General features: G+C 45.3%; 1 protein-coding gene and 2 long non-coding RNA genes across 3 annotated transcripts; 1 reads left to right on the top strand and 2 right to left on the bottom strand.

The window, feature by feature from the left end:
* Positions 1 to 5,931: 5,931 nt before the first annotated feature.
* LOC103165290 lies at positions 5,932 to 11,954 on the bottom strand. Its single transcript, XR_003758052.2, has 4 exons — positions 11,668 to 11,954; positions 9,846 to 9,895; positions 9,108 to 9,175; positions 5,932 to 6,818 (listed from the first exon to the last, which is right to left on the bottom strand). It is a non-coding gene; the product is annotated as an uncharacterized LOC103165290 (long non-coding RNA).
* Positions 11,955 to 15,698: 3,744 nt separating this feature from the next.
* On the bottom strand, positions 15,699 to 104,330 carry LIN54 (lin-54 DREAM MuvB core complex component). The gene is made up of 13 exons (XM_029060551.2): positions 104,193 to 104,330; positions 77,772 to 78,511; positions 72,903 to 73,023; positions 67,056 to 67,198; positions 55,512 to 55,728; positions 44,506 to 44,579; positions 44,144 to 44,341; positions 43,167 to 43,258; positions 39,808 to 39,879; positions 36,389 to 36,491; positions 32,164 to 32,301; positions 21,567 to 21,769; positions 15,699 to 18,321 (listed from the first exon to the last, which is right to left on the bottom strand). The coding sequence occupies exons 1-13, from the start codon at positions 104,323 to 104,325 to the stop codon at positions 18,120 to 18,122; spliced, it is 2,436 nt and encodes an 811-aa protein (XP_028916384.1). The 5' UTR covers positions 104,326 to 104,330; the 3' UTR covers positions 15,699 to 18,119.
* LOC114810165 lies at positions 68,669 to 70,189 on the top strand. Its single transcript, XR_003757886.2, has 2 exons — positions 68,669 to 68,940; positions 70,057 to 70,189. It is a non-coding gene; the product is annotated as an uncharacterized LOC114810165 (long non-coding RNA).
* Positions 104,331 to 119,668: the final 15,338 nt, after the last annotated feature.

Here is a 119,668-nt window from a genome sequence, read left to right as displayed (position 1 = left end):
TGGAGGGGACGGAAGCCAGATCGGAGGGGGTCTAGGAGAGAATGGGAGTTAAGGAATTCTAAGCATCGATTGTAGACGACTCGTTCTAGGATTTTGGAAAGGAAGGGTAGTAGGGAGATAGGGCGATAACTGGAGGGGGAAGTGGGGTCAATAGCATCAATATAAATAGAATTAGAGATATGTGCACATCATTAATAAAATAAATACAATAATAAAAATGTAGATAGCTTCCCAAGTGCTGTGGGGCAGGGAGGGGCGTAGAGCAGAGGGAGGAAATAAGGGCGATGGGGAGGGGAGGAGGAGCAGAGGAAAAGGGGGACTTAGTCTGGGAAGGCCTCCTGGAGGAGGTGAGAAGGGGACAAGTGTGCTAGTTTGGTGGATGTGAGGAGGGAAGGCATTCCAGGCCAGAGGTAGGACGTGGGGCAGAGTCGACGGCGGGGCAGGCCAGAGGCACAATGTGGTTAGCGGTGGAGGAGCAGAGTGTGTGGGCTCGGCTGGAGAAGGAGAGAAGGGAGGTGAGGTAGAAGGGGAATTCATTTAATCATATTTATTGAGTGTTTACTGTGTGTAGAACACTGTACTAAGTGCTTAGAAAGTACAATTCTGTGACAGAGACATTCCCTGCCCACAGCGGGCTCACAGTCTAGAAGGGGGGAAACAGACATCAATCGCTGGTATTTATTGAACACATACCGTGTGCCTATCATTGCACTAAATGGTTGGGAGGATATGATAGAATATACTGCGTCTCTCCATTCAAGGACTTCCAATGGCTACCTGTAGTTCACCACCAAGATGATCTTCGGGGCCTGCAAAGCAACTGCTACCAGGACCTCTAGTGGTTGTGAAACAATTGGTGTCCCAGGGTCTCCCTTATTTTTCGGAGAGCCTCCCTCCCCACCTCTATCCCCCTCCCCAAGTCCTGGCTGGATGTGCTTAGTGGACAGAGCACAGACCTGGGAGTCAGAAGGCTATGGGTTCTAATCCCAGATCTGCCACTTGTCTGCTGTGTGACCTTGGGCAAGTCACTTCACTTCCCTGGGCCTCAATTACCTCATCTGTAAAATGGGGATTGAGACTGTGAGCACCATGTGGCAAGCAGTGTGGCTCAGTGGAAAGAGCCTGGGCTTCGGAGTTAGAGGTCATGGGTTCGATTCCCGGCTCTGCCACTTGTCAGCTGTGTGACTGTGGGCAAGTCACTTCACTTCTCTGTGCCTGTTACCTCATCTGTAAAATGGGGATTAACTGTGAGCCTCACGTGGGATAACCTGATTACCCTGTATCTACCCCAGTGCTTATAACAGTGCTCTGCACATAGTAAGCGCTTAACAAACACCAACATTATTATGTGGGACGCGGACTGCGTCCAACCCAATTTGCTTGTATCCACTCCAGTGCTTAGTAAAGTTCATCTATTCATCAAATTTATTGAACACTTACTGTGTGCAAAGCATTATACTAAGCATTTGGGAGGGTACATTATAACAATTAACAGGCACATCCCCTGCCCACAATTAGCTTATATTCTAGAGGATCCTGATGCAGGACCTGAGTCTGCACATGATGATCTAACAGCAGGTGGGAAAATGTCCAGAATCTACATATTTCCTAACAGTTTAACTATAATAATCACAGGTTAGCCAGCCCCTCAAACATTCCATCACGTTTGTGAGTACTTACTGTGTGCAGAGCACTGTATTAATTACTTGGGAGAGTACAATATAGTTGGTAGATATGTTCCTTAGCCACAAGGAGCTTACAGTCTAGAGAAATCCCTCCTGGATTTCCTTGCAACCATCCCCTCTCCAATGGCCAAGTTCACACTCATAATAATTATGGTATTTGTTCAGCACTTACTATGTGTTGACCACAGTTCTAAGCACTGGGATAGTTACAAGTTAATCATTCATTCAATCGTACTTATTGAGTGCTTTGTGTGCAGAGTACTGTACTAAGCACTTGGGAAGTACAATTCAGCAATAGAGACATTCCCTGTCCATAACGGACTTACAGTCTAGAAGGTGGGAGACAGACATCAAAACAAGTAAAAAGGCATCAATAGCATCAGTATAAATAGAATTATATATACACATCAAAATAAGTAAACCGGCATTAAATAGAATTATAGATATGTACACATATACACAAGTGCTGTGGGGTGGGGAGTGGGCGTAGAGCAAAGGAAATGAGTCGGGGAGATGGGGATGGGAGGGGGAGCTGAGGAAAAGGGGGGCTTAATCTGGAAGGCTAATCAGGCTGAACACAGTCCCTGTCCCAAACGGCCAAATGTGAACAACTTAATAATCAGGCTATTGGTGGGTTGGGATTTTGGGGAAGACTTTTGTTGTGAGCAACAACATATGGATGTTGAACAACATAAGGCATTCACTTTTCTACTCTATAAAGCAACCTGATTTATTATCACTGCAGGGTCCCTCTCCATTCTTTCCTGGACTTTGGGGATGGAGTAGACCCCTCTTGCCCCAGCCCTGAAATCCTGGGTGGATGGGTTGTTCTGTTGGTCTGTGTCTTCCACAACCAGCCCAAACAACCTGGGGGAGCCTTCAAGAATGGAGCAGAGGTTGGGGTTCTGGGGCTTGCTGCGGTGGCTGTGTAGACCGCTTTGTGGGGGACCGGGGGAAAGGGTGGAAGGAGGTAATGTATGGCTTGTGACCTGAAGCCTCTGGCCACTGCCTCCATCAGTAATCAAGTAGCAGAGGCTCAGAGGTTGCCCCCAGATAGGTCTTCTGAGCCAGGGGCAGTGGCAGATGTTTCTGGGCCAGCAAATCTCATGACTGGGCATTCCCTAGAGTTCAAACACCTGTCACAGGAAAGTCTCTACTCATCCTCAAGGTCAGGGAATTCATTCAATCGTATTTACTGAGCGCTTACTGTTTGCAGACCACTGTACTAAGTGCTTGGGAGAGTACGATACAATAAACAGGCCCATCCCCTGCCCAAAACGAGCTTACGGTCTAGAGAGGGGGGAATGTGACAGGGACACGCTGGGATTGTCCTTGTAGATTGCAACTACCACACTACAACTTTAGATTTTGAATGAAAAGCAGCATGGTCTAGTGCATAAGAGAACAGGCCTGGGAGTCAGAAGGACCTGGGCTCTAATCCTGACTCCTAATACAGTGCCTGACACACAGCAAGTGCTTAAAGAATACTATAAAAAAAACCCCTCAAATGGCATTAGAACCACCTTGGGGTCAGCTAGCCAGTTCTGCTCTCTAAGGGCTGGTTGCTGAGGCTCAGAGGAATACCAAATACCTGCTCTCCAAGTGAAGTAGAGAAGCAGCGTGGCGCAGTGGAAAGAGCACGGGCTTTGGAGTCAGGGCTCATGAGTTCGAATCCCAGCTCTGCCACTTGTCAGCTGTGTGACTGTGGGCAAGTCACTTAACTTCTCTGTGCCTCAGTTCCCTCATCTGTAAAATGGGGATGAAGACTGTGAGCCCCACGTGGGACAACCTGATTCCCCTGTGTTTACCCCAGTGCTTAGAACAGTGCTCTGCACATAGTAAGCGCTTAACAAATACCAACATTATTATTATTAAGTGTGTGAGTCCCAAACATACACAATTCAGAGGCACCACTGGCTAGCAGATAACTGATAAAAGGAAGCACTAAGACTTAATTCTGTGTTTTCAGTAAACTGTAAGTCAAATTGTCAGAAATTTTTCCAGAATTTATGGAGCACCTGTGTGCAGAGCACTGTACTAGGCACTTGGGAGAGTACAATAGAATTAATAGACACGATCTTTTCCTTCAAACCTAGTAGAAGAGTCACTAAAATTACAGGTAGGAGGAAATAATAGAATATAGATAGGTACGTAAATGCTATGAGTTCCGTGTTGACAAAGTGCTGAAATTTGGGGGATATAAGATGGGTTATTCAGAAATCAATTGGTTAGGGCCTAAGCACTGAAGTAGTTACAAAATAGGGTTGGACACAGCCAGTATCCCACATGGGCTTCAGTCTTAATCCTCATTTTAAAGATGAGGTAACTGAGGCAGAGAATAGTAATAAAGGTATTTGTTAAGCACTTACTATCTGCCAAGCACAGTTCTAAACTTTAGGGTAGAAACAAGTTAATCAGGTTGGACACAGTCCCTTGCCCATATGGGGCTCAGTCAATCCCCATTTTACAGTTGAGGTAACTGAGGCACCCAAGTGAATTGACTTGCCCAAGGTCATACTGCAGTCATGGTGGAGCCAGAATTAGAATGCAGGTCCTTCTGACTTCCAGGCTTGTGCTCTATCCATTAAGCCACCCTGCTTCTCCAAAGTGACTTGCCAAAGGTCACACAGCAAAGTGTTGGCATTAGAACCCAGGTCCTTGACTCCCAAGCCCGTACTTTCCACTGGGTTATTTATGCTGCTTCTCTAAAAATCAGTGTTTCCATAAAGGAAATTAGGATAGAGTAGAGCCTGTTGGATTTGGCCAAAAGCAGCCTATTGGCAACCTGAGTGGTCTCAGTGGACTCTACAGGGTGGAAACCAGATTCTAGGACTTCGAAGCAGCAGGTTGGAGATGTTTGAATAGGAGTGAGAGAAAAATAGAGAAATAGCTAGGCTGGACAGTGAGGTCAAGATTGTTAAATAAACAATCAGTCTGCCGCCCACCTCCTCACCGTCCCTCGGTCTCGCCTATCCCACCGTCGACCCCTGGACCACGTCCTCCCGCAGTCCCGGAACGCCCTCCCTCCTCACCTCCGCCAAACTAATTCTCTTCCCCTCTTCAAAACCCTACTTAAAACTCACCTCCTCCAAGAAGCCTTCCCAGACTGAGCTCCCCTTCTCCCTCTACTCCCTCTACCACCCCCCCTTCACCTCTCCGCAGCTTAACCCTCTTTTCTCCCCATTTCCCTCTGCTCCTCCCCCTCTCCCTTGCCATCCCCTCAGCACTGTACTCGTCTGCTCAACTGTATATATTTTCATTACCCTATTTATTTTGTTAATTTTGTTAATGAAATGTACATCGCCTTGATTCAATTTAGTTGCCATTGTTTTTATGAGATATTCTTCCCCTTGACTCTATTTATTGCCATTGTTCTTGTCTGTCCATCTCCCCCGATTAGACTGTAAGCCCGTCAAACGGCAGGGACTGTCTCTGTTGCCGACTTGTTCATCCCAAGCGCTTAGTACAGTGCTCTGCACATAGTAAGCGCTCAATAAATACTATTGAATGAATGAAAATGGGAAACATGGGCATATTTGAAGGCAGAGGGGAGTCATAATTTGGTCTAACAAGGTGAAACTCTGCCTACCTCATCTAGCTCCATGCCAACCCCTTTCTCATTCTCCCTTTAGCCTAGAACACCCTCCCTCTCCATATAAACCAGACTACCACTCTCCCTACTTTAAGCGCCCTATTAAGGACATATCTCTTGTACTTCCTTGTGCACTTAGGACATTCTTATTTAAAATGCTCTATCTGTAATTTTATTTATATTATCTGTAATTTTATTTTATTTATGTCTGCTTAGTTGTATTGATCTCTCCCTCTTCCCCCCGCAGACTGTTAGCAGGGATTGCTGTATTTTACTTTCCCAAGTGCTCTGCACAGTAATCACTCAGTAAATACAATTAATCAACCTTTGAGCAGTCAATATTCACTCTACACCATGTATTACATACCATCATTTCCACTTCATTATGAGTCTATGGATATTTTCTCCAGAAGATCCTGTCTTCTGCCATAATCTGTAACCTAACAGTTCTTCAGTTATCATTATGGTCTCTATCCAACTAGCTGCTGGACTGCCTCTTCCACGTTTCCCTGGAGCTCTTAGCATTGGTGTCTTCTCCAGAGAATATGTGCCCAGAATATGCTAAGTCTAGTCATTTGGCCTTCCAAACACCACTTCAGCTTAACTTGCTCCAACATCCACTTGTTTGTTTGGACAGTCAACAGCATTTGCATCAATAAATCACAAATCATTATTTATTTACATTATAAAGGCATAGAAACCAAGTATCCCATATTGTACAGAAATTATTTCAAGTTGTGCTCCTTATCAAGTTTAGGTCCAGTACTCCTTTTTCAAGTAGGCACTTTAGAAAGCCTAACATATTCCTCTGGTACAAACGTGTCGACTCACGTAGATACTGTCATCCATACTCTTGGAGTCCACTGCAGCCATACCTGGCAGAACAATCAATCCAATTTTATTTTTGAGTACTTGAGGGACTACAATTTAACAGAGTTGGAAGACACATTTCCTGCCCACAAAGGGCATACAACCTAGAAGGGGAAGATCACACACTAAAGTGAGCCTGTTGCTGCTCCTAGTTGCATGTGTTCTCAAATCTTGGCTGGAGCATGTTCAGTTTCATTTCTGTTGTTTAGGACTTTTAGTTTAGCAAGAAAGAAAAGGTATGATTTTCCAATCTTCCACTTTTAACATAGAATGCATTGTTAACTTGATGTTCCAGGATCCAACTACCAACAAATTCAACAATCTAACCAAACTCCGAATTTTGAGATACCTTTTCTTTAAATCTAAGGCATAAGACCACCTGAGAATTTTAATGCTTTATTGCCAAAATAGTCAAGAAAACCTAATCAAATATTAATAGGTGAGTTAAATAACTGGTTAGACACTTCTTAGCAGCAACTGGATTTATCCCTCTTGCTCTCTCTTGTGAAGCCAAAGTTAGATGGTTCCAGAAGGGGGTGGTCTGGTGTTGAAGGCAGCTGGAAGGTTGAAGAATATTATAGAGGTCACTATATTTGGCAAGGTCATCAGTGGTGACCTCAGAGTAGGCAGTTTTTCTCCCTGTTCCAGAACTCAAAATTTACTTTAAGGACCTAAAAAGAGAAATGCTTGTTAGTCTGGAACTAAAATCAAACTTTAATCTATTTAAAAGTGACCATCAATCAATCAAGAGCACTTACAATGAGTAGGAAGATACGATCCCTGGCTATGAGGAGCTTAGTCTAGAAGGGGTGATATTAAAATAAATTATAGATGTGTAAGTTAATTGCTAAAGGGCTGAGAATGGGGTGAAAATTAAGGATTTAAAGGTACAGGTCCAAGATTACAGGCAAACGTAGAAGAGAAAGGGAGTAAGGGGGAATGAGGGCTTAGTCAAGGAAGGCCTCTTGGAGATCACATTACAGTAAGGCTCTAAAGGTGGTTGTCTGTAGTATATGAAGGGAGAGGGAGTTCCAGGCCAGAGAGAGGACGTGGGCAAGGGGCTGGTGCTGAGGTAGACAAGATCAAGGTACACTGGGTAGGTAGGGGTTAAGAGGCACATGTGCAGGCTGGCTTGTAGCAGGAAATCGGTGAGGTAAAGGGAGGAGGGGGCTCCTCAATTATTTAAAGACAGTGGTAAGAGATTTCTGATTCAGGCAGAGTGAGGTAAGGGTTGGGGATCAAGAAGAGATTTGGAGGAAACGAAGTGGAGACAGAGAGGGCAATCAAGAAGTTTGGAAAGGAATGCTAGGAGGGAGATGGGGCAATAATCAGGGGGAGCCATGGAGCCAAAACAGTTTCTTTTGGGATAGAGACATGGGCATGTTTGAAAGCAATGAGGAAAATGTCACTGGAAAGCATAAAGTTGAAGATGGTCAGGGAAGGGAGGAAGGAGTGCCCTAGCACTTTAGGGATGGGGTCGTAGGCACAGGTAGAAGGGACTGATTTTAAGAGACAGCAGACTTACTCTTGAGATTTTACTGGGAAAGATGGTAAAGTAGAAGGGGCAGGAGGAGAGACTACAGCAGCAGGGGAGATTTTAGGGAGATCATGCCTGATGATTTCAAATTTTTCAATGAAGTACATGGCCAGGTCATTAGGAGCAAGAGATGGGCTAGGGGGAGGAGGAGACAAGGTATTTGAGGAGGGAGTTGAATATCTGAAACTACGAGTTCAGGCAATGGGAGCCCGAGGACCTGGGTTCTAATCCCACTTTGCCATTTGACTGCTGTGTTACCCTGGACAAGTTACTTCACTTCTCTGTGTCTGTTTCCTCACCCGAAAATGGATAATACCTGTTCTCCCTCATATTTAGATGGTGAGCCCATCTGGGAAAGGGACCGTGGCCAGCCTGATTATCTTGTATATACACAAGGTAGGCACTCAGATATCACAGTTGAAAGCAATACCAGTGGATAGCACCAGTGAAAAAAATCCAGAAAAGAAATGGAATGAGAGGCATGCAAACAACTGTATATACTGGGCTCTTACTGTGTGCCTAGTGCTCACTAAATGCTTGGGGGAGTACAACATAATAGAGTTGCCTACAGAGGGAGATAAAGACCTTAATTTAAGTAAATAAATTACAAATATGTACACAAGTGTTGTGGTGCTGAGCATGGGGTGAATAAAGGGTGCAAATCCATGTGCAAGGGTGATGATGAAGGGAGTGGGAGAAGAGATGAATGAAGGCTTTGTCAGGGAAGGCCTCTCAGAGATGTGTTTTTAATAAGGCTTTGAAAGAGGGGTTAGGGATCATGTTGGATATGAGGAAGGGTGTTCTAAACCAAAGGCCGGACGTGGTGAATAAGTAGACGAGACCAAGTTACAGTGAATAGGTTGGCCTTAGTATACTTGTCTAAATCACCCCAAATAAATAAGTGATGGAATTTATTAAACACTGTGCTAAAAAGTGGGTTAGGCACAAGAGAAGCAGTGTAGGTCAGTGGAAAGAGCATGAGTGGGAACTAGGGGACCTGACCAATCTATTAATCCTGACTCTGCCATCTGCCTGCTAGGTAACTTTGGATAACTCTGGGTACCTTATTTGTGTCTTTTCAGTTTCCTCATCTGCAATTTGGGAATTAAATACCTGTTCTCCCTCCTACTTTTGAGCCCCGGGTGAGACAGGGCCTGTATCTGACCTGATCATTTTGTATCTTCCTCAGTGTATCATATACTGCTTAACAAATGCCACAATATAAGCCAACTCCCCTGCCTACCACAAAGCCACACTGCCAGGATTTCTACTTCTACTCAATATACAAGCCATCAAAAGCTATGTCAACATACTGCAAGTTCTATTGTTTTCAAAAAGTTAATCCCTAATAGTAAAAATAATAAAATCAGATATTTAAATGAATAAAAATGACACGTGATCAGTCCAATCCCAAATCACTTACAGTAAAATAATAGCAGCTTTCTGTCTTCTATTTTTCGCTTAGGTACACTTGTAGGTCTTCAACACTGACTTTTACAAACAAAAACAAAAATTTTCATTTTTAGAGTTTATAGAAAGTTCTTACTCTTCCAGATGATAGTCCTAACAGGAAAAATATCAGTAATTTTGACCAGTTTTAAAATACCATGTCCTCATCCACATAGAATAATCACAGCAAGTCATGATGTGAACAGCAGTGAAAATATTTTAATCATTGGACACTTGGAAAAGCTTTCATTTTAAAATCAATGTTCTAAAAGTCATAAAGCTAAATATGGGTAAAACACCAACAACATTCTCTCTTTTGAGGGTATACATTAAGTGCTCACTGAGTGACAGGCACAGTAGTAAGTGCTGGGGCAGATACAGGCAAATCAGTTTGGTCACAGTCCATGTTCCATGTAGGAGCCATAGTCTCCATCCTCATTTTACAGATGAGGTTAAGTGACTTACCCAAGGTCACAGAGCAGACACGTGGCAGAGCTGGGCCCCAGACCCCTGCTCTTTCTATTAGGCCACATTGCTTCTCATTATGTTACGATTATGTAAAATTACATAACATTCGCTTATTATATAAATCAGAAGCCCAATTTACAGATTATAAGAGCCAATCGATTAACTTCCCATTTCCCCCCTCAAAATTTAATGCATTACGATCTCTTTAAGATATTTTACTACATGCTTCTCTATGCCACCTCACCTGCACATTTATGGAGGCACCTCCAGAGTGCGTCTTCTTTTTGTTAGTTTCTGCAAGGACAATTATAAAATATTAAGTTTGCCAAACCACAGCGTTCTTGAAAAAACCTGAAGTGATCGGATTTGTCATTAAATCAGGATTACATATCCTCATTCAGACATAAAATAATCAGTCGCTCATAATGTGAACAGCAGTGAAGGTGGTTTAATCATCGGATATGCACAAAACGTTACAAAATAAAGTAATCGACCTCGGCTCAACTAAACCCAAGCACACTAACTTCCGTTTATTGATCTTCAGTTTATTTATGACCTAATTTAGGGGGCCGCGGCTTCAATCACGATTCCCACCAGATCTTTATTCTGGCCCATGAACCCGAATGGGTTTTCGGCTTTTCTCTGTTTCGAGAATCCCGGCCAAGCGGATAGAGCACGTGCCTGGGATTCGGGAGGTCCCGGGTTCTAATCCCGACTCCACCGCATATCTGCTGTGTGACCTTGCTCAAGTCAATTCAGTTCTCTGGGCCTCAGTTACCTCACCCGTAAAATGGCGATCGAGACCGTGCGCCCCACGTGGGACTGGGGCTGTGTCCAACTCGATTTGCTTATATCGACCCCAGCGCTTAGTACAGTGCCTGGCGCATAGAAAGCGTTTAACAAATACCATTGTTAATTAATTAATCCCAGCGCCCCTCTCCCTGGCGGCTCACTTTGTTGGTAACGTTTACCACAAGGACAAGCACGTGGCTCCAACTGCTGGGGTAAATGCAAAAAAAAAAAAAGTATATTATATCGGGGCACCCAAATCACGACATGTTAACACGAGGAAAGCAAGTTCGAGATGAGTCAAAGAGGCAAAAAACTGCATAAAACAGCCCTGGGGCGGGGGTCGCCGTTCCAGATTAGCACACCCTTGTTGGGCAGGGATTGTCTCTGTTGCCGAATTGTACGCTCCAAGCGCTTAGTACAGTGCTCTGCACACAGTAAGGGCTCAATAAATAAGAATGAATGAACTGCACACCGCGGCCCCGGTTTCAAGTATCCGAGGGCCCTGTACGATTTACGAAACTTCCTCGTAAATCTGTATTATTACAGCCCCAAATAGAGGCAAGGAAGCTACCGCAGCTCACAAGATGAAAACAGGCGAGTCAAATGAAGCAGCGTGGCTCAGTGGAAAGAGCACGGGCTTTGCAGTCAGGGGTCCTGAGTTCGACTCCCAGCTCTGCCACTTGTCAGCTGTGTGACTGTGGGCAAGTCACTTCACTGGGCCTCAGTTCCCTCATCTGTAAAATGGGGATGAAGACCGTGAGCCCCACGTGGGACCACCTGACTCCCCTGTGTCTACCCCAGCGCTTAGAACAGTGCTCGGCCCATAGGAAGCGCTTAACAAATACCAACATTATTATTATTAAATGAGAACATTAATAACGATAATGATGGTATTTGTAAAGCGCTTCCTATGTGCCAAGCACTGTTCTAAGCGCTGGGAAAGATACAAGGTGATGAGGTGGTGATTATTCTACAGATGAGGGAACGGAGGCCCAGAGAAGTGAAGTGACTGGCCCCAAGTCACACAGCAGACACGTGGCGGGGCCGGGATTAGAACCCACGACCCGGGCTCTTTCCACCGAGCCACGATATTAAAATTGATCGCCTTGCTTTTACCCCTCAGTACAGCGTCTGACAGAGTTGGCGCCGAGCAAAAGCCGCATTTATTAAGGAGATCTCCATGGATCCCTGCTTAGGCTGGAAACCCAGTTTTTTTTTTCCCCCCCTCCCCGTCTCGTTCTCCCTGCCCGAGGGCTGCGTTCCTAGATACTAACCGCTTCCACCGGCGTCATCCAGTTTTTCATTTTTCAGAACTTTTCATTCTGAATTTTTCCTAATTCAGGCTAACCCGCCGCGGTGGAGGCAGGCCACGGGGGCGCGGGGAGGCAGGCCGGCCGGCCTCCCCTCCGAAGCGCAGGGAAAGGAGCTTCTCTTCCGGAAAGGCCGGGCGGGAGTCGGCCAGGCCTCCCCCTCGTCAGCCTGGGGGCTCCGGTGGCTCCGGTGGCCCCGGGGCCGGCAGAGCAGCGGCTCCCGCCATAGCGCGGAAGGCGGCGAGCGGGAGAGAGGGAGGGAGGCCGGCGCGAGGCTGAGGAAAAGAGGCGCGCGCTCGACGGCCACCGCCCAGTAACAGCCTCTCCTATTGGCTAACGGGGCGCCGCGGCCGATTGGCTAAAATGGGGGTCCTCGAGGCGGGTCGGGCCAATCCGGGGTGAGGGCGCGAGCCGTCCCCGGCACGGGGTCCCGCCCCTCAGGCGTTTGTGCGCGCTGGGCCCGAGGGCTTCCTCGCTTCGACCTCATTCATTCATTCATTCATTCATTCATTCATTCATTCATTCATTCATTCATTCATAATAATAATAATAATAATGTTGGTATTTGTTAAGCGCTTACTATGTGCCGAGCACTGTTCTAAGCGCTGGGGTAGACATAGGGGAATCAGGTTGTCCCACGTGGGGCTCACAGTCTTAATCCCCATTTTACAGATGAGGGAACCGAGGCACAGAGAAGTTAAGTGACTTGCCCAGAGTCACACATTCATTCATTCATTCACTCACTCACTCATTCATTCATTCACTCACTCACTCTCACACACGTATTGATTGAGCACTTACTATGTGCAGAGCACTGTACTAAGTGCTTGGAAGGGACACATCGGTAACAGAGACAGTCCCTGCCCTTCGACGGGCAGCGTGGCTCAGTGGAAAGAGCCTGGGCTTCGGAGTCAGAGGTCATGGGTTCGACTCCCAGCTCTGCCACTTAATAATGTTGGCATTTGTTAAGCGCTTACTAGGTGCAGAGCACTGTTCTAAGCACTGGGGGAGATACAGGGTAATCAGGTTGTCCCACGTGAGGGTCACAGTCTTAATTCCCATTTCACAGGTGAGGGAACTGAGGCCCAGGGAAGTTAAGTGACTTGCCCACAGTCACACAGCTAAGTGGCAGAGCGGGGATTCAAACCCATGACCTTTGACCCCCAAGCCTGGGTTCTTTCCACTGAGCCACGCTGCCACTTGTCAGCTGTGTGACTGTGGGCAAGTCCCTTCACTTCTCTGGGCCTCAGTTACCTCATCTGGAAAATGCGGATTAACTGTGAGCCTCACATGGGACGACCTGATGACCCTGTATCTACCCCAGCGCTTAGAACAGTGCTCTGCACATAGTAAGCGCTTAACAAATACCAACATTAATATTATTCAATAGTATTTATTGAGCACTTACTATGTGCAAAGCACTGTACTAAGCACTTGGAATGTACAAATCAGTAACAGATACAGTCCCTGCCCTTTGACGGGCTTACAGTCTAATCGGGGGAGACGGACAGACAAGAACAGTGGCAATAAATAGAATCGAGGGGATGAACATCTCATTAAAACAATGGCAAATAAATAAAATCAAGATGATGTACATCTCATTAACAAAATAAATAGGGTAAGGAAGATATATACAGTTGAGCGGACAAGTACAGTGCTGATGGGATGGGAGGGGGAGGAGCAGAGGGAAAGGGGAGAGAAGAGGGTTTAGCTGTGGAGAGGTGAAGGGGGGGGTAGAGGGAGCAGAGGGAAAAGGGGAGCTCAGTCTGGGAAGGCCTCGTGGAGGAGGTGAGCTTTAAGTAGGGTTTTGAAGAGGGGAAAGAGAATTAGTTCGGCGGAGGTGAGGAGGGAGGGCGTACCAGGACGGTGGGAGGATGTGGCCCAGGGGTCACTCACTCACTCGCATTTATTGAGCGCTTACTGTGTGTATAGCACTGTACCCAGTGCTTGGAATGTACAAGTCTCTTTGAGAAGCAGCGTGGCTCCGTGGAAAGAGCCCGGGCTGGGGAGTCAGAGATCATGGGTTCAAATCCCAGCTCTGCTGCTTGTCAGCTTGGTGACTTGGGGCAAGTCACGTCACTTCTCTGGGACTCAGTTACCTCATCTGGAAAAGGGGCATTAAGACTGTGAGCCCCACGAGGGACAACCTGATTATCTTGTACTTACCCCAGAGCTTAGAACAGTGCTTGGCACATAGTAAGCGCTTAACAAATGCCATTATTATTACCACCCGCCCGAGATGGCCTGTAGCCCCGCGAATCTGAATGAGAGAACTGGGCCTTAGCTCTCAGGTTCTGCCTTCCTAATAATAGTATGTGTTAAGCACTGTTCTAAATCCCGAGGAAGAGAAGCAGCGTGGCTTAATGGAAAGAGCCCGGGCTTGGGAGCCAGAGATGGTGGGTTCTAATCCCAACTTCACCACTTGTCAGCTGTGTGATTTTGGGCAACTCACTTCACTTCTTTGGGGCTCAGTTACCTCATCTGTATAGTAGGGATCAAGATTGTGAGCCCCAAGTGAGATAAACTGATAACCTTGTATCTTTTCCAGTGTTCAGAACAGTGCTTGGCACATAGTAAGCACTTAAATACCATTATTATTATTATTATTATTATTATTGATCAGGTAGAACACAGTCCCTGCCCCTCACGGGGCTCACAGTGTTAATCCTCATTTTACAGATGAGTTAACTTAAGCCCAGAAGTTAACTGACTTGGCCAAGGTCACAGAGCAGACAAGCAGTGGAGCTAGGATTAGAAACCCAGGACCTTCTGACTCCCAGGCCCGTGCTCCATCCACTAGACCATGCATTTTCCCACTAAGACATGCACTTTCCCAGAGGGATAGTCTGGCCCTTTGCCTGTGCTTGCAACCCTCTCCTCCCTCCCTTTGGTTAAATCACTCCCCTTCCCTCCTTCAAAGTCCCCTAAAAAGTTACTCCTGGTTACTTGTCTTTGTAATGTGTTGCTTCTGCAGTATTTTCCACCAATAAGACTCCTATAAGAACTTGCGGTTTTCTGTCAATAGCTAAATTTCACTGTTTTTGGCAGCTCTCAATACAGCCAGTATGAATTCCACTCAACGGTGGCTGAAGAAGAAGAAAACCCCCAATAATAACATTTTGAAAGTTTTCTTCCTAAGCCCTGGGCTAGTTATTTGAAAATCAGATTGGTGGGCACTGCATGACTAAACTGAGACAGAGACCTGATTAGCTTATATCTTCCCCAGCACTTAGTACAGTGCCTGGTATATTCATTCAATGGTATTTACTGAGCACTTACTGTGTGTAGAGCACTGTACTAAGCACTTGGTACAGAAGTTAAGTACAGAAGCACTTAACAAATGCCATTAAAAAATAAAAGTTAAATGACTTACTCAACGTCACTCAGCCAGCAAATAGCAGAATCAGGACTAGAACCTGAATCTCGGATCTCCTGACTCCCAGTGCTGTGCTCTTTCCACTAAACCATTCTCCCTCTTTTTTTAAAAAATAGTATTTGCTAAGTGCTTTCTAGGTGCCAAGCAGTATTCAAAGTGCTGGGGCAGATACAGTTTAATCAGAATGGACACAGTCCTTTGTACCTTCTCCAAGGAGTACACATCCTACATCTGTAGTCTGCACCGGCTCTCCCTGCATCCAACTCGCAGTGTATGCTGTTGGCCATGAGAGGCCTGGATCTCTGGGGATGGCTCAGTGTAATTAACCATCCACTCCTGGCAAAAAGCAAGCACATGCTCTCGTGGCGAGAATACCCCGCTTCCTCCCAAACTAACGTCCATATAAAGTTGGTGCTCTGGCAGAAGAATCAGGAGTGCCATACGGCAATCTCCTTTGTCCCTTATCCCAGTCTATTTTTATGGATTCACTATCCTCAGTAACTCACACAGATGAAATCCCACCGACAGCATCACTGTCTTCCAAAATGAAGGTCAACTATAAATACGTGATTAGGTAAACCCAGTAGTTTAGCCTACTAAACACACGCAGAAGAGATCATTTTTAAAGAACAGTATAAATGTTTATTCCTTTCTGATTTATCTTACTTTGTCTTTATAATATAGAAAACTGTATTTATTGAACAGGTCTAGTAAATATAAATTTTATTTTTCTACCTTTAGATGTAAACTGAACTAGAAAATGATACCCTCTGCCCACCCCCAATATTTGTCTTGTTCAGCAATTTGATGCCAATGGCTAGGTACAAAAAGAAAGTTTAGTCAACACTAACCAGAGGGAAATGCTTAATATTCCAATAGGCTGTTGAAAACTTTTAGAACAAAGAGCATTGAATTGCACCTTCATGTCTTTACAACAAAAACATCAAAAACGTATTATACATAATCTACAACTGTAATCCAAATTTCACAAACATTTTCTGCATACTGTTTATAAATACACATCACAAAGGTGCAATTAGAATAAAACACAGAATATAAGACACACAGAGGCTTAGTTGGAGCCCCCCAAAAGTATTGCAACCCTTTCAAAAATAACTTGATTAGGGAATTACTTTATCCACTTACACTAATTTACATTTATACAAACCTTAGCTGGACATACTAGGCTGAATCATTAATAATATCTGCATTATCTACACTTAAAGTTACTGCACAGTAATTTGTAAGTCAACCCCCCCAACCCCCCCAAAAAGATATCCTTTACTAAGTATGGATTCCTTTTTAGGGTGGTTTAAATGGATATATTCTACACATTGCTCTTACAAGTGCAAACTGTAGCCCTTCCACTTAAAACTATAGGTATTTTAAAGAAATGTAGCACTTCTAATCTTGTAATTTTCAAGGAGAGATATTTTACCCAAATATCAGATTCCAACATGGTTAGTTTGCTTTAGAAGATCTAAAGTCCTGGGACAACAGGTTCTCTGATTAGTTTTGAGTTAAAGAAAATTACCTAGGTCCTTAGAGCCACTATGTGAAAAATCTCAGACTGCCAAGATTCCTTACACCCAACTCTCATTTACGGAGTTGATTTGGAGAGTCCTGATAACCATATAGTGCATTTGAAGACCATGAGCTAAAATAAAGCTAGATTAAACTGCCCTTTAAAAAAAGGTTATACTATGAAAGATCTATCAGGAGTCATACTGCAAATCAGATTCTTTGATTCATTTGGAGAGACTTTGATCAGGATGACTACTATGATTATCATAAAATTATCATAAAATTTTCATAAGAAAAAGAAAACCGACCCAAGCGAGAGCTCTTTAGGGGGCAGGTTTTACGAGTTTGATCCTACTAGCCTAAGTCACCCTTGGCTTGAGCCTGACAGGAACCTTTTGTTAATTTTTAATGCAGACCCTACTGCTCAGGCAAAGTCAATATGGCCTGGGCCCCACACTGGCAAGGAACTGGCAGTTGGTCATATCAGGTGTAAATAATTTCTTTTAAACTCTGACCTCATTTCCCATGACAAAACCAAAGCCTGGGAGTGGCAGGGGGAAAGGGAAAGAAGAAACGTGATACGATGAAACTCTCCTTCCTCCAGCTACCTCCCTGGTGATATGGCCCTCTGAGCTCGTTTCTGTCCCACTTGGGATTGGTTCCATACTAGCCTAATCCAGCCTAGCTCAGCCCTTCTCATATTCGACTGCTTCACCATCATGTAATCAAGTTTTGCCTAGATCCCAGAGCAAGTTCCTATGATCAATACAGAGAACTTTGATTTTTTTTCTGTTAAAACAAAGTATTTAACTCACACAAATGTCTCTTCAATACCAAGAAATTAAGATAATTAAACTAGGATACCACCCAACCAACACTTTGTCATGGGAAATGGAGAAATCCCACAACACTCCTATGATGGAGATGTACTTGCTGTCCATCCTCTGAAACTTCTTACTCTTTTGCTTTTAAAATATTTTTAAAATATTAACACTTTCCAATTTAAATGCTGCCCTTCTAGATATTAACCTTATGACTCAGACTCTCACAAGCCCACCCTACCAAGCCAGAGTGAAAAGTATAGTCCTTAAAATTTGATCGTAATAAGGAATATTATCTCAACACTTTTTTACTCTAACTTTTCATGCCTGTTCGGACATCTGCTCATAAGCAATAGCAGTTTTGCTTTCTTAGATTTTGAACAAAATAATGCAATGCTATCCACTGAAAATAAGATAAGACAATAATTTACAAATGCTCTTCAGTCATTCTGAACAATAGAACCCAAGCAAGTTAAAAGCTGTACAAACACAAAGAAAATTTTACCCTAATAAGATTTAATACTTAAAACAACCCCTTCTTTTAACGTGACTTTAAAATGTCTTCTTTCAATATTATGCATTCTAAATATTTTTCAAACAAGCACTGGACTAACATAGAAGCATTATTGTATCACTCTCCTAGAAAACTAGGTGTCCCTGTGCCTTAACATTTTTATACTGTCTCTGTGCAGGAATTAACAATTCATGGTACAAGGATCACTTTTGGCCTTTCCTGCCGAGTGAATGATTCTCATCAAACAGCGTCCAAACTCTTCTAGTATCATCCGTTCTGCTGCTGCCTTGGACTTTCCTTTCTTCTCTGCCTGCTCAGCTTGGGCAAGGAGACAGCTGCATGTTGCTTCAGCCACTTCCTTGGTTACGAATGTAAATGGTAATCTGAAAAAGAAAAGCACCTTCAGTATTTGCTAAAAGAAGAATTTATTGAGCGCTTACTGTGTGCAAACACTGTACTATGCCTTAGGCAACTTAACTTCTTTGTGCTTCAATTATCTGTAAAATGGGGAATTAAGGCTGTGAAACAGAGATTGTCCAATTTGATTATTTTACACATACCCCAGTACTTAATACAGTGTCTGGCACATAGTTAAGTGTTTAAATCTCCCTCTCCTCCCCGCTTCCCCCCCCAAAAAAAAACCCACAGGGAGAAGACCTGCTCACAGGGGTTTGTAATCTACATCACACTGCAGTGGCAATTTACAAATGTGAAGAATAAGTACTCAAATAGTAGAATATGTAAATTGAAAGTTGTGTTGACAGGCTGTGAGTACAAAAGTGGCACAAAGTGCTATGATGACCGTGGAGAGGAAATGACATAGGGAGAAGAAAAAGTAATCAGGGGAGGCTTCCTCAATGAGGTGAGACTTTAGAAGGGTCATCAAGATGGGGAGAACTGTGGTTTGGTGGATTTGAAGGGCATAAAGGAATTCTGAACAATAGCAGAGGTGGGAGACTACAGAGTGAGGCACAGTGAGGTGAGCTTGGAAGGAATGTAGAGGGCGAGCTAGGGTATAACAGGCAAGAAGGGAATAAATAGAAAGGTAAGAGGAAGAGAACTGATGAACTCCCTTCTAGGCTGTAAACTCGTTGTGGGCAGGGAATACGCCTATTTATTTTTGTATTGTATTCTCCCAAGCGCTTAGTACAGTACTCTGCATACAGTAAATGCTCAATAAATATGTTAATATGCCTTAATTGATGATCAGAAGTTTATGATGCAGAGATGAATGGGTAATCAATCTAAACTATGTTCTGCACCCATTTCTCCACTCTGGTTTTGGAAGAATGGAGAAATGAGTGCAGAACATAGTTTTAGAAAGATGATTTGAGCGGGGGAAGATGGTTTAAGCAGAGGGAAGTGTTGGAGTTGGTTCTGGAACAAAACCTACCACGGGAAGCTGTACCCCCCACTAAACTGTAAATTTCTCAAGGGCAGCGATTGTGTCTACCAACTCAACTGTACTACTCTTCCAAGCTCTTAGTAAGGTGCTCAATAAACCCTACTCAGTGTTCACAATGTAGCTATATTTGAGAGAAATATATTACAGAAGTATTCCAGGTTATAGCCATCCCAATAATTCATCCTGCATTATTTTATGACATGCTCCAGAACTCATAAACCTTGCCCCCAATGTTACATCCAGTCATTACAAGTCAATTCTCTTGCTGGTCCTCCTTCCCTCGCCCTCCTCCCTTCTCTCTCCCTTGGTCCAAGCCACTTTTCTGACCCTCTCCTACACACCAAAGTCAGCCTCACCTTTTGTGGCTCCACCCCACGAGGGCTCATCATTTTAAACTAATGATGCTTGTGCCACGGGAAAGAAAACAGGGACAGATTGGGACAGGATGGAGGCAACAGATGTTGCTGTATGCATGACTACCAACACCAATCAATCATATTTACTCAGCGTTTAATGTGTGCAGAGCACTGTACTAGGTACTTGGGAAAGTACAATATAACAGAGTTGGTAAATATGATTCCTGCTTACGGTGTTGAAGGGGAGACAGGCATCACTATAAATAAAAATTATGAATATATGTATAAGTGCTGTGCCATCCCTTCCTTTTTCCCTCCCAGTCTTAGGGTGGAGAGGTATCACTACAAGCCAGGAAGGAGTAGGGAAAAAGGGCTACTAGATGGCAGTGGCAACAGCTGAATCTGGGACTGACGTTCAAACAATAACAAAAACCCCTCCCAGAACAGCAAAAGGGGAGAGTGGAGAGGATAGTGGAGTACCAAAAACGAGGGAATCAGGAGCCAAATTTGGGGTGTAGGAATGGGGAGGGGGAGGAGCTGAAAGATAGGGGGATTTTCAGTGCAATTTTTACTTACCTTTAAGGTTCAACTTTTACATTGGCACTGATTCTGGAATAGAATCTAACTTAAGTGCATGGGATAAGGTCTCAGTTTTAAAGACCATGACCTTCCTACAATAATTATGGTATTTGTTAAGGGCTGTACTAAGCACTGTACTAAGGACTGGGGTTCACACAAGCACATCGGGTTGGACAGTTCCTCTCCCACATGGGGCTCACAGTCTCGATCCCCATTTTACAGATGAGGGAACTGATGCCCAGAGAATTGAAGTGACTTGCCCAAGGTCACACAGCAGACAAGTGGCAGAGTTGAGATTAGAACCCGTGACCTTTTAACTCCCAGGCCCGTGCTCTATTCACTACTTCACACCGCTTCTGGGAGCCAGAAGGTCATGGGTTCTAATCCAGGCTCCACCACCTGTCTGCTGGGTGAGCCTGGGCAAGTCACTTTACTTCTCTGTGCCTTAGTTCTCTCATCTGTAAAATGGGGATTAAGACTGAGCATTACGTGGGACAGGAACTGTGTCCGACCCAATTACCTTGTTTCTACCCCAGTGCTTAGAACAGTGCCTGACACATAGTAAGCACTTCACAAATACCATTATTATTATTAAACTCAATACATAATTTGTGCATTTTGTTGTTCATTTTTGAAGTCTGCATGTCCTGCATCGTAAATATACATTGAGTAACGTCTCAGATTATTCAGATGGGTGACTCAGATGACTCAACAAGCTTTGCCTGTCAGGTACATGGAAGCATAGCTACCAACAGAGAGGAAATATCAGTACTGATTCTGATATAGGTGGGCCCACACAGCAAACAAATGGACTCTTCCAGCATCCTGGACAGTGATTAACTTAGTATTTGCTGTCCCCTTTCCCTATCGAGCAGCCACATCCACAACATCCTGGATCATCAAAGGAACAAGTAACGAGTGTGGAGTCTCCCAACAGAACTGACAGATGTGTCTTCAGGCCTGAGATTTCAGAACAAAGAACTTGCACAGAGGAACTGGTCAGTGTTCTAGTGGCTGGCACAGCACTTCATGAAGACTCTCATCCCTGCCAGTCATGTTCCCACTAGGGCCTGAGGTACAGTGAGTAAAGATGCAAGCAGGGATATAGTACACTGGGAATACTCTGGCAGTCTTTGCCCACATTAGCCTGCTAGAGGCAGAGAAAGAAGACCAGAACCCGGGTCTCCTGATTCCCAAAGCGGTGTTCTTTCCACTGGACCAACAGCAGGGCTGGGTAGTAGAAAAAGAAGCAGCTACAAGGAAATTAAGGCTCCAGCCATTTACTCACTTTCCCCCGCCACTTGTCGACGTTGGGGTTGGTCTGGTGAGCAGGTCTGAAATTTGCGAGGATAGCTTTGTTTTTGCTGCTGTCTGCTGTTGCACCCTTACTTCTGCAGCATCTGCCAAGTGCATCAGTGTTTTTCGTTCTGGACTTTCTTCAAAATTCTTGCATCCAATACACTTACAGATGGAGGAACACATTATTTTTGCCTTTTAAAAAAAAATCCAACAAGAAAGAGTGAAACTCTGACCAGCTCAACAGTTGGTACATAATACATAATTCAGGCGATGTTTAATATTTGGGGTGGCAAATCTATGGTTTACGGAGAGTTTAAACAAACACCACCCAAGAATCAAATCTATGGTTTCCTCAATGCCGGGGGACAGAGCTGGCAGGGAGGAGGGAGAGGCAGAAAAGATGAAAGAAGAGATGAAGGAATGGGAAAGGCAAGATGATCAGTAGAGGATAAAAGCCAACTTCTTGTTTGGAGCACTGGTGAAGGCGGGGTAGGGGGAGGGGTTGGAGTAGGGGTGGGCGTGGTGAAGTTGATAAGAAGTTGCTTGGCCCAGTGGAAAGACTGATCTCGGTTTTAACCCCAGCTCTGCCACTTGCCTGCTGTGGGACCTTTCGCAGGCTCTTCCTCTGCCTTCCACCCACTAACTGTGGGAGTCCCTCAAGGTTCAATTCTGGACCCCTGTCCTAAGGAGAACCACAGTATCCACCATCTCAGGGTCAAATGCTATCTCATGACTGCCTGAGCCAGCAAAGCGGAACTTTGAAGTGTGGGTGGGATACTGACCCTGCAACTCACCAAAACCGCTAGGTTGATGGCCCAAGCCAGGAATAAAGGTGCCCCTCACCCCCATGCCAATCAAATCAGATACGAAGGAGAGGGGAGGGCGGAGACTGGATAAACTGAAGCTGGAAGCGCGTAGGAGCATAGGAGTCAACTGCAAGTCACATCTGCCCAGAGGGTCGGGTTGCCCGCTCTGCCTATACCAAGTGAGGAGCCGTGGGATGGGTGAGTGTTCCACTGAACCATCATGGGGCTGGAATCTAGGGTGCTTCTCCACGGGCGTGCAATGCATAAATGGATTCCTCCCAGGTGGTAAGTGTTTGTGGGTGGAAGCTAGCTGCCTCATCCCATGCGAACAAGGCATAAATGAATTCTTCCTGGGTGGGAAGCATTTGTAGGTGAGACCCAGGTGTTTTGCCACACACAAGTAACACATGAGTATATTCCTCCTAATAGGGAAGCTTCTATATATCATTATATCATATTCCTCCCGAAAGAGAAAATCAATTTGCCACGTCCAAAATAAATATATATCTACATCCTTCATGAAAGAGAAGTTCAATTCAACTTGTGGAATAAATTTTTTATTAAAAAAAGCTTTCTGATCCAGTCTCTCTCTCACTGCACCAATTCTGGAATGAACCCATCCGTAGGTGGTGGGTGACAGCCCCCTTCTATTCTCCTTTTATACCCATTCCCTTGGAGAACTCACTCGTTCCACGGCTTCAACTACCATCTCCACTCTGATGATTCCCAAATAGACCTCTCCACACCTGATCTAAAGTCTCACCTTTCTGCCTGCCTCCAGGACAATCCTGTGTGGATGTCCAGCTGATACCTTTTTTTTTTTTTTCTGTATTTGTTCAGGACTTACTACATGCCAGGCACTGTACTATCGACCCCTGGCCCACGTCCTACCTCTGGCCTGGAATGCCTTCCCTCCTCACATCCACCAAACTATCACACTTACCCACTTCAAAGCACTACTGAAAGCTCACCTCCTCCAGGAGGCCTTCCCAGACTGAACCCCTCCTTTTCCTATGCTCCTCCTCCCCTGCCCATCACCCTGTCTCCCCCCATCCCTGCCCCACTGCACTTGGGATATATATGTAAATATTTATTATTCTGTTTATTTATGACATGCAAAGAAGTATAATTCTATTTATTTATATCGATGGTATGGATGCTTGTTTACTTGTTTTGTTTTGCCTGTCTCCCCACTTCTAGACTGTGAGCCCGTTGTTGGGTAGGGATTGTCTCTGTTGCCGAATTGTACTTTCCATGCACTCAGTACAGTGCTCTGCACACAGTAAGCGCTCAATAAGTACGATCGAATGACTGAATGAAAACTAAGCATTGGAACATCTCTAACTTAACATGTCCAAAATAGAACTTCTTACCTTCCCACCCAAGCCCTGTCCTTCTCCTGACTTTCATTCATTCATTAGTATTTATTGAGCATTTACTATGTGCAGAGCACTGTACTAAGCACTTGGAATGTACAATTCGGCAACAGATTGAGACAATCCCTGCCCAATGACGGGCTTACAGTATAATCGGGGGTAACAGACAAAAACAATAACAATAAATAGAATCAAGGGGATGTACATCTCATTAACAAAATAGGGTAATAAAAATATATACAAATGAGCAGATGAGCACAGTGCTGAGGGGAAGTTGAGGAAGAGGGGGAGGAGCAGAGGGAAAGGGAGGGAAAGGGGGCTTAGCTGAGGGGAGGTGAAGGAGGGGGGTAGAGAGGCAGCAGAGGGAGCAGAGGGAGCAGAGGGAGAAGGGGAAGCTCAGTCTGGGAAGGCCTCTTGGAGAAGGTGAGTTCTCAGTAGGGCTTTGAAGAGGGGAACAGAGTTAGTTTGGCGGAGGTGAGGAGGGAGGGCATTCCAGGACAGCAGAAGGATGTGGCCCAGGGGTCGACGGGAGGATAGGCAAGAATAGGGGATGGTGAGGAGGTGGGCGGCAGAGAAACGGAGCTTACGGGGTGGGCAGTAGAAAGAGAGAAGGGAGGAGAGGTAGGAGGGGGCAAGGTGATGGACAGCCTTGAAGCCTACAGAGAGAAGTTTTTGTTTCGTGCGGAGGCTGATAGGCAACCAGTGGAGGTTTTTAAGAAGGGGAGTGACATGCCCAGAGCGTTTCTGCAGGAAGATGAGCCGGGCAGCGTAATGAAGAATAGACTGGAGCGGGGAGAGACAGGAGGAAGGGAGATCAGAGAGAAGGTTGACATGATAATCCAGCCGGGATATTATGAGAGACTGTACCAGTTAGATAGCCGTTTGGGTGGAGAGAAAAGGGTGGATCTTGGCGATATTATAAAGATGAGACTGGCAGGTCTTGGTGACGGATTGGATGTGTGGGGTGAATGAGACAGCTGATTCAAGGATGACATCAAGGTTGCGGGCTTGAGGGATGGGAAGGATGGTCATACCATCCACAGTGATAGGGAAGTCAGGAAGAGGACAGGGCTTGGGAGGGAAGATAAGGAGCTTACTACAGACACTACCACCATCCTCCCTGTCTTACAAGCCCGTAACCTTGGCGTTATCCTCCACTCATCTCTCTCATTCAACCCACATTTCAACCTATCACTAAATCCTGTTGGTTCAACCTTCACAACATCACTAAAATCTGCCCTTTTCTCTCCACACTGCTTCTCCATTAATCAAAGCATTTATCCTATTCCGCCTTGTCTACTGAATCAGCCGCCTTGTGGACCTCCCTGCCTCCTGTCTCTTCCACTCCAGTCCATACAGCACTCTGCTGCCCAGATCATTTTTCTACAAAAATGTTCAGTCCATGTTTCCTCACTCCTCAAGAACCTCCAGTGGTTGCCCTTGCCCCTCTGCATCAGACAGAAACTTATCATCGGCTTTAAAGCACTCAATTACCATGCTCCACTACCTCACCTCGCTATTCTCCTACTACAACCCAGCCTGCACACTTTGCCAACCTACTCAATGTACCTAGATCTTGCCTATCTCGCCACTGACCTCTGGCCTAGAAAGCCCTCCCTCTTCACATCTGACCATCACTTTCCCCATCTTCAAGGCCTTATTGAAGGCACATCTCCAAGAAGGCTTCTCCGACTGGGCCCTCATTTCCTCTTCTCTCACTCCCTTCTGCATCATCCTTGCGCTTGGATTTGCACCCTTTATTTACCCCTCCCTCAATCCCTCACCACCTATGTACATATCCATAGTTTATTTATATTAATGTCTGTCTCCCCCACTAATTGTAAGCTCATTGTGGGCAGGGAATGTGTCCAACAACTCTGTTATACTACACTCTCCCAAGTGCTCTGCACACAGTAAACACTCAATAGGTTCTAACCCCAGCTCCGCTACTTGTCTTCTGTGTGATCTTGGGCTTCACTTCTCGGTCTCAGTTCCCTCATCTGTAAAATGCAGATTAAGTCTGTGAGCCCTCTGTGGTACAGGGACTGTATCCAACCTGATTACCTTGTATCTTACTCTCCCCTACTTCAAAGCCTTACTGAAGGCACATCTTCTCTGAGAGGTCTTCCCAGACTAACCCCCACTTTTCCTCATCTCCCACTCCCTTCTACGTCACCCTAACTTGCTTCCTCTGCTGTTCCTCCCCACCTCCCAGCCCCACAGCACTTGGGTAAATATCTGTCATTTTATTTATTTATATCGATGTTTGTCTCCCGCCACCTAGACTGTGAGTTGGCTGCAGGGCAGGGATTCTCATTTTTTATTACTGTATTGTTCTTTCCCAGGTGCTTAGTACAGTGTTTTGCATACATTGCTTAATAAATACAACTGAATAAATGAATGAAATCAATGAATTCATCTACCCCAGCACTTCAAAAGGTGTCTGGCACATAGTAAGCGCTTATTATTATTGTTGTTAAAAATACTATTGATTGACGTGGGGCAAGACATTTAACTTCTCTGTACTTCAGTTTTCTCATCTGTAAAATGGGGATTAAATCTCTGTTCTTTCTCCTCTCTTAGACCTTGAGTCCCCATATTGCACAGGGATTGTGGTTGATATGATTTATTTTTTTAACTACCCCAGGACTTACTACAACACGTGGCACTTAGTAAGCACTTATATACCAGGATGATTATTAGGGCAGAGTGTTGAGGGCTTGGGCGAAGAGGGTGAGAGAAAGGAGAAGCAGGACTTGGAGAGGGTGAATGGGAGGAGACAGAGGGAGAAGAGGAAAGGAAAAGAACGTGGTGGGAAGGTGAGTATAAGGATCATGTCATACTTTAACTGTACTCTCCCAAACAGTCATTCATTCAATAGTATTTAGTGAGCGCTTACTATGTGCAGAGCACTGTACTAAGCGCTTGGAATGAACAAGTCGGCAACAGATAGAGACAGTCCCTGCCGTTTGACGGGCTTACAGTCTAATCAGGGGAGACGGACAGACAAGAACAATGGCAATAAATAGAGTCAAGGGGAAGAATATCTCATAAAAACAATGGCAACTAAATAGAATCAAGGCGATGTACATTTCATTAACAAAATTAACAAAATAAATAGGATAATGAAAATATATACAGTTGAGCAGACGAGTACAATGCTGAGGGGATGGGAAGGGAGGGGGGGAGGAGCAGAGGGAAATGGGGGGAAAAGAGGGTTAGGCTACGGAGAGGTGAAGGGGGGGCGGTAGAGGGAGTAGAGGGAGAAAAGGAGCTCAGGCTGGGAAGGCCTCTTGGAGGAGGTGAGTTTTAAGTAGGGTTTTGAAGAGGGGAAGAGAATTAGTTTGGCGGAGGTGAGGAGGGAGGGCGTTCCGGGACTGCGGGAGGACGTGGTCCAGGGGTCGACGGTGGGATAGGCGAGACCGAGGGACGGTGAGGAGGTGGGCGGCAGAGGAGCGGAGCGTGCAGGGTGGGCAGTAGAAAGAGAGAAGGGAGGAGAGGTAGGATGGGGCCAGGTGATATACAGCCTTGAAGCCTAGAGTGAGGAGTTTTTGTTTGGAGCGGAGGTCGATAGGCAACCACCGGAGGTGTTTAAGAAGGGGAGTGACATGCCCAGATCGTTTCTGCAGGAAGATGAGCCGGGCAGCGGAGTGAAGAATAGACTGGAGCGGGGCGAGAGAGGAGGAAGCGAGGTCAGAGAGAAGGCTGATACAGTAGTCTAGCCGGGATATAACGAGAGCCCGTAGCAGTAAGGTAGCTGTTTGGGTGGAGAGAAAAGGGCGGATCTTGGCGATATTGTAGAGGTGAAACCGGCAGGTCTTGGTAACAGATAGGATGTGTGGGGTGAACGAGAGAGACGAGTCAAGGATGACACCGAGATTGCGGGCCCGAGAGCGATTGTAGACGACTCGTTCTAGGATTTTGGAAAGGAAGGGCAGTAGAGAGATAGGGCGATAATTGGAGGGGGAAGTAGGGTCAAGAGCGGGTTTTTTTTAGGATGGGGGAGACGTGGGCATGTTTGAAGTCAGAGGGGAAGGAGCCATTGGAGATTGAATGGTTAGAAATAGAAGTTAAGGAAGGGAAGAGGGCAGGGGCGATGTTTTTTATAAGGTGAGAGGGAATGGGGTCCGAGGCGCAGGTGGAGGGGGTGGCACTTGCGAGGAGGGAGGAGATCTCCTCTGAGGATACTGCAGGGAAGGATGGAAAAGTAGGGGAGAGGGTTGGTGGGGGGGAGAGGGGGAGGGGTGCCTTTGGGGAGCTCAGACCTGATTGTGTTGATTTTGGTGAGGAAATAGGTGGCCAGATCATTGGGGGTGAGAGATGGGGGAGGGGGAGGAACAGGGGGCCTAAGGAGAGAGTTAAAGGTCCGGAACAATTGGCGGGGGTGACGGGCATGGGTGTCGATGAGGGAGGAGAAGAAATTTTGCCTGGTGGAGGAGAGGGCAGAGTTAAGGCAGGAAAGGATAAATCTGAACTGTGTGAGGTCAGCTTGGTGCTTGGACTTTCGCCAGGAGCGCTCAGCAGCTCGAGCATAGGAGCGTAGGAGGCGGACAGAGGAGGTGATCCAGGGCTGTGGGTTAGTGGAGCGAGAGCGGCGGAGGGAAAGGGGGGCGAGAGAGTCGAGATGAGTAGAGAGGGTGGAGTTGAGAGCGGAGACCTGATCATCGAGAGTGGGAAGTGAGGACAGGGCGGCAAGGTGAGGAGAGATGCTTTTGGAAAGACAGGTGGGATCAAGAGAGCGGAGGTCTCTGGGGGGGAGTAGCAAAGATTTGCAGGGGGAGGGAGTGTGAGAGATGAGGCAGGTGAGAAGGTTATGGTCAGAGAGAGGGATTTCAGAGTTGGTGAGGGAGGAGATAGTGCAGCGGTAGGAGATGACGAGATTGAGGGTGTGACCGAGTCGGTGAGTGGGCGCGGTATGGTGGAGGAGGAGGTCGGCAGAGTCGAGGAGGGATTCCAGGCGGGCGGCAGAGGAGTCATCGGGTACATCCATATGGATGTTGAAGTCTCCGAGGATCAGAGTGGGCAGAGAGAAGGAGAGAAGGAAGGTGAGAAAGGGGTGTAGGTGGTTGAAGAAGTCGGAGGTGGGACCAGGAGGGCGGTAGATGACAGCCAGAAGGACATGGACTCCGATCCTGGCTCTGCCACTTGTCTGTTGTGTGACCTTGGGCAAGTCATTTAACGTCTCTGTGCCTCAGTTACCTCATCTGTAAATGGGGACTAATGCTGTGAGCCTCATTTAGAACAGGGACTGTGTCCAAACTGATTGGCTTGTATCTACTCCAGAGTTTAGGACAGTGCTTAACAAATACCATCATTACTATTATTATTACAGTAATAAGACCTCTCTGGGGCCAGCCTCTGAGGCTCTGCCACTTGATTAATGGTAGTGTCAGTGGCTAGAGGCATCAGTAGGCATCAAAAACGGTACATGGCCCATCTCCCCACATCTCTCCCAGCCACCCTGGTCTACACAGCCACCGCAGCAAGCCTCAGAGCCTCAACTTCCACTTCATTCCTGAAGGATCCTCCGGGTTGTTTGGGCTGGTCATGTAAGACACAGCTGAACTGAACAATTCATCCATACAGGGTTTCAAGGCTGAGGGTAAGAGGTGTCTACTCTAGCCCCAGAGTCCAGGGAAGAATAGAGAGGAACCTACAGTGTTAATAAATCATGTTAATAGAGAAGAAAAACAAATGCTATATGCATATTGTTGCCCACAATACAAAACAAGTCTTTCCCAAAATCTCAACCCACCAATATCCCAATTATTTTTTTACATCTGCACCCCTAGATTTTATTTTAGGCTCTGCAAACCATCCATAACCCTGAATGACAATGTGACCTTTCAACTGTACTCTCCCAAGTGCTTAGCAGGTGCTTAATGAACACTACTGATCAATTTGTCCTTGCTTAGCCCTTCTGGGATTTTTCTTGCCTCAGGCTTCTGGAATCAAGTCATCACTCTCCTTTGGAACTCAAGAGTTAACCTTCACTTCCTGGATCAGGACTCTATTCTCTGATTTATCTCAGTACTTCTACTCCTCACACCAATGGTCCCTGGCAAAGGTGTGTATATACACATATCTACACACACCCTCTATTCCCCTGTTGATCTCCTTCTACAACCCAACCCACACACTTCATTCCTCAAACATCAACCTTCTCACTGTACCTTGAGCTTGTCTAGCTCGCTGCCCACCCTTGCCCATATCCTCCCTCTGGCCTGGAACTCCCTCCTATTTCATATCTGATAGACCACCTCTCTTCCCACCTTCAAACCTTTAGTAAAATCACATCTCTTCCAAGAGGCCTTTTCCAACTAAACCCTCACTTCCGTATCTAAGCCTTCCTGTCTGCATTCTTTCTTAAGTGCTTTAGTAGAGTGCTTTGCACACAGTAAGCACTCAATAAATACAATTAAATGAATGCATTGCCTGTGCACCTGGATCTGTTCCCTTTAAGCACTTTGATATTCACCCCTCTCCCAAATCCACAGGGCTTATGTACATATTCATCTGTAACTTATTCTAATATCTGTCTCTTGCTTTAGTCTGAAAGTTCCTTATGGGCAGGGATCATCTATATGTATTCTTTTGTACTGTACTTTCAATCAATGGCACTGATTAAGTGCTCACTATGTGCACAGCATTGTATTGTACTCTCCCAAGGGCTTAATACAACAGAGTTGGTAGATAAGTTCCCTGCCCACAAGAAGCTTACAGTCTAGAGGGAGACACAGACCTTAACACAAATAAATTACGATATGTACAGAAGTGCTGTGGGGCTGCAGGAGGGGTGAATATCAAGGGCTTAAAGAGTAAAGACCCAAATGCATAGAAAGTGCAGAAGGGAGGGGGAGTAAGATAAAAGAGGGTTTAATCAGGGATGGTCTCTTGGAGATGTAATTTTAATAAGGCTTTGAAGGTGGGGAGAGAGTGGTGGCTTGTTGTATAGGACAGGAAGGGAGCTCCAGGATAAAGGAAGCTGTGAGCAATGCGCCAGCGGCAGAATAGGCGAGATCGAGGTACAGTGAGTAACAACATTAGAAGAGAGAAAGGACTGGGGTTGTAGGTGACTGGAAAGGTAAGGTAGGAGGTGATAGAGGGGTTGAGTGCTTTAAGGCCAATGATAAGGAGTTTCTGTTTGATGTGGAAGTGGATGGGCAACCACTGCAAGTATTGAGAAGTGGGGAGGCATGGATTGAACATTTTTTTTTTTAAAGACAATCAGGTAGCAGAGTGAAGAACAGACTGGAGTGGGGAAAGACAGAAGGCAGTAAGGTCAGTGAGGAGGTGATACAGGAGTCAAGGAGGGATATAAGCACTTGATTCAGTATGCAGTAGTTTAGATGGAGAGAAAAGGGCAAATTTTAGCGTTGGTGTGAAGATAGAACAGACAAGATCTGGTAACAGACTGAATATCTGAGTTGAATGAGAGAGAGAGATGAATCTGGGATAACACCAATGTTAAGAGCTTGTGAGAGAGGGAGATAGTGTTCCCCTATAGTGATGGGGAAGATAAGGGGAGGACAGAGTTTAGGTGGCAAGATAAGGAGTTTTGCATTAGACATGTTTAGTTCAAACTGTACTGTACAGGATGTACAGAACATCCAAGAAGAGACATCCTGAAGGCAGGAGGAAATATAAGACTCAATAAAAGTAAAGAGGTCAGGGCTGGAGATGTCAATTTGGGAACCAGCCACATGGAGATGGTAGTTGAAGCCATGGGAGAGAATGAATTCTCCAAGGGAGTGTGTATGGATAGAGAATAGAAGGAAACTCAGAATGGAGCCTTGAGGAACTCCCTCTATTAGAAGGTGGGAGGCAGAAGAGTATCCTGTGCGAGGCTGAGGAGTGGCCAGACAGCTATGACGAGAACTAGGAGAGGACAATGTCACGGAAACCAAGGTGGATGTTTCAAGGAGAAACAATGGGTTGCTGTTCTAGGCTCAAAATGAGACCCAAGGAGAGCAGTGAGAGAGCAAGGGTGGTATAAACATGACCTGGTTAGTAAGCAACTTCAGTGGCGGGGAGATGAGAAAAGACAAGAGCAGGGCAAAGCAGGCACAAGCGTTTATTCCTATTTTATGGGAAGGGGAAAAGTGCGGGATGGAAATAACAAAATCTTCCTGGTTTTCCAAACTGAAGCAATAGTTCTAGATCAGGAGAAAGTGGGATACGATTACTGTGCAGGCTTCAGACCTGTGAGATTAAGTTTTCCAAAGTTTCTTGGTATGCCCAGACATTCTTATTCGCTAATACACAGAGGAAGGATACTGCAATGTTCATGAGATAAAACAACTCTGTCATTCCAACACATTAAAAAAGCCAGATATAAACATTTTATTCTCTAGAATCCAAAAAAAATGAATGATCATTTCATTTCTTCTTTGTAATCTCTTACCTCATAGCATTCGCAGTAGTTCTTAAGACATCCTGACCGTTTACAGTTGCAGCCTTTGCTGTGCCGTCGATCGGACTCCCCCTCCTTGCCTTTCCCTATCTTTGGTTTAAAGGCCTCTGGATTTCTATCAAGGCATGCCTACCAACAGAGAACAGAAATGCAAATTATTATTTGGAAAATAATAGCTTCAAAGACTCTAAGGAGGAAGATGTATCTTTTTTCTTGCCACCTACAATTAAGACATGCACGTCCACACACATAACCCCCCCACCCTCATGTTTCAGTGCTGTGTGCTGAGCACTGTACCAAGTGTTTATGAGTAATAATAATAATAATGGTAGTGATATTTCTTCAGTGCTATGCCCCAGGCACTATATTAAGCACTGGGGTAGATACAGCACTAATCAGGTTGGACACAGTTCATGTCCCACGTGGGGCTCACAGTCTTCATCCCCATTTCAGAGATAAGGGAATTGTCAATTGCCTTACCCAAGGTCATATAGCAGACAAGTGGCAGAGCCTGGATTAGAACTCATTCATTCATTCATTCATTCAATAGTATTTATTGAGCGCTTACTATGTGCAGAGCACTGTACTAAGCACTTGGAATGTACAAATCGGCAACAGATAGAGACAGTCCCTGCCATTTGACTGGCTTACAGTCTAATCATTTCATTCATTCATTCATTCAATAGTATTTATGGAGCGCTTACTATGTGCAGAGCACTGTACTAAGCGCTTGGAATGTACAAGTCGGCAACAGATAGAGACAGTCCCTGCCTTCTGACGGGCTTACAGTCTAATCGGGGGAGACGGACAGACAAGAACAATGGCAATAAATAGAGTCAAGGGGAAGAACATCTCATAAAAACAATGGCAAATAAACAGAATCAGGGTGATGTACATCTCATTAAACAAAATAAATAGGGTGATGAAGATATATACAGTTGAGCGGACGGGTACAGTGCTGAGGGGGTGGGACGGGAGGGGGGAGGAGGAGAGGGAAAAGGGGAAAAAGTGGGTTTAGCTGCGGAGAGGTAAGGGGGGGTGGCAGAGGGAGTAGAGGGAGAAGAGGAGCTCAGTCTGGGAAGGCCTCTTGGAGGAGGTGAGCTTTAACTTAGGTCCTTCTGACTCTCAGGCCAATGCTCTATCCACTAAGCCAAGCTGCTTTTGCCCACCACAAACTTACAGTCTAGATGGTTTCATATACATACACATGCAGGTATATGTACAGATATATATCCATATATTCATATATCCAGACTGTAAGCTCCTCCTCTAGACTGTAAGCTCCTTATGGGCAGGAAATGTGCTTACCAACTCTGTTGTACTCTCCCAAACAGTACAGTGCCTAGCACATAGTAAGCATTTAAATGCCATAAAAAAATGGCTAACAGAGGTGATGCTTCAGCAACTTGCTCATGGCTGGGTTTGGAGCGGCAGTTGTATTTTGGGTGGCAAAGCAGGGAACAATTTACCCAGGGTACTTTCTGCCCTGCCCAGACTGGCTAGACCGGTCCCCAGCCACAGAGGAAGAACCTTTCAACTCCCTTTAAGGCTCCAGGGTCTCCTCAGAAAGGTGTGCTATTAGCAGACTCCTCTTCTCTCCTTTCCCCTATCATTCCCAACACTCACCAACCATTTATGTAAGCTGTTCAAGAATCAGTCTAGCTTTGAATCTGTTGGTCACTCTAAATCCACTGAAGTGTCAAGCAACAGGACTTTAAGCAAAATGCCAGATGCACCCATTCCCGCCCCAACCTTTCCATACATTAGGTCATCACCTACCTCTGCCTTTCAGAGCTACTCCAGAGCTGTTGTCACCTTCCACACACATAAGCCTGCACATTTTCTTCTATTCTCAATAAGTGGATCCCTACCTATTTGTCCCTCTCCTCAATCAATGAATGGTATTTATTGAACACTTACCATGTGCACACCACTGTACAACACAGCAGAATTAGCAGGCACATTCCCAGCCCATCCTCATTGTCTTTTTTGTCCTGAACTTGATATTCCTCTGCCTTTCCCTTTCCGGAGAGGGAAAGACATTTCTGACTCAGGGATTGTGTTTATCATCTACATATCTTTTTATTTGGTCATCGCTTTCTTGTGGTACTCAAATCTGTGTGTTTCTTCTTACCTAATGTCTATCTGGCAATTTGTGTCCTCCATTATAACAGCCCAAGCATCTTTTTGTCCAAAGCACCTTCAAGTGCTCTGGGCACAGTTAGGAACTCGGTAAGTGTGTGGAAGGTGATAGGGTTCAGGAGATGCCTCTGGATTTAGGGCCAGTGTCAGAAACGGGCTCCGTAAACACCTTTGTCCCCTTCTGGCTCAGTCTGAGCAGACACTAAGGTTACAATTAACCAGTTCCTCTCACTCGGACTTTCAGGGAAAATGGCTCTCTAGATCGATATACAATACCTTGGATCTCTCAAAACTTGGATATTTGAGTCTCAAAAACACCTAGGTTCATGAGCAAGGAGAAGAAAAAATCACTGCGGCCTGCCAATCGTGTTAATGTGATTTCGCTCATTACAAAATTTAAATTTCTGGGCCCATGGCACAGCTCATACCCTCAGAAAATACCATTTCCTGACTTGTCTCTGCATAAGTCTGGCTTGAGATAATGTTCTTATATTGAATTCAGGTGCTACGCCAAAATCAGAATGATTCTGGCCTATGTGTTTGTGTGATTTGTCAAAGTAATCTGTTCATTTAAGAATGAAGTTCTGTCTAGTGAATATTTAGCAACAGATGTTCATTGTAGTCAACTTTATTATATGGTGACAACTCTGCCTCTCACTTGTCAACCTCTTTTGAATTTCCTTTACCAACTTTTCTCCAATTTCTTCTGCCCTGGACCGTAACTCCTAATGCTGTACCTCTTTCTTTCCTTAGGAACGAGTCTGCAGTTTTGCCGACTTTGGTGTGTATCTGTTTATGTGCTTCCCTGGGAAGCTCCCGCTGTGTGCTGTAGTCATACTGGATCTCATTTCCATCCACTGCCTCTAGTACCTTGTGCTTTTGTCTTTAGGGCCGGCTTCTGACCAATCAATCAATGGTATTTATTGAGCACTCATTGTGGGCAGAGACTGTGAGCCCGTCATAGGGCAGGGATTGTCTCTATCTGATGCCAAATTGTATATTCCAAGTGCTTAGTACAGTGCTCTGCACATAGTAAGCACTCAATAAATACTACTGAATGAATACCAAGGGCTCCAGTGATGGCTTTTAGTCCCCAATTTTTACAGAGGTTGATGGGTTGCATGAAATAACAGCAGCCAGTATGGTGGGCAAGAGATTCAAGAATTTAAAATTAGTTCCCCCACCTGCTGCAAACACTGGGGAGCAGGAGGAGAGGTAAGCAGGTAGATTAACGGTCTGAGACTGCAAGGTGAAATGGGAAAAGGGAGGAGGTAAGAAAGAAAGCAAATCAAACTGTTTTTTACCTAGCAAACCGTCAGTCCGACAGCCATGACCCTACCTGAAGGGAGGTGGTCAGCAGGACACGGAGAAGTTTACGTGATCTTTTTCTCTCCATTTGTCCTCTCAACCTGAATTAAATGGCCCCTCAGAGAGAGTTACAAGTTTTTACCAGTAGTAGAACCAGCACTGAGGGGAAAAAGGAGGGAAGAAGAAAGCTAGACTTCTGTCTTCCTCCCTGCTCGGCTTGTCTTTGGCTGCTGCAACTAGCTGTGGTTGATGGGGCAGACAGGCTACCCTCAAGAAAGGATCTGTCCACCACCACCCCATTGAACAGTTGGTGTAGCTCTGCTGTACTTTTTTCCTCATTTTCTCGACCTTGCATTCTGACTTTTTCTTTTTCTCCCACTAAAGCTGCTCTATGCTCCTCCCTGCTCTTGCTTGTTTCCTATTATAGGTTCTGGTTTTTGGGCTGCCTGGCAACCGCCAAAACCAATCCTCTCCCAAGGGGCTCAATCCCACAGCTACCTTCCCTCCTCCTTCGGCCTCACCATTTCAAAGCAGCTGCCACCAGGAAACGTATCCCTTCTCTGTTCAAGCAAGAAACCTAAGAGTAAACACACTGAAAATGGGGACAGGAATGCAGGTGGCCTGAAGCATTTAAACTGGGTTTATACATAAATCCTCCTACTTGCAGAACCATAAAGTTATAGGACGCCCATAGGATGAAGAGAGGAATAGAGAATGTATTAGAACATAGGGATAGTTTTCCAACTTCGAATGAAAAAATAATCACCTTTATTGCTTTTTGTCTTTCATTTTCATGCTCTAAGTTGTTGTAACAATTTGTACAATTGCAGTTGTTGCAGAATTCACCATTTGCAAAGCAATCACAGTACCTGAAATGAAAGAGGAAGAACTGTCCAGAGTTGTCACCATAAAATACATTTGACTACAGTGAACATCTGTTGCTAAATATTCACTAGACAGAACTTCATTCTTAAATGAACAGATTACTTTGAAAAATCGCACAAACACATAGGCCAAAATCATTCTAATTTTGGCCTAACACCTGAAGTCAATCTAAGAACAGTATCTCAAGCCAGACTTTTGCAGAGACAACAAGCAACTGTCCTTTGCAGCATACCTAAATAGGATTCACATGCCTATCAATCAATCGCATATATTGAGTGCTTACTTTGTGCAGAGCATTGTACTAAGCGCCTGGGAGAGTACAATACAACAATATAACACATGGACCACCTGGACGCAATGTGGTTCCCTCCTTTTCACTTAGAGTGACTTGAGACTAACACTCTATGTAGGCCTTCTTGAGGTAGGCCATCCAGCCTAGTTTCTTTCTGAGTGTCACAGTTAATGTACAAATCTGGAACTGCTCACATTCTGGAAAGCAGGGACTAGTGTTCCTCAGTTCCACTATCATAAGCCATCTAGCACATTTGCTCATCCTGAAACACATTTTCTACTACTTTCGGTTATCACTTATCACTTTATTAGGGAACTAGGAAGTGTATTCAAGGATGAAAAGGAAAAATGAGAAGCTCAATGATTCTTTTAGTTTGGCCTTAACTGAACTAAGGAGGATGTTAGAAGGTTCCAGAGGTGACCTTGGGAAACACAGACTGGAGAATCTCACTACCACTTTGGCAACTCTATAAGTTCAGCTACCAGCTCTTTGGAGATGACTCCTAAATCTGCCTCTCCATCCCCAATCTCTCTCCTTCTCTGCAGTCTCATTTCCTTCTGCCTTCAGGACATCTCTACTCGGAGGTCCCACTGACCCCTCAAACTTAACTTGTTTGAAATGCAACTCCTGATTTTCCCAACCAAATCAGTCCTCCCCGCTAACTTTACCATCCCCATCACCCTCCCTGTTCCCCAAGCCCAAAATCTTGGCACTATTCTCAACTCATCTCAGTCCACATATTCAAGCTGTAGCCCAATTCTTCGATTCTACTTTCACAGCATTTCTAGAATCTACCCCTTCCTTTTCATCCAAATTGCTAACAGTTGATTCAAGCACTTGTCAAACTTGCAAACTTGCATCAAACTCCTTGCTGACCTCCCTGCCAAAGCCCTATTAAAATCATATCTCCTCCAAAAAGCCTTCCCTAACCTTCCATTTCCCCACCCTGCTTTCTCTCTCATCTGTGTTGCTCAAACACTTGGATCTGTACCACTTAAGGATCTTGATACTCACTCCACTCCCACTGCACTTATGTACAAATCCTTATATTCTACTTCCCCTAACTGTAATTGAGTTTATTGTCTGTCTCCACCACTAGACTGTAAGCTCCTTGAGGAAAGATCATGTCTACTAAATTTACTGAATGTAGCAGGATAGCCACGTGGAAAAAGCACTGGCCTAGGAGTCAGACAAAAGACTTGGGTTCCTAACCCAGCTCTGCCATTTGCCTGCTGTATGACTCTGGGCAAGTCACTTAACTTCTCGGTACCTCAGTTTCTTCAAAATGGGGATTCAAAACTTATACTGTGATCCCCGTGAAGGACAGGGCCTGTGTCCGACCTGAATAACTTGTATCTACCCCAGTGATTAGAATCATGCTTAACAAGAACGGTTACGCACAAGTGCTTAACATAGTAAGCACTTAACAAATACCATTAAAAAGTGTAATAATAATTACAATAATAATTATTTTGATAGTTAAGCACTTACAATGTGCCAAACACTGTCCTAAGCAGGGGAGTAAATACAAGATAATTAGGTTAGACACAGACCCTGTCTCACATAGGGCTCACAGTCTAAGTAGGAGGAAGAACAGATAAGGAATCTCCAGTTTACAGATAAGGAAACTGAGGCACAGAAAGTTAAATGATTTGCCCAAGTTCACATAGCAGGCAAGTGAGGAGTTGGGATTAGAACCTAGGTCCTCTGACTCCGAAGCGCTGCTTCTCAGATGTGTTCAGTAATTGCTCAATTAATTCCACTGACTGACTTAATGGCTGAGCTAATCTCTAAGCAGATGCCTCATAAATCTACCTCTCATGACCTGACCTCTCCCCTCTATACACTCCTGATTGTCTCCTCCCTGCAGGACATCTCCATGTGAATGCCCCGCTGGTACCTCGAAACCAACGTTTCCAAAGCTGAATGTCTCATCTTTCCTCCTAAGGGTCTCTCCATCTCCACAGACAACTTCAGCACCTTTGCTGAAACTCACATCCATAAAATTATCATTCTTGACTTCTTGTCATTCTGCCACCAAATCCAAACTACCACTAAATCTACCAAATTTTCCTCAAAAACATTTTAACTGCAGCCTCTCTTGTTCAGCCACTATCCTAGTTCAAGCACTCATCCTATCAAGACTGGACCACTGTGTCCACATCAGTCCACAACACCTTTCTGAATTGGCCTCTGGCCTCCAGGCTCCTGGCCTGGAATGCCCTCCCTCTTCATATCTGACGGACAATCACTCTCCCACCTTCAAAACCTTATTGGAGGCACATCTCCTCCAAGAGGCCTTCCCCGACTAGTCCTTCAATTCCTCTTCTTCTGTTCCTTTCTGTATTGCCCCTGAACTTGAATTTGCACCCTTTATTCTCCCTCAGCCCCACAGCAATTCTGTACATATCCATAATTTATTTATATTAATGTCGGTCCCCCTCCACTCTAGACTGTAAGTTCGCTGTGCGCAGGAAATACGTCAACCAACATACTGTACTCTCCCAAGCACTTAGTACAGTGATCTGCACAGTGGCGACTCAATAAATATTACTGACGACTCCCATAACTAGCTTTTGTGTGCTTTTTCCTCTTTTCCTTTTTAAAGGGAATGGAAGTAAACTAGTAGAAAATTTGAATCAGTGACTGCTTTGCCATGTACCTGCAGATAAGGGCAATGCCATTTTTGCAAACGGGTGACTGGCACTAACATGGCACTGTAATCTAGCTTAAAAGAATGCGAATTCTACCTGAAACCCAGGGGAAAAAGGGATGAAGTGTGTAAGAAAAGGTATAGTGATTTGAATTTCTGGTAAAGAGAGATGGAAGAGTTGTATTTCCAGGTTCACAACCATATTTTCATTGGAATGAACTGGGCTTTGGTGCCACAGCTCAAGTTACTGACAAATATATAAATTGCAATATTTTTAAGTTATTCCATTTTATTCTCAGAAAATGTTGTTGCTTTTAATGAAAAAGCCCTTAGACAAAAAAAAAACCATACTTACAATTTCAAGCACAGTGATTTTGTACAATTGCATGGCTTTCTGGGACGATTTGCAGACTCTGATGGGATTATCCTGGAAGAGAGATGTTTTCTACTTTACATCACTGTTCACATCAAGTTACGGTTTATCTAGAAGACAAAGCCTCCCTCAAAATCACCCTCCTTCCATACCCCTGTCCCAGTGTCTCATAAACTACTAAGTGCAGTTTGGGGAGCAGGGTAAGTTTTCAGGAAAAAAGCTCACCTTCATCTGTCACCTGGAGCTGCAGAGACGGTGGCAGGGGAGGAAGGAGGACTCGGGGGTACAGTGCAGATCTCTGGGGTGCAAGGGGCCACCGTGAAAGAAAACTATGAATAGGACCTCAGGCTTCCTAGGCCTAGACACCCTTCTTTGGTACTTTCCCTCACTTGATGATTTCCAAGGGCAGAAGAGTGTTCCCAAGCAAGGGCCCAGGAAGAAGAATCGGAGCTCCCTCAAGAGTCCATGATGTTTACAGTTATCACTTAGTTTTCATCTAGACTGACCCAGGACCCAATGGGAGAGCAGCAAGCCATGGAAGCCAGTTCTCTTCTAGGGTTTACCTGACCAGACTGATTGAGAAGAGAGGGAATTTGGGGAAGCCAGCTCCCCTTGCTTTAGCTTTCTGAATGGCATGGTACAGAGTGTGGGCTTTTATCTTGTTTCAGTGTTTTTAACTTTTTTTTTTACCTCATTTCTTCAGTAACTACAAGTACCACTTCCTCTCGCACCTCTTCTGACTGGAGTTCCGAGTGGCAACAAGAGGAGTAATCACCCTGAAAGGATGGCATCATTTGTGCTCCACGGGCCCAAGGCCAGGAGAAGAGTTGACAGCACAGTGCTGGTTGAGGCTGTATGATCTGTTAAGGGGAGGTTGGATGGGGGCTAGATGCGCCCTGTTTCAGAAGGGTCTTTTCTCACCAGAATGGGAATACTGGGTGGTAGTTTTATAGTCAAATGCAGTCAATCACCCATTGCCCAAGAAGGAGAAGTAACTGTCGGTAGATGCCACACTGCCCCTGAAATAGCCACTGTGCCCATACAACCCCAACTCTTGACGCTCCTGCTGTCTTTTGGGTCTTGTCAGTCGCATGGTGTAGAGGAAAGCTATATTTTTTTTGTTGCTATTTGTTTTCGTTCTTGTTCCTGGTTCTTTACTTTTTCCCCAGTTTCCATGGGAAAGTGGAAAAGACTCCAACTCAACCTAAGCCACTCTGATAAGAGATGGTCGACAATGAATGAATGACAAACTAGGTGATGGAACAGTTGTGTCAGAGAACTTCTTTTGGAACCAGACTGCACCTACTACCAATATGTGTCCCTGGGGATATGGGGACTGGGCCACAGAGGGTAGATGGCTCAGGGCAAACTGCATCACTCTGCAGGAACAACTCAAGGTCATGGTCTGCGAGCTGAGCAATACTCTCTCCAATGGTAAAAGGCCAGAAAAAATATACTAGGATCTTTGGAGGCAAGCCGTGCAAGGGACTCCCACAAGCCTTTGAATACAACTTCACCTTCAGCGACATTGTCAGAGGGTAAAACAGCTTTGCACAGCACCACTGTTCCAGAAAGAGTGGGCTGTACAAGAGAAATGCACCAGGAGGTGGCAGGGAAGTCTGTTGTCCCTGTCCTTGCTGCCCCAGAGAGGTGACCGAGATGAGTGGGGTCCGTGGGGGAGGGGAGAGATGACTCCAGAGACACTCCCCTCCCCTACTTTTCAGGGGACATGGTAATATGACTATTTCCAAAATAGAACCCATGGCGGTACAACTGGACCTAAAAGAGGAATAGTTTATTTCCAGCTCAATAATAATACTAATAATAATGTTGGTATTTGTTAAACGCTTACTATGTGCAGAGAACTGTTCTAAGCGCTGGGGTAGATACAGGGTAATCAGGTTGTCCCATGTGAGGCTCCCAGTCTTAATCCCCATTTTACAGATGAGGTAACTGAGGAACAGAGAAGTTAAGTGACTTGCCCACAGTCACACAGCTGACAAGTGGCAGAGCTGGAATTCGAACCCATGACCTCGGACTCCCAAGCCTGTGCTCTTTCCACTGAGCCACACTGCCAGCTACACAAATTGGCAAATGCCAAGTTTTTGTTTATGGGAAGCAGCGTGGCTCAGTGGAAAGAGACTGGGCTTCAGAGTCAGAGGTCATGAGTTCGACTCCCGGCTCTGCCACTTGTCAGCCGTGTGACTGTGGGCAAGTCACTTCACTTCTCTGTGCCTCAGTTACTTCATCTGTAAAATGGGGATTAACTGTGAGCCTCACGTGGGACAACCTGATTACCCTGTATCTCCCCCAGTGCTTAGAACAGTGCTCTGCGCATAGTAAGCGCTTAACAAATACCAACATTATTAAATGAGAATTTTTTTTTCCTTCACTGAACATGTTAACATATAATGGTTTCAATTAACAATGTTTTATCATGGTAAATGTTTACATTGCTACTTGATCTTATATAGTGTTATTTAATATTTAAAACATTTTAAAATTACATTAAAGAGATACATTTATATTGTTTTAGTCAATTTTTTGATCTTGGGGATTCATTAAGGCATTTCCCATTCTGCCATGGCTATTATTATTATTTTTATTATTATGGGATTTGTTAAATGCTTACTATGCATCAAATCCTATTCTAAGCCCTGGGGTAGACAAGTTAATCTGGTTGGACAAAGTCCCTGTCCCCCATGTCTCCCATTCCAAGTAGGAGGGAGAACAGGGATTGAATCTCCATTTTACAGTTGAGGAAACTGAGGCACAGAAGTTGACTGTCTTACCCATGATCACAAAGCAAGCAACTGGTAGAGCTGGGATTAGAACCCAGGTCCTCTGACTCCCAGGCCTGTGCTCTTTCCCCTAGATCTTGTTGTTTTTCATATTTGAAAGTGACCTTGGGGTAGATTCTGCCTTCTGTCTGCCTTCGTAGTAGAAGTTATTTTAGCTACAAGGGGATAGGGCTAGAAAGAACCGTTTAAAAATGATTGCCAGCTGATAGGAACAGAACTATCATAAGAAGCTTTATCCCCTTAGCCGGGATGTCCCAGGAGTAACAGTAGCTATTTTACAATAGGGACCAACTCTAATGATACTTCAAGTACTGAATAAAAATAGCATTTTGAAGCACTAAAACAAACTGCACTTTGAATCTAACTTTCTTGGCATAGCACAGGAGGGTATTCACCTTACAGAGCTAAGACGAGAACTCAGGATCCTGACTGCAGAGGTGGACTCTCTCCCCTGAACCAAAAAGCAGGACTAGAGTCTAACAGACACAAATCAACCAAATGACTACCTCATTACTCTAAAAATATTTTCAAAACACTCACCCATTAAATGGAAGCCTTGCTTGGGTCTGGATACTTGATGTTCCAGAAAAGCCAGTGTTGCTTGCAAGAGACACATATGAAGACTGCTGTAGCTATCAAAACAAGAGTATTTTATTTTTTTAACTGAATTTTCAAAAATTGGTTCCAGTGCCATGACACCTGTTCTCTAACAAACTGGCTAAACCTATGAAAATTAAATCATTCAAAGAAAAAAAAGTCAAAACAACCATGCCTGATAATAACGAGACTGCCTCCAGTCACCTCTGGAGATACTTCCAGGCTGATGGGACTCACAGTTTGAAACTGCTGCAGGAGCCAATACAGCACAGCAAATTCCACATTAATCCAGGCTCCAACCATCTGGACTTTAATGGATATGGATTTCTCGGGGTAGAGCACATAGCAAGAGATGAATAAGGGGGAGAGGGGAAACCAAGAGCAGTAGCCAGAAGAAGTGAATGTCTGTCTCCCCCCCTAGATTGTAAGTGCACTGAGGGCAGGGGATGAGTCTGTTATGGGAAATGTGCCTGCTTGAATTACAAAAACATCAAATTACAAATTATCAAAAAATCAGGTGTCTAATACATCTTATTTTGCATTTAATATTTTACTAAAAACACGAAAAACTCTCCTCAAGCGGTTCTCAAAATTCAAATCAATTCCCTTTAATGAAATCTTAATTTAATTCTTGACTGCTTGTTTTTAATTATTTTCTTTGCTACATTTTTTGCCATTGCTCTTGGCTTCTTGGCTATAATTGCTAATAATGGGAATATCACATTAACTTATCTATCCAGTTCAGACAGACACAAAAGAATCAAACATTTACACAAACTGTTCAAAGGGTGAGCCAACAACCTTCCAAATAAGGAAAAGAAACAGGAGCTAAAGAACTGAGCATGGAACTGGACTGCTCTTCTTCACAAGTAGGAGAATGTCTTCTCAATCCAATCCACAATAAAACCCTTTCCACATACCTGAGTGACATACTGAGCTGGAAGTACTGCATATCCCACATTCCCTGTTCCAGGTGCTGGGGCCAGGACAGTGCCTGGTGGAAGATTAGTGAGGTTTGGCTGAATCTGGGGTAGGGGCGTGGCTGGCATAATAAGCCGTTGTTGTGGCTGGCTGGTGGTCACTATTTGGGAGGCTGAGTTGATAGGTTTGGGAACCACCTATAATGGAAGATAGTGCCTCATTTTACAAAAGTCAATTTTAAAAGACATTCAATTTCAAACATTTCAAAAGAATCAGACTGAGTTGGCTTTGACCCTTATCACTCTCTTTCTTCCGAATTCAGGCAAAGGAAGGAAGGAAAAGAAAAATTCAGAACACTGACCTGCTTGACAGCCTGTGCTGCGACAATCGGAACAGACATTCGCACTGGGGTTGCATTGACCACCATCGGCTTTGCTGTTTAGAAAGAAAGAAAAAATCCACAAAGGTGAGATAACCCCTCTTATTCCTCTATAAAATGCTGCCAGGCTGAACACCTATGAATACTCAGGACTGTCACAAACACCTTTCATTACAGCCAAGACATCTAAATTACTAAGCATTGGGAAGAGAAAGTGATGCTTTTATAGAAAAAACAACCCACAAAAGGCAACACACATTTACAGAAATGTTCTTACCAAATTTACAAGATTATAAGAATCATTCTTCCCTCTCAATGACTTGTGATTTTGTTCACCCACTTACTAAAACATAAGTAAGCCAATATTCATTTTAGGAAATCAGGTACCTTATGCCCTCATTTGCCAAGGTGGTTTTTTACAAATGCTTATTACTATACTCTAAAAATCCCATTTGTTTTTAAAAATCAATATTATTTGAGCACTTACTGTGTTCAGAGCACTGTCCTAAGTACTTGGGAAAGTACAATACACTAGACTTGGTAGACACAATCCTTCTCCATAAGGAGCTTACAGTTTACAAGGGGAGACAGATTTTAAAATAAATTAGACAAGGAAAATAGAGCACAAGGTTATTCATGTAAGTGCTGTGGGGCTGGGGTGAGCAAAAATCTTAATGGAGTACACAGCTAAATACATAGGTGGGTGGTGGAAACGAGGGCTTAGTCTGGGAAGGCCTATTGGAGGAGATAAGATGTGAGGATATTTTGAAGGTGGGGAGAGCAGTGAATTGTCAGACATGAAGCACTCCATTACCTTGCCGCCTCCAATCTCATTTCTCTCCTTCTACAATCCAGCCCACATATTTTGCTCCTCTATTGCTAAGCTTCTCATTGTGCCTCGACCTCGCCCGTCTTGCCACCAACCCCCCGCCCACATCCTGCCTCTGGCCTGGAACACCCTCCCCCCTCAAATCCAACAGACAATTACTGTCCTTCCCTTCAAAGCCTTACTGACAGCATATCTTCCACCAAGAGGCCTTTTCAGACTTGTCCCACTTTTTCTCATCTCCCACTCCCCTCTGCATCGCCTTGACTTGCTCCCTTTGCTCCCCCCATCCCCAGCCCCACAGCACGTATGTATATTTCTGTAATTTCAATTATTTGTATTGATGTCTGTCTCCCCCATTCTAGACTGTGAGCTTGTTGTGGGTAGGGAATGTCTCTGTTTACTATTGTATTGTATTTTCCCAAGCTTAATACAGTGTTCTGCACACAGTAAGCATTTAATATGACTGAATGAACATGAAGGGGGCAGGGGTTCCAGGCCAGAAGACACGGGCAGGACAGACGAGACTGAGGTAGAGAGTATGTTGGCATTAGAGGAGCAGAGTGTGGGCTAGGTTATAGTAGAAGATAAATGAGGTACAGTAAGAGGGGGAGAGCTGAACTAAGTGCCTTAAAGTTGACAATAAGGACTTTCTATTTCGCGGAGGTAGATGGGCAACCTAAAAAAAAGGAAAAATAGGAATGAATTCCCATGGCTCAAAAATCCCCACCAATCAAGGGTTCTCCTCCTGAACTTTACAACCCTCCCTCAGTGTCAGAAACAGCAGTGCCTGGACTCCCTGTACTGAGAGATCTACCATGCCCTGTTTCAGATGTATCGATAGGTGTGGATCAGCCCATGGGAAAGTCAAACCTTCTAGACTGTGAGCCTGTTGTTGGGTAGGGATTGTCTCTGTTGCCGAATTGTACTTTCCAAGTGCTTAGTTCAGTGCTCTGCACAATAAATACGATTGAATGAATGAATCTTTTTATATTCTGCTGGCAACTCACCAGTTCTCTGCTTAGGCTGTTTAGGGTTAGTGAGGGGGCCTGGGCAGTGCCAATTTGCCACAAGCTGCGGGCACAGCAAGCAAGTCTCCGCAGCCCACAAGGTGCTGTCAAACAAGCACATGGGCCTGGATGAGGCGCAGAAGCAAACCTGGGAATTACAGTCTTGGTGAGGTTGATTTTAAGCTGACACCAATCTGATAAAACTGCTGCATATCCTACAGGAGTCACGGGATTAGCATGGCAGGGGCAACTCCCATGTATTTAAGAGTCAGGGAACAGGAATGAATATTTTCAGCTGTTAAATTATTTTTCAACCCTGGGTCCAAATTTGGTGGCAGGAGTCTCATCTGTCCTGCCCATGTCTTTCGTCAACATCTTACACCCTTGACTAACTTGCTCTTTGAGTAATATGGTAAGGTTAAAGTTGAACTAATGAAAAGAAAACCCCAAGTTCAATGATATTTAGGAACATCTAACATTATCTCTGGACAGAAAAAAAACAAAATATTAGAGATGAAAACTTAGTATACCTTGTTCCCCTGCCACTTAGCACTTAGCATATGTGTATCTATTCCAATTTAGTCACTCTTTGCTTACCTTTGTTAAAACATTTTTATTTATATCAATAGTATTTACTGACTACTTATTCTGTGCAGAGTACTATGCCAAGCTATTGGACAGTACAACTAGAGAAGTAGTGTGGCCTAGTGGAAAGAGCACGGGCTTAGGAGTCAGAGGTGATGGGTTCTAATTGGTTCTGCTGTCAGCTGTGTGACTTTGGACAAGTCACTGATTTGCCACGGACTTGCAGTCACTTGTCACGGAATCCCATCTCCGCTCCCCGCTCTGCTCTGATAGCCGTGCTATCAGATTGCAATGACCTGCCCCTGGGCTTATGGTCAGCTCCCCAACCCAGACTTCTGCACCCCCACCCAAGGACTCTGACACTGAGGATCCCCGCCCCCCCACAGCCACCAGATCCACCAGTAGCTCCCAGCCCTCCCCTCAACTTTCCCTAACCCTCGTAGCCCGTCCTGGTAGCAAACCCCAACCGCAGGACTCTGTTCTCCCCAGCACCAGTCCCCCCTACCCCAGAGTCGTGGGACATTGTGCTCCCCTGCCGCCCCGGGCCGTGGGACATTACATCCCCAACCGCCCTCCCCGCCCCGCCCAGAAGTGGCCATCTTTTGGGAAGCCCTCACTCTCTCCTCCCCTGTGAGGTGATAGATTTCTCCCGCCCCTCTTCCCTACCCCCATCCCTGGGCAACAATGCCCTTGTTCTCACTGTGTTACCTCAGATGCCACCTGCGCCCGCAACCCACATCGGACATCCTCAGGGCTCCCTCTGCCACCTCAGAGACATTTGGACCCCGAGCCCTAGGACTCTCCTTGCCACTAGCCTTTTGATTTTGATCAGATCGACCCCTAGTGAAGTCAACACCCGACCCTGGTCATCACCCACTTATTAATAATTATTGATAATATCTTACTGTATCATGTTACTATATTACCACTTTCGCATGTTATTGTTAATTGTTCTCAGTGCTGCCACCTACCTCTCTGACCTCACCATGTCCTTCCATCCCCCCTCCTCTCATCTGTCCCTCCCAGTCCTCACTTTCCCCTTCCCTTCTCTCGCCCAGCTCTTTCCCACTCTCTCCTCTGCCTCCTCCCCATCTCCCTTCCCACGCCCTAGAACCCCACTTTACCAGCACCACTCCTCTTCCTCCTCCCCCTCCCCAAACACCCTCCCCTTCCCTCTTCCCCACCCACCCCCCATCCCAGTCCTCCTGTCCCACCGCCACTCCTTATCCCCCGCTCCCTGTCCAGGGCCCCGCTATCTCATTCTCATCCAAACCCTCCCCTCCCCCTGCTCCCTTCCCCCTCCCTCCCTTGCACCCACAGCTACTTTCAAGTGTGGCCTTTGGAATCCCCGCTCCATTACAGGTAAACTACCTTTCATCCTTGACCTTTTCCTTTCCCACTCTCTCCTCCTCGCCCTTACAGAGACCTGGCTCACTTTTGAAAGAGGCTCTTCTCTTCCACGGCTCTCTCCAGCGGAGGCCTCTCCTTCTACTCCCCCAGGCTCACCGGAAAGGGAGGAGGCGTCGGCTTCCTTCTCTCACCCCGTTGCCGCTTCTGCACTATCTTTCCTCCCCCTTCCCTCTCCTTCCCCTCCTTTGAAGCCCATAGCATTCGCCTCTACCATCCCCTCCAGATTCTTGTAGCTGTCATCTACTGCCCTCCTGGTCCCACCACTGCCTTCTTCAACCATCATGACCCCGTTCTCACCTTCCTTCTCTCTTTCTCTCTGCCCACTCTGATCCTCGGAGACTTCAACATCCACATGGATGTACCCGGTGACTCCTCTGCCGCCCGACCGCTATCGCTCCTCGACTCTGCCAACCTCCTGCTCCACCACACCTCGCCCACTCACCGACTCGGTCACACCCTCGATCTCGTCATCTCCTACCGCTGCACTATCTCCTCCCTCACCAACTCTGAAATCCCTCTCTCTGACCATAACCTTCTCACCTGCCTCCTCTCTCACACTCTCTCCCCCTGCAAATCTGTATTACTCCTCCACAGAGACCTCCGCTCTCTTGATCCCTTCCATCTCTCCAAAAGCACCTCTCCCCACCTTGCCTCCCTATCCTCTCTTCCCACTCTGGATGATCAGGTTACCGCTCTCAACTCCACCCTCTCTACTCATCTCAACTCACTCTCCCCCCTTTCCCTCCGCTGCTCTCACTCCACTAACCCACAGCCCTGGGTCTCTGCCTCTGTCCGCCTCTTTTGCTCTTATGCTTGAGCTGCTGAGCGCTGCTGGCAAAGGTCCAAGCACCAAGCCAACCTTATCCATTTCAATTTTATCCTTTTCTGCCTTAACTCTGTCCTCCCCTCCGCCAGGCAAAACAACTTTTCTTTCCTCGTTGACGCCCATGCCTGTCACCCTCACCAATTGTTCCGGACTTTTAATTCTCTCCTCAGGCTCCCTGTTCCTCCCCCTCCCCCATCCCTCACCCCCAACGATCTGGCCACTTACTTCATCATGAAAATTAACACAATCAGGTCTGAGCTCCCTAAAGTCATCCCTCCCCCTTCTGCCTCCCCCCACCACAATCCCGCTCCCCTACTTTCCCATCCTTCCCTGAAGTATCCTCAGAAGAGATCTCCTCTCTCCTCGCAAGTGCCACCCCCTCCACCTGTGCTTCGGACCCCATTCCCGCTCACCTTAGAAAAATCATCTCCCCTTCCCTCCTCCCCTCCTTAACTTCTATCTTTAACCGCTCACTCTCCAATGACTTCTTCCCCTCTGCCTTGAAACATGCCCATATCTCCATCTTAAAAAAAACCCCTCTCTCAACCCCAGTCCCCTTCCAGTTATCGCCCTATCTTCCTCCTACCCTTCCTTTCCAAACTCCTAGAACGAGTCGTCTACATTCGCTGCCTAGAATTCCTTAACTCCAACTCTCCCCTGAACCCCTTCCAATCTGGCTTCCGTCCCCTCCACTCTACCAAGACTGCTCTCTCAAAGGTCACCCATGACCTCCTTCTTGCCAAATCCAATGGTTCCTACTCTATCCTAATCCTCTTTGTCCTCTCAGCTGCCTTTGACACTGTCGACCATCCCCTTCTCCTCCACACCTTATCTCACCTTGGCTTCACAGACTCCATCCTCTCCTGGTTCTCCTCTTATCTTTCTGGCCTTTCATTCTCGGTCTCCTTCGCAGGCTCCTCCTCCCCCTCCCATCCTCTAAATGTAGGGGTTCCTCAAGGGTTCCCCACGAGAAGCAGCGTGGCTCAGTGGAAAGAGCATGGGCTTTGGAGTCAGGACTCATGAGTTTGAATCCCAGCTCTGCCACTTGTCGGCTGTGTGACTGTGGGCAAGTCACTTAACTTCTCTGTGCCTCAGTTCCCTCATCTGTAAAATGGTGATTAAGACTGTGAGCCCCACGTGGGACAACCTGATTCCCCTATGTCTACCCCAGCGCTTAGAACAGTGCTCGGCACATAGTAAGCGCTTAACAAATACCAACATTATTATTATTATTATTAAGGGTCATTTCTTGGCCCTCTTCTGTTCTCCATCTACACTCACTCCCTTGGTGAACTCATTCACTCCCACAGCTTCAACTATCATCTCTACGCAGATGACACCCAAATCTACATCTCCTCCCCTGTTCTCTCCCCCTCCCTTCTGACTCGTATCTCCTCCTGCCTCCAGGACGTCTCTTCCTGGATGTCTGCCCGCCACCTAAAACTCAACGTGTCCAGAACTGAGCTCCTTATCTTTCCTCTCCACCTAAATGGCTATTTTACTGGTACAGGCTCTCATAATATCCCGGCTGGATTATTGTGTCAGCCTTCTCTCTGATCTCCCTTCCTCCTGTCTCTCCCCACTCCAGTCTATTTTTCGTTCTGCTGCCCGGCTCATCTTCCTGCAGAAACGCTTTGGGCATGTCACTCCCCTTCTTAAAAACCCCCACTGGTTGCCTATCAACCTCCGCATGAAACAAAAACTTCACTCTGGGCTTCAAGGCTCTCCATCACCTTGCCCCCTCCTACTTCTCCTCCCTTCTCTCTTTCTACTGCCCACTCCTCTGCCGCCCACCTCCTCACCGTCCCCCGTTCTCGCCTATCCCGCTGCCGACCCCTGGCCCACATCCTCCTGCTGTCCTGGAATGCCCTCCCTCCTCACCTCCGCCAAACTAACTCTCTTACCCTCTTCAAAGCCCTACTGAGAGCTCACCTCCTCCAAGAGGCCTTTCCAGACAGAGCTTCCCCTTTCCCTCTGCTCTCTCTGGCCCCCCCTTCACCTCCCCCAGCTAAGCCCCCTTTCCACCCTTTCCCTCTGCTCCTCCCCCTCTCCCTTCCCCTCAGCACTGTGCTCATTTGTATATATTTTTATTACCCTATTTATTTTGTTAATGAGGTGTACATCCCCTTGATTCTATTTATTGCGATTAAGTTGTCTTGTTTTTGTCTGCCTGTCTCCCCCAATTAGACTGTAAGCCCATTAATGGGCAGGGATTGGCTCTATCTGTTACCGAATTGTACATTCCAAGAGCTTAGTACAGTGCTCTGCCCATAGTAAGTGCTCAATAAATACTATTGAATGAATGAATGAATGACTTCTTGGTGCCTCAGTTACTTCATCTGTAAAATGGGGATTAAGACTATGAGCCTCAGGTGGGACAACCTGATTACCCTTTATCTACCGCAGCACTTAGAATAGTGCTCGGCATATAGTAAGTACTTAAAAAATACCAACGTTATTATTAACTGGGAGTCAAGAGACCTGTATACTAATTCCAGCTCCACAACTTGTCTGCTGGGTGTGTTTGAGAATGTCACAACTTCTCTCAAAGGGGGATTAAATACTTGTTTCCCCTCTCTTTTAGACTATGAGCTCCATGAGGGACAGGGACTGTGTCTGACCTGACTGCATTCTTCTGACTGTATTTTCCCCAGCACTTGGCACAGGGCTTGAAAAATAATGTTTAACAAATATAATTATTACTAATGTCAGTAGACAGGATTCCTGCCATCAGGGAGTTAATAATCTAACAGGGAAGACAAACATTATGATGTATTATAAGGAGGGGGTGGGCTGAGGCAAACCAGGGCACCCATCTCAAGGTCAAAACGCTACCCGTAGCCAGTAAGGTGGAACTAGGAAGCAAGGTGGAACTAGGAGCCCAAACCAACACCACTTGACATTCCCTTGGCAGCGCCCCACAAGTGAAACCGCTAGACAACACCACAGCCAGGAAAGTCGCAGTTGTGTTCCCTCACCTCTGTGCCAACCCAATAACATATGGAGGAGCTGTGGAGGAGGGAGGAAGAAAGGGTGAGGGAGAAGACGTAGACTGGACAAATGGAAACAGAAAGCCTGAATGGCCCAGAAGGACAGGTAATAAATACCTGCCACTTATGATGTTCTGTGCAGTGGATCGACTTGCGGCAGCCAGCTGCGAGTCACCTCTGCCCAGAGAGTGGCATGCCCACTGTCTGTACCAAGTGAGGAGCCATGGGACAGGTGACTGTCCTGACAAGCGCTCATGGGGTTGGAAGACAGGTGTTTCGCCATGTGAATGTAATGCATTAAGTAATGCATTAGAGAAGCAGCTTGGTGTAGTGGGTCGAGCGAGAGTCTTTCGAGTGAGAAGATCATGAGTTCTAATTCTACTTTACCACTTGTGTGCTGTGGGACCCTGGGCAAGTCACTTCACTTCTCTGTGCCTCAGTTACCTCATCTGTAAAATGGAGATTGAGCTTTTGAGCCCCACATGAGACAGGGACTGTGTCCAACTTGACTTGCTTGTATCCACCCCAGCGCTTAGTATAGTATCTGGCACATAGCAGGTATTTAAACACCATCATTTATTATTATTATTATTATTACTAAGTGAATTCCTCCCAAGTGGAAAGCATTCTTGGGTGGGAGTTAGGTGCTTCACCATATGCGAGTAACACAAATATTGTATTTTGTATGAATTCCTCCTGAGAGAGAAGTTCAATTCGCCTTATGTAAATTACTAAAAAACAAATTTTTTTGTTTTTTGGAGGATAAATTTTGCATGGCTCGGCCTGACTCTAGTCTCTCACTATTACTCTCACTATCAATCCTCAAACCTGTCCCTGCGCAAGAAGTAACAGGAAGAAGCAATAAACTATAAAGACAGGTACATAGATGCATCGGGGCTGTTTGCATATCCAAGGGCTTAAGAGATCCAAAAGTGCTGAGGTGAGGGAAGGTGGGGTAGAGATGCTCGCCACCCAGAACCAGCTCCAGCAAGAAGCCATAATAATAACTGTGGTATTGGTTAAGTGCTTACTGTGTGCCCGGCACTGTACTAAGCGCTGGGGTGGATCCGAGCAATGGATCCGAGCAAATCCAGTTGGGCATAGTCCCTATCCCACACGGGGCTCACAGTATTTACAGATGATTTACCGTTTTACAGATGAGGTAACTGAGGCACAGAGAAGTGAAGTGACTTCCCCAAGGTCACACATCAGTCAAGTGGCAGACCTAGGATTAGAACTCAAAGACTTCTGACTCACAGGCCTGTGTTCTATCCACCAGGTCAACTCACTCCTCATCCCATCCTGATTTCCACCACCCTGCAGGAGACATCGCTGTAGACTCTGAATCAAGAGGAGAAATTCTGCTCCTCTAGTCACAGCTCCCTAATGACTTATATTTCGATTTTGGGTCCTATGTATTAGTCCTTGTCCTTTCCGCTGTTTTAATGTTTTAGTGTTTCATTACTCCCAGTGTGTTTGTCTCCTCCACGCCCCCCGCCACTTATAGTCAGTTTGTGAGCCCCCTGAGGGAAAAGGGGCTATGTCCAATTTCCACATGTAGACTCTAACCCAGCATTTAGTACAGTGCTCCACACACAAAAGTGTTTAATACATTCTATTACTACTGCTAATATGGAAAGAAGATTAAAGGGCCTAAAGTTGGGGCATATAGGGGGAGAATGAGGAAAAGGACTACGGAAAGAGAGACAAATACAAGGCACAGAGAAGAGGATAGCTTGAGAAGTCCCTAAGTTGTGAGCTCGGAGAGAGTGGGAGAGGAGCCATTGGGAAAAAAAGAGGTTGAGTTGGTTGCTACGGATTAGGGAAGTGGTAACAAGTGTTTCTGGAAGGTTTGAAGAGATTGAGGCCCGGGCACAGGTAGCAGGGGTAGATTTTGAAAGCAAGTTGAAACGTTGTGAGACAGCTGGGAAGGATCAGAAAGTAGGTGAAAATTTTCAATAGCTGCCTATTCTTTCCCACTCAAGGAAGAAACTCCTGACCTCCAATGGCCTTCACGTCACCTACAGCACTCCATCAGACCTACTTATCCACTCTTCTCCCACTATACCCTAGCTTACCTCTTTGTTCCCCTCATACTAACCTACCAATTGTGCTTCACATCTGCCTCACCCACCTCTGACCCTTTGCTCACACCCTTCTTCCTGCCTGGAACTCTCTTTCCTTTATTCTTTAACACACTAGTTCTTCAAGCTTTAAAGCTAATGGTCAGGAGTTTCTTCCTGGGATGGGAAAGAACAGGCAACTACTGAAAGTTTTCACCTACTTTCTGATCCTTCCCAGCTCTCTCACAAGGTTTCAACTTGCTTTCAAAGCGCTTCTGAAATCACATCTCCTCCAGGAGGCCTTTCTCCTCTTATGGCCGATTTCCACTCCTAAAAACCCTCCAATGGTTGTCCATCCCTCTCATCAAGCAAAAAACCCCTAACCACTGGAGAGCCAGTCAGCTGTCTCTCCTCACTATACACCCTTGTTCCTCTCCCACTACAACCCAATCTGTACACTTTGCTCCTCTAATACCAATCTACTCACTGTGCCTTCTCCTAGTCTCACTCATCATTAACTTACTTACTCTGTTAGCCCCAAGTGGGACAGGAACTGTGTCCAACCTGATTATTTTGTATCAACACCAAGGCATGGCTCAAACGTGCTTAAAAAATACCACAATTATTATTACTCATCTCCCTTGTAATTTCCCCCTACGGCGCCACCTCTTAACTTGAATCCAGGCTTTCTAGGCCCAACTAAATGAAGGCTGGAATGAAGACTGATAATCAGTGGTATTTATTGAGCACCTACTGTGTGCAGAGCACTGTACTAAGCATTTGGGAGAGTACAATACCAGATTTGGAAGACACGCTCCCTGCCTATAATAAGCGTACAGTTGAGAGCTTGCACTCTAGATACTTAATAAACCTACTTTAATGTAACTAACAAAATCTTTCCAAATACTTGATGTTGCTCTTTCTGGACAGGCCAAAACAGTGAAGGCCATCTACATTGCCCTGATGAGACTGGAAGCACGAAATAAAATGGCTTTTCTTAACCAACCCCATGATAAAAAACATCACAAACACAATGAAAAATTTTGTCAAAGCAAGAGAGAGGGGAATAAAATGATAATGAAAACTGTGCCTCATTGGTTCTTGTTTCCATAGTTACTCCTTAAATATGCTTATTCCACTTGGCTTTTTAAAAATACAGCAAGTATGTTCACAGTTACTGATCATCCTCCATTTTGCCTGGCCAAAAACTTTACTAAGAAAGGGACCTAAATTGCTGGACAGTAGTCCATCATCCCCATGAGCAAAGCTTTCACAAACCTGGCTGAAGAGGCTGTGTGTTCGTAGTTGGGTTCTGGGTGGCTGGCTGGCTCGAGGTGTTGGCTGTTGTAGCAGTAACAAGTCGGACATAATGAAATTTGCTTCCTGGCACTTGAATCTGCTGGACATTTGGAGCAGTTGCCAGTGGAATGATCGTCTTAAACTGCGGGGCAGTCACTCCTCCAACAGCAATGGTCGGTACCGCTGATTTCCCTGCCTATTGGAACACCAGAATGTGTTTATCAATTAAAGCAGAAGGTACTTATCTTTCTTTGACTTGAGATTATTTACACCATTGTCTAACCAATTTTCCTCTTCTACTTAAAGCAGTCTAAATAAAAGTACTGGCAAAGAAAGGAAATGAATACTAAGATAAGGACACAGTCAAGCATAGCTTCCATTCTGCCCCAGGGGAGAACAAGGACATTATCATTATTATTATTATTGTATTTGTTAAGCACTTACTATGTGTCAAGCACCTGTTCTAAATGCTGGGGAAGATACAAGATAATCAGGTCAGAATGACACTGCCTCTGCCCTACAAAGGGTTCACAGTCTAAGCAGGAGGGAGACCAGATAGTGAATTCCCATTTTACAGATGAGGTAGCTGAGGCAAAGACAAATTAAGTGACTTGCCCAAGGTCACGCAGGAGGTACAGAGGCATGTGGCAGAGTCAGGATTAGAATTCATATCCTGGCTCCCAGGCCTAGGCTCTTTCCACTAGGCCACACTGACAAGAACCACTTAAGGAGTAAGAACCCCTTAAGGAGTGAGAACCCACCATAGGCAATTTCTACTCATCATTTGGGAATACATGGTTGTGCAAACCAAATAATGGTTATGCCCTCAGAGAATGACACAAACATATAAACATTCAACACTAAATTTAAAAGTGAATTGTCAACATGAAGCAAGAACAAGAAATGAAAACCACTGGAGGTCAGAAAGCATGGCCTAGTAGAAAGAGCATGGGATTGGCAATCAGCAGATACAGTTTCTGTAGAGCTCAGACACATGGCCTAGTAGAAAAAGCATGGGATTGGGAATCAGCAGGTACAATTTCTAGGCCCAGCTCCACCATTTGCCTGTTGGACGTGACCATGAGTGACAAGATGGGCCCACGGCTAGACAGAAATGCCTAATTAACATGTGGAAAGATGGCCATTTGGATTTAGAGCAGGTAGGTTAAATTCAATCTTCCACAAAACTTAAGTGAACAGACAACAGAAAATGAAAATTGGGATAAGGCTAGATATTATTTTCTTAAGGAAACAGTGGGAAGAGACATTGGTTCAAGATTAGAGGGAGGGTGAAATATAAAAAAGGCATGGTGGAGCAGAGTCTGAGCCCAGGTGGGACAGAACTCCCGTACACTCTATTGGGCAGTTCCTGAGGTAGGAACAGATCTGAGGGGAAGCTGGGACGAAACCAAGATGATTGGCATATCTTTCACCCACTTTTGGAATATACGCTCATGAATGAAGTGCAAAATCCTTAATCTGCTGCTGTTTAGGATGAGGCTGATTAGGGATCGGTGTCAAAAGACTTTCTATTACACAAAAGAGTAGCGCTTAGGGGAGCCAAGACAATGCTGCTAACTACCGAGTCCACCTGCAAGCTAAGAGAATCCAGCGGGACAGAGTTTGTCAGGTTGAATGGCAGAAATGTTCAGTGAAAGGCCCTTTATTTTTATTGGTGCTGGGAAATGAAGTAGTAATAATACTAATAATGGTATTTGTTGAGGGCCAAGCACTGGGATGGATACAAGATAATTAGATAGTACTAGAACAAGGTAGGATGGAAGGCACAAAGGTAATGATCGGAGGCGGAGAGGAGAAAGCATTTTAGAATTTAAGTGTACTTACTGAAGAATTTAAGAATTCATTTTAGAATTTAAGTATACAGTGATTCTACCACCATTCACTCGGAGTACTTACTGAACTACTGTTGGCAGAGCACCACATTACGAATTTGGGATAGTTGAAAATGCCCAAAACACATCTCATCTTCCCACCCAAAACCTATCCTCCCTTGGTTTTTCCATCACTGTAGACTGAACCACCATCCTCAAAGTCACAAGCCCATAACCTTGGCATTAACTCCAATACAGAAGCAGTGTGGCTCTGTGGAAAGAGCAGGGGTTTGGGAGTCAGATGCCATGGGTTCGAATCCTGGCTCTGCCACTTGTCAGCTGTGTGACTGTGGGGAAGTCACTTAACTTCAGTTACCTCATCTGTAAAATGGGGATTAAGACTGTGAGCCTCATGTGGGACAACCTGATTACCCTGTATCTACCCCAGTGCTTAGAACAGCGCTCCGCACATAGTAAGCACTTAAATACCAACATTATTAACTCATCTCTTATTCAACCCACATATTCAATCTGCCATCAAATCGTGTCAGTTCAATCTTCACGACATCACTAAAATCCACCTTTCTCTCACCATACAGAGATATGTTAATCCAAGCACTTACCCTATCCCACTTTATTGCATCAGCCTCCTTACAGACCTCTCTGCCTCCAGTAGCTCCCTACTCCTGTCCCTACTTTGTTCTGCTGCCTGGATCGTTTTTCTACAAAATTGTTCAGCTCATGTTCCCCCACTCCTCAAGAATCTCCAATGGTTGCTCACCCATTTCCTCATCAAACAAAAACTCCTTTCCATTGGATTTAAAGTACTCAATCACCTTGCCCCTCCTATCTTATCTCTCTGATTTTTTTCTACAACACAGCTTGCACACTTTGCTCCTCTAATGCCAACCTACTTACTGTACCTCGTTCTCATCTACCACCCCACAGACCCTTCGCCCACTCCCTCCCTCTTTATATCAGACAGTCAATCCCTCTCCCCACCTTGAAAGCCTTATTTAAAGCACATCTCCTCCAAGATATCTTCCTCTTCTCCCACTCCCTTCTACTTGGATTTACACCCTTTATTTATCCCATGCTCAACCCCACAGTACTTGTGTTCATATCCGTAATTGATTTATATTAGACTGGATGCTCACTGAGGGCAGGGAATGTGTCTACAAACTCTGTTACAGTGTACTTTCCCAAGCATTCAGTACAGTGTTCTATATGGTAAACCCTCAATAAATGTGACTGATCAAGTCAAGAGAATGAGTAGGCATGATTACTGCCCTCAAAGAGCTTACAATTTACATTAGTTAGGATGGAGCAATACAACAGATATATACATAAGTGTTATGGTGGGGGAGGGAAGGTGAATCCACAATTCCTTAGATGATATGAAAGTACTGAAATGGCAGTTGTAAGATGGGGTATAAAATGGGAAGAGGAGAGATTAATTAGGGAAGGCCTTCTGGAGATGTAATTCCAAAAGAGTTTTGAAGATGTACTCTTCCTGTCAGCTGGATCTAAGGTGGGGGGTCAGGGGAGGCATTTCAGGCAGAACAGAAGCTGTGACTATGAAGTCAGCTGCAGGAAGAGTTGAAAACGAGCTACAGGGTATAGGTTGGCTTGAAAGAAGCAATACATGCAAACTGGGATGTTGTGGGAGAAGATCAAAGCTAGTTAGGAGGAAGAAAGCAGTTTGATTGTTTTAAAGCGAGAGATCAGGCATTTGATGCAGAGAAGAATGGGTAACCAATGGAGGTTTTTGAGGAAAGGGGAGATGTGTGCAGAGCAATGTTTTGGAAAAATGATCCAGGTGGCGGAGACAAAAATGGATTGTAGTGATCAGCTGAGATGATGCAGGAGTCAATTCGGGATATGACAAGTGCCTGGAGCAATGTGGTGACATTTGGATGAAGATGAAGGTGTGAATTTTGGAACTGTCATGGAGGAAGAACCAACAAGATTTGGTGACAGACTCAATTACGGGAGCTGAAAGAGAAGAAGGAATTGAAGATAATGACAAAGTTTTGAGCTTGAAAGACAGGAAAGGCTGTAGCATGTTTGACCCTGATATGAAAGTTAGGTGGACGAATGGACTTCAGAAGAAGATGAGAAGTTCAGATTGGAACATGCTGAGCGTGAGGTGCCAGTGGGGCATCCACGAAAAGACATCCTGGAGGCAATATATGATTGAGGAGAAGTGAGGTCAGGGTTAGGGAGGTAAGATTTAGGAGCCATCAGAACAGATATAGTAGTTGAAGTCGTGGGAGTGGATGAACTCCCCAAAGGAATGGGTGTAGATGGGAAATACAAGAGGAATTAATTAATCATTCATATTTATTGAATGCTTACTATGTGCAGAGCACTGGACTAAGCGCTATAGTATTTATTGAGTGCTTACTATGTGCAGAGCACTGTACTAAGCGTTTCGAATGTATAATTACAATTCAGCAACTTATAGAGACAATCCCTGCCCAACAACGGGCTCACAGTCTAAACGGGGGAGATAGACAACAAAACAAGTAGTCAGGTGTCAATACCATCAAAAAAACCCACAACATAGACACATCATTAATAAAATAGAGTAACGAATAATATATACAAATATGCACAAGTGCTGTAGGGAGGGGAAGGGGAAGAGCAGAGGGAGGGAGTAGGGGCAATAAGGAGGGAGGAGGGGCAGAGGGAAAGGGAGGGCTCAGTCTAGGAAGGCCTCCTGGATTAGGTGAGCTCTCAGTAGGGCTTTGAAGAGGGGAAGAGAGTTAGTTTGGTGGATGTGAGGAGGGAGGGCATTCCAGGACAGTGGTAGGACGTGTGCCAGGGATCGACGGCAGGACAGACATGAACGAGGGACTGTGAGGAGGTTAGCGGCAGAGGAGCGGAGTGAACGGGGTGGGCTGGAGAAGGAGAGAAGAGAGGTGAGATAGGAGGAGGCAAGGTGATTGAAAGCTTTGAAGCCAAGAGTGAGCTTTTGTTTCATGCGAAGGATGATAGGCAAACACTGGAGGTTTTTGAGGAGGGGAGTGACATGCCCAGAGCGTTTCTGTAGAAAGATGATCCAGGCAGCGGAACGAAGAATAGACTGGAGCGGGGAGAGACAGGAGGATGGGAGATCAGAGAGGAAGGTAATGCAATAATCCAGGAGGGCTATTATGAGAGCTTGTACCAGCATGATAGCAGTTTGGATGGAGAGGAAAGGGAAGATCTTGGCGATACTGAGAAGGCGAGACTGGTAGGTGTTGGTGACGGATTGCATATGTGGGGTGAATGAGAGAACAGAGTCAAGGATGATACCAAGGTTGCGGGCCTCTGAGTCTGGAAGGATGGTAGTGTAGTACACAGTGACAGGGAAGTCAGGGAGAGGAAAGGGTTTGGGAGGGAAGATAAGGAGCTCAGTCGTGGACATGATGAGTTTTAGGACGTGGGCAGACATCCAGATGGAGATGACCTGAAGGCAGGAGGAGAAACAAGCCTGGAGGGAGGGGGAGAGATGGGGAGTAGATGTAGATTTGGGTGTCATCTCCGTAGAGATGACAGTTGAAGCCATGGGAGCGAATGAGATCACCAAGGGAGTGAGTATAGATGGAGAACAGAAGGGGGCCAAGGAAAGGGGGCCAAGAATTGACCCTTGAGGAACCCGTGAAGGAGACCAAGAATGAAGGGCCAGAGAGATAAGAGGAGAACCAGGAGAGGATGGAATCAGTGAAGCCAAGATTGGATAAAGTGTTGAGGAGAAGGGGATGGTCGACAGTGTCAAAGGCAGTTGAGAAGTCAAGGATTAGGATAGAGTAGGAGCCATTGGATTTGGCAAGAAGGAGGTCATTGGTGACCTTTGAGAGGGCAGTTTTGGTGGCGTGGAGGGGACGGAAGCCAGAGTGGAGGGGGTCCAGGAGACAGTTGGAGTTGAGGAATTCAAGGCAGCGAGGAATCAGAACTGAGTCTTGAAGGACCTGCCAAGTTAGGGAATGGGAGGCAAAGGAAGAGACAACAAGAGAGACTGAGAAGGAGAGACCAGAGAGGTAGGAGAACCAGGAGAGGACAGTCAGTGAAACCAAGGTTTGATAGTGTTTCTAGGAGAAGGTGTGTCCATAGTACCAAAGGCAACTGAGAGGTCAGGGAGGATTTTGCAAGGATATCACTGGTGACCTTGGTGTTAGAGTGAAGCAGCTTTCTCTAGTGAATAGAGCATGGGTCTACAACAAGCAGCATGGCCTAGAAGAGCGAGCACAGGTCTGGGAGTCAGAGGACCTGAGTTCTAATCCCAGCTCTGCCACCTGTCTGCTGTGCGACCTCGAGCAAGCAGCTTAACTTCTCTGAGTGTCACATGGGACAGGGACTATGTCCAACCTGTCTACTCCAGTGTTGAGAACAGTGCTTGACATACAGCAAGAACTTAACCAAACTCTATTATTATTATTACTAAGGACCTGGGTTTTAATCCTAGCTCTGCCACTTGTCTATTGTGACATTGGGCAAGTCATTTCATTTCTCTGGGATTCAGTTACTTTATCTGTAAAATGGGAATTAAGATACTGGGACTTTGCAACCTGACTAGCTTGTATCTACCCCAGCACTTAATACACATAGTAAGCACTTAAAAAATCATAAAAAAGCAAAGAGAACAAAAGCCCAATTATAGAGGGTTAAGGAGGGGAGTTATAGGAGAGAAAGCAGTAGAGGCAGCAAGTGTGTACAATTTGAGTTTGGACAGGAATGAAAGGAGGAAGATGGGGCAATAAACTACTGACCAATTTCTAGGCACTCCATCAGCTCTCCCTTAGACCTATTTGCTCTCTTCTCCTATTACACCCCAATAAGTCTCTTCACTCCTCCTGGGGACCTAACTGTCCTTAATTCACCTCTCTCTGGTCTCTGACCCACTGCTCATACATTTCCCCAGATCTAGAACACCCTCACCCATTACACCTTTAACAAACCACATCCCTTCACTCCTATCTCCTTCAGGCGGCATTCTCTGATTAGTCCCCCACTTTCCAAAACATGCCAATCTGTGTCACCTCAGCACTCTTTGAGCATTTATCTACCTATTGTTATTAATTTGTTGTACTGTACTCTCCCCAGTGCTCTGAACACAGGAAATACTCGATAAATAATACTGATTGACTGGTTAACTTACATTCATTTGAATTTATTTTCCTTCACACTCTTAATACTATTACAAACACTTATTCCTTACTTAGGGGGGGCAAATGTGGCCCAGTGGAAAGAGCACAGGCCTGGGAGTCAGAAGACCCAGTTCTAGACCCAGCTCTGCCACTTGCCTGCTGTTTGACCTGGGGCAAGTCATTTAGCTTCTCTGTGCCTCAGTCTCCTCATCTGTACAATGGGGATGAAATAGCAGTTTAACCTCCATCTTAAATAGTGATCTTATATGGGATAGGGTCGGTGTCCAATTTGATCATCATTTATTATTAGCACTTACCTCTGTGTTTGGCCCATAGTAAACACCAATAAGTACTATCAGTAGTAGTAATAGCTGCTAATCCTCCTATCTCAATGCAGGGCTTTCTGAAAGCTACTCTCTCATTCTGAGAGAATGCTACAAAGTTTACTCTGGCTTACAAGGTTTACATCTTCCTTTCTCTCTTCTCAACCTCTGAAGTATTTTGACTGACTTGAATGGAATAATTAGATCCAGCTTAATGGCATATCTTCTTTTGGGTGGCATTTAAGCGCTTACTCTGTGCCAAGCACTGTGCTGGGGTAGATGCAAGCTAATCTGGTTGGACACAGTCCATGTGCCTCATAGGGTTCACAGCCTTAATCCCCATTTTACAGAGGAAGTAATCGACGCACCGAGAAGTGAAATGAATTGCCCAAGGTCACCCAACAGACAACTGGCATATCCTGGGTTAGAATCCAGGTCTTTCTAACTCCCAAGTCCATGCTCTATCCACTATACCATGCTGCTTCTCATAGCTAATACTAGGTCCCTAGTTCGTTAACCCAAGAGACGGAACAAGCCACCTCCTCGCTCACCACTGGGAGTCCCTACTTCAAGCAAGTTCCATGCGTGCTGGGTAGGGGATAAAAATAGTTCCTGTGCCTTCTTGGACCCTGTCCCAAGGTGAACTGGGGCACCCACCATCTCAAGGTCAAACACTATCTTGTGACTGCCCGAGCCAGCAAAGTGGAACTCAGAAGCATGGGCGGGACATTGCCCCTGCAAACGAAACTGCTAGACAGACATTCCAGGCCAGGAATACCAGAAGGTGTCCCTCATCCCTGTACCACCCAAATAAGCTATGGGGGGAGGAAGGGGGTGGATGAGGACAGGGAAGGAGACTGGACAAGCAGAAATTGGAAGCCACAATGGCCTGGTAAGGAAGGTGATAAATACCTGCCACCTCCGACATTCTTGCAGCACAGAGAGGCTTGCAGAAGCTGGCTGCATGTCACCTCTGCCCAGAGCATGGGATGCCCAGTCTGCCTGCCCCAACTGAGGAGCCATGGGACAGAGGAGCGTCCCGCTGAACGCTCGTGGGGCTGGAAGCTAGGGTGCTTCAGCAAGTCTGAGCAACGCATATGTGTATTCCTCCCGAAAGAGAAGTTCAATTCGCCATGTAGAATAAATTTTGCACAGCTCAGCCTTTTTGACCCCAGTCTCTCCCTCTTCCTGTGCCAATCCTCGAACCCTCTGTCACAACTGAGAAAAGCGCCATGGTAACCGCCACCTTCCCTCCTGCCACCGAGTGCTCTCATTTCTGGAATGCTTCATGAACACAGGGACGGGAATAAAAGCTGCTCCCATTTGCTCTCTGAGACTCCTCCGTTGCTGCCAAGAAAAGCACCATAGTAATGCCACCTACCCACCTGCCCCAAAGGGTTCCTGCTTCAGGCCTAGTCCAATCCCACCGATACACTGAGTTTATTCTGCACACTTGTCTTGTACTTCAATGTTTCATCACTCCCGATGTCTGTCTCCAATCCTTTTTCCCCCATTTAACACCTAGGTTGTGAGCCTTGAGGGACAGAGACCATGTCTAATTCCCACTTGTGTATTTTCTCTCAGCACTTAGTTCAGCACTCTGTACATAGTATGTGCTTAATACTATTACTACTACAAGGTGCCTTTGGTTGAACAGAACCGAAGGATAAAACTTTAACCAGCATTTACTCAAAATATTGTATAATAATATATTATTATAATTGTATAATTGTATATACTTACGCTACTTTTGTATATAAGTATAATTGTATATACTTACGCTACTTTTGGAGCAGGGATCTGATTCGTAGCATTTTTATCCCTGTTTGTAAATATATTGTTTTGGTCAATTTTGGGGGTCTTGGGAAAGTGGTAATCAATTTTAATTACCATTGGAAACTATCCTTCATTTAGCACTGTTTCACTTAATTGGTTTCATAAACATATATGAGACTAATCGGGGGAGGGGGGTGGTGTAGGGTATGGTATTTGTTAAGCTCTATGTACCAAGCACTGTTCTAAGCTCTGGAGTATATATAAGCTCATCAGGTTGGATATAGTCCAAGAAGAATAAAATATGGTCCATGCCTTTCAAGAAAATCACAACCTAATTTGGGCAATAAGCCTACATGGGCCTGGGAGTCATAAGGTCACAAGTTTCAATCCCACCTCTACCACTTGTCTGCTGTGTGACCTTGGGCAATTCACTTCACTTCTCTATGCTTCAGTTACCTCATCTCTAAAATGGGGATTACGACTGTGAGCCCCATGTGGGCAGGGGCTGTGTGCAACCTGATTTGCTTGTATCCACCCCAGCACTTAGTACAGTGCCTAGCACGTAGTAAATGTTAAACAAATATTGCAACTAATTAATTACATAAGTGGTGTGGGGCTGAGGGAGGGGTGAATATCAATTACTTAAAGAGTAAAAATCCAAGTGCGTAGGTGATGAAGACAGGAAAAGGAGTAGGGTAAATGTGGGCTTAATCAGGAAAGATGTCTTGGAGGTAGTGTGACCTTAATAAGGTTTTGAAGATGGGGAGAGTGGTGATCCGTTGAATATGTAGGGAGAAGCAGTTCTAGGCCAGAGGGAGTGTGTGGGCAAGGAGTCGGTGGCAAGATAGATGGGAAGCAGCGTGGCTCAGTGGAAAGAGCCTGGGCTTCAGAGTCAGAGGTCATGGGTTCGACTCCCAGCTCTGCCACTTGTCAGCTGTGTGACTGTGGGCAGGTCACTTGACTTCTCTGTGCCTCAGTTACCTCATCTGTAAAATGGGGATTAACTGTGAGCCTCATGTGGGACAACCTGATTACCCTGTATCTCCCCCAGCGCTTAGAACAGTGCTCTGCACATAGTAAGCGCTTAACAAATACCAACATTATTATACTAGGGTTTATCCTAAGTAAAGAAATATTCAAAGGAAAAAAAAAGACAGCACAAAGTATACAAGCATAAACAAAGCAGCGTGGTTCAGTGGAAAGAGCAGGGGCTTTGGAGTCGGGGCTCATGAGTTCGAATCCCAGCTCTGCCACTTGTCGGCTGTGTGACTGTGGGCAAGTCACTTAACTTCTCTGTGCCTCAGTTCCCTCATCTGTAAAATGGGGATTAAGACTGTGAGCACCACGTGGGACAACCTGATTCCCCTATGTCTACCCCAGCGCTTAGAACAGTGCTCGGCACATAGGAAGCGCTTAACAAATACCAACATTATTATTACTTAACAAAAGAAATAAAAGAACATTCTGCAAGCAGTAAGTCCTAAGGGTACACAAAGTGATTGTCTACACTATAGTCATTTGGGCTTAATCTATGCACAAATACAATATAGTCCCATGCGCCAGAGGGAGGCACCCCAGACCATTCTGATTTCTCAACCAATTTCTGGCTCTGTTTTGCCATCTCTACTTGTACCACTGCTTCAGGTTTCTCTTTGGGAAACAGCAAAGCATGCTTCCATGTGGTGATTAGAATGTTGCTCCTTTTGGGCTACCTCTCTCCCAGGCACTCAGTACCTTGCACACATTAAACACTCAATAAGTACCACCGATTGACTGATTTCAGATCTCGGGTAGAGATGTGGCCACAATGGAACTTCTACCATGGGTTTAAGATATAGGATACAACCAACCACCCTCTCAGTGGTGCAGGACCACAATAAAAAGGCTGCTGATGCAACATATGTTCCCCCAAGAAAATCTTACCTGCACATTAGTTATCATGGTAATAAAAAGAATTAGTGAATTTTTCTCCACATCTGTATAATTAAAATGTTAACCTCACACAGAAATGGTTAGAATAAGGTCAAGTGCATAACGAGGCTTTGAATAAATGACCCTGGTGCCTCCACTCTGCCAATCCTCCTACTGCCTCATTCACTTACTTTTAAGTGAAGATAATTTGCTTTTTGGCTGAGGGCCAAATGTCCACAACTACCATCTGTAAAGCAAACTACCCAATTTCTTTAAAACTGCAGGATTAGAAACCTCAGTTATTTTGAGGCTGCTTTAAGCACCTAAGAAGAGAAAGGCAGTCACAGCAGTAAGGGGCATTAAAGGGAAGTGAGGGAGAAGAAAGTTAAGAAGAACGACGAATGTTGACAGCCCAAGAGTTAAGGAGGGTTGAGAAAGCGTGGCTGAAACACCATTCTGGGACTAGTTTTATTTTTACATTTTCACCAGTATTGAAAGTACCCATTACAATGCCCAGTATGTACTAATCGCCTAAACAATATTTTTTACCTTATTTGGAGACTTCAAAGGTGAGATGGCTATTTTATTTGGGGTCTGTGTGGTAGAACTCAAAGTGGATCCAATAACACCACTTTCAGAGATTGTTATTGTTTTCGGTGGAGTCCCTGGAGTAGACTGTGAGAGAACCCTGCCTGCAAATGAGATACAATTGTCAATTTTACTTTCAGTTTGTAAACACAGTGTACCGAAAAATTACAAAATACATTAACACTATCTAGATTTTCATTTCATATCATTAACCATTTAGCCTCGACTCATCTCTCTCCTTCAACTTACATATTCAATCTGTCACCAAATCATGTCAGTTGAACCTTCACAGCATCACTAAAACCCACCCTTTCCTTTCTATCCAAACTGCTACCATTTTAATCCAAGCATTTATCCTATCCCGCCTTGACTACTGTATCAGTCTCCTTGCTGACCTCCCTACCTACAAGAGTCTCTCCTGGCTCCTGTCCATACTTCACTCTGCTTCCTGGATCACTTTTCAACAAAAAGGTTCAGTCCATGTTTCCCTACTCCCCATCCACCTCCTCACCAACCCCTTACTATCAGCTTTGAAACACTCAATCACCTTGCCCCCACCTCACTTCACTACCCTACTATAACCCAGCCCGCAAACTTTCTCCCTCAAATGCCAAACTACTCATTGTATCTTGATCCTATCTTGCCGTTGACCTCTCACTCCCGACCTGACTCAGGCCTGGAATGCTTTCCCTCTGCATATCTAACAATTACTCTCCCCACCTTCAAAGCCTTACTGAAGGCACATCTCCTCCAAGAGGCCTTCCCAGACTAAGTCCTCATTTCCTCTTCTCCTACTCCCTTCTACATTGCTCTTGCATTGATTTGCTCCTTTAGCAAAACCCTCAGCCCCACAGTACTTATGTACATACCTGTACTTTATATCAAGCTTGTCTACCCCTCAAGAGTATAAACTCATTGTGGGCAGGGAATGTGTCTGTTATATTGTACTCTAAGTGCTTAGTACACTGCTCTGCACACAGTAAGCGTTCAATAAATACAACTGATTAACCAAGAAATGCCATGAATTTGACTGGGCTCTACCAGATCTTCCGAATCATCTATTGCTAATTTTAGTGAATTTTCAATGGGCAAAATTAAGGACCCCATTTTCATTTCTCAGTTTGTCAACACCTGAAGTCACACCCATAGAAGTGAACATTTTGTTACATAAATGTTTGAAACCAGTTTTAATAATAACAATAATAACAATAACAATAATTGTTAAGTGCTTACTACATGCCAAGTACTATACTAAGCACTAGGGCAAGTACAAGATCAGGTCAGACCCAGTTGCTGTCACATATGGAGCTTACAGTCCAAGGGGGAGGGAAAATAGGTGTTTAATCACTATTTTACAGATGCAAAAATGGAGGCTCAGAGAAATTAAGTGACTTGCCAAAGGTCACACAGGAAGGACAGAGCCCAGATCCCATGTTTTCCAGATCCATGCTCTGGCAACTAGGCTCCATTGCTTCTCCTCAAATGGCAAAGGAAGAAATTTAAGCAGGCCTTTATGACCAAAGCCCAGGTCATGATGGACTGAGCCAAGCAAGTGAGGAGGGGCACACAAAGTCTTGATAATGGAGGACTGAGGGCAGAAGGAAGATTCAGAGCCACCAAGACCACTATGACTTAGTGAAAACCAAAAGGTGTCATACCAATTTGATTTCTTCTCTGATCATATTCTTCTTTGTCTCTGTGGATTGTCCCTTTATCTAGACTTTACTAACGCTTCAGATTATGTTCTACAAGACACTTGCTTCAATGATTAGGGAAAGTACAGCCTGGAACAATGTTTCCCTACTGTTATCTGTTCCAGAGCACATGAAGACATGAGTGGAGGTTGGTGAGTAACCCTAATTCTATTACTCAGGGTGGGTGAGGGAAGAGAGAAGATAGTATTTTTGTTTTAAGGATTGCAATTAAGAGCTAATTATCAATGGATCAGCCTAAGGATAGGCTTTCTCAACCCAGAGATAGGTCCTAGGGCTCAGTTCTTTTCAATGTTTTTATTGATGAACTTTAGGTTGGGATGTGTTTAATTTTGCATAGTACATTAAACTGGGTAGAGTTAGCAGCCTCTCAAAAAATAAAATCTGAAGTAAACAAATTATAAAAGTGATCCCACAAAAACAGGATAAAGTAAGATAAAATGCAAAGGAGTGCATTAAGCCATGAAAAACAACTGTCACAAATACAAGAAGGGGAAAGTCTGGCAAAGCATAGCACAGCAAGATCTGGGAGGGAGAATTGTGGGGGAGAAGAGGAAACTTGATAGCAATTATTAGTCAGCAATGCAGAATCCTTTTCTTGAAAGTCACAAAGTACTGCAATCATCTGAGTTGCGCAGATCTTTGGCATACTGGGTCCACAATGAAATGAGATGTTCTGGTATTGTTAATCTGATTAGAAAGACTCCTTTCAAGATTGAAGGATTTTATAGGGAAATTGCTGACCACTGACAGATATCTAAACGAGAGGAAACGGTTTCAGTTTAAAGCAAAGTTAGACTAAATATTGGTTGTGCTCTATTGGTTCACCTCCATCTCTGTGGAGTTTAAAGCAAACAAACAAAAAAAGGCATCAGCTGCCCTGGATGACTTAAAGCTTTCATCTGAAGGCATGAAGATAGTGATTGCTAAAGATCCTTTCAACCTTTATGGATCACAATTTGAATGTTTTATACCAAACTGGACACTACTGATTTATTTTTTTCCTCAATATACAAAATGGGATGCCTTTTTTAAGTACATAAATGTTTAAAATTCAGAGATTAAAATGCAGTTTTCCTGAATTTTTTCTATTCTTCAATTCAGCTTTCCCTAAGTTACTATGAATCAATAAAAGCAACTACACATACTTTTGTCTAGGTTACAATGAAATAGATATTTTAGATTATATTTTTGTGCCTCCTTCAACCTTTGCCCAATTCATCTTTTCCATTTTTACATTTTATTTACAGAATTTCTAACAAGGATCCTACTTTAAAGATGATCAATAACCTACTAATTGTTTATGAGTCCCTGTGGCAGAAACACCCAGATATTTCCCAGCTCTAGAAGTCTCAACATAAAATGATGAACATCTTAAACAAAGGAACGCGGTCTGCATGTGGTATGAACTGACAAAAAGAAAAATGGTAGTTGAGTAGTCTCATCTGTCTAACCCAGCACAATGGGGCATTCTATTTAGTCTTTTATATACTTGCATTACAGTTTTGATGATGGATGTTTTCAACATAGCCTATAAAAGCCTACACTTTCAACAGCCTTTGGACCTGTTATCTTTGGACATTTGATATTCACCCCACTCCCCAACCCCACAACACTTATGTACATACCTTCAAATTATATATTATAAATTATTTATTTATATTAATGTGTGTTTCCCCCTCTAGATTGCGAGCTCATTATGGGCAAGGAACACATCCACTTATTCTGTTGTATTGTTCTCTCCCAAGCACTTAGTACAGTGCTCTGCACAGAGTTAGCGCTCAATAAATACCAAGTAGGTCAAACCAAGCAATAGTTTGTAGAAGTATAGAACTAGGTTGGGGAGGGGAGGGGGTGAAGGTTTAATTCTTAATGTAGAATTCTTACATACCTCAGCCTGATTTCTCTTAGGTTCAGTCTAATTTCTTTCAGGTCTTTTACTGAATTCCATGGCTATTTAATGTGCATTTTAGATACAAAGGCAGTCTGGTTCTTTAACTGTGGCTAAGGTAACAGAATAAATAAGTTACATCCACTATCATCTCAAAAACACACATTTGATGGCAGCTTGTCAATGGCAAACAATGAGAGCCCTTTTTTTTGACAACTGCTAAAACAGGGACATGGATATGAATTAGGCAGTGGTGCCAAATAAAGTGATTTTCTAGACTGACTGGTTTTCACTGTAGAAAAAAGCACACCTCAAACTGCTTAAGATTTACGGTATTAACAGAGACAAAGTCATTACTGAGTCAAAAGGATAATCCATTCAATCCAGAATTCCAACTCCAATGGCTGCAACAAAGAAAACCTAAAGTAAATACATGAATTTCTGGACAGGAAATTTAGGGGGGAGGGGGAAAAACATGAGTTCCCAGCCTTTAATTTTTGCCATACAATGTTTTGTGTGCAGACCATGATCAAAATGGCCAATCCTGCCCCAGATTTTGGTAGGCACCCTCATATTCTAGATTTGGCTGGTAAATTATTGATAAAGGAACCCATAAACTAAATAATGAACTAATGTTTTTGCCCTACAAGTTGTACTACAAATTATTTGAATAAAAATCTGATCTAAAGACATAGACCCTCCCTGCCCCCAACACATACAACTCTCAAAAAAATTACCTCACCTGGGATCTTCTTTAGTTATCGACAGTTTTTAGTTAGAACTGTGCTAAATGCTGAGGTAGAGCTACGTTGTTCAGATAGATTATAATCTCTGCCCCACATGGGGCTCACAAGCTTTACATTATCTAGCTTCTATATCTTGAAAGAGCAACTGCTGGGGGGCACAAATGGGACCACAAGCACCCATATTGCTCATTTAGGAATCCCTTAATAAATACACACCCCAAACTGCAAAGACCCAGAGTTGATATAAAGACAGGCACACTCTAGGTATATCCAATCTGGGGCACAACTTGCCTTAAGAGTTCAAGTCAAATTTACTCAGACAAACTTCCAGAATCTTCAAGTAATTGATCTTCCTGTTACTGACTTGGAAAAGAAGGTGAAGAAAAAGGAACTCAAATGAGAATGCATGGGGACCTAATATACATGCCTAAAAGAGGATTATAAGGATTCACGTCAGCAGGGTGTTGACAAATGGGGAGTCAGAAAATCCCAGGTGAAGGCAGACTGGTGGAAGACATAAGATAAAATCCATGATTTACCCAATTTAAAGGAGGTTCCCTGCTGGGTTATTATTCTAGGTTACTTTGGAGATTTTGGTCACCCCACAGAGGAAGAGGAATTGCTAGTCTGATGAAGGACTCCAAGTTGTAGCCTCTCAGCCAAAAGTAGCCAGCCAAGAGGGGAACTCCCTTCCTGAACAAATTTTGGGGACACTCACAGAGTGGGTAAAGGCACAAAGACATACTGCAAAGATAAGGAATCCCCATGGAGGGGCAGATTCTATTTAATAGAATATATCTATTCTATATATTCTATAAGATAGAAATATTTAACAGTCAATATTGAATGAATTCTCCATAGCACTAATTTAGAACTTCCTTTCCTTGGATTCCTCTGAATTCCCAGGGGCTACCTTGCCCAGCTGAATAGGTGGATGGATGCTTCCCAAGAGAGACTCAAAGTGCAAAAACATCCCAGTACCCCTTTGGCTTGCTGCTGTGGAAACAGTATTGGAAGGGAACAAGGATATATATCTTGGGAGATATATAGGATTTCTTAGGATTTCTCCTTTGGAGTTTCACGCCAAAGAGGATTCAGAGCATTCAAAGTCAGAGCAATCAGCAGATCAGTAAGACAGACAGAAGCAGAGAAAAACAGAAAGCTGATGGATAATTGCAGCTAAAGCTAAGCCCAGGCTCAGTTTCTAAGAGTACACATGCCACTGAAAGTAAAGAGCTAAATGGGAAGGGAAATAGACAGCATTTAATCTTTTCTATTGTCTGTGATTTTTGTGGCGCCTTAGAATCAGGGCCATAACTACAAAATAATGAGGATACTTCTAGTATATAGGATACTCCATCTACTCCCAATAGCAACATTTTACTGTGGCAGCTCAGTTCATTCTAAATCCTCATAAAATGAGAATACAACACTTGAAATAATCATCAAGAAATACAACCTGCAATGACAGGTGATACTTGAGTTGTCTGTCCAGTAACTGCTTTACTATTACGTGGCTTTGCAAAGATGAGCTTGGTGATTACTGGACCAGAAGTTGGTGTTCGAGTCTTCTTAGCAATCTGAAATATGCATAAAGAATTGAGATAAATCTCAAAATAAAAGATTTATAACATAACTGCTTATGCAAATATTCTTGCCTACATCAGACAACTGATTTTAACACAAGAAATGGTGTACCAACTGTAGAAAATCCAGTCATGACCAAAATGCAAATTGTTGAGCAGCAGGGACCATTTATGGTGGCATATTATAGGAGAAAGGTTAGTCATGAATTGGCAAAGTCTGAATGTGCCTCTGTTGAAAATATTCCAATTCAACAGCCCTGAAAAATACCATCTCTCGAACTTTCAGATATCACAAAAGAAATCACATGCTTTAAAAATGATGTGGGTATGTGTGTGTGTACACACATGAACTAATCTCATCCATTTTTCATATTTCCGGGACACCTCATGTGAACAACTTTCAAAGAATTAACAGACAATGCTAAATAGCACATGAGTACATGAATGAAAAGTGGGGCGTTAAAGGAAAAGAGGAAGGTACAAAATGATTGAATATTACATCAAAATTTGAAGATACTTTGGTGTAACTGTACTCTCCCAAGCAGTACGGGGCTCTGCACAAAATAAGCGCTCAATAAATAAACTGACTGACTGCAATTCTTCCTAGACAAATTCAATATTGTAGTCTTATTTAACATACATCCACTCCCTACCAAAATCTCAAGGACATATGAATTAAACATGCATTACATTTATACTGTATGATGCGTTTATGGCTGGCAGGTATGACAGAGTGAGTCGTGCAGCACAAACCTCTAACATTCTATTTAAATCCTTCATACAGGTACGGGATCCCAAAGTCTGTGTGACTGGACTGAAGCTCGTCTGCCACTGATGATGGGAGACACCATTAAATTCATAATTTTAAAAAGTAGTGCATAGACATGCCTGTGGAAGAGACCTATATAGCTGGCTGACTGAACGACTTCTGCATTATGTCCTCCTAAAAGCAATCAAAGCAAACGGGAATTGCAAAGGCCCTGTTTCAATCCCTAAATGCTTAATTTTGGGAAACACTGGCAGTGTGCCTTGCTAAATCTCAAACTGCTTTATTACCACCCATTTAAGGAAATGGGCCAAACTGTTCCTGAAGAACATTCAGGTAACAACAAATGCACTAGGTGCTGTACAGAACACAAAAGGAGAAAACGCAGCAGATTCAGATTTTAAATTGAATCATACACCTTTATCTTCAGACAAGGAATTCAAAATTAATGTAATTTACAATTTTGAGACATTGTTCTCTTATTCTAGTTTATAAAATATCTACTCAGCACATTCTTGGATTTTTCCCTTTGAAGTGTCAAAGTTATTATTCATAGCATGATCCGTCAACATTTTTCTCTAAGTTTCTTTCACAGCCTGCTTTTCATTATGGTTCCAGTCCATGAAAATACCTATCTCCCTACTATCGTATCATTCCAAACAATTTCAGTTCCACAGAAATCTACTCCCAGGCACAGAAACACTGCTCAAAATTTTCCTATCACAGCAGTCCAAATTAGCATTTTAGATCTGCCCAACTTTCATTCTGTATTATTGGCTGACCTCTTATCAATGTGGGAAACTATCTCCCTGGCATTTCTCATGGACTTCAATCTATTCGATCTTGCCATTTAAGCATTACCAAGTCCTCAAGAATGGTGACGGCCAAATAAAGAACTATGTAAGACACATCCAGAAAATTTATACTTATGACCCCAAAATTAATGAAGTTCAGTGCGCCACAATATGGTCTCCTATCATTACAGGAACAGAACTTCAAACAAACAGGAGTTCCTTCTGTTTGAGAATCAATGGCAGGAAGTGTTCTCGCATCTATGAAGACTACCATCTTTGGACAGCAGTTACATGCAAATAATCTCTCATCTAAAAAAAAAAAATCAGTTCTTGTCTCTGTGATAATTTCAGTAATTCTCATTTACATTTTTATAAGCATAAATCTACGCTTCCAAATGCAATATAAATTTAAACGTCACCACTAATATCCTCCTGCACATCATTCAATCTTTCAATGGTATGGACATTTACATAGCTCTTGATTGAAGGTTAGATTCAAAAGGCTTCCAGCTCCATTAAGGAACTCCCCCCCAAAAGGAAAATCATTTGTTTCCTTGGAAATTTGTCATGTGAGCATTAAGAGGAAATTTGCTTAACTTTTAATAAGAGAGTTGGCTCCAAAAATCGTCAGTCAGAAAATATGCAAAACTGTCAGACCTGGCAGCCTGTCAGACCAAAAATATGTTGCACCCATCACTGTGCCCAGCACTATTAAAAGCCACAGAGCTACAGACCACCTCAAATGCTAGAGGGTGATGTACAATAATAAACCTCTTGGCCAACAGGGAAACTAATGGCTTTCATGTCTCAATCCTACCATGTAAAAATTGAATCAGGCTCAGTGGAATGAGGACGGGCTTGGGAGTCTGAGGTCATGGGTTCGTATCCCAGCTTGTCAGCTGTGTGACTGTGGGCAAGTCACATAACTTCTATGGGGATTAAGACTGTGAGCCCCACGTGGAACAACCTGATTATCCTATATCTACCCCAGCGCTTAGAACAGTGCTCTGCACATAGTAAGCGCTTAACAAATACCAACATTATTATTATTATTTTCTCAGACATAGCTAGTCTTCACTGACAACTGCTGTAGGCAGCATTCTTTTTGAAATTTCAACTCAGCAACTGAGGCCCCACTTAAATTCAGAATTTCCAAGTGAGCCTCAAGTAAAATCCCAGTGCTTTAAGACAGTAATTCTGGATTCCAAGGACAGTAAATGGATCCCTATCTTCTGAATTAGTGTTCAATACACTGACAGGAGGAACGGGAAAAGGCACTGGACAAATGGAAGGGAAAATCAGCAGCTAATGGAACCCCTGGTGTCACAGCTGAACAGGGCCCTCTGGGGCAGGAATTAAAAGCTTTGAATCCCTTCTTCCCAAGCAAGGAGATGACAATCAACGGAATTTATTTATCGCCTACTGTGTGTAGAACACTGTACTATGCTCTTACAATCTCAAGAGGAAGACACAATGCCAGAGACATTTCAAAATGCTTAGGCTTCTACAGGGAAATAACGAGATTGAGGGTGCCCCCTCGCAGGACCTGAAACAGACCCCCAAATCCCCAGTAAAATACCTGACTCCCCCAATGATGGTGCCTTTCTTGACCTTTCTGTGTTTTCAAAGTTATCCATTCCCTTACTTGGATAATAATGTTGGTATTTGTTAAGTGCTTACTATGTGCCGAGCACTGTTCTAAGCACTGGGGTAGACAAAGGGGAATCAGGTTGTCCCACGTGGGGCTCACAATCTTGATCCCCATTTTACAGATGAGGTAACTGAGGCACTGAGAAGTTAAGTGACTTGCCCAAAGTCACACAGCTGGATATACGCCTTGGGGCTACAAAAGGTTCAGCTGGGAGTACATTTTGGAAGTAATTATTCTCATTCAATCTACTCAAACTAAAAAGGCACTCTCTTACCAACACTCCTGGGCAGGGATTGTATGCTTTGAAACAATGACCAGTCAAGCTGCCTGAGGTTAAAAAAAATTATTTGTAATTATGATATCCCAGCTGGCCAGGCTGCCTATGCTTAGTTAATTAATATCCAAATTTTAAACTGCACACTACCTTTATTGGTATTGAATTTTTCACCCACTTCCGCTAATACCAGAAAAAGCTCTATTTCCATTATAATCCTAAAATGCTCACGGTACTTCTTACATCAGATGCCATCTCAGAGTCTTTCTCCTCCCTGCTCAGAGCACATAAATTGAATTTTAAGTGTTCAGGTTAGAACTCAGATACCCAACCTTCCTCAAACAGTATATAGGATTTTACAGCCAGAAACAAGTATTCTTATAGCCTGGGCAAATTCCAGCAATTAAGACAAGTCCCACTCCAGCAACTAAAGGAACTAAGCCAAGTCCCATATCTAACGAACTTTTTAGGTACTTTTCACCTTTCCCTCCTGGGACCTGACTGGAGAATACCTAGAGCATGAAGGAAGGTGCTCCAAGAGGGAACACTGTTCTTTGGACTCATTCTGGACCAACAATTTCTGTGCTTTTGAGGTGACACTCAGAGTCTCTACTCCACTTCTGCTCTATATTAGACACTCAGGCAGACACAAAATTGGTGAAATTGGGTGAAGCAGCCTAAAGCTCCTGCCAGGTGCAAAAATACAATGATTAGTGCCTTGTTGAAATTGCTACTTGTCCTGATCTTCAAGTATGTGGATAAAAATGGATGTGATGAATGGATATCAGTGCTCATGTGGAGAAAACAAAACTGTTTCAATCTACCTCTTTCCCTTACTGGCGGGATCTTGCCAGTGAACTGAAGAGTGAAAAACGGAGTAGAGAAACAAGGATACAAGTAAGAAAGGGTGGGTTAGTTAGTAGGCAATTTTGTGACATTTTGTGAAGTTCCAAAACCTGATAAGTTTGTACCTACCCCAGCACTTAGTACAACACCTGACACATAGGAAGTGTTTGACAACCATAAAAAAGTAAATAAAATAAACACTACCAAGCAACATCCCAAGTTGTTCTTGAAAATAAAGAAACCCTCTTCATGACAAAGAATCCTGATGGCTCTCAAATGTTAAAATAAGCAGTAGTGATAAAGGGCAATTTAAAAACAAATGCACACACCAAAAGCAACCATGTGTCAGGTACACACTCATTCTTACAAAAGAACGCACCAAAAGCCACCCTCAGTTCATTACCCTTTTACCTGCACTGCTTTTAATTGCTGGGTCTGTAATACAGAAGACTGTGATGGAGTATTAATCAGCTGATTTCCTGGGGTCAAAGCTGAGACACCAATGACAGGTTTCACCTCAGGTCTCCCTCCAATGGTAACTACTTTGATTTGCTGCGATGGCAATTTAGAGTCTCCTAACGGAGTCTGAGACGTGGTTTTCGGAGTCTGGGGTAGTTGATTATGGGGCAGTGCTAAAACAATTGGCTGGCCAGACTTGCCCAAAGTCGTTACAATTAATTTTTGTCCATCTTGCTTAATAGCTGGATTGCCGAATTTAAGATCAGTTGTCTGTGACACTTTGTTTAGAATAATCTGATTGGCTGACACAGTCACGGGAGTCTGAGCACCGAGTTTTGGAAGGCCACCTGGAAAAGCAGATATCACTGTGGGGTTGGGATCAGTTTTAGAAACTGTGGTGTTCGCTGGAAGTTGGCTAGTATGGTTGCTGGACACTGTGACAGGTTCTGCAGCACTGGGCATAATAACTGTAGTTGTGGAGAAACTGGTGGTGCTTATGTTGACAATTTCTTCCAGTTCTGTTTCCATGGGAATTGAATCTCCCATAGGGGATGAAACAATGACAGCCTCAATACTATCATCTTCCACTAGAGCGATACCAGTGTCCATGATCTCCTCTGGAAGTAAGCTGTTCACCTCAGCTGACACCACCTCCATGATATAGCTACCGATTAGAAGTTGAGTATCGGGAACTGCAAAGAAAATTGAAAAAAAGGAATCAATTAAGAGGGGAAGTTTCTCAACAAAAAATTCACATTTGCCCAGCACAAAATTACCGTGGAAAACCATCTGGATTTAATCTTATCCATCATTTAATAGTAACAATCTGATCTGTAAAGTAGTCTTGCTCTTCGATGAATTAGAACAAATCTATAAATGGTATGTTACTACCTCAAAAGTATTACCAATTCACACCCACCCTTCAACCCTTGCTCCATTTTCCCAGGGCAGAGATTGTAGCTAACAGAACATGACTATCCTTTGGTACTTCACCCATCAGGGGAGCCACAGACATCATCAAGTTAACTCGAGACTGTAAACCCATTATGGGCAGGGAATGCGCCTGTTGTATTGTACTTTCCCAAGTGCTTAGTGCAGTGCTCCGTACAAAGTAAACACTCAATAAATACAATTGACTGGGTGACTGGTCATCGTAGGGGATGAGGGCTAATACTAACATTTAAAAGTATCATCCAATGCCTCATATTCATCACAAGCAGCATGGCAGAGTGGATACAGCACAGCCCTGGGAGTCAGAAGGTCATGGGTTCTAATCCTGGCTCCACCACTTGTCTGTTCTGTGACCTTGGGCAAGTCCCTTAACTTCTCTGTGCTTCAGCACCATGGCTCAGTGGAAAAAGCAAGGGCTGGGAGTCAGAGGTCACGGGTTCGAATCCTGGCTCTGCCACTTGTCAGCTGTGTGACTCTGGGCAAGTCACTTAACTTCTCTGTGTCTCAGTTACCTCATCTGTAAAATGGGGATTAAGACTGTGAGCCCCCATGTGGGACAACCTGATTACCCCGTATCTACCCCAGCACTTAGAACAGTGCTCTGCACAAAGTAAGTGCTTAACAAATACCAACATTATTATTATTATTATTAAAATGGGGATTGAGACTGTGAGTCCCATTTAGGACAGGGACTGTGTCCATCCCGATTGGCTTGTATCCACCCCAGTGCTTAGTACAGTGCCTGACACAGAGTAAGCGCTTGACAAATACCATAATTATTATCACAGCACCTGGTAGAGTGCCCTTTGGTTCAAACACAGTGCTGTTGACAAAAACAGGGATGAATGTAACAAACAGTATTCTGCCCAAAGTATTTTAAGGGAAATTCCCCAGCTAGTACCTACTAAGAGATTCAATAAAAACAGAACACCAGAAAAGCCAAAGAGTACTACATGAAGGCGATTTTCCCACCTAGCCCATACAGACAGAGTTCTCTTTCATCCCACACAGAACCAACTCCTGACAAGTTTTCCACCTACCCGGTTGGACTCCTCAGGGGATTGTGGCCCAGTTCTTCTTGACTGTGGCTTTCCAACCAAAAGCCTCTCAACCCGTTTACCTCCTGACTGACCTACCCCACAGAGCCAGGAATCACAGTTGTCGACTGCTCCACTAAGTAAACCAGGGATCGAAGCCGGGGCAGTATTGCACAGTGAGAGAGTCGTAAGAAATATTGGCCTTACAAGAGAAGAGCACCATTTCAAAAGTGTTAAAACTGCTAGAGCAGGAAATCCCTCTAACCTAAGTAGCTTTTAGATTGTGAGCCCCATAAGGAAGAGACCATGTTTAATTCCCAACTGTGTATTCTCTTCCAGAGCTTGGCAAACAATGAATGCTTAATAATAACCAATATAATGATGGTATTTGTTAAGTTTGTTTGTTTGTTTGTTAAGTGCTGAGGTAGAAACAAGGTTATCAGGTGTGGTCACATGGGGCTCACAATCTTAATCCCCATTTACAGATGAGGTAATTGAGGCTCAGAAGTGAAGTGACTTCACTACTATACTGGTGAGATATGAGTGTGATTATATATATAATCTAATATATATATACACTTTTCCTATGCACTAGAAGGGACCATTATGTGCACTGGGAACCTAAAAAGTCTGTTCTTTTTCAAGTTGCCAGTTCTGCCTCCTTGTCTCTCATTCCCGGTGAAGCGTCTGTTCCAAGGCAGCCACTCCTTGATTTTCATCCTGGCCTAAAACACTGCCTGAGGTTGTGTTTACTACATCCCTAAAACCTCCTTTTTTCTTCTTGCCTTCAGTTTCACAATTCAGCTCACCCTAGGGCAGCGGTTTGGGTATCCTGCTATCTGGTCTGGAGTCTGATACACACAGCCACTCCCCTCTGATAGTCTTCCAAAATCTTCCCAAACAGAGTGAAAGTACCTCATAGGCAGAGAATGTCTACACCAACTCTGTTCCAATGGGCTCTCCCAAGTTCTTAAAGTACAGTGCTCTGCACCTGGGAAGCACTCAGTAAATATGATTGATGGGTTCCAAAAGATGGGCTGGACTTCTTAATTGGGTTTTCTATGTCCTTGCCTATCATCGCATCATTGGCCAAGGGCTGCCTAAGTACAAGAATCCTGTGACAGGACTTAGCTCTGTGTTGCAAATATATGTTTTTGGTTGTGCACATGACTTCCCTGGTTGCAGGCTAGGACATCACCTCCATTCTTGAAACTGATTACCAGATCTTAAAAGTCTTTCTGCTATATTACTATGTAGTCAATAAAATGTCACTTTAGTTTAGTTTCCAGAAAAGCCGCGGGGTCTAATGGAAAGAGAAGGGGCTGGGAATCAGAGGATCTGGGTTCTGCATCCTGTGAGACCGTGGGGCAGTCACTTAACATCTCTTTACCTCAGTTTCCTCCCCTATAGAGAACAAAACCTGTTCTCCCACCTATTTATAATGTTGGTATTTGTTAAGCGCTTACTATGTGCCGAGCACTGTTCTAAGCGCTGGGGTAGACAAAGGGGAATCAGGATGTCCCACGTGGGGCTCACACTCTTAATCCCCATTTTACAGATGAGGTAACTGAGGCACAGAGAAGTTAAGTGACTTGCCCACAGTCACACAGCTGACAAGTGGCAGAGCTGGGATTCGAACTCATGACCTATTTAGACTGTGAAGCCTGAGTGTGGGAGGGATTTATGTCCGATTTGATCATCTGTACCTAGTCCAGTATAGTACTTGGCATGATGTAAGCACTAAACATATTACTATTATTTCTTTTGTCTGACAGGCTAAAGATGATGTTTATACTCAAGGGATGGTATTTGGTACATTCATAGCAAGAATAGGCCTTTGCCAATTCCACGCAGCTCATGACAGCATCTCTGCTAATTCAATTATGTCCATCCTCGACAAAATTTTTGGAGTCCACAACTTCTATGGAATTTTTTATGAGCTTACTATGTGACAGGCACTGTTCTAAACACAGAGATATAGATACAAGCTAATCAGGTTGGACACAGTTCATGTTCCACATGGGGCTCACAGTTTTAACCCCCATTTTAGAGATGAGGTAACCAAGGCACCGAGACATTGTGACTTGCTTAAGCATGCACTTTGCACTTCTCGTAAACACCGTGTTAAATTTAATGCCCTTCGCATATCGCTTGCTGTGACCGCTGGTGAGCCAGAAAGGTTGGCTCTGAGGGAAGACTTGAACGTTGACACACCTGCAGGGGTCCAGGGGAGATGACTTCTAAGAGGAGAATGCAATGGAACTGTAATTGGTAGATCAGGGCCATTAGTCAATGTAACAGGCAATGTAAAGGTTGGGGGAAATGCCTGTCCCTGCTGCTCTGTTATCCAAAAGGACAACCGAGAGCCAGGGCAGAGTGGACCTTCCTACGGGAATGCCCAAGCCTGTATTTGGCTGCTCACTCTCCTCCAAAGGGAAGTCAGAGACAGCCCGGGCTCGAGGGGACGCCTGGGCCACACCAGCCCATTAAGGACCTGAACACCGGACGGGACCTATCGTCCCGTGGTAGGAAACTCTATCCCCCGGGTTGACGGCTTAATGTCAGAAATCTCATCGCCTCTGAGTTGGAGGCTTAACAGAAGCAGAATCCTTTACTATTAATATGTTTTCTTTATAAATGTTTTCTTACTGTGATACTGAATATCTTGGATTATTCCATCGGTAAAGCTGAGTCATGAACTCCCCCCACCCCCCTAACTGACCCTACTGTGAGGTAACACTTGTCCAAGGTCACAGAGCAGACAAGTGGTGAAGCCAGGATTAAAATCCAGGTTCTTCTGACACCCAGGCCAGTGCTCTATTCACTAGACCATTCTGCTTCGCTGCACTGAGCAAGCAGCATGGCTTAATGGAAAGCGCACGGGCTTGGGATTCGGAGGATGTGGGTTCTAATCCTGACCTCACCACTTGTCAGCTGGGTGACTTTAGGAAAGTCACTTAACTTCTCTGTGCCTCAGATACCTCATCTGTAAAATGGGGATCAAGATTGTGAGCCCCACATGGGACAACCTGATTATCTTGTATCCTCCCCAGCTATTAGAACATTGCTTGGCACATAGTAAGCGCTTAACAAATACCATCATCATCACTGCAACTTGCGCACAATGCCAAACCTGTTCTTGAAGTTGCAAGTCACCTCACTCAATATTCCATTAACCAATAAAAACATTAACAGGAACATAGTATTAAATGTCCGCATAAACATGTTGCTATGGCTAGCTCCCTCCAGCGTCACTTAAGTTTTCCCAACAGCTAGGCACAGGCCACTGATATAGGGATATTGGTCAGAAATCCTCCAATATTTGGGTCGTTAGTTAAGAAATACTCCAGAGATTAATGTTAAGATTTGCTATGAAGAGCCTAAGAAAAAAGTCATGAAATGTGCTGATATAACAATGGCCACAAAAATACAAATTGTTAATTCTATGGTGCTTCCAGTGAGAATGTATGGATCTGAAAACTGAACAGTGAAAAAACAGGATAGAAAGAGCATCGATTCTTTCAAAACATGGTGATGGAGAAGGCTTTTATGGATACCATGGACTGCCCGAAAAACAAACAAATGGGTTTTGGAGCAAATTAAGCCGATTTGGTCTTCGGGAGGACAGATGACTTGATTTATATTAGCATATTTTGGACACATCATCAGGAGGACTGATTCTTTGAAGAAGAGACTAAATGCTAGGAAAAGTGCAGGGAAAATGTGGAAGATGCAGACCAGAGGCCAGAAGGATAGAAACCGTAACAACGACAACGGAAAAACCACTAGCAAGGTTGCAGATTATGGCAGAAGATGGGATATTCTGGAGAAAATACATCCATAGAGTCCCTATGAATCAGAGACAACTCGATGGCATTTGATAATGATAAGGATTAATTTACCCCCACCCAATTCAGCAGAAAGCTTGGGCCAGAGACATTTTGCTTGTGAGGATAGTGCAGCTGATCAAAACATCTCTTACCTAAATATAGGCACAGAATGCTATCCAACTAATAGCTAATTCTGGCTACAAGAACCATTAGTTTGGGGCAAATTTAGATGCTTAAATTTTAAACATCAGTTTAAGGAAATGACAGCACCTTCATGATAAAAAGAAATTCCCTTAAATGAAACTTACAAATGTTGTTCAAGTACTCTTTGTCATGACCAATACAGAACTCTTTTATATTCCCAAACAAACCCTGTCTTCCACCTGACTTTCCTGTCTTAGTAGACAGCAGCACCATCCTCTCTCAAGTCCGTAATCTTGGCATAGTTATCTTCATCTCCCTCATTCAACCCAACTAGTATATGCCATCAAATCCTTTTGGCTGAACCTTCACAACATTGTCCTTTTTACCCATCCAAACTGCTACCATATTAATCCAAACACTTATTTTATCCATCCTTGATTACTATATCAGCTTCCTTGCTGACCTCCCTGCGTCCTCTCCCTCCCCACTTCAATCCATACTACACTCTGCTGCCTGGATCATTTTTCTAGAAAATCGGTCCACATTTCCCCACTCCTCAAGACCCTCCAGTGACTGCCCATTCACTTCCACAAACAGAAATTCCTTACAATCAGCTTTAAAGTGTTCAATCACTGTGACCCCTCCTACCTTATCTCCCTGATTTCATGCTACAACCCAGTCCGCACACATGGTTCCTCTAATGCCAACGTATTCACTGTAGCTCCATTTTATGTATCGCGTCACCAACCTCTTGCCCATGTCCTGCTTGTCTGGAATGCCCTCCCTCTTCATATCCGACAATCACTCTCCCCACCTTCAAAGCCTTATTAAAAGCACAACTCCAAGAGGTCTTCCCTAAGCCCTCATTTTCTCTTCTCCCATTCATTTCTGTGTTGCCCTTGCGCTCGGATTTACTGGGTTTTTTTTTAACCCCTCCTTCAGTCCCACAGAACCTATGTACATATCTACAATTTATTTTTATTAATGCCTGCATCCCCTCTAGACTGTAACCTAGTTGTGGACAGGGAACATGTCTACCAACTCTTATGTTGTACTTTCTACAGAACTCTTTTAATGACTGATTATTCTTTATCAAGGTCTGGACAGAGAATGAGTGGCAGGGAGGCAGCTGAGCAGTGCCAGCCAGGCTCTGGTCAGCAAAGGGAGAGGAAACATGACCAAGCGGGAAGGACACACTCTTGGGAGTTAGAGGATCTGCATTTTAATCCCAGGCCTGCCACATGTCAGTTGTGTGTCTTTGAGCAAGTCACTTAACATCTCTACATTAGTTACCTCATCTGTAAAATGAGTACAAAATAAAATACAAAAGAGAGAGGGGATCTCTTGCCCACAAGACCAGCACAAAGTTGTCTGGTAAAAGCAAAGGAAGTGCTGCTGTGCCTAATCTGTTGGATTAAGAGTCAAAAAATCATTTTTATGCAAATAATTTGACTCCAGCATGTAATTTCTCCACTCCAACTACTGAAGAGGAAATTACTGATTCTTTAATTAATGACCCAAGCTCAGTTCTGGGTCTCTTCCTGTTCCCCATCAACACCCACTCCTTTGGAGAACTCATTTGCTTCCATGACTTCAACTACTACCTGCATATGGATGATTCCCAAATCTACCTCTCCAGCCCTGACCTCCCTCCTCCTCTGCAGTCTCTCTTTTCTTTCTGCCTTCAGGTCTCCTGTACTTGAATGTCCTGCTGACGACCCAAATTTAGCAGAACTAATCTTCACACCCAAACCCTGTCCTCCCTTGAACTTTCTCAACTCTGTAGCCAGCACCACCATCCTCCCTGTTTCACAAGACAAAACAGTTTCACAAGGTTATGACCTTGCCATTATCCTCACCTCATCTCTTTCATACAACTCATAATTTCAATGTCACCAAATCTTGTTGGCTTGACCTTAACAACATCACTAAAATCCATCTTTTCCTCTCCATACAGACTAACACATTAATCCAGGCATCTACCCTATCCCACCATGGTTACTGCATCAGCCTCCTTGCAGACCTCCCTGCCTCCTGTCTCTCCCAACTTGTCTATACTGCACTCTTCCGCTTGGATCATTTTTCTATAGAAGTGTTCAGTTCATGTTTCCCCACTCCTCAGGAACCTGCAGTGGTTGCCCATCAACCTCTGTAACAAACAGGAACTCCTTACCATTGGCTTTAAAGCATTCGACCACTTTACCCTCTAGAAGCAGCATGGCTCAGTGGAAAGAACCCAGGCTTGGGAGTCAGAGGTCATGGGTTCAAATCCCGGCTCTGCCACTTGTCTGCTGTGTGCCTGTGGGCAAGTCACTTCACTTCTCTGTGCCTCAGTTACCTCATCTGTAAAATGGGGATTAACTGTGAGCCTCACGTGGGACAATCTGATTACCCTGTATCTACCCCAGCGCTTAGAACAGTGCTCTGCACATAGTAAGCGCTTAACAAAAACCAACATTATTATTACCTTACCTTCCTGGGTTCCTACTACAACCCAGTCCACACTTTGTTCCTCTAATGCCAACCTATTCACTGTACCTCGTCTATGATATCGCCAACCCCTCGCCTACTTGTCAACTGTGTGACTGTGGGCAAGGTACTTAACTTCTCTGTGCCTCAGTTACCTCATCTGTAAAATGGGGGTCAAGACTGTGAGCCTCACGTAGGACAAGCTGATTACCCCGTATCTACCCCCGTGCTTAGAACAGTGCTCTGCACATAGTAAGAACTTAAATACCAACTTTATTATTACATCCTGCTTCTGGTCTGGAACTCCCTCCCCCTTCATATCCAACAGACTCTCCCCACCTTCAAAGCCTTATTGAAGGCACATCTCCCCCAAGAGGCCCTCCTCCACTAGGCCCTTTTTCCCCTTCTCCCACTCCCTTCTGCATCACCTTTGCACCCTTTACTCACCCCTCTTTCAGCCCCAGAACACTTACATACATAGCCGTAATTTATTTATATTGTCTGTCTCTCCCTCTAGACTACAGGCTCACTGTGGGCATTCATTTATTCGTATTTCCCGAGCGCTTACTGTGTGCAAAGCACTGTACTAAGCGCTTGGGAGAGTACAACAGAACAATCAAAAGACTCTGCTGCTTTCCCTATCCGTCATTTTGATGTTTGTCTCCCCTCTCTAGTTTGGAGCAAACTAGACAGCAGGTTTGACAGCAGGCATCACGTCTACCACCTCTACTGTAGTGTACTCTACCAAACATTTAGTAGAGTGCTCTGCACACAATAAGCACTCAATAAATACCACTGATTGATCTGAATGCCATCAAATTCAACAACTGAGTGCAATGAAAAAAAACTATCTTCTTTGGAAAATGTACTAGAGAAGCCAAATCTTGATTTCCCCAAGAATTTTCAGGAAATAACCCAGAAAACTAAACCCAAACCTTAGCTTTCACAATCTCAAAAACTGTTGGGAAACCATTTGGTATCCTTAAACACAAATGAAAAAAAAAACTTCAAAGGACCCCTGGAAATCAAGTACAATGGAGATTCTTCCCAAATTTTTGCTTTACACCACATGTAAATTCAATACTGTGCTCTCCTATAAAAGTGAGGGTTACATCCCCAACAAGCCCTACATTAAGAAAAATGTGTGTTACACACATACACCTTGATGGATGCATAACTGATTCTTCTAACAATACAGCCTGGCCTAGTAAAAAGAGTCATTCATTCAATAGTATTTATTGAGCGCTTACTATGTGCAGAGCACTGTACTAAGCACTGGGAATGTACAAATCGGTAACAGATAGAGACAGTCCCTGCCCTTCGATGGGCTTACAGTCTAATCGGGGGAGACAGACAAGAACAATAGCAATAAATAGAATCAAGATGTGCATAGGCACTACAGATTTGGAGTGAGCGGATACCTAAATTCTTTGAAGGGGCATACTCAAGGGGCTGTCTGAAGTGTCACTCAGCATGAGAACGTGAATCAAACGGTCAAGCAGTAGTTTTTAATAATGATGATGGTATTTAAGCGCTTACTATGTGCCAAGCATTGTTCTAAGCACTGGGAGACATACAAGGTTATCAGGTTGTCCCATGTGGGACTCAAGTCTTAATCCCCGTTTTGCAGATGTGGCAACTGAGGCACGGAAAAGCTGGGTGACTTGCCCAGGGTCATACAGCTGACAAGTGGCAGAGTAGCTATTAGAACACACAACCTCTGATTCCCAAGCCCGTGGTCTTTCCACTAAGCCACGCTGCTTCACTTCCAGGCCTGAGAGTCAGAAGGACCTGGGTTCTAATCCCAACTCTGCCACTTGTCTGCTGTGTGACTTTGGGAAAGTCTCTTGATTTCTCTGGGCCTCATTTACCTCATTAGTAAAATGGAGATTAAGACTGAGCCCCATGACAGACATGGACTGTGTCCCACCTGCTCAGCTTGCATATACTCCAGTGTTTAGTACAGTGCCTGGCACATAGTAAACACTTAAATACTATTTAAAAAACAAAAACAAAGAAAAAAAACATCCAAAACATCTCAGGGAATGTGTCTACCAACTCTGCTATATTAAATTTGCCCACGTAAAGTGCTTTGCACACAGTAAGCACTAAAATACTACTGATTGATTTACTTGTCCAAATTATCTCAGGAGATTTCCTATCTTTTCTAAGTATACTCCCCTCTCCTATTTCCCCAATCCCATCCCTTTGCATCTTATCAAACATTTGTCTCCTTCCTCCCTGACCACCATCTTCAACCACTCATTTTCCAATGGTTTCTTCCCCTCAGCTTTCAAACATATTCATGTATTCCCTATCCTTAAAAAAAAAACCAAACCCTCTCATGGCCCCATCTCTCCTTTCAACCATTCCCTTGCAAACACCTTGAGAGAGTTGTCTACACTTCCTCCAGTTTAGCTTCCACTCCCTTCGCTCCACGGAAACTTCCTTAAGGTCACTAATGCCCTCCTTTGTCTTCTACTCCACTCTAATCCTCCTCGATCTCCCAGCACCTTCAACACTGTGGACCAACCCCTTCTTCTTCAAACACTCTCTAATCCTGGCTTGAATTACACTGTCTTCTCCTGGTTCTTCTCCTATCTCTCGGTCCTCTCCTTAAGTCTCTTTTGCAGGCTTCTCCTGTCTTCCACTCTCTGAACTGCGGGAGTCCCGAAAGGACATTACTGGAACTCCTTCCATTCTCCATCTCCATCTTGGAGAGCTCATTCAACCTCAACTACCATCTCTTATGAGGATGATTACCCAAACTACCTCTCCAGTCCTGACATCTCTCCTCTGCAGCAACTCCTAATCACCTACTTCAAAGCATTCACCATCCCCATACCTCACTGATTTCCTACTACAACCAAGTCTGCATACTTTGTTCCTCTAATGTCAACTTACTCACTGTACTTCGATCTCATCTGTCTCTCCGCGAACCGCTTGCCCACATCCTCCCTCTGTCCTGGAACTCCCTAACCCTTCATATACAATAAGCCACCACTCTACTCACCTTCAAAGCTTTACTAAAATCATACCTCCTCCGAGAGACCTCCCCTGACTAAGCCCTTATTTCTCCTACTCTCTTCTGTGTCATCTCTGCACTGGAACTGATATTTGCACCTTACAGTCATCCCAACCTCCTCCCTATAGTATTTATGTATATATCTGTAATTTATTTTAATGCCTGCCTCCCCCTCTAAACTGTGAGCTCCTTATAGACAGGGAACATGTCTACCAACTCTACTACACTATACCCTCCCAAGTGCTTAGTACAGTGTCTGATCTGCAGACTTGTATTTCCTCCTGCTTTCAGGACATCTCTACTTGGATACTCTGCCAACACCTCAAATTTAGTGCATCCAAAACAGAACTCCTCTTCCCACTCAAACCTCATCCTCCCCATCTTTCCCCCACACTATCCTCCCTGTCTCACAAGCCCAGAACCTCTGCATCATCCTTGACTCATCTCTCTCATTCAACTCACATATTCAATCTGTCCCCAAATCCTGTTGGTCCCATCTTAACAATCCTGCTAAAGTCTGCCCTTTCTTCTCCATCTAAACAGCAACCATAGTGATCCAAACACTTATACCATCCCACCTTGACTACTGAGTCAACCTCCTTATTAACCTCCCAGCCTCCTGTCTCTCCCCACTCCAGTCCTTACTTCACCCTGTTGCCTGGGTCACTTTTCTTTTTTTTTTTTTTTAAAAAAAATAATACACAGTCAAAAAATGTTCAGTTCACATTTCCCCACTCCTAAAGACTCTTCAGTGGTTGCCCACCCACTTTCATATTAAACAGAAATTCTTTTCCCCTGGCTTTAAGGCAGTTAATTATCTCTCCCCTTCCTATCTTACCTTGCTGACCAACTACAACCCAACCTACACCCTTCAATGCTATAAGGTCAAATCTACTCAGTGTAACTCAATCTCATCTATGTTGCTACCAACGCCTTGCCTGTGTCTTCCCTCTTCACATAGGACAGAACACCACTCTCCCTACCTTCAAAGCCTTATTAAAATCATATCTCCTCCAAGAGGCCTTCCCTAACCCCTTATCTCCCCTACTACCTCTTCTGCATCGCCTATGCACTTGATATTCACCCCACCTCAGCACCGTAGCACTTACAAGCATATTTGTTACTTTTATGCCTGACTCCCCCTCTAGATTGTAATCTCCTGTGGGCAGGGAATGTGTCTGCCATCTCTTCTGTACTGTATTCTCCCAGGTGGCTTAGTATAGTCCTCTACCCACAGTAAGCACTCAATAAATACCACTGATTGAAGCAGCAGGAAAGAGGGTGCAATGGCTCCAGATGTATCCTTATTGCCTGGTGAGGATGAACTGAATTGTGATAGGGCAACAAGGAAGGAAAATTCTTTCCCTGATATTGCTTTGGGCCTGATGGAGGAGGAGGCAGCTACAACGCAGCAGGGAGAAGGAATTCATTCACTTAGATGGGTGCTGAGAGACAGCATGAACCCAGAGAAGACGAGTTAATTCACTGTGCAACACCTGGGAAAACAAAATAGTAGAGATATTCATACATTCTCAAGTCCCTTCCTCTTCAACTAACTTCCCTCCTTTTCTCCTCGTTACTACACGTCATTCTTATATGATCACATAATCACCTCGCCCATGCTTTAATATAACAGAATTTGAGGGGGAAAAAGTAGGGCAATTACAATAAAAAAATACAATTTTTAATAAAGGTACAACAACAAAAAATACTAGCTAAGAGATAAGAAACAAAGGATAAAGACGAACAATCTCTCAGCTAATCAGATTAGACAGTCCATGTTCCACGTGTGGTTCCTTAGTTTTAATCCCCATTTTACAGAAGAGGTAACTAAGGCACAGAGAAGTGAAGTGTCTTGCCCAAGGTCACACAGCAGACATGTGATGGAGCTGGGATTAGAAATCACGTCCTCCTGCCCACCCAGGCCTGTGCTCTACTCTCTAGGACATGCTCCTTCTCTAAGTACATAAGTGCTGTGGCACTAATACATACCTCAATCTCGTTTATCTTGCTGAGGACCCTTCACCCATGTCCTGTCTTTGGCCTGGAACTCCTTTCCCCTTCATATCGGACAGACCACTTCCCCCACTTTTTTTTTTAAATATCTAAGCACTTACTATGTTCATTCATTCAATCGTATTTGAGTGCTTACTGTGTTCAGAGCATTGAACTAAGCGCTTGGAAAGTACAATTCGGCAACTGAGACAATCCCTACCCAAAAACGGGCTCACAGTCTAGAAGGGGGAGACAGACGACAAAACAAAACAAATAGACAGGGATCAATACCATCAAAATAGATAAATAAAATCATAGATATATACATATCATTAGTAAAAAAGAGAAATAAATATCTACAAATATATACAAATACTGTGGAGAGGGAAAGGGGGTAAAGCAGAGGGAGGGAGTAGGGGCAATGGGGAGATGAGGAGGAACAGAGGGAAAGGGAGGGCTCAATCTGGGAAGGCCTCTTGGAGGAGGCAAGCCCTTAGTAGGGCTTTGAAGAGGGGAAGAGAGTTAGTTTGGTCAGAGGTAGGAGGAAGTGGGCCAGGGGTCGATGGCGGGACAGGCAAAAATGAAGCACAGTGAGGAGGTTAGCAGCAGGGGAGCAGAGGGTGCAGGGTGGACTATAGACGGAGAGAAGGGAGATGAGGTAGGAGGGGGCAAGGTGATGGAGAGCTTTGAAGCCAATAGTGAGGAGTTTTGCTTCATGTGAAGGTTGATAGGAGAGAAGGGAGATGAGGTAGGAGGGGGCAAGGTGATGGAGAGCTTTGAAGCCAATAGTGAGGAGTTTTGCTTCATGTGAAGGTTGATAGGAGAGAAGGGAGATGAGGTAGGAGGGGGCAAGGTGATGGAGAGCTTTGAAGCCAATAGTGAGGAGTTTTGCTTCATGTGAAGGTTGATAGGCAACCACTGAAGAATGGCAACCACTGAAGATTTTTGGGAGGAGAGTGACAGGCCCAGTGCGTTTCTGAGGAAAGATAATCCGGGCAGCAGAGAGAAGAACAGACTGAAGCGGGGAGAGACAGGAGGATGGGAGATCAGAGAGGAGGCTAATGCAATAATCCAGTTGGGATATTATGAGAGATTGTACCAGCAAGGTAGCAGTTTGGATGGAGAGGAAAGGGCGGATCTTAGCAACATTGTGAAGGTGAGACCGGCAGGTTTTGGTGACGGATTGGATGTGTGGGGCTAATGAGAGAGTACAGTCAAGGATGACACCGAGTTTGCGGGCCTGTGAGACGGGAAGGATGGTAGTGCCGTCCACAGTGATGGGAAAGTCAGGGAGAGAACAGGGTTTGGGAGGGAAGATAAGGAGCTCAGTCTTGGACATGTTGAGCTTTAAGTGGCAGGCGGACATTCGGGTGGAGATGTCCTGAAGGCAGGAGGAGATACGAGCTTGGAAGGAGGGAGAGAGAACAGGGATGACAGGCCCTGTACTGAGCACTGGGGTAGATACTCAAGAATCAGGTTGGACACAGTCCCTGCTCCACCTGGGGAAGTTAAGTGACTTGCCCAAGGTCACACAGCAGACAAGTGGCAGAGCCAGGATTAAAACCAGATCCTTCTGACTCCCAGGCTTGTGCTCTATCCTCTATCCTGCTTCTCAATAAATATGATTGATTAAAATTGAGTATTTGGGTGGTAGCCATCCCTATTTCGAGTCTATACTGATCCAGAAGTGGAAAGGGAAGCGCAGCAGCTGCCAGCAAAAACAGATGCTGCCCAGCCAGTGAAGCTGCCAATGTTCAGGGTCAGGCATGGAAGGCAAAGGCTGGGGTGGCCAGGCCTGGAAGGCAAAGGCTGGGGTGGCAGAAAAACACATATTGGTGTTTTTCCCTGTGAGGCCCAAAAGCTCAGAGGCCTAACTGATCTCACTGTTGGGTGGAGCTACACAACAGGGCTCCAGATAAAAAAAACAACCACCCTTCAGGCCTTATGTGGAGCTGGACCTCAGGATTTGGTCTGGGGCACGACCTACCAATGAGAATTCATTGCTCAGGAAACATGGAGTTACTTGCATTATAAGGTGAGGCAGAATGACCTGTTCAATTATGTGGCTAATTTATATTTTAAAATGTCTTAGTAATTTGTACATTCAAATCGATATAGGTTAACCTACCTGCTCTAAATCCAAATGTCCATCTTTTGTTACTTGGGCATTTCTCCTAGCTGTGGGCCAATCCTGTCACTCATGGTCACACCCAACAAGCAAATGGGCCTAGAATCTGCACCTGCTGACTCCCAATCCCATGATCTACTAAACCACACTAGCTGACTCATAGTGGCATTCATTTCTTGTTCTTGTTTTACATTGACAATTCACTTTTAAATTTAAAGTGTTGAATTTTGATATGCTTGTGTCCCTCTCTGAGGGCATAACCATTATTATTTGTATTCTCAAATGATAAGCAGAGTAGAAATTGCTTATGGTAGGTTCTCACTCCTTAAATGGTCCTTGTCAGTGTGGCCTAGTGGAAAGAGCCTAGGCCTGGGAGTCAGAGGACATGGGTTCTAATCCTGGACTGCTACATGTCTCTGTACCTGCTGTGTGACCTTGGGCAAGTCACTTAACTTTTCTGTGTCTCAGTTACCTCACTTGTAAAATGGGGATTCCATATCTGATCTCCCTCTTTCTTAGACTGTGAGCCCTGAGTGGGACAGGGACTGTGTCTGGCCTGATTAACTTGTCTTTTCCCCAGGGCTTAGAACAGTGCTTGACACATAGTAAGAGCTTAACAATACCACGATAATAATAACGACACCAACAAGGGATTGGCCAGGTGTGGCATCGCTATCATCCATACAGGGGGAGGATAAATGGTCTGAGAAGGATGGTTTACGACGATGGGATCTGGAATCACCATATTTTCAAGAGGTCTTTCTGCATTAGAAGGTTGCAGGCTGTAGGCTCCATCTGATCAGGAATCATATCTACCAATTCTGCCCTACTTAGCTCATCATAATGCTCTGCACACAATCATTCATTCAGTCACATTTATTGAACGCTTACTAGTGCAGAGCACTGTACTAAACACTTGGGAAAGTACAATACAGCAATAAAGAGCAACAATCCCAAACACACAACGAGCTCAATGAGAAGCAGCATGGCCTAGTGGAAAGAACATGGGGCCGGGAGTCAAAGGACCTGTACTCTAATCCTGGCTCTGCCAACTGCTTGCTAGGTGACCTTGCTCATGTTGCACTTAACTTTTCCATGCCTCAGTTTCCTCAATTGTAAAATGGGGATTAAATCCTACTCTCTGCTACTTAAGACTGCGGACCCCGTGTGGGATAAACTTGTACCTACCCCAAGAGCTTATGACAGTGTTTGACACAAAGTAAGCACTTAAACGCCATAAAAAATAAGTAATATGTATCATTGATTAGTCTGGTCCTCTGAACATGGGAAGCACTTAACAAATACGATTGAATGAACTGATTGATGGATTAGAGGGGTAACTGATGGGCGGATGGTTTTGTCAACCTGAGTGCCAATGACCACTTGCGAATGGGCGTCTACTGTTGTTAAGGTGCCATCAACTGTCCACACAGAGAGTGCCTGCTCTCGCCACCAGCCATCTCGCAATACAAACCGCTGAGCATAGGGAGCCAACATGGTTGAGTGTGGGTGGCTCGGAGCAAGTCTCACTGAAAAAGCAAATCACCTGGCCATTCTACTGGCAGGAGGCCATATCCATCAGCTCTCCTTCTTAACCATCGCTAGCCGAGAAACGCTCACCGGACTATTTTCCTGAACAGAGCGTGCAACTGATGCTCTCTCAAATGCAATCACCCCCATGGATGCAGTCTCACCGTCGGCAGAAACAGCTCCAAATCAAACAAAGAATCTACAAAGCCAGAACTTTCTCGCCTGCAGTGGATCAGCAGTAAGAAAGGATCAGGCCATCAGTCCAGATGGTCCTCAGCTTCTACCCATAATTCAGCAGAGCAGGACTTCAGATCCCACAATAGTTCGTGGGAAGAGGGAAGAGGCTACAACTAGCAGGCCTCTCTGGCTTCAAAATCCAGCTGATCTTGAAGTCCCTTCCAACTCCATGTCAGTCCAAAATACCCTCCAGAGCACCTGAAGTATATTGTACAGAACTCAAAACACAGAGAAAAGTTCCACAGCACTAAACACAATCATGTTGCACTTAAGATGATCCACTGCAATCACTTCTAAAACAAAATTATTCTAAATTGGACTTCCTATTAATTCAGGCAGCACCAGAGAATTGTCTCACGGGTCCCATTCAGGTGATTGAAAGAATAAAGCATGTCACAATACCTGCAGGAAACATATCTAATGATAACAGTAGTAGTAGATAGTAAGACGCAGCGTGGCATAGTGACAAGAGCACAGGCTTGGGAGTCAGAGGATGCGGGTTCTAATCCCGGCCCTGCCACTTGTCTGCTGTGTGACCTTGGACAACTCACTTAACTTCTCTGTGCCTCAGTCACCTCATCTGCAAAATGAGGATTATTCATTCATTCATTCATTCAATAGTATTTATTGAGCGCTTACTATGTGCAGAGCACTGTACTAAGCGCTTGGGATGAACAAGTCGGCAACAGATAGAGACAGTCCCTGCCGTTTGACGGGCTTACAGTCTAATCGGGGGAGACAGACAGACAAGAACAATGGCAATAAACAGCGTCAAGGGGAAGAACATCTCGTAAAAACAATGGCAACTAAATAGAATCAAGGCGATGTACAATTCATTAACAAAATAGGGTAACGAAAATATATACAGTTGAGCGGACGAGTACAGTGCTGTGGGGATGGGAAGGGAGAGGTGGAGGAGCGGAGGGAAAAGGGGAAAATGAGGCTTTAGCTGCGGAGAGGTAAAGGGGGGATGGCAGAAGGAGTCGAGGGGGAAGAGGAGTTCAGTCTGGGAACGCCTCTTGGAGGAGGTGATTTTTAAGTAGGGCTTTGAAGAGGGAAAGAGAATCAGTTTGGCGGAGGTGAGGAGGGAGGGTGTTCCAGGGCCGCGGGAGGACGTGACCCGGGGTCGACGGCGGGATAGGCGAGACCGAGGGACGGTGAGGAGGTGGGCGGCAGAGGAGCGGAGCGTGCGGGGTGGGCGGTAGAAAGAGAGAAGGGAGGAGAGGTAGGAAGGGGCAAGGTGATGGAGAGCCTCGAAGTCTAGAGTGAGGAGTTTTTGTTTGGAGCGGAGGTCGATAGGCAACCACTGGAGTTGTTTAAGAAGGGGAGTGACATGCCCAGATCGTTTCTGCAGGAAGATGAGCCGGGCAGCGGAGTGAAGAATAGACCGGAGCAGGGCGAGAGAGGAGGAAGGGAGGTCAGAGAGAAGGCTGACACAGTAGTCTAGCCGGGATATAACGAGAGCCCGTAATAGTAAGGTAGCCGTTTGGGTGGAGAGGAAAGGGCGGATCTTGGCGATATTGTAAAGGTGAAACCGGCAGGTCTCGGTAACGGATAGGATGTGTGGGGTGAACGAGAGGGACGAGTCAAGGATGACACCGAGATTGCGGGCCTGAGAGACGGGAAGGATGGTCGTGCCATCCACGATGATAGAGAAGTCTGGGAGAGGACCGGGTTTGGGAGGGAAGATGAGGAGCTCAGTCTTGCTCATGTTGAGTTTTAGGTGGCGGGCCGACATCCAGGTGGAGACGTCCCGGAGGCAGGAGGAGATGCGAGCCTGAAGGGAGGGGGAGGATTATGACTGTGAGCCCCATGTGGGGCAACCTGATTACCTTATATCTACCCCAGCGTTTAGAACAGTGCTTGGTACATGGGAAGTGCTTAACAAATACCATCATTATTACTATTAGTATAATTATATAGCAACAATAGTAGCTCTTAAGCACTCACTATGTGCCAAGCACTGGGGTGAAAGGTAATTCATTGGGGAAGGCTTGTTGGAGATGGGATTTTAGGACTTTGGAATATGGTAAAAACTGAGTCTGTCATATTTGGGAAGAGAGGGAGTTCCAAGCCTGGGGAGTAGCATGAGTAAGGGGGTGGAAGTGGGGGAGTCAAGAGCAGGGTACACAGCTCAGAAGGATGGCTTGGGAGGAATGAAGACAGTCGGGTATAGCGGTGAAGAGAGTAGATCAGTAAGGTGGGGTGAGTTGCTGTAAAGCCTGGAAACCATTTATGAGCTCTATGTCACTGGAGGAGGGTTTTGAGGAGAGAGGTGATGTGGGTTGAGTGATGCTTCAAGAAGACAATCTACTGGGAGGTACAGGTTGGAGGAAGAAGAGACTGGAGAGGGCATCAAGAGACGAGGACACCAACGCGCCAATCTAGCCACAAAACGGCCAGAGCTTATACCAGGGTGGAGAGGCAGGGGCGGATGCAAGAGATGTTGAGAAGGAATAACCAGCATGATTTAAGAGTAGATTGAAAGGCTGAGAAGGGTCAGGATGGAGCACTGTCTTTTGGACTTGGCTGGAAGGCCATTTGTAACCCTAGATAGCTCAAGCTTGGAGGAGGGACTCAAAAGCCAGACTACAGAGGGTCAAGAAGAGAATTGGTTGGAGGAAAAAATAAAGGCTGCAGGTGTACACAACCACCCATTGTCAGCATTTGGAAAGAATGGGGGCAGAGAGACTGGAAGATAATTGGAGAGGGTTATAGGATTGAGAGATGACTAAGAATGGGGAGATGACTTTCTCAGAATGGAAGGATCAAAGGCACCATGGGAGAGTAAAAGGTTGAATGTTAGAAAGGAGAAAAGAGTAAGAGCAAATGATTTTAGATGGGCAGAGGGAATAGGGTCAGAAAGGGTCAGTTAGAAAGGGTGGATTTTTAGAGTGGGAAAGAAATCTCTTGAGGAACAGTTATGATACAAGAGGAGGAGGAGTTAAAATCCACAGGCAAAAAAGCAGGGAGAACCTAAAAAATCTTGGCCTGCTCTTGCTATTGGCTCAGAGGCTCCCAACACCCTCTCCTCATTTGCTTCACCAGGAGTGTTAGGGACCGTGTTCTCCCAAGTGGTTAGCACAGTGTCCCTGTCCAGAGTGAGTACTCAATAAATATTATTCATGTATTGGGCTTTTATTTGAACCTTCTTTTCCAGGCCCTGTTTTTTATCTAACCCTCTATATTTTGAGCCTATTCAATGGAACAAATGAACAACTTCTCCATCTTTTACAATTAAAAATATGATAAACCTATACTGAAGTCACTCCTGACATCCATGTAAAGATGTGGAATGAGATACTCCTCTAAAAATTTGTGGATACGCAAAAATTTACAATACCATCAAAAGTGTGTATAGCTGCCAGAAGAATCCAAAAATGGTACTTTGATCTGAAATTGCTCCCATCAACAATCATATTTAAGCACTTACTTTGTGCAGAGCACTGCAGTAAGCACTTGGGAGCATACAACAGAAGCACAGGAAAAGAAACAATTCCTTGATCAATCATATTTGTTGGGAGCTTACTGTGTGTAGCACATGGTACTGAGAGCTTGGGAGAGTACAATATTACAGAGTTGATCGACATGTTCCCTGCCCACATTGAGCTTACAGTCTAGAGAAAGACGGGACTATAAATAATATATTACAGATATGTACGTAAGTGCAGTGGGGCTGAGGTGGGGTAAATAAAGGCTGCAAGTCCAAGTTCGGAATGACACAGCAGGGAGCCAGAGAAGAGGAAATGAGGGCTTAGCCGAGGAAGGTTTCTTGGAGGAGATGTGCTTTTAATAAGACTTTGAAGGTGGGGAGGTGACTGCCAGATCCGAAGAGAGACAGAAGCACCACATAGGCGAAGGGTCTGTGGCAAGAAAGAGGAGTGAAGTGTGAGGGCTGGGTTGCAGAAGCAGAGCAACAAGGTAAGGTAGGAGGGGGCAAGGTGATTGAGAGCCTCAAAATTCTCCAGTGGCTGTCAACCTTTGTATCAAGCAAAAATTTCTCACCCTTGGCTACAAAGCTGTCCATCCCCTTGTCCCCTCCTACCTCACCTCCCTTCTCTTCTTCTACAGCCCAGTCCGCATACTCCTCTCCTCTGCTGCTAACCTCCTCACTGTGCCTTGTTCTCGCCTGTCCCACCATCAACCGCTGGCCTGGAATGCCCTCCCTCCTCACATCTGCCCAACTAGCACACTTCCCCCCTTCAAAGCCCTCCTGAAAGCTCACCTCCTCCAGGAGACCTTCCCAGACTGAGCCCCACTTTTCTTCTGCTCCTCCTCCCCTTCCCATTGCCCCAACTCCCTCCCTCTGCTCTACTCCCCTCCCTGCCCCACAGCACTTGTGTATATAAGTACATATTTATTATTCTATTTATTTTATTAATGATGTGTAAATATCTATAATTATATTTATTTATATTGATGCTATTGATGCCTGTATACTTGTTTTGCTTTGCTTTTTTGTCTTTCTCCCCCTTTCTAGACTGTGAGCCCGTTGTTGGGTAATGATTGTCTCTATCTGTTGCTGAACTGTACTTTCCAAGCGCTTAGTTCAGTGCTCTGCACACAATAAGTGCTCAATAACTACAAATGAATGAATGAATGATTGCTTTAAAGCCCATGGTAAGGAGTTTCCGTTTGATGCAGTGGTGGATGGACAACCAGTGAAGTTTCTTGAGTAGTGGGGAAACGGACTGAACAGTTTTGTTGAAAAATGATTCCTTTAAACCCTCGCCCCCCAGAAATTTCTTATGAAATAATCAATAGGCAGGTGAAATCACCAAAGTCCAAAGCCTCCAAATAGTACAATAGGAATTTGTAAAGCCCTACAGTGAACCTGAGTGTCTGTGCTTCTGCCTCTAGCAGGAAACACACAGTAGCCCAAATCCCCAGGGACTAGTGCTCAACCTGATCCAAACTCCTAACCCAAGCTAGGGCCCAATACCTCAAGTCTGAAAGAGGTCTTGTGGTCATTCTAGGCCTTGGCTGCAACTCCGAGAGTGGTGGCCGCAGCAGCTGCAGGTCCTTTTTACTTCCCAGGATGATAAGTGTTTTCAGCCCCGCTAGACTGGAAGCTCCTTGTTGGCAGAGAACAGGTCTACCAACTCGATTATATTGTAATCTCCCAAGCACTCAGTACGATGCTCTGCACATAGTAAGCACTCGATAAATACCAATGATTGACTGATTCGGTCTTTCACTCTGTCTAGTCAGGACGCTCCTTTTTTAACTCACAAAAAATATTCAAGATATTGGCCAGTGGCTCCAGCTGTTTGGCCCTCTGAAGAGGCCCAGTTTGATTTCGGGAGGGCACCCAGCCAGAGGCCCAGTTTGGCAGGGAGGGCTCCAGGGACTCTCAAGGATCCAGTCCAGTCTGCCAAAGCCTGGCCAGCTCCACTGTGTTGCCTCCCTGGTCCAGCCATGAGGGTGGAAGCTGAGATGTGGTGGAAGCCACTAGCACCTCAGGTATGTCGGGAGCTGGGGGAGTTGCATTTCGAAAGATCTGTTGTTTTTAGCTCATCATCCCGATCGAAGTTCAGCAACAACTTCCCAGTCACTGTTGTAGCCGCTCTTCACCCCTCTTCTGGCCCCAGAGCACAGATGAAGTAGGAAGAAGGGAGAAGGAGAGAGAGGAGAATAAGAGGGGAGAAAGAGGAGACCGCCATAGGTTCATGCCAACTTTCAAATATCTAGAAGAAGCCACACTCCTCAAAATCCCCCAGTGGTTGCCCAACCATCTCCACATCAAATAGAAACATCTCACACAGCTCTCTCCTTCCTACCCAGCCACACGCCTCTCCCACTACAAGCCAGAAAGCACACTAAACTCCTCTCACAGCAAGCTACTTACTGGGCCTTGATTTCATCTCTTTTGCCATCATCCCCTTGTTCATATCCTCCCATCTGGCTGGAACCCTCCCGCTTCATATCCGACAAAGAAAAATTCAATTAATCGTATTTATTGAGGGCTTACTGTGTGCAGGGCGTTGTACTAAGTGCTTGGGAGAGTTCAACAATATAACAAGATACATTCCCTGCCCACAACGAGTTTACAATCTACTTATCTTTGAAGCCCTACTAAAATCGTATCTCCTCCAAGAAGCCTTCCCTGACTAACCTCTCATCTCCCCACCCATTTTCCTTCTTTGGTGCCACCAATACACAAAAAGTCCATAGCTTAACCCTAAAGCACTTATGTACATATCCTTATACTCTGTTGCATCTACCGTTGGTAATTTATTTTATTCATTCATTCATTCAATAGTATTTATTGAGCGCTTACTATATTTTAATGTCACCCCCCCACCCCCCGGTCAACTGCAAGCTCATCGTGGGGAAGGATGGTCTCTGCCAACTCTTTCGAATTGTACTCTCCCGAGCACTTAATACAGTACACAGTACACAGTAAGCGCTCAATAAATACGATTGAATGAATGAAATAAATACCACTTATTGACAGTTTGAAAAGTTCAGGCAATAGGCAAAGGCCGGTCCCCCATCTGCCCAATCAGATCGATGGGGCCAGGGATTTGGGGTTTCCATACAAACCAAGCTGCAACTAATTTTGGATAATCCAAACTTGGGTTAAGATTTACTTATGTTCTTGGACAGATCGAGGTGACCTGTAAAATGGAACAGCACTATGAATCCCAAACCAAATTCTGGACTCCAAGGAGGAGCATTTATTTTCATATAGTAGACATTCTCAAATGATTTATATTAATCTATTTTAATTCTGGTTGTGAAATATCTGGGGATACTGATTAAGCTAATAAGAACCTCCCACCTTGTAATTATAGGAGCATTGCTGAATTTAGTATTTTGAGCTATTCTGAAAAGGAGCTTCTGCCTTCAAAACGTTAAAAAAAGGATGTTCAAGTTGCAGCATGGCCTAGTGTCCTGGGAGTGTGCTGTGTGACCTTGGACAAGCCCCTGGACTTCGCTGTGCCTCAGTTATCTCACCTGTAAAATGGGGATTAAGACTGCTAACCCCTTGAGGGGCTGTGTCAAGCTTGTGTCGATCCCAGTGCTTAGTATAGTAGCTGGATCATAGTAAGCGCTTAACATATCGCATAAAAAAATACATGTGGATTCAATCCATGCATGGAAAAACACTAAAATGTATTCCTGGTCACTATTTCAGATGTGTTTTGAATACTCGTTGCTGTATTAAGTCCTCATAGGCTAGAGAGCAAATCTTTAAATTTAAGACAACTGGCTCCCCCAAAATGCATCAAATTGAAATGAAAACAGGAACAACGTTATGAGTGAGGGACAGATCCTGGAACAAAGTCTGAGCCCCACTTTTACCAAAATTACCCTGAATCATGTACTCGATTATAAATGAGTAAGGGAGTTATATTAATATATGTACACTGTATCATAGACCATCTAAGTGTTCAGACACTACTGATGGACTGATCAACAGCCCAGGCTTGGGAGTCAGAGGTCGTGGGTTCTAATCCCGGCTCTGCCACTTGCCAGCTGGGTGACTTTGGGCGAGTCACTTAACTTTTCTGTGCCTCATTTACCTCATCTGTAAAATGGGGATTAAAACTGTGAGCCTCACGTGGGACAACCTGATCACCTTGTATCCCCCCAGCACTTAGAACAGGGCTTTGCACATAGTTAAGCGCTTAACAAATGCCGCCATTATTATCATCAGATAACGTACTTTTATTTCAATCCTCAGTAAAATCGATACGCTTACACTCCCTGGTCTGGCAATCAACAGGCCCTGGCCTTCTCCTGCTCAGAGTGCCCACCTGGTTTTTCCCTCTTCTTCCCACATCGCAGCTTTCAAAATCCTTTCCTCCTGATCCCAGGTCCCCCCGCAGCCCCGAGGCCCAGAAACTCGTACCAAAAAGGAGTCCAGTGCTGCAAAGACGGAATCGATATGCTGTAAAAGCTGAATTGGGGAATAAATTTAGAGGCACAATCGAGGACTTGGCAAGTGGAGGGATTTCCTGTACTGTAAAGGCACTGGGGTAATGATGCGTTTAAGACTTCTTAAATGTCAAATATATTAACAGTAGATTCGGAACTTGTTTCGGTCCAAGTGTTGAATCTGCCAGAAGGTAGACCTTCATTTTTCAAAATTATTCATTCACTCGTATTTACCGAGTGCTGACTGTGTGCAGAGCACTAGACTAAGCGCCTGGAATGTGCAATTCGGCAACAGACGGCGACAATCCCTGCTCAACAACGGGCTCACAAGTCTAAAATTATAGCAGGAGGTCCTTCTCCTGCCTGTAACGACTTCAGACTGAGCATGAAGCCTAGCGAGAAAAAGGGTCAACGGTAAACAGACCCTGACTCGTGGCATGGCAGGTGCAACCACGAGCACGGTGGAGTTGCTGTCCTAAGCGGCTCGGCGTGAGGACCCGAAAACGCAAATTTATGTTAAGACGGGTCGTCCGAAGGGATCGCTTGGAAAGGTGGCCGCCGATGGCCGGGGATTTTTCCCAGGGAAAAGGCCAAGCCGCCCTGGAAGCCGTGGGCAGGGGGGACCGCCGGTGGGGCAGGCAATGCACTCGCTCGCCCGCCGGTCCTTTCGGCGACCGCTGCTTCGCAAGGGTGGCCCCGGTCCCCCGCAGCCGGTAGGATGCGGCTGCCGCCCTCCCCCTTTCCGCGCCTCTGGCGAGGGGACCCGTCGGCGAGGCCCCGGATTTTCGCCCCGAACAGCCGAGCCCCACCGGCCCCCGGGGGTCCGGCCTAGTCGTCAGGCCCGCCCGTCGGCCGGCGGGCCCCGACTCCCCGGGGGCCCGAGACCCTGCGGCGGCCGGAACAAGGGGCCGACGGTGACACAGCAGCCAAACCGGTTCCTGGAAACCCGGCGCCGCCAGCTGGCTCCCGGGCCGGCCGGTCCTTCCCGCGGGGAGGTTATCCCCTCGGCGCCGGGGCCCGGGCCTTTGTGTCCGGGGCCCGGGCTCCGTCCCCGGTGGCTCCTGCCCCGCTCTGCCGGCCTCCTCCCCCTCCCCCACCCCCACCTCCACGGCGGCCCTGGGCCCCGGCGGGGCTGACACTCACCCGCTGCCGCCGCCGCTTCCTCGTCGGCCCGCGCTCCGTCTCCGGCAGCCGCGGCGGCGGCGGCGGCGGCGCCTCCGAGAGCCGGACCGGGCTCGTTCAAAATCACGCGCCCCGCGCCATTTCCCCGCCGCATCCCATAATATGCCGAGGCCGCCGCCGCTCCCTCCCTCCCTCCCCTTCCGTTCCCCTTCCTCCCCTGCTTTCCCTGCCCTGGCAACCGGGGATTTGCGTCACAACCTACGCTCCACGCAGCCGGCGCGCGCCTCCGCCCCCCCCGCCCCCTCCCCCGGCCCACGTGACGCCCGAGCATGCGCCCTGCCCAAGCCTGCAGGCAGCCGGGCCAGTGGGGGATTTGGCGGGACGGAACCCCTGCCGCGTGGCCCGCGCGACAGACTCCTTCAGGCCGTGGCTCAGTGGAAAGAGGCCGGCCTTGGGAGTCAGAGGTCATGGGTTCGAACCCCGGCTCCGCCCCTGTGGGCCAGTCCCTTCTCTGGGCCTCAGTGACCTCATCTGTAGAATGGAGATAATAATAATGTTGGTATTTGTTAAGCGCTTACTATGTGCCGAGCACTGTTCTAAGCGCTGGGAGAGATACAGCGTGAGGCTCTTAATCCCCGTTTTACAGATGAGGGAACTGAGGCACGGAGAAGTGACTTGCCCACAGTCACACAGCTGACAAGTGGCAGATGAAGACTGTGAGCCTCATGGGGGACAACCTGATGACCCTGTATCTACCCCCGCGCTTAGAACAGTGCTCTGCACATAGTAAGCGCTTAACAAATACCAACATTCTTCTTCTTATTTAGTCAGACAGTCCTATTTCTTGAGCGCTCACCAGTGCTGGGGGAGAGTGCGGTGTAACAGTAAACAGACACATGCCCTGCCCACAACGAGTTTACAGTCTAGAGGGGGAGATGGGCATTAATGTAAATACATAAATAAATTCATTCATTCAGTAGTATTTATTGAGCGCTTACTCTATGCAGACCACTGTACTAAGCGCTTGGAATGTACAATTCGGCAACAGATAGACACAATCCCTGCCCGTTAACGGGCTTACAGTCTAATCGGGGGAGACAGACAAAAACAATAGCAATAAGTAGAATCAAGGGGATGTACATCTCATTAACAAAATAAATAGGGTAATAAAAATATATGCAAATGAGCGGACGAGCAGAGTGCTGAGGGGAGGGGAAGGAAGAGGGGGAGGAGCAGAGGGAAGGGGGGGAAAGGGGGCTTAGCTGCGGAGAGGTGAAGGGGGGGCAGAGAGACAGCAGAGGGAAAAGGGGAAGCTCAGTTTGGGAAGGCCTCTTGGAGGAGGTGAGCTCTCAGTAGGGCTTTGAAGAGGGGAAGAGAGTTAGTTTGGTGGAGGAGAGGAGGGAGGGCATTCCGGGACAGCGGGAGGACATGGCCCAGGGGTCGATGGCAGGATAGACGAGAACGGGGGACAGTGAGGAGGTGGGCAGCAGAGGAGCGGAGCCTATGGGGTGGGCAGTAGAAAGAGAGAAGGGAGGAGAGGTAGGAGGGGGCAAGGTGATGGACAGCCTTGAAGCCCAGAGTGAGAAGTTTTTGTTTCATGCGGAGGTCGATAGGCCACCACTGGAGGTTTTTAAGAAGGGGAGTGACGTGCCCAGAGCGTTTCTACAGGAAGATGAGCCAGGCAGCGGAATGAAGAATAGACTGGAGCGGGGAGAGACAAGAGGAAGGGAGATGGGAGAGAAGGCTGACACAACAATCCATCTGGGATATTATGAGAGCCAGTACCAGTAAGATAGCCATTTGGGTGGAGAGGAAAGGGCGGATCTTGGCAATATTATAAAGGTGAGACTGGCAGGTCTCGGTGACGGACTGGATGTGTGGGGTGAATGAGAGAGCCGAGTCAAGGATGACACCGAGGTTGCGGGCTTGAGAGACGGGAAGGATGGTCGTACCATCCACAGTGATAGGGAAGTCAGGAAGAGGACATGGCTTGGGAGGGAAGATAAGGAGCTCAGCTTTGGACATGTTGAGTTTTAGGTGGCGGGCAGACATCCAGGAAGAGACTTCCTGGAGGCAGGAGAAGATACGAGCCTGCAGGGAAGGGGAGAGGACAGGGGCAGAGATGTAGATTTTAGTGTCATCTGCATAGAGATGATAGTTAAAGCCGTGAGAGCGAATGAGTTCTCCGAGGAAGTAAGTGTAGATGGAGAACAGAAGAGGGCCGAGAACTGACCCTTGAGGAGCTCCTACAGTTAGAGGATGGGAGGAGGAGGAGGAGCCTGCGAAGGAGACCGAGAATGAAAGGCCAGAAAGATAAGTGGAGAACCAGGAGAGGACCTTTGAAAGACCAGTCTCGGTAGAGTGGAGGGGATGGAAGCCAGATTGGAGGGGGTCCAGGAGAGAATTGGAGTTAAGGAATTCTGGGCAGCGAGTGTAGACGACTTGTTCTAGAAGCTTGAAAAGGAAGGGTAGTAGTTTTAGGGAGATAACTGGAAGGGAATGTGGGATCGAGAGAGGTTTTTTTTTTAGGATGGAGGAGACATGGGCATCTTTGAAGGCAGAGGGGAAGAAGTCATTGGAGAGTGAGCGGTTAAAGATAGAAATTAAGGAGCGGAGGAGGGAAGGGGCGATGTTTTTTATAAGGTGAGCGGGAATGGGGTCCGAAGCACAGGTGGAGGGGGTGGCACTTGCGAAGAGGGAGGAGATCTCCTCTGAGGATACTGCAGGAAAAGAAGGGAAAGTAGGGGAGAGGGTTGGTGGGTGGGGGGGAGGGGGAGGAAATCAGGTCTCTCCTCAGACCTGATTGTGTTAATTTTCGTGATGAAGTAAGTGGCCAGATTGTTGGGGGTGAGGGATGGGGGAGGGGGAGGAACAGGGGGCCTGAGGAGAGAATTAAAGGTCTGGAACAATTGGCGGGGGTGACGGGCATGGGTGTCATTGAGGGAAGAAAAGTTGTTTTGCCTGACAGAGGAGAGGGCAGAGTTAAGGGAGGAAAGGATAAAATTGAAATGGATAAGGTTGGCTTGGTGCTTGGACCTTGGCCAGCAGCACTTAGCAGCTTGAGCATAAGAGTGAAGGCGGCGGACAGAGGCAGTGATCCAGGGCTGTGGGTTAGTGGAGCGAGAGCGGTGGAGGGAAAGGGGGGAGAGTGAGTTGAGATGAGTAGAGAGGGTGGAGTTGAGAGCGGTGACCCGATTACTGAGAGTGGGAAGAGAAGACGGGGGGCAAGGTGGGGAGAGATGCTTTTGGAGAGACGGATGGGATCAAGAGAGCGGAGGTCTCTGTGGGGGAGTAGTACAGATTTGCAGGGGGAGAGAGTGTGAGAAGAGGCAGGTGAGAAGGTTATGGTCTAAGAGAGGGATTTCAGAGTTGGTGAGGGAGGAGATAGTGCAGCGGTAGGAGATGACGAGATCGAGGGTGTGACCAGGTCGGTGAGTGGGCGAGGTGTGGTGGAGCAGGAGGTTGGCAGAGTCGAGGAGCGATAGCGGGCGGGCGGCAGAGGAGTCACCGGGTACATCCATGTGGACGTTGAAGTCTCCGAGGATCAGAGTGGGCAGAAAGAAAGAGAGAAGGAAGGTGAGAAAGAGGTCAAGGTGGTTGAAGAAGTCGGTGGTGTGACCAGGAGGGTGGTAAATGATGGCTACAAGTGTCTGAAGGGGGTGGTAAAGGTGAATGATATGGGCTTCAAAGGAGGGGAAGGAGAGGGAAAGGGGGGAGGGATAGTGCGGAAGCGGCATTGGGGTGAGAGAAGGAAGCTGACGCCTCCTCCCTTTCCGGTGAGTCTGGGGGAGTGGGAGAAGGAGAGGTCTCCGCTGGAGAGAGCAGCGGTGGAGACCTGTCTTCAGGAGTGAGCCAGGTCTCCGTAAGGGCAAGGAGGAGGAAACAGTGGGAAAGGAAAAGGTCAAGGATTAAAGGTAGTTTACCTGTAATGGAGCGGGGATTCCAGAGGCCACACTTGAAAGTAGCTGTGGGTGCGGGGGCGGGGAGGGAGAGCAGGGGGAGGGGAGGGTTTGGCTGGGAACGAGGTGGCGGGGCCCTGGACGGGGAGAGGGGGAAGAGGGGTGGCGGTGGGTCAGGAGGACTAGGATGGGGCATGGGTGGGGAAGAGGAAAGGGGGGAGGGTGGGAGGAGGGGGTTTGGTGGGGAGGAGTGTAGGGGGAGGGGGAAGAGGAGTGGCGCTGGTAAAGTGGAGTTCCAGGGCAGGGGAGAGGAGGCGGGGAGGAGATCTGGGCGAGAGAGGGGAAGGGGAAGGAGAGGATTGGGAGGGGCAGATGGGAGGAGGGGGGTGGAAAGACATGGTGAGGCCAGAGAGATAGGTGGTAGCACTGAGAACAATTGATGATAACATGCAAAAGTGGTAATATAGTAACATGATATAATAAGATATTATTAATAAGTGGGTGATGACCAGGGTCAGGTGTTGACTTGACTAAGGGTCGACCTGATCAAAATCAAAGTCAAAAGACTAGCGGCAAGGAGAGTCCTGGGGCTCATGGTCCAAATGTCTCTGAGGCAGCGGAGGGAGCACTGAGGATGTCCGATGTGGGTTGCGGGAGTAAGTGGAGGCTAAGGTAAGGTAACACAGTGAGAACAAGGGCATTGTTGCCCGGGGATGGGGGAGGAGAGAGGGATGGGGGAAATCAATCACCTCAAGGGGGAGGAGGGAGGGAGGGTTTCCCAAAGATGGCCACTTACGGCCGGAGTGGAGGGAGGGCAGTTGGGGAGCACAATGTCCCAAGGCCCGGGGTGGGAGGAGCAGGGGAGCACAATGTCCCAAGGCCCAAGCAGGGGAGCACAATGTCCCAAGGACCGAGCAGGAGAGCACATGTTCCAGGATATGGGCGAGAGGTCAGCGGTGAGATAGATGAAATCGAAGTTCAGTGAGAAGTTTGGCACTAGAGGAGCAAAGTGTGCAGGCTGGGTTGTAGTAAGAAAGGAGCAAGGTTAGATAGGAGGTGGCAAGGTGATTGAGTGCTAGTACAGTATCTGACACATAGTAAGCACTTAACTAATACCATTAAAAAAAGGGTACAGGGGAAATCATACACAAAATAAATAACAGAGAGGAAGAAGTAGAAATTGATGGATATGGATATGTGTATGTGCAGTTTTAGTAGGTACCAAAGTAGGTACCAAAGTTGGTTGTGAGTGCATATGTTTGGAGGTGATGCAAAAGTGCTGAGGAGGCAGTTGGGAGGAGAAGAAAAATTACTTGGGGAAAATCTCTCAGAAAAGGTGGGATTTCAGGAAGGCTGAAGATGGAAAGAAGTGTCATCTGGTAGATTTGAAGAGAGAGAGAATTTTAGTCAGGAGGAAGGATGTGAGCAAGGACTTGGAGTTGATAGAATCAAGAATGAGGTTGCAACCAATAGGGTATTTTGAGAGGAATGAAGAATGAAGGCTGGGGTATAGTGAGTGGAGAGTGGATAGTTGAGAGAGAGGTAGTGATCAGAAAGGAATAGAGGCATTTGAGGTTTTGAAGATGTGGAGAGGTGTGTGTGGAAAGATGCTTGAGAAAAATGAACCAGGCAGTGGAGTGAAGTATGTAATTTATTTTAATTTCTAGTCAGTTAAGTTTCCTCTTGACAGTTAAGTTCCTGTGGGCAGGGAATGTGTCTACCAGTCAGTTGTATTGTACTCTCCCAAGTGCTTAATGCAGTGCTCTGCCTACAGTTAATGCTCAATAAATTCCTTTGATTGATTGAGTGATTGATCAAGGTGCCAGCTGGACAGCCTTGTGGAGATGTCTTACAGGCAGGAGGAAATGCGAGATTGCAGAGGTGGTGGGAGATCAGAAGTAATAATAATGTTGGTATTTGTTAAGCGCTTACTATGTGCAGAGCACTGTTCTAAGCGCTGGGGTAGACACAGGGTCATCAGGTTGTCCCACGTGGGGCTCACAGTCTTAATCCCCATTTTACAGATGAGGGAACTGAGGCACAGAGAAGTTAAGTGACTTGCCCACAGTCACGCAGCTGACAAGTGGCAGAGCCAGGATTCGAACCCATGACCTCTGACTCCAAAGCCCGTGCTCTTTCCACTGAGCCACGCTGCTTCTTAGAAGTAGTGAAATAGATCTGGGAGTCATCTGTATAGAGGAGGTTACTGATACCATAGATCCATCTGAGCTCCCAAAAATGAGTATTTTATTTTAAGGTCTGTCTCCCACTCTAGTCTGGATGCTCCTTGAGGGCTGGGACCTCTATGTCTACCAACTTTGTTGTACTGTGCTCTCCTCAGTGCTTGGTGCTGTGATCAATAAATCAGTGCTTGGTGCTCAATAAATACCATTGATCAACAGACTGAGTAAAGAAGGAAGTCCAGAACTGAGCCTTGCAAGGATGACTATGGTGAAAAGCCAAAAACAATCCAGCAGTAGAGACTGAGGAGCAGTCAGAGAAGTAAGAGGAGGACTAGGACACAACTGAGTTGGTAGAATCACTGTTAGATAGAAGGGAGTTGACTGCAGAAACAAAGGCAACTGAGAGGTACAGGACTACTAAGGGAGAGTAGAGTCCATTAGATTTGGCAAGAAGGACGTAACTGGTGACTTCGGGGAGTGTAGTCTCAGGAGTGAAGGAACCGAAACCAGAAGGGAATTTGAAGTGAAGTGTGGAACTCTTTTGAGGCATTTGGACAAGAATGGTAGCAGGTTAATGGATGATATAGATGGAGGTGGCAGTAGGATCCAGAAATAGCTTTTTTTTTGGACAGGGAATGTCTCTGTTACGTTGTTATATTGTATTCTCCCCAAGCATTTGGTGCAATGCTCTGCACACAGTAAAGTGCTCAATAAATATGATTGACTGACTGACTCACAGAGGAAAGGAACCATCAGGGAATAAGGGTTTAAAGAAGATGTTTAGGGAGGGAAGAAAAGCAAAGCAAGTGTGTATAGAAGTTGAAAGGGGAGGGATCGAGGACATAGATGATAGATTTTGAGAGCAGGCAGAAAATTTTGTCTTCAGAGATGGCTTGAAAGGAAGAGAAAACAGATACTGGTCTGGGTAGTAGTTAGGTGAGGGGGAGCTTTGGGAGTCTCACACCTAATGGTTTCAGTTTTGTAATGCAGTAGTTGTGTAATGAAGTAGTCGGTGAGGTCATGGCACCAAAAGTGTGGAGAGGAGAGGGCACTGGGGTTTCAGAAGGCAGTAGAGGGAATAGACTTTGAACGCACATGGGAGATCTCTCCAAGAAGCAGCTGGGAAGAATGAGAGAATGAATGTAGGATGGCAGGAAAGTTGGAGAGACGAAAAGTATACTTTGGGGAGCTCACATCCAATTCACCTTTTGTTTCAAAATATTTTCAAATAACTCAGTCAGTTGAGTGGAGGCTCTGAAGACAGTACAGAGAATATGATATGATTTCATTTATGGCCCTTGACATTTTTGCAAACTGACCTGCATCATGGTTTTGAGTAAATAATTCTGATATTTGGGTTGTTTTTGACAGGCGGCTCGGGATGACAAACGAAAAGGGATTTCTTTTGCTAGTGAATATAAGGAATTGACCAAGTAAGGAGCCGTGGGAGGTGGTGCCCCAATACCAATTTACAGCTCCAGATCATCAGGAAGAGAAACCAATATGCAGCCCATCAGTAATGAGGCAGAATCTCACCCGTAAATGTACTCAACCTGGTCAGGAAGTGCTTGGCAGGGATGTATACCATCCACTACCTCATACCAAATTAGATAACCTTCTTCAAGATCTTGTTCCAGTCTGCCTACCCTGGTGACTTTCCAAGTGCAGCAGGAAAGAATAGGTTAGAAAGGTTAGAAATAGGTTAGAATACCAGCTTTATCCATAAACCAATCATGAGCAAGAACCTGGTTCTTGTCCATCAACCTAATCGGCCATCCAGACAGCTGAGCCCAGATCCAAAGCTGAACTGGAAGTGCCTGAGGGCCAGACTGGAAAATTGTGTGTTTTTGCGTGTGTGAATGTGTGTTTGCATGTATGTGTGTGTTGGTGGGATATGTTTGAGGAGTGGAAGTTCCTAAACTGCAACTACTTTCTGCTCATCTGACTCTCCTATTTGACTCAGAGGTAAAAATCTTGTTAGAGTGAAATGGCTTTGGCTTGGAGCCAGGTAGGAGTGTGATGACATGGTCCACTGGAAATAAAGTAAAGGACCATTAAGTGCCACATGGCTGACTGACACAACTCATTCCAATTTCAGCATGCACATGCCCACTGAGGCCTCAGAGAAACAAGCCTGGGGCAGTCACTTTGTCATGCCAAGTTTAATCTGGCCCTCAGTATGCATTCAGTCTGTGTTTACCTGTCTCCCCTATTAGATTAGAAGCTTCTTAAGGGCATTAAACTGACTGTTTTTCTTTCGTGTACTCCCAAGCATGCAGTGCCTTTAGTGGCTGACCAGGTTTCTGCCAAAATAGGTGTCCAATACAGTACTCTGCCTCTCCGCTTTGGCCTCCAACTCTAAAGTTATTTGTAATAATGACTGGATAAAAATACCATCAAGAACTAGACTAAGTCCAGGAAATCATCTCTTACAGGAAATCATCTCTTACAGACAAGCTCGTGTCTAGACTGTAAGCTTATTGTGGGCAGGGAACATGTCTGTTTATTGTTTTATTGCACTCTCCCAAGAGCTTAGTACAGTGTTCTATCTAGAGCCACCAAGATTCAAGAGAAACCAAACAGTGCCTGAGGCTATGGTGACTGTAGGACAGGCAGAGAAATGGCTCTAGGAATTGCCCAAGTTCTTGCATTTCCAAGTGATAACAAACTCATGCAGAAGCCCAAATGCCTATTCTTAGTACAATTAAACAAAGCTCTCACAGACAACAGAAGACTGTCAGGTAAGCAACATATTCTGGCTATTTTCATCAATGGGATTTGTTGGTGCCCTCTCCATGCAGAGCACTCTGCAATCTGCCTCCTGTTTCCAGGAAAACTGAATTGAGTGCCTACTTTTAGTGAAATGCTGTACTGGGCACTCGTTTATAAAGCCGTGTCCTGAATGTCTACGTGTGTTGAGCACTGTCCTAAGTACCTAATAGGAGTATTAGAAGAAGCAATAGTAGCAGGAGGAGTCATAGTAGTTTCCAACTCAATCACCTTGTTCCTACCCCAGTGCTTAGAACAGTGTCTAGCACATAGTAAGTGCTTAACAGATGCCACAACTTTTTACTATTAGTAGTAGTAGTAACAGTATCTATCAAGTACTGAGGTTTAAGTGCTTAGGAGAGGTCAACAGAAGAACAAGACATATTCCCTATGTACAAAGAATTTATGCTCTATCGGCAGGGGAGACTGGCATAAAAATATTTACAAATCATGCAAGCAGAATAAATAACTGAATGCACATCTCAGGTTCTCCTTTTTATTCACTCATTCATTCATTCATTGGATGATATTTATCAGTTGCTGGGATACAAAGATGAGAATTGGGTAGGGTAGGGTCCCTGGCCCTCAGAGAGCTCACAGTCTAACAATGCAAAGAGAGAAATGGCAACAGATGCACAACAGAGGATTCAAATGATAAAAATACCTTAAAAATGAAAAGAATAAGAGCAAAAGTAGAATTGTGGTTCAATTTTCTAGGCTTCTCAGTGTTCCAACAGCCCCGCCCTTCCCAACATTTTAAATAAGTGATGACAGGCGGGGCCCATTCAGAGGCTTGGGGGATCATGGGCAGTTGAAAATTCCAGTGGAAAGGGAATCGGGGATGAGTAGCTTCCCTTTCTGCGGATGCAGCAGGTTCCAAGGAAGTGTATAAACCCATGGAACCTCAATAAAATCCTTAAGGCTTGCCTTCATTTTCTTACAAATTTCAACTCTTCTTTGTGTTCAATTCCAGATGCTTGCAGAGTCCAAAGAATGCAGCCTGAGTGAAGAGAACCAGAACGTATGATGGAAATAGATTCTGTCACCTCTTTTCTTATGAGAGGCCTTTCATTTTTCTTCATTAGAATTGCCTAGGGGATTTCGGAAATGCAGTGTTCTTTTGCAGGCATGTGGCAGGTGTTTTGGGGGACAGTTAAACTGGGTAGTATTAGGTTGGCCCTTGAAGGTCAAAGAAACCTGGGCCTCTGCCCTAGATTTGAGTAAAGACGGCTCTTTGAATAAGCAGGCCTGTTTGGCCACACTGTGATATTAAGAAGGGAAGTCTCTTTGTCAACAAGTCTTTTATTAGGAGAAATAACTGTGATTAATTCCATCTGAAAGAGAGTCTGTGGGGATTCCATTTGCCGGCTGTACTCTTTTAAAGGGAGAGTGTAAATCCCTATAGTATATTTCAATGGGTATAAGTCACAGAATGCTCAATTTCTTCCTATCCAGATTGATTCAAATCATAGAGAGAAGAACATTAATAGCTAATTGAACTGAGTAATATCTGTTGATAAGAAACTCGTTTTTTTCTGAAGCAGATTAGTGTTTCAAGTTTGAGCTTTAAAGTAAAATAATTGATTCAATGTAATAATATATTGATCAGACCTTTCTTTTAAAATGTAGATTTCTTTCTTTTGTGGAAGTTGTATTATGTGAGGTTGGAAATCATTTCATCAAAAAGTGTTCTCTGAATACCTAAACTGGCCAGGACTTTAAATCTGGATGTTTCCATTTTAAAACCTTACTTTTGATAAATCAGCCAATCTATTTCGCCACCTTTCAGATCTGCCTATTTCAAAATTGGATCCATGCAATTCTACTCATTTTTCAACTCCACCCTTTTTACTGCAAGGGCCTACTACAGGCCGCTCTGCATGGGCTAGAATCACCAAGATTCAAGAGAAACCAAGCAGCGACTGAGGCTATGGTGACTATAGGACAGGCCGAGAGATGGCTCTAGGAATTGCCCAGGTTCTTGCATTTCCAAGTGATAATGAATTTATGCAGAAGCCCAAATGCCTATTCATGGCCACATACATTATCTGATTCCAATCAGACACTAGTATTCATTGAACATCTACTCTGTGCAGATCACTGCAATAAGTGCTTATGGGAGTAGAGGAGGATTTTTAGAACTTAGATCCAGTAGAACTGAGTTCTGCATTTCCTGCTTTCACTCCTAGTCGAGCCCTCGTTACTCGAAATTTTCAAATTAATTTTCATTTGATGACCCTGTGCTGCATGTCCTACTCAAGAGAGTGCTGTTTGATGATATTATTTCTGAAGTCCAGAATAGGAAGTGTTCTGTTTATCCACTGGCTAAACAGTCTGTATATAGGCTGTTGATTGAAAGGTGGGCACATCCAGATTCTGGACTGAGGACAGGAAACCTTTTCCTGTTTTCCTGTCAGAGAATCTGTAGTTTGGTGGGGAAGGCATTCCCATACATGTAAAGAACATTAAATTCTCTTCTGCTCTTTCCTCCAATGTAAAAGTGGCTCTTTCTGAACAGTGGGCTTTGTGCTCACCACCCCTCTGCTTTGATTTGACACTGCAGCCCAGGTTGCTGCACAGCCATTTTCATTATCACATCTGTAAAAGCAGGCCTGGATTCTCCCCCTCCATATATTCTTCCAGTTGTCCTGCTTGTCAGTGCAGGACAGGCTTGATGACCTGAACTGCCATTCCTAGGGCTCTGAGTCAAGTTAAACGAAAAGAAACCGCACGGTCTTGCCCACTCTTGGTAGTAGCTTTTAAAGAGAGACTAAATCAAGCAATCTCAGGGTGCCCTTTTAAACATGAGCTAATAGATGAAATTTTACATTTCAAAGCTCTTCATCAGGCCTGATAGGCAGGCAGATATGCAGCCATTTTGGCCGGCCTGGGGAGGATGCTGGAGGGAGGGAGACCTAGTTAGCCCCTTTGGCAGGTTGAGCAGGGTGATCTGTTATTTTCTGGTTTTTCTGGATATGGAGAAGCAGCATGCCCTAGTGGATAGAGTGTAGGTCTTGAAAGTCAGAAGTCTGAGAGTCATTCCAATCCCTGTGTGTCCTTGGCCACTTCTTTGGCCAGTGCCTCAGTTGTTGTATCTGTTAAAATGGGGATTGAGAGTGTGAGCCCCATGTGGGACATAGACTCTGTCCACGTGATTAGCTTCTATCTACCCCAGCACTTAGTACAGTACCAGCATGGTGGGTGCTTAATGAATGCCATAAAATTATTATTGTCATCATCATTTAGCAATTGAGCAGTATTTCTACCCCATCTAGCTATTTGCACTCAGGTTTTAGTTGAACTGCAGCAAGCAGAGTTTTGATAATAATAGTATAATAATTATGGTATTTATTGAGTGCTTAATTATGTGCCAGGTACTGTGCTAGGCGCTGGGGTGGATGTAAGCAGATCGGGTTGGATGTGGTCCCTGTCTCATGTGGGCCTCACAGTCTCAATCCCCTTTTCACAGATGAGGTGACTTGACCAAGGTCTCACTGTGGACAGGTGGCAGAGCCAGAATTGGTACCCATGACCTTCTGACTCCCAGGCCCATGCTCTAACCACAATGCCATTCTGCTTGATAAAGATGGTTCAGAGATATAATAATAATAATTAATAATAATAATAGTGTCTGTTAAGCACTCACTCACCATGTGCCAAGCACTGTGCTAAATGCTGGGGTGGATACAAATAAATCGGGTTGGACATAATCCCTGCCTCATGTGGGGCTCACAGTCTCAATCTCCATTTTACTGAGGTGACTCAGGCACAGAGAAGTTGAGTGATTGCCCAAGTTCACACAGCGGACATGTGGCGGAGCCAGGATTAGAATCCATGACTTTCTGATTCCCAATCTTCTGTTAGCTCATGCCAGTGGAGATTTATTGGATTCCTTGGTTTTTCTCTCTTGAGAAATGGAGCTCTGACTCTAGGGATGGGCCTGGCAAAAGAGTCAAACTAGTATCACCTGTCTTTCCCAGCCCAAATCACTAAGGTTATAGTGCAGTAAGAAGGGCAATTCTCAGCTCTACTCAGAAGCAACCCCACTTTATTATCATTACCATTTTTACGGTATTTTTTAACTCTTAAGTGCTTACTTTGTATCTAAACATGGTGCCAAATACAAGTTAATCAGGCTGGACACAGTCCCTGTCCCACTAGGAGTTCACAATCATGCCTGAGATAATGTCTGTTTGGATCAGAAAAGAGTGGGTTAGGTTGAGAATCAATCAATCGATCCATGGTATTTATTGAGGAAGATAGGAATTATCAGGGTGATTAGCTGTTTTGATGATGATGAAAAGAACACTCTTTTCCCTTTTGCCACTTTTTGTTAATGCTGTGGCTGGCCAAAGTACTATTTGGTTGCAGAGAAATACATATGGGCTCTTCCTGGGTGCTGAGCACTGTTTTAAGTGCTTGGGAGAGTACAGTAAAAGAGTTCATAGGCATGTTCTCTCCCCACAACGAGCTTATGGGCTAGAGCGGGAGACAGACATTATTTGCATGGCTTAGTGGAAAGAGCACGGGCTTGGGAGTCAGAGTTCGTGGGTTCTAGTCCCGGCTCTGCCACTTGTCAGCTGTGTGACTTTGGATGGATCACTTAGCTTCTCTGTGCCTCAGTTACCTCATCTGGAAGGTGGGGATTGAGACCTTGAGCCCCTCGTGGTCCAACCTAATTACTCCAGCGCTATCTGGGGTAATATCAGTAATACCAGTAGATATCTTGATTCTATTTAGTTGCCATTGTTTTTAGGAGATGTTCTTCCCCTTGACTGTATTTATTACCATTGTTCTTGTCTGTCTGTCTCCCCCGATTAGACTGTAAGCCCGTCAAACGGCAGGGACTGTCTCTATCTGTTGCCGACTTGTTCATTCCAAGCGCTTAGTACAGTGCTCTGCACATAGTAAGCGCTCAATAAATACTATTGAATATCTGGTTATCGACCCCAGCGCTTTGAACAGTGCTTGGCACATAGCACGTAACAAATACCATCATCATTATTATTAAGAGTGCAAGCAGGGGTGTAATGGGAGAAGAGCATGTTAGGGTGAGTGCCTTAATGATCTGTGCATCTCCCCCCTTCTAGACTGTGAGCCCGTTGTGGGCAGGGATTGTCACTATCTGTTGCTGAATCTGTACTTTCCAAGCGCTTGGTACAGTGCTCTGCACCCAGTAAGTGCTCAGTAAACATGATTGAATGATCCTAAATAGCCTCTGCCCTACTAACAATGGAAATAAAAGTAAAACCATTAACTCTTTTTGCCACTTCTTGATCATTTCTCTGTTCAAGGTCTTCACTGCGCAAACACACCACCCCAGGTGTAAACTCTGCTCCCTGCCCCACAGTTCCTCGTTAATTGCTGTGGTCTCAGAATGGGAAGGGGGTAGGGGTTTCCTAAAACCAGATTTTTCCTTGGCTATCGGAAGGCTCACCATGTCTGAGTCAAGCGAGAGTCACTGTGCACAAGAAGGTCAAAAACTACTGTCGACCGTGTGCACGTTGACCAGATTCCTTCCTGTGTGACCCTTCGGGTAACTCAGATGGACAGCAGTTGGACACCAGCGGCCCGGGAGACCCTGACCACTTGCCCTCACCCACGATGGCCCCCAAATCTCGCTGGGCGTTTGGGGGTGGGGAGAAGGGAGAAGGGAGAAGCGCCGGCGCCGCAGTGCGGGTCCCGTCTCGCAAAAGCCCGCTTTGCCTCGTGGTCGCCACCCGCGGCGTTCCGGGAAAAGACCGCAAAATGATGAGTTTGACCCCGACCCCCGCAGACCAAAAAAGCGGCGGGGCCTCGGGCCCGCCATCAGCCTGCTCTCCAAGGGTTGGAGCTAGGGGGCGGGGAGGGTGTTGTTTCAAGGCGGCGGTAGGAAGGACGCTTCGCTGGAGGGAGCGGAGTCCCAGAAGAAACATGGCCAAGGCCTCTCCGGGCCTGGCCGCGGGTGTGAGGAAACCACTAGTGGGGCGATGGGGAAGGGAAGAAGGTCTGCAGCCAGAGTACCCCGACGCCCTGGCCGGGATGCTTGGAGAGGGGTTACACCTAGGGACCGATAGATAGGGCCAAGGATAATGAGGGAGAGGCGTTACAGAGGGACCGGTGGGTGGAGTCGAGGATAATGAGGGAGAGGGGGCTACACCTCGGGAAAAGGTGGGTGGTGCTGAAGAGGATGAGAGAAAGGGGTTACAGCTGGAAACCTTTGGGTGGAGGCGAAGATAATGAGGGAGGAGGGGGTTACACCTCGGGAAAAGGTGGGTGGGGCTGAAGAGGATGAGAGAAAGGGGTTAAAACTGGAGACCTTTGGGTGGAGCCGAAGATAATGAGGGAGAGAGTTTACACCTCGGGAAAAGGTGGGTGGTGCTGAAGAGAATGAGAGAAAGGGGTTACAGCTGGAAATAATAATAATAATAATGATGGTATTTGTTAAGCGCTTACTATGTGCAGAGCACTGTTCTAAGCGCTGAAGTAGACACAGGGGAATCAGGTTGTCCCACGTGGGGCTCACAGACTTCATCCCCATTTTACAGATGAGGTAACTGAGGAACAGAGAAGTGAAGCGACTTGCCCACAGTCACACAGCTGGCAAGTGGCAGAGCCGGAAACCTTTGGGTGGAGCCGAAGATAATGAGGGAGAGGGGTTACAGCG

Source organism: Ornithorhynchus anatinus, chromosome 3 (genome assembly GCF_004115215.2).
Source record: "Ornithorhynchus anatinus isolate Pmale09 chromosome 3, mOrnAna1.pri.v4, whole genome shotgun sequence".
Classification (NCBI taxonomy): Eukaryota; Metazoa; Chordata; class Mammalia; order Monotremata; family Ornithorhynchidae; genus Ornithorhynchus; species Ornithorhynchus anatinus.
This window is presented reverse-complemented; position numbering and strand designations above follow the sequence as displayed.

What these genes read in the sequence shown, in the direction of transcription:
- LIN54 (XM_029060551.2), bottom strand. Translation starts at nt 104,325, where the DNA reads ATGCGGCGGGGAAATGGCGCGGGGCGCGTGATTTTGAACGAGCCCGGT. An exon ending in GGAAGCGGCGGCGGCAGCGG is followed by an intron (nt 78,512 to 104,192) that starts GTGAGTGTCAGC and finishes TTTTCTTTGCAG; the next exon opens with TTCCCGATACTCAACTTCTA. An exon ending in ACTACTGCGAATGCTATGAG is followed by an intron (nt 21,770 to 32,163) that starts GTAAGAGATTAC and finishes TTTTTTTAAAAG; the next exon opens with GCAAAAATAATGTGTTCCTC.